Source organism: Odontesthes bonariensis, chromosome 3 (genome assembly GCF_027942865.1).
Source record: "Odontesthes bonariensis isolate fOdoBon6 chromosome 3, fOdoBon6.hap1, whole genome shotgun sequence".
Taxonomy (NCBI): Eukaryota; Metazoa; Chordata; class Actinopteri; order Atheriniformes; family Atherinopsidae; genus Odontesthes; species Odontesthes bonariensis.
In genome coordinates, this window is record NC_134508.1 from 21195237 (window position 1) to 21326158 (window position 130922).

Here is a 130922-nt window from a genome sequence, read left to right on the forward strand (position 1 = left end):
TCAGGGTCATAAACACAGCACGGCCTCTGGTTCCTCCTCCCCCTCTTCCTCCGCATGCCTGCAGTACGTTCACTTTAATGTGCAGATTTAGACAAGATATGAAGCGAGGCCTGCCACATGGCGCCCTCTGTGTCTTCACTCTCTCCTCACCCCTACTCACCCCTCCTCACCCCAGCTCTTCACCACATCAGGATACACTTGTTCTGCTGAATTCCGGTTTCAAACGGAACGCTGCCTTGCCCTGGTTTTCTGCAGGACCTGTATCAAAAGCAGGCACATGCTGTCTCTCAGTGGTCCTGTGGTCAAGGAAGGGGAGCCCCTAACGGCCTGTTATACTCACGTACATTTCAAACCTCACCCGCTCCTGTTTCCTCCCCTCCCCCTGGCCTTCCTCCTCTCCTTGCCCTTGACAGCTACCTTGTACACCCTTATCACCATGAGAGCAGATTAAAGGATGAAAAGTTCCTTCCACTGCACGTCTCTAGGTTCATCACCTCCTTCCATAGGTTTTGTGAGGTCACATCTCCAAACACTTTTCTACCGTGGACATACTCCTACTGAGCTTGAGGCTTACGTTGTTGACATTATGCACTAGAACTTTTCTCATGTTATAAACACAGTTTTAACATTTCTGAAACTTTTGTCCTTTGACCTTTGGCCTTAATAAACAGTCCCCCCGGTGCTGAAAAGAGGCACTGCAGCTTGAATTTCTGAGGCGCTGAGGTTAATACAGCATTTTGTTAAAATGTAAAACTCTCTTGTATTTACTTTGGTTTCTAATATTGATTAAGGCAGAAATAATCATATTCCACTGAAAGAAATCACACTTCAATCAGTCATAAGACATTATCAAACATGACCTCACTTACTTACTTTTTACTCACCAGCCGTCATATAAACAGTCTGTAAGTTTAACACATATTGTATTGACTGTTTTCTTTAAGAGCATGATGGGTCTGTTGAACTTTCATTGCAATGCTCTGAGTTTCTGCCTTTTTCTTCAGGACTGGTTGCACTTTCTCCTGTGGAAGTTATTCCCTGATTTCATTTGAGCAACATTGCCACCTACTGTTAAGGTGAGGTGATATACCCTGTAACATATTGCGTCAAATACATTTGCCTTTAATTATCGAAGAGGATGTGCTGATTTTTGTGCAGAACTTCGGCAAAGCTGTATGAATTACCTGCATTAATTGATTAATTATCTGACTGCTTGTTTGGGTTTATGCAGCTCTTTACCTCACCAAATATGAGAGAAAATGTTTAGATAAATTTGTAAAGTGAAAGTGAAGTTTCACATGTGACAATGTCCCCATCTATCAGGAGATTACCTTGGAGAGGGAGACTAGTTAACAGATGATCAGAAGAGCTGATCGTCATTAAAGTTTCATGGATTAATGGATTGATGTCACGTGGGTAAATAGATGGGTTGGACAAAAGAAACAACATTTCTTCTCGTGGCCATTTAGCGATTAGGTTTTTGCCCATGTTTGAAGCTTGTATCGCCAACATAAAAAGCATCTTGTGAATGTCTGCTCATTGAAGAATAAATGCTTCCACTTGCATTGAACATAACGGTCAGCACACAAGAAAAAAGATGAGCTATGTTTCTGGATTCAGTTTGATGTTTTCTTGTGGCTCTCAGTAATGAAAGACAAAGGTCAAATATGAACTTCCTCCAGAGAAGCGCTGTGCTTCTCAAAGGGATATGCTGGCTAACAGCTGCCCAGCCTGGGCTTCCGGCCCTGGGCCGGCAGAGGCGACATGGTATAGCCCTCACACCGGGCTACACCATCACTATCACCCTACTCCAGACACTGTGCCAGGATACTGTGGTGACACAACCCTCGGCCACTGTTCCTCACTTGTCAACAAGACTGATGGATGCAGAGAGGAGGAGAAAAGAGGAGAAGGAGGCAAGACGACTGATTGATACTTAATGGGTAAAGCTCAGAGCGAGCTGAATCAAAGTAAGGTGAGGGTTCAAAAGTATGGAATATCGTGTTTAATTCAACAAGTGATGTAAAAAAAAAAGAATGTAGATAAAAACAATTAATAGAAAGTGGCAGGAGAATGCTATTGCTGATTCCTCTTCAGTGTTGACATGGAGTCATTAGTTTTTGGGCTGCATTTGAGAAATCCATCATTATCCAGCACATTTGAACAATGTTCCAACAGAGTAACTTTATCTAGTCCAACAGGACATTCTCTTACCGGTCTGGATAGTTGTCTTCAACTGGAGCAAAGCTTTTTTTGGTCTCTTCAGTGTGTTCAGAGGCCACCAGGGGGCACCTTTTATATATTGATTTCTCCAGTGATACAACACTGCACTCAAACAAAGACACACAGACAAACTCAAATGAGAAAGCTGATATGGATAATGGCTTTTATGGGTGACTGATCTTGATTGCTTATGGTGAACTGTCTCCTATGTGAGTGTGTGTTTTTATGTACAAACATATGTGTAAAACAGAGAATGGAAGAAAAGGAGCTTGTGGCAGGGCAACAATACTTAAGTTGCCATGATGTGTACGGTAGGAGCTATATACTTTTATGAATCCAACCACATTGTGTGCCTTCAGCTATGCTGAGAGAACCACTGAGTATTTTGTGTGTGCGTAAAATGCAGTTGTGTGTGTGCACAAGTGCCTGCAGTGCTTCTGTGTGGATACTTCAGAGCCTGCTGAGTGCCCTTACTGTCTCGGCCCCTTCACGTGTTAATATTAGACTCCCCGCTTGTCAGAGAGACTGACAGCTTGCTGTGAATACTGCAAAAATAGGTGCAGAATTTTCCCAACACAGTCAGACACACACTCACACCAATCACACTGCTCACACTGCAGCTCTAAAGGAGAAAAGGCTTCGTGAAGCACAGTAATGGAGCAAGCCGCCGGCCTGATGCCAAGTCTAGAGAGCAGGTTAGGCCCTGTGTGGGTGTTTCTGTATGTGTGTGTTTATCTGACTTGAAATTTGTGGATGGAAAGACAGCTTTGGAGTATGACAATAGAGCAAAGCCCCTAATGGTCAGCATCTGTGTCAGGAGCCGAACATGGGAAAGTTTTAATCGGGCGAGGTGAGAAAAAAGGCTTCTCAAAAACTGGGCAACACTGCATTTAGAGTCAAACTGTGAGCTTTGGGTTTGGCTCTTCACTGATACAGGCTGAGGCAGAACATAGCTGCCTGTGGTTTGGCAGAAAGGTTTTTTTCTTTTTTTTAATTCACATCAGCACTCTGTCACTTGAATGGCAATTTTCTGGAGCTGTGTATCTAGCAGCTGTTTCAGCGCTTTGCTGGGACATGATGACTTCTCGACTCCTATGGCTTTCTCTGACCTGGAATAATCTGAGTTGATGAAGATGGTTTGAATTTAATGGCAGGTAGGGATAAATGTCCAGTACCAGGGGTAATCCTTGTATGTAACATGTTGTATGTGCACAGTGCATGTATTGTTGCCATTTAAGTTTATGTGTAAAAAACAGCCCTTTTCATGCAGTGTGTTCAGCATGGGACTGTTGCATCTTCGTCACCAATGATAGTTTTGTTTGTATTGTAGGGTTCTAGAAATGGGGGGCAATTTTTTTGCTGCTGAGATGCCAGCAGAGCTAGTCATTGGGCAAAATCAATAAATGAATGTAAGGTCTAACGTAAGATAGAAGCACCTCAATAGACAACAGTAGGCTGAATGTCTTTTTGTAAATTTGTTTCTTTAATCTATGGATATGTGCCATAAAAGCTGTTGTAAATAGATTTGAACAGACACTAACTAAAACCTCTGTCTCAACCCAAAACATGTTTTCATCTGGTATATCACAGGAGTCTACTTTGCAGTAAATATGCCAAGGTGAATTATTCTTGTTATCCTTAAATTGTTCCAGGAAAGTTCTTAGGTCTTATCTTCATCTCTATCCTCTTGAAGGAGTAGCGTTCTCCGGTTCGTCCATCTGTCAGGATGTACCACGTCCCCCAGTAGATGCCGTTGGTCACTCCACTGTAGCGGCCACGATAATACCGTCCATTCAGGTTAGCTGCCAGGCAAGCATCAAACCACCAGCCTGCACCATAGTACTGACCACAGTTTCCAGAAGTGTACCTGTCGTTGTCTCGGTCAGCAGTGCTAAAAGATCTGCCATCGTGGTTGTATCGCTTATTGTAGCTTAATGCATTGCCAGCATCACCAGAGTACTCCCGGGCCGTCAGGCGATACCTGGAAGAGGCAAAAATTGCACATTTGTACTGAAAGCTGAGTATATTAGCTTTTAATAGTGACAAAAGAGGAGGCCATAGGTTTATCATATGGTGACAGTGGAGAGCTAATAAAAAGTTTAGTGTTGGTGCACCACCAGTCACCAGAACAGATGTAGATTAGATTACACAAGTCTGACTTCTTTATGGTGGTGGTGCAGTGTTTGAATTATTTTGAATGAAAATATTTCTTATGTTTATTCTCTCCACATGCTTCTCCTTTAATTTGTCTCTATCTGTAGATGCAAATTGAAAAAGAAAGGATACATAAGACAGCCCAGCTGGCAACCACATGAGTGGGGAAAATGTAAAAAGTGAAACATTAGATCTGTGAATTAAACTCTAAGGCTTATTTATTATTGGTAAAAAAGATTTGTAACAATTTTACTGACCTTTTTCTGAAAGGTGCTACAAACTTGAAAGTTGATATAACTAAAAAGGCATACATCACATTTCCTTTTATTAGGCAATATCAGCTCCACTGATCCACTGACAGGTTCAACATCATCTGTTTCAGCAACTCCACAATGCAGCCAAATTATGAATGAAAATCTGATGGATGAATATGCTCCACAAGAACTCTGTTGGTGTTCTGTCACATCAGGCCTCAAGATGTTTACACTTTCCTAACTTAGGGCCTCCGTTGATCTGAGTTTTTTGTTTTACATCCCACAGAAGCTTAAGCTGATTGAGATCTGAGGATTCTGCAGGCAAACTCAACAACCTTAACTCTTTAACTTGTTCTGCAAACCAGACCTGAATATTTTTTGGACTAAGGCAGGGTGCACCATCCAGTCCGCAATCCACTTTTCTGCATTGTGTTGTCCTGCAATTAGGGACTGCCATGTTTGGTGCATGTTTTGTTTCAGTTTTAAGGAGTAAGTATTACATTTTAAAATAAAATCCACATGAATATCAGCACCCAAGGTTTCCCATCTGAGCATTGCCCAGAACATCCCACTACCTCCCTCCTCTCACGGTGAGTCCTGCTGCAAGCTCTTGCACAGGTAACAGGAAAACACATTTGCTGCCTAAGATATCCCACTCTTTTGACAGGTCACTGTAATAAAATAATCAGCAATAGTCACTGCGCCTGCTAAGGGTTTTAATATTGTGGCCTTTTGGTCGTTTGATGTCACAGTTTCCTTCCCGAGGAAGACACAGCTGCAGAACACCTCATCTAAAAGAGAACTTTCAAATGTTGAAAATAAGACAATTTTCTGTATCATTTTAAAAACTACTCACTCAATCTTGAATTTGATGGCAGCAACAGGTCTAAGAAAAGTTGGGTCACGTGTAGCATCCTCTCTTTCTGTAACAACAGTCTGTGAATGTCTGGGAACTGAGCAGACTGCTTTTTGGACCTTCGAGAGAGGAAGGCTTTTCTAAATCTGGTCTAATGAAGCATTCTAGCTTCTCAACAGTCCTGTTTTGTTTTTTTTTGTTTTTTCCATATTGTGTTTAAAGATGCGTCAAATGTTTTTTCGTAGGCTCATGGATCATGTTCACATATAATTTCTTCTTTGCATGATAGAACGTTCACCTGTATTGTGGATGGTACAATGAACGATGTTCCCACACAATGATTCCCGGAAGTGTTGAGCTGGGCTTACACAGTGACATACACTGATTCCATGACAGAATCCTGCCTTTTTTTTCATTGCAGACCCAAAGATGACAGGTATCCAATATGGATTTTTAACACCTTGCACACTGAGAGGTCTCCAGATTCTCTGAATTTCTTGATGATATTATGTACTGTAGATGATGAAATATTTAAAGTCTTTGGGATTTTAATATTGAGAAACATTAATCTGAAATTGTTCCACAATTTGGTGTTTTTTTTTTTTTTTTGCAGATTGCTGAACTTCTGCCCATCTTTATCTTATGGCGCTTTTCCATCAGCTCGGCGCGCTATTGCGTGTTTCCACTAGCACGCCGTTCCTGCAACCGGCACGATTTTTCGTACCACCTCAGTCCTGGTTCCAAGCTTTTTTTTTCTTTCTTTTTTTTTAACAATGTAAAGGACAATTTAGATTAGGTTAGCCTACATTAAACAACTAAAAGAAAAACAAACAATAAACAAAACTAGAGGAATACATTAAAGAACATTCAAAAGTCTTTCATTTTTCTTATTATTTACAAACTTAAGAGACTTGAAAAGAGCGGACATTTCTAACGTAAAAACATTAAAGAAAGGCTGATTTTTCTGCCATTTTTGTTTATGAATAAAAAACTTAGCTTGCAAAATATAAAAGTTAACTAAAATTTCAAACGATGGATCTATTGAGTTTTCATAGTAAAAGAAAATATCTTTAAGAGAGAAAACATAATGGCCATGCTGTGCAAAAAGATAAGAACTGAGGAATGTACAAGAGTTTCACCTTCTTCATCACAAAAAGAACTATTAAAACTTAAGTCTGTGCATTTGGAAATATATACATTTGTAGGGTAAATCTTGTGGAGAATTTTAAAATGAGTTTCTTTTATTTTATTCGTTATACAATATTTATGAGGTAGCAACCAAGCCTTCTTCCAAATGATACCTTGAACTAAAGAATTCCAAAAAAAATTCCCTCTAGGAGTAATTCTGTTTCTTTGCTGAAGAGACATGTTTATTGTCACATTTTTTATCAAATATATTATTGCCATTCAATATTATTTCTGAGTAGGTAAATTATATGATAAGTGACATTTAATTAGAAGAGCTAATCCTTGAGGGATTGCTTTGATTACTGTGTGAAATTGACAGAAGGGTATAGGAAAGTAGTACTGTGACAAAAAACTGCTCATATGTCAACAAAGTGCCAGAATGATCAAACAATGAAAAATATTACATATACCATGTTCAAACCACTTAGGGTAAAATAAAGTTTTGTTTCTTACAGTGATGTCAGAATTGTTCCAGATAAACACTTTATGGGGGGAGAAGTTATGAACAAAGCACATTCTCCAAGCAAGTAGGCATTGCCTATGGAAATTAGAAAGTTTAATAGGCAATTTAGATGGGACAAAGTTGCACTTAAGAATAAAAGAAAGACCACCTAATTTATCGAATATGTGATTAGGGATAAAAAACCACAGTGAGTTAGGTTGTAAAAGCCGGCATCTTCGAATCCATCCAGTCCTGAAGGAATCAATTGTGTGTTGGAGAAGTCTAAAAAGTCTAGACCCCCATTAGCTTTACAATCAGTCAGCACTTCCTTCTTTAATTTATGAGGTTTATTTCTCCATATGAAATCCAGAAGCCCTGGTTCCAAGCGGGCCGAAGCGTTACTAAAACGTGACGTCAGCTGACTGCCTTCCACTGATTGGGCGATGAGTGTCGTTACTGGAAGCGTCATAACGCGGATAATAAAAGCTAGCGTTAGCAACCGTTAGCTTACCTCCAAACTACGTCTTTTTGAAGCTCGTAACAAAACTCTCCGGTACTTTTCAATACTGTTTTGTCTGGCGGCCAGGAGTCTTCTCTGGCTCTCTTCTCTTGCCTTCTGTGCGACAAAAAGCCACAGGGTGAGCAGCAACACGCTCAGCCGTGTTACGACGACCCCGCCCACGTCGAGGAGGCACGAAGTGTAATGGAAACACAACCAAACCGAGCCGTGGTGAGCCGTGTAGAGGTAGTGGAAAAGCGCCATTAGAGAGCCTCTGCCACTCTAAGGTGTTTTTTTTCAACACCCAATCATGATACTGACGTGTTGTCAGTTAACCTAATTAGTTGCAACTTGTTCATTCAGGCTTTTGCTGCCGTAATATAACTTTTTTTTAGGTGCATTGCTGCCATTAAATTTAAGATGAACTAATACTTTTCATGAAATAATGATAATTGATGACAATTGATGTTATTGTAAAATAACAATTGATGACGATTTTTATGTTCTTTCATAAATAAGATGATGTCTGATTTATGATTTATGAGTTTATGAGACTTGTAAATCATTGCATTGGTTGTTTGTCTCATTTGTCTCTGTGTGACCCCGTGATGAACTGGCAACCTGTCCGGAGTGTACCCTGCCTCTAGCCCAGTGACAGGTGGGTTAGGCCTCCTTGCGACCCTGAATTGGATTAAGCGAGTATAGAAAATGGATGGAATGCATCTCAACTTTATTTGAATTTGGGTTATTTGGAGAGCATTTTGAACTCTTGTCACATTGGACCTCCTGACAAAAGTACTTTTCTTCAGCTTTCTAAGGAACTCTGATCATCTAGTATGTGTCTGCCGTGTGCTTCACCTATGTGCCTCTGAGGCCACTTTGAAGTTGTTGTAGGTAGCTTGGCGCTTTTGGTGGTGCCAGTCCTCCAGCTCAATGCGGAGTTGATGTAAGCCGGTGGAGGTGAGGGCATGCAGCACTGCATTACCCAGCCAGTGCTCTCCCTGCAGATTGCCAAAGCCATCACGGTATTCCTGCCACGTCCTGTTGAAGTCAACTGAGCCATCCATTCGAATTTGGATCACTGTCCACCCACCGCCCGCCGTCTCCATGTCACATTTAGCCTGAGCCAAAACAAAGACTGTGATGTGATAACACCTAGACTTTTTTTCTGATCCACAGATAGCATGCAAAGTTCTATAAGAAGAGAACTTGGACGGGGGTCTGTCTGTGGGTTTTATGAGTGTGGTGAATCTGAAATACCTCGAGTGTTGGCCCATTCAGATCAGGCTGGATGGTGTAGATTCCATTCTCTTTGATCCCAAGCCTGTAAATCTCTGCACAATCCTGAGGATGTAACCTCTCCATTGGGGCAACTGGTAACCGTACATAACACAGTTTTATTCAGCTTTTTGAATAGCAACAATTTAGATATTCACCCACGATGCCCTCACCTGTGGGTGGATATTGTGTGATGCTCTTTAGGAAAAGCAGCAGGTCTTTTTCCCCCTCTCTCCCCACCGCAGCGCTCTCTGTCAGCACAGAGAAATATCAGGTTACCAGAATGGGTATATGGACTTTTATAATTTTCACTCAGGAGTTTTACAAGTATGATAGCTCCTTAAATCTTGTTCACAATCTTGTGCACACACAGTTTTTGCTATGTTATCTAGTACAGTTAAATTCCTATGCACTCACCTATGACCGACACTTTGCAGACCTCATCGAGGTTGTGTTTACTATGCAAGTGGGAGAGACAGCAGTAGCATTTGTGTGTGTGTGCGTGTGTGTTTGTTCTGTCCATGTTTGTCTGTGCATTGAAGAGGTGGGGGTTATGAATGTGTACCACTCACCAAGTCGCTTGGCCATCGCTCCGAGGGTTTGGCTGTGACAGTGGAGGTCACACTCTGTCAGCACAGCTGCCATTAAAGCCAGGATGGCCCCTAGAGAGTTACTCTCCTGGCCCCCATGACTCCAGGAGCCTCCTGATTCCTGGAGAGAACGCATGCAGTGCTGCAGCTGAACCAGGCGCTCTTTTACACCTCCAGGCTGCAAGACAGTATCCACCAGTCTATAAGATATTTTGTTCCATATTAAAGAGAAATTTTGGTACTTAAGTACTCTGAATCATTTTTGACTCAATGACTAGAATGATGGGAACCAGTCAGGCATTGAGTGAGGACCCTGTAATTGGCATCCTTAAAATGGCTGCATTGTAATCTAATAGGAAACACGCAGAATTTTTTAAGTGAAAATGATTTTTTTTTTCCTCCACAAAACAGGCTTTGATTTGTTATTTTTGAAGAGTTTTGCAGCATTAGTGATTCCTACGGAGACAGACGTATGTCAAACATCAGGAGAATTGACAGTGATATCTCAAAGGGGGGAAGGTATTTGCAGAAAAATAAATGTGTAAGTGTGAGAAGAGAAGACTGGAGTAATTTGATAGATTTGGAGGACAAAAGGCACAACTTACTCCTTATCTAAAATGGTGGTGGTGGGGAGAGGGGCAGCCATTCAGGTTTGCTCAATCACTCACTTTGCAAAGCTTTCATACACTATCTTTGGTGTACTGGGCAAGGCTGGAGTTGTGGCTAGTTGTGCTACAAACGGATGAAAACTGTGCCTTGCAGAACATCATTGTTTGCAGTGATTACGTAACTTGGATGACCACAACTTGTGAAAAAATGTTTAAAGTGCTTTTACCAGAATGAAAGCCAGTAAAAGATTACAGAGACCTGCTCCTGTGGAGATGGGATAATAGTATTTTTTGATCTGCATCAGTTTGAATAAAAGCATAGCAGAATATATGGAAAAACTGGCACTGCTGGACCAATTCCTGTTAATATTTAAGACCCTTGGAGACAGGGAGATAAGGCCTAGATTTAAGAATACTAGAATATGTCCTTTGTCAGAATTGTATCAAAATGGCTAAATCTTCTGAATTCCTCGAGTATATAAATGTGCTTAAAAAGGGTTCACGTAGGGAAAATAAAGGTATTTGTGTGCATAATCCTTTAGTCCAGGAGCTGACATCTCAAAGGGTAATCCGTGCACAAAATATCATTGCTCAGTTTTGTGTCGCTCTCAGTTTGTCACTTACATCACCCATTGTGATCATGTCCCTCACGCACCTGTTGCTGCATGAGCTCACCACAACCATATGATGACATTTTTAAAGCAGATCTAATTCTATCCCTTCTTTGATTGTTGACAGTCATTGCTCCATGGCTTTTAAGCTGTGCCAAGTTTAGCATCCCGTGAGATAGGGCCTTCTGGCCTGTGTGCTGCTCACCTTCAGTAGCATATGTGAAAGAACAGTCAGAGATTTAAGTCAGTGTTGTGGATCCATCTTGTACTCACTCACACTCCTTATCTGGCTTTTCTCCAATTGACAATTGAAAATTCATAAGATGCAAACAACAAACCTGATTCTGTGCAGCTTGCTATCTCAGGACGTACTGCAGGTGACACATCTTACCTTTTGCTGAACCTGTAGGAAATCCTGTCTGTGCTCCACCCTCCGAGGAGCGTCTGAGATGGCTGTGAGTGAAACCCCAAGACTGCATGCACTTGTCCCAGTTTGACCCTCACAGGACGTGGTGCTCCCACCTGCTCCTGTTACCGGAGGGATGGGTGCAGCCACTAAATTGTCCCTGCAGGGTGGATGTAAGCAGGCTGGAGATGCATCTGAGGACACCAGTGCTCCCACATACAGTGACAGCAGAGACAGCATACCGAGAGAGCTGAAAGGACTCATGAAAAAAATGCTTTGTTTCAAGCCTCTGAATGGAGACCCAACCTTGGTGCCAGATGCTGGAATCGCTTTTTGTTGATGATTCCCGAACTTATGCTTCACTTCTCTTCATATCCAAGAAGGGCCCCTTCAGGTTGAGAAGTATATGCCGATTTGTCTTTTTTGTTTAGATCTTTATGTTGTTGGCCAAGTCCATGTTGTTCTCTCCTTCCCCTCTTCCTTTTTGTCTCAGTTCATCTCACTTCTCGTCCTCTTCTTTGTCCTGCTCGCTCTGTGTTGGTGGGGTTGCTTTGGCTCAGATTCCTAGATAAATGCGGCACTCTTTGCTGTCTGAAACGGGCTAATGCACCCACCCCCAACACACACACCATCTCTCCATCTCCTCAACTCATCTCATTCTCTCTCCTACACTCCCACACAGCCACACACAGATGCATGTTTACACACACACACACACACACACACACACACACACACACAGCAATCGCATTTTATCTTGAACTAATAGGCAGTGTAACATCATTTCCAAACAGACTTTTCCCTTTTCACTTATGATATGTTTTATCATCAGCTGACATTAATCACCTCTCACCTTGACCATCAAGGTGAAAATCTAGCAGAAGTTTCCAATATATGCCTCCTTCCCTCCTGTGAACTATTTACTCCCTCACATGGCTTTTGTGTTGCACTTTTTGTGTTTACAAACCGAGTTCCAAAGAAGCCATAAAAACTGCATGTTCAATAGGAACGAGAAAGGAGGAATTCCTCTATAAACACCAGAGTCATCTCAGCCATCAGGATTCTGCAGGAGCACGCTCTCTGTAACAAGGAAGACAAACACACACATGTACACTTACACATGAGCACTGATCATCACTGTTTCAAGCTGAGATCTCCTTTGGGATTATTGAAGAGAAATATTACCACGAGGTGAGACGGCAGCTCTGTGGTCTTATTTTCTGCTTGTGAATTAAAAGATTGAAGAGTCTGGATGCAGGACACTAAGATTACATGAATCCTTTCACATATTTTTCTCTGGATGTATAATTATACAAGGAATCTATTTATTTCAGTTTCCAACACACAATGGTAAAAATGTATATATATATACATACATTGTCAAAATGTGGCACACAGTTGGCAAAGTCAAAGTCCATTTGAACCAAACTATGAGATCTTTTTAAAAATTGGAAGCAAGATGAAAGCAATGGAACTATATTATCTAATATCAATCTTTTCTCATTTATATCCTGTCACCTGCAAGTTGTATTAAAACCACATTTTCAGATACTAAAAAGCTGTTCTTAAAATTGTTAAAAACACAAGTTATTTTAGAAATGCTTGCAATTCCGTTTTTTTTTTTAGGGGGAAAAATAGATAGATAAACGACAGAGATTTGTAGAAACTCAAGGTGAATATACAGAATCTTATTCATGTCAAGCCTTTTCTTCATTTATCTTAAAGTCTTTATGTATAGGCCATCTTTAGCGGCTCAGAACATTATATTCTGTAGATTTATGTATACCTATTATCAAGGCTTACAGCTGATTGGGACATCCAGAATCAAACTGATTTATGTTCTTCTTTTTTTTTAAATTCACATCATACATTTGACTTAACTTAACTTACCATCCTGTCAAATAGTGATGTTTGAAAGTTTGTGAACCCTATTTATGAGTTAAGAATAAGAATAAAAAGTGTGTGAACCCCAAGAAGAAATTCAAGATTAAAAGTGTTGTCAGGTATACAGCATTCGGTCATCAGGGGGACAATCAAGTTTGAATACATCCTTGTTTTTGTTTTAATTTTTCCCTTTGAAATTAAAACACCGCTTTGCGATGGTGGGGTCATGATTTGGGCCTGCTCTGATTCATCTGGTCTGGGACTACTTGCTATCTTTGAAGGAACAATGAATTATAAGTTATACCAATGAATTCTAAAGGAAAAAGTAAAGACATAAAAACTTCAGAAAACGTTTAGATGCTGTTTTACAGTTGCACCAATAGGAGACGTTTTACCTTTTTTTGAGCTTTGCACTTTCTCAACACATTCAGTCATTTCATTGGAGTGCTACATTGCTCCACAGAGGTCCAGAATATGAATATAAAGGAAAGTCTGCTGCCATTGAATCACTAAGTTCATTCATTCAAAATTAGTTAACACTGACCTCTAGTGGTGGATGGGCTCAGTCTCCCTTTGGAAATTACCAGGATGAACCTCATTGAGCCATCACGTTTCCAACGTGTTATAAAAATCAAAGACAAAAAAGCCTTTGTGAATGAGGGTGTTAAGATACACACAAAGAGGTTGAAATCCTTGTTTTAAGATCAGCAGAGGTAGAGTAATCTTAAGGATATTCAATAATATTTAGCTTAACCATTGCTTTTAAAGTCAGTCTTGTGATTCCCCCAAAATTAAAGATGTAGGCTACATAACAGCTCTATAAACACCCCAGTTCAGTTTAGCCCAACAACACTTTACCTGAATATTTATTTTTTTACTCTACTGTGTCATAACGTTCATGTTATACCTTCATTACAGTCACAGTCCTTTAATACTGAGATTTTAGTCAACTTCTGTTGTTTTTAATCGTTTTGTACAAATAAAGCTGATCTCTACACATTTGTTCTTTAACTTATTTAGTGATGACCACTACAAATAAGAAAACGACACCTTGCTCTAGCCATGAGAAGATTCGTGATAAAACAACAACAACAAACTTGTTTATGAATATTGCACAACATAGGCGGGCTGCGTCTGACGTAACACGCCGATGATGTTTTGGGGAAGGAAGTGAAAGGGGAAGACAGAAGCTGTGGGTAGTAGGTAGTTAGCTGGCTAGAAGGCAAGCTCCAAAGCAAAGTGCCAAATTTATACACCCGTTGTTGATAATTTTTTTGGCAATTTACAACCCAACTTTTTTCCTTTAGTTGTTTTCCTAAAGGACATCACATTTTTGTAAAAATTTACAACGAGGCATCGCCACATTAACGCTAGACAACGAATAGAGCTCGGGAGAGCTAACTAGCTAACGTAACGCCTAGTTAGCCGCTGACGGTAGCTGTCCTGAACAATAACAGCTAGTGAGCTCACAGCCGGCTCTGACACGGTCCAGAAGTCGCTTCTCTGGTGCTTTTCAACTTCAAAGTAAGTTTTTCTTTTCCCATAGCATACAGATAACGATGATTGTATTTTTAATTCCTGCTCGATCAGCAGTGCGGTCGGCGTCTCGTTAACATGACGTTGAAAAAGCTAATGGTCGTGCAGTGTTTTTCGAGAAGCTGGTTGGCTAAAACAAGGCCGGCCTGTGGCTCTTCTGGGTCGACTCCAACAAGTAAGGAGTACCGGAGAATCGAGCTCAGCACCGCACATTGATGCCATCTCCTCTCTGTGTTGACAGAGAATATTCTAGCTCTCTAAATGATGTAATTTTCATTAGACGTTTCATTGAACAATTCAAAGAGGGAGGAATTGTCTCCAAAAATTATTAATATTTGGATAGTTTCTGAGCAATGACATTTCCATGGGTTGACATTAGACTCATCTGTCAACAGGCTGTGGGAGAGGCGTGCTACATATTTCTGTTGTTGTGTTGCCAAGCAGTCGGACGTTAAATACTTTTTGTTTCGTTTGTGACTCACTGCTTATGCAGGAACACGTCGTTTACTTTTATTTATGTGTCGAGCTGTGTCAGTGATGTTTGGGCTGTTATGCATTGTTTTTACAAAGATCTGCATCAACGTGCTGATTGTATTTTTATGTTATGTTTTATGTTGCACTGTAACTTAGTGATGTTGTCCCCTTTGAACGTCTCTTTTCATTTTTAAGACCTTGTTCAAAGCCATCATGTGCTCACGGGGACTGTGACTTTGCTTTGTTCCTCATTTCATTAGGTTAGTATCAATTGCTGCTCATTAATATGTGAGTAGGTCGAAAACTAGTAAATTAGCATATTCAGATAAATAGTAGATACCACCAGCATGAGAGAGGGGTTAAAACCGAGTGGACAACGATGTAAATATGAGTCTGTTGGTTAAATCTAGCTGTTCACAGGGTGAATGGAAACGTATACAGTAATATTAATTATGCTAAATGGTCACCTTCAAATCAAATAATAGCTGTCGGGGGCTATGTAGAATTGTGTGAGGCTCTCCAATGTGGCCACAATGCTTATTAATTGTTAGGATAACATGAAGCCTGAAATATGATGCTATCCAAACATAGAAATACCTCAATACCTTCTTTTTAAAATACAGCCGTATTCCCCCACTGTATGAAGACTGAGCTGTCCTGCTGTCCTGGGATATTTGTTTTTAATGATTAATTGCAGACATTGGCAGCTACTCCCACCGTGCATTTAGCTCATCTCGGGTTACTCGGTACTGGAGGGTAACGCTGCACACTTCTCTGTTAGTTTGGCTCAGCTGTAATTTGGTTTTAACTCGTGGGTTATTTTAATATAGTTTTGTTAGGCACAACTTAAGCAAATAGTTTGTGATTTCCTATTTAATACAGTCTTACAGTTCAAAATCGAGTGTTAAACTATGGCATCTTGCTTTTGATGAAATCCTTACGAGCTCATGGCTCTTAATGGCGTTTAATTTTGTGATTATCTTGAAATTATAAGAACTGCAGCAGCCTCTGTCTTTTGTAAACTAGTTAACCAGTAAACCGGAAAATGACTTAACTTTATGATATCATGTACTCTGTACTCCGCCTTCCAAGTCTTTAGTTTGTTAAAAGTTTGTCTGTTGGTGTGCATTCCTGATCCGTGTCAGAGGTGAGTTGTAGCTGCTCTCGCCCAGGATGTACAGGCAGAGGGGAATTTTGTTGGGACTTTAGCTCAAGACAAAGTATGTCATGGTTTTCGATACACATTTCTCAATATGAATCCATGAACAGTTATGTAACCGCTACTGGTGCAGTTTATTTTGATCAAGTACATCATGTACACTTGGACATAGTGAATGGCAGTGAAGTTGGCTTAATTTTCCGTGACACCACCTTCTAGAAACCATCTGCTCTTGTTTTGGATAATGGAAAAATGGCAAACGCATTCATTCACATGAAAATTACTTCATGTGCAAAACCTAAACATTAAAGTTGTTCCAAGTGTCACGGCATGCCACAAACTTCCATATACTAGGCTTTTACTTTTTTATAAAAAGTGTCTTAGCTTATTGTTAACTAAACTTTCCACACCTGGCATGTAGAAAAGAAATCAATGCTCTGCTGCGTGTCAAAGGTTAAATATCTGATCTCAGATTCTTCTGTAATCATGTGACTGTGGTTGGGGCTCACCTTGCCTCCAGTAAGCGGCTGTTGTTTATGCCTCCGTCAGCTATTCTGTGCCACAGTGCTGTAGTCACTGAAGTGTCGGGCCTGTTCCATTCAGATAGAAAACAAGTGAACTTTTCAGTTCTTGGTGATAATTTAAGTGTTTTGGGTTTCTTTTTAGGGGGGGGGGGGGGGGGGTTTCTTGTGACATGGATTTTGGAGTATTAAACTATCCCAAAGTTAGGAACAGAACAGTTTGTTGGAGAAATCGCATTCGAAATGATACATGGATTTATACCTTTTCTCCACAGACCATGTACAGAAAATAACTCATATGTGTAGTGTTATTTGACTCTTAAAACTTTCTAAATATTTACTATTATTTAGGTATTATTGTCAGACAGCTTCTTCTGCTGCCGTTCCCACAGACACACAGTGTGCATACCTACAGTAGATATTCCTAGTTTCATTGCAATGACTGTTTACATGACACAAATAACACAGGGGTGTGAGGAAAGATGGAGCAGCTTCTTATGAAACCACTTTTTGTTTAGTCTGTTTTGCGTATTTGTTCACGAAAATGGTTCACTGATAATCCTTCAGGACTGGAATGGATTTTTCCTGCCCTGCAGCACAGTTTCATCCATCAGAAACGCACAATATCAGTTCACCACTGATCAGAGTTTGACAGAGCACAAGAAAATGTTTGCTTTTAGTTCTGTTTACTGACATTATGAGCTTATGAAGGATCTATTCTTTTTGTTTGGTTGTTTTTCTGTTTTTTTTTGCCTAATGTCTGAAAAGCACAACTGTGCTATAAAAAAGTGCAATAGTGCATACTATGTTCACCATATGTTATCGTTCACGTTTTGTGCGATCATTTTATTTAATTTTAATGAGAAATTATCGATATTATGTCCTCACTGAGCAGTTGCGTGCATTTGGGTGTTCAGAAATTACACAATTTGACCTACTGTGAACATTTACTGGAAGTTGAGTGACTCTGTATCACCATGATTGGTCTAAGCCATATAGTTATAATGTGCAGAATTTTTATTGGATAAACCACAATTTGGGCAAATATTTGTAATATGCTAGTTTTGTGCATATTACAAAGTATGTTAACTATATGGTTCGTGTTTTCACAGCAAGTCACACCATAAAGACAGCTGAGGTCATCTTTACATACTGTTGTATTCTTTATTATCCTCTTTGATAGTGTGCTGAGAGCAGCATTAACCTGTTGTGGGCTTAGTGACAGTAATGTTACCAAGGAGTTGACCCTATAAAAGAGAAGTTCCTGTAGAGTGTGTGTGTGTGTGTGTGTGTGTGTGTGTGTGTGTGTGTGTGTGTGTGTGTGTGTGTGTGTGTGTGTGTGTGTGTGTGTGTGTGAGAAGGAATGATGTGCTCCTCGTGATTTTCCCAACGGCTTAGGAAGCACATGACTGGAATGAGCAACATTCAGATCTTATTGGTCTTGAAGCATGAAACTCCGCACACAGATCTATAGACTAATGTGTCCCAATAGGCTGGTGTGCCATGTTAATATTTATTGTCTCTGAACTGAAGTAACTTGTGATCAGGTTGTGACGTGCAACGACAAGGATAGGAAAGCGTTTGAGTCTAAACTTTTATGTCTTTTCTATTTCTGCAGCTGTGGAGGTATGACATCCAGGAAGAAAGTGCTCTTGAAAGTCATCATTCTGGGTGATTCTGGGTGAGTCACAACATGGCAAAGTTTTCTTCCACTTGTCAAAACCAGCAGAGAATGCAGGGGTGATCATCACTGCTCTAAAAATAATTTGATGGGAAAAACCTACAAGTCACATTAGCTTTCTGTGTGGTGTGTGTATATTCCTTTGTGTTACTTCCTTATTGGCAGAGGTTGTGCCATAAGCTGTCTCCAGGCAGACTAAAGTCTCTGCCTCTGTCTGTGCTTATTTGCTGAACTTGTAGGATTCAGTCTCTGCCATTATCGTGTTGCTCTGTCCTGCACTGCTTTTTTTTAATTCATTTATTATATGTTAGGGAAAAACTAAAATAACCTAATTACAGAGTCAAACACAATAAGAACCAGGAACATTTAGCTTTTTTCAAAGGTACTTGCACACAACTTTAGTTCAGCCGTCCACAAATCTTGAGTCAGTTATATTGGTTGGGTTTCCATCTATATTCTTATTGAAGATACATATTTAAAAGGTCACTGGTAACAACATTTTCTTAGTCTTTATGTACATTAGAGCAGATTAAACTTCTAATGCTGATCAGTTGTGACATAGCAAGCATGACTGACTCTAGAGAATACACACAAACAAAAAAATGCTTAATAGAAACACGTTTCTGAGCACACCCTTTTTTCTGTTATAAACGGCCATGGTGACTGTTTTTCTTTTTCCTTTACGTCTTTCTGGTTTGTGACCATTAATTTGTTTATTACATCCAACACATTTACTGCCATTAAAGAAGCTGAATAGCTTAGTTTATTCAAACCGAGGGAGTGGAAAAATTCCTGGAGTGCATTTTCATCGAAGGAACATTTCAAAAGTTCACTTTGAATTCAGGTGATAGTTGGTTAGAAACAGCTGTCATTCATCAGGTTGAGTTTTCTGGATCTGTTCTCGTATTTGTTTTTTTTTATGTAGTTGTTTTCACACACACTGGAGTCTTGAAATCTGGAGCGGTGGCATTCGTAAAATCTCAAGTACAAGAGTGGGTGAGACTAACATTACAGCAAATATTCAGGAGCATTTGCTGCGGCCGTGCAAGTGAGCATGTGTGTGTGCGCTGGTGAGTTTGTTCTTTCTGCTTACTTGCATTCAGATTTCCTCTCACTCCCAGCTATTGTAGATCCGTGCATTGTTCACATCAACATAACAAAGAGCCTCGTCTGCTATTCTCAACATGTTGTAAAGGAAATGCAGCGATTTCTACGGCATACTTTCTGCGTCACATGCTGCCTCCTGCAAACACCCGTTCCCTCGCACCTCCTCTCTCACATCTGTACACCAGGAGAGCACATCTCCAGCAGAAAGCCTCCTGCTGTGATGTACGAACAGTAACAGCACATTCTTCTGAATATCTCTGATGTTCGTGTGTGACAGTGGCTTATGTAACTGGAAAAACATGGATAACCTCATTATAATTTCAGTGATGGTTCAGTTACTATTTTTACTTGAGTTAAGATACTCTAAGCGACCTCTTACTGAAGTGGTTCCTTTTGAGAGGTGGTGTGGACGATCAGGTTTTAATTCATCTGTCTTTGTTGCATTTGTACTTGGCTTAGCTACCCGTTACATACATAAAATGAGTAAAAACTTAGAACTACATTCTTTTTAGGTAATTCATTTATTGTGAATCGCACTAGTTTTGCTCTTAGCTGTTTGGTTTTGGAAGGAAATGCACTTATGATTTCTTGTGACCTGAAGTTCTTTTGCCTACCGATGTTGAACGCACTTATTGTAAGTCGCTTTGGTTAAAAGCGTCTGCAAAATGACTGTAATGTAATGTAATGTGATTATTAAATCTTAATCTTATTCTTAAGTCATTTAATCGGTGCATATTTCATAGTGACTATTAGCTTTGTTCATTTATATTATCCTGCTGTTTGTTGTCTTGCCAGAGTTGGAAAGACCTCCCTAATGAACCAGTATGTGAACAAAAAGTTTAGTAACCAGTACAAAGCTACAATAGGAGCAGACTTCCTGACCAAGGAGGTGATGGTGGACGACCGGCTTGTTACGATGCAGGTATGGTTACACCTGGAAGCCTTTTAAAAAGGAACAGAACTTGTAGAATTTCAATCATTGAAATGTTTTGTTATTAAGAATTGTTTTTCATTTTCTTTTACTCTGATGTAATATGGTCATTTCCTCCTTCTTTCTTTGTCAAGATCTGGGACACAGCTGGCCAGGAGAGGTTCCAGTCTTTGGGTGTTGCATTCTACCGTGGAGCAGATTGTTGTGTGCTGGTGTTTGATGTGACCGCGCCAAACACCTTCAAGACACTCGACAGCTGGAGGGATGAGTTCCTAATCCAGGCCAGCCCTCGAGACCCTGAGAACTTCCCCTTTGTGGTGCTAGGCAACAAGATTGACTTGGAGAACAGACAGGTAGTTATCAGGTTCAGATACCTGGGAGACAAAGGCCAAATCCAGTGTCGTAAACTAACACAAATGATTTAGTTAACACATTTACGTGATGGGCTGCATGGTGGTGTGGTGGTTAGGCACCTCACAGCAAGAGGGTTCCAGGTTTGAATCCCAGCTGGGGCCTTTCTATGTGTGTGTTCTCCCCGTATATGTGTGGGTTCTCTCCGTGTAACTCCGGCTTCCTCCCACTGTATTAAAAACGTGCATGTTAAGAAATAGAATGATTATTTCTGTACTGTTTGTTATTTTTTAATTTATTTTCATGATGTGAAACAGCATTCAGGTAAACATTCACTCAGTGGGGTTACATGGCACTGAAAGGATCGGATAATTGGCTAAATTACAATAAGATTGAGTTATTAAGTGCATGTAGACACCTTAATCTGACAAGAAATTGGATCAGATCGCATTACTCGCGATCGGATTAAGACCCCGAGATAACTCGGTTGAAAGTCAAATTAAACGTGTTTGCAGACGGGTGAAGCGCGTGGTGAATTGGACTTTGCGTTCTGCGCATGCTCAAGATTTTTTCCTGTGGTCGGAAGTCGGGAGAGACGATATTACAATTGTCAGCGTCAGAAAGAAACAAACAACGCGATGGAGAATGCGCCGTTGTGCATCGCGTTTGTGCAATAAGCATGCTCATCACAAATGAAATGTAGAGGGACATAGCTTCATCTTGCTCTTCATTTTCGCCATTTTCGCGAATGCCTGAGTTTGATTCGATTCATTCACCGCCATATATCCAAGGATAATTACCCTTGCTCAACTCATTCTTATTGTAATTTAGCCAATTATCCGATCCTTTCAGTGCCATGTAACCCCACTGACTGTCTTGTTAAAATGTCGTGTCCTCTGGAAACCTCTTTGAGTCCACCATAACCATTATTGATATATTTCATACTGCTCATACACACAGGTGACCACCAAAAGGGCTCAGGCTTGGTGTCAGAGTAAGAACAACATCCCCTACTTTGAGACCAGTGCCAAAGAAGCCATAAATGTAGAACAGGCATTCCAGACAATTGCACGTAACGCCCTCAAACAGGTGAGTTTACAATAAGAGAAAACGGTGAGCTCTCATATTTCGATATCGCACTCTTGTAAAACGAGTATAATTGAGCTCTGAAAAGTGTGTTGGTTTCACATGACTTTTTTTTTTTTGTCTCGATGCTTCATAGGAGACAGAGGTGGAGTTGTATAATGAATTCCCAGAGCCCATAAAGCTGGATAGGAATGACAGAGCTAAGCCTTCTGCAGAAAGTTGCAGCTGCTGAGGAACAACTTGGACCATCTTCTCTCTTGGCTTTCTGAAACACCCCGTCATCACCCTGTTACATCACCTCCACCTCACTCCCAGGGAAATGACTCCCCTATTGGTCTTCCTCCTTCACACACCACTGTTCATTCCATTGACACGACCCCCCCACCCCCACCTCACGCAGTACGCTGCATATGGATGTATTCCCTCCCACTTAGTACAAAAAGTAATACACTAGCGTACTCTTGTATAATATGATGACAAATCCAGTGCCCAAAGATCACATGAGAGAAGAATGACACCCCCTCTGACCTCACAGTCTCTGACTTGGTAGCAAGTGAACTCCTGTCTGGCCCCCTATTTGACAGGTGTTGTTCCTGCTCCTGACTCACACTGAGAGGGCAAGATGGAGCCATGTTCAAAGAGTGCAGTTGATAACTCTGGATTGACTGGCTGATCCTCTGCAATGTAAGACGATGTTGGCTAATGTCAGCATCCCAAGTATCTTATTTTCTCGGTTTGCTTTCCTTTGCCTGTCTGTTGAGAAATAATCTAGTAGAAGTATATGTATATTTTTTTAATTGGCTGGTGTTATTTTCAAGCCAATCTGAAACACATACTTGTTTTTGCACTTTCATGTTTTTGCCTTTAAATGTTGTAGAGGGATGACTGATTTTGGGCAACGTCTTCTACCACATGCCTTTTTTGGAAAGCTTCAAATTTATACCTCTGGCTGTATTTCCCCCTCAAATATCTCCCAAGAATCTTTCGGACACTCTGGTGATTGTATTGCCTTTTCCCCATCAGGATTAGATTTTATAACTGCCTCACGCTGCAGAACATATGTTACTGTGTTACTAAAAGCTGATAAGGCAGTCGCAACATAAAATGTTAATTCCTCGATATATTAATTTTTCCGTTTATGTAACATTACCTGTACTGCTACTATTTCTGCTGTATGTGTTCTGTCCTTCATCAAATGTCTCTCAGTGCTTGACAATTACGGTATGCTCCACCAACACTGCTTACACCTGTCTTCTGTCATGTCTTTGTTATAGCTGTTCTATCTATCTGCTTGTAGCTCAGGTTGGCTAAGTACTTAATATTTTTAACGGATTGTGTACTACGGTGTATAGATGGTAAAGGATAGAACTGAAATCAATGTTTTCTCTTTACATGTAAAGAAAATATCCAACTATTTGCCCTTGTATTACTCCTTCTCCTTACAGAAAACATAACTGCAACGCCAATGTTGTTAAAGAAAATTCAAACATCGAATAATAAAATTCTTGAATATATCAAAAGTTTGGCTTTTTTTGTGTGTGTCAATTTCCTCTATCATTTTTTTTTTCTTCTCAAACGATATTGTATCCAGAGACTCCTTTTCATATGGGAATTTTTGCATTATTAGCGCTGTTCTTATACAAGTGTTTTTCGCTTACTTGGACTGATTGCTTCTCCTTGGGACTGTAAAGGTGTTCTCACAAGGTTCTCAAATAACAACTTAGCTAGCTATCGTCAAATAACTTGTTCTTTAGTGATTTGTAAAGCTTCAGGCATAGCAAAGGTCCACCTAAATTTGAAATAAGTCATTTGCTTTCCGTATCCTTGAAGAACAGCAGTGTGTTCAGTTCCAGGCAGGTTTTATTATTTTTTTTTTTTTACATTAAACATTTTACCTATTGTAAAAGGATTCAGGTGTAACATGATTGTTAAGGTGGCGTGACAGTGAGCAGCATGTACAGCACTGAGACCCCTACAGCAAACAATCTCTATAAATCTATGTTTACTCAAGTGTTTTCTCCGTCTGTTAAGAGCCTTCACTGGTTTAATCAGCCCAAAAGGAATACAAAACGTGTATTGTTAATTAAAGGAGGTGAGCCAACTGCACAGACATCCAGTGTGTCTCAGTATGCTGTGACACTGGGAGAGTTTTACCTGCACAAATGTTTCATGAATCATTTTACTGTTGTGACGAATCAGACGTGTTTGCTACAGAAAAAGTGTCAAATTAGCACAGTCCAGTGTACAGATATTCAGATTTTGTCATTGGAACTGCACCTGCTATAATAGATGTATTAAAAGAAACAAAAAAACAATCTGCCTTTTAAAAGCAATACATCAGCAATAAAACTGAGAGTAAAGACTACATGAATTTCCACTGTGAACTGCACAAAACTTTGCTTTTGCTCACTCTCGCGGAATTCAATTATGTCAGTATAAATTCGTTTTTATAGGACAGACACGACTAAAAGAGAAAGAGAAGGGAAAATAGCTTGCCAATTCTGTAAAATGTAAAACCTGAACCTGAAGTGCGTTCATAGGTAACCGCCATTCATTTCCGGTGTGTTTGCGGAAAACGCGAAGAGTAGCTACTTCCGCCTTTAGCCGCCTCTCCTGATACTGAGAAATGGTAAGATAAAATAGACATATATCCAAAATAAAACGTCACAGTTGAATTAGTTACATGTGTTAGAAGATGTCGGTAGTTATTTTTCGCTGGTTATGTACCAAAACTGCATTAATGTGGGCGTACTTAATTTTTCTACGGGTCATCTTTGAGGAAGCTATGGAAGCTATTAGCTAACAGGCTAACGTTAGCTGATCGGTTTTCCATCTAAAATGGAGGTTATAAGAGCTATGGTCATCTTTCATACTGACGTTGTTACTTAAACAAATGTTTTTACTATACGTTGGGTGAGTGGTCGTCACTCTGTGAGTGTAACTCGCTGCTAAATGTAGGACTTCAAATGCAGAAGGAAGGTTGCATCTGATTAATACTGCTGATAACAGCTGACCTGATGAAGATGATGATACCCCAAATGTTAAGGTGTTACACCCTCTGAGGCGGCTTTGTTGCTCCCAACAATAATAATGATAATAAAAATTAAGATAAAACTGCTAAGTCCATGCTTGAATTTATAGATAAAGACTTTACATGTCAAGCTGTCATGTTGGCTGTCAGTGTCCACAGGAGGCAGATGTTGCAACAGTGAGATATTCAGTGTTTGTGTTTAAACTGATTCACAGTCGTGAGTTCAGGTTTTCTAGTGTTGGAGATTTTATTTAGTGTGTTACAGCGAGGTCATCTCCACAGAACCACCTCTGATTCAGCTCAACCATACAATCAATTTTAGGCCAGTATCAGTTTGAGAATTTAAATTATCAGTTCACGTTAAATCATTTGATGCTTTTTCTAGAATAATTCCTAAAAATAAAACACTTTTGAAATGAGTGTGTTGGATTTATCAAACAACTGCAACTTAAGTACTGTACTGTACTGAATGTGCACTTCAGTATGAAACATGTCACTGCTCTCTGTTGGACAAAGAGTGTAAAGGCACTTCTCTAAATAACACCAAGCATATATTTGATATTTTACAATTCTCATTGTTTTACTGGTAACCTTAAAAACAGCATATGGTCACTAAACTCAGTTCTACTGGGGTATGATTTCAGACGTTCGTCATTAGCAATGATACCCATCTCCTTCTAATTCTCAGACAGCAACCTTGCGTCCATATCTCAATGCTGTGCGTGCCACGCTGCAGGCCGCCCTCTGCTTGGAGAATTTCTCCTCGCAAGTGGTGGAAAGACACAACAAGCCAGAGGTGGAAGTCAGGTGAGCCAAATACCAGAACTGTGACGGTAATTTTGAAGGACTTTAACCTTTTAATACCGGCCAAGTGATGGCGTGACATAATACTAATAGTGTGTGTTCCTTCTCATATCCAGAAGCAGTAAAGAGTTGCTCCTCCAACCTGTAATCATCAGCCGTAATGACAAGGAAAAGGTTCTGATTGAGGGCTCCGTCAACTCTGTCAGAGTCAGCATCGCTGTCAAACAGGTCAGTCAAGGTTCTGTGGGTTGACCCCTGCCTGTTTCACACAGACGGTTTCGAGGCGGAAGTGATGCACATTCAAAGCGTATGAGTGTCCTGTGTGAAAGTAGAGTTAGATGGTTACGGTTGATCCATTGCTGACATGCCTTGCTTCGTTTAGACAACAATCTCACGCAACGCTAAGCAGCCTCTGTTTGATTTGTGCGCTTCATCAAAGTGGAACTACGGCAGCTTAATGAGGAAGTCGTTTGTGCCGTTCAGGTGTGACTACTGTGTAAAAAGTTTGCCGACTCAACAGCTGCCAGAAGTTGCCGCTAATATGAAATCCCAAATCTCTGTCATCCCTGATCTTCTCATTTTATTCATTTGCTGCTTTAGGCAGATGAGATTGAGAAGATTCTGTGCCATAAGTTTATGCGTTTCATGATGATGAGAGCAGAAAACTTCTTCATTCTGAGGAGAAAGCCAGTGGAGGTAAGTTTACATTGAAAAGGAGCTGGTCACACTTAAAGGGCTCCGACTCTAATTGATTTAGTAACGGATGATGCTCAAAATAGCCTAAACTACACAAAGATGTAATGTGAAATGAAAATGTAATTTTGTGGCATGAGCAAGACATTGCACGTGAAAGTTTGGTGGACACTGTGGTCAGGGTCAAACCGAAGGGATGCAAATTATATTTTTTGTGTGTGTACACAAAGCCCTGAATGACAAGAATTGGTCAGAGCTCTTGCATTCCTGTGAACTCATTGAAACACCCACAGAGCACCACTTCTTCTAGAAAAGCTGCATTTGAAAACAGCCTCCTGAAACTCGAGGGTTTTTAACTCTTTAATGTTCTCTCAACCCGATTTGATTTGATTGGAATATAGTGAAATGTATTCTTATTGGCTTGAATTGGACTTCATCTTTGAAGTGCCTCTAGATGTTTGTTATGATTTAGTGCTATATGAATAAAATAGAATTTAATAATGGGATTCCTGATTACAAATATTCAAAGTGACTACAGTATACTGTAATTTCACAATACTTAGCTCAAGCGAACATGTGCATGAGAGATTCTTTTAACACTTCTGTTTTCACCTTCCTTCCTTCCTTTCTTCCTTCCACAGGGCTATGACATCAGTTTTCTCATCACCAACTTCCACACAGAGCAGATGTACAAGCATAAACTAGTGGATTTTGTCATTCATTTCATGGAAGAAATAGACAAGGAGATCAGTGAAATGAAGCTCTCTGTGAATGCCAGGGCTCGTATTGTTGCTGAGGAGTTTCTCAAAAATGTGAGTTAAGTGTTCATCCTTTTTTTGATGTCCAAAAGTTGAGATGGTTAAGTTTTAATATTGGGATGTATGCTGCAGGGTTTTCTATTCTGTGTCGGTGGATATCACGGACATTCATTCTTATTACTAAGTTACCATTGTCAAATAATTAACGTCAAATCGGTTGCGCATTTCTTTTTTGTGTGTTTCCGATTTTGTGCAGTTGTGACGTTGTCGTCTTATTTTCGCAGTTCTGAAACAGGAGACCTGGGAACACATTCCTTTTGCAATCTTGGCCGTCACTGTGGCGATTTCCCGTCGCAGGGCAGATCACCGTAAACCTGCTCGGTCAAGAGAAGTAAAGAAACATAGGATGCACAGTAAGACCGTACAGGCCAACAGGGTTCCACCTTTTTAACCTGAAAATGTTGCTGTGCTCAAAATATTGATGTTTGTACATAATGAATATTCACACCAGACATGAATATCTGCCTTTGGAACAGTAGAGGTCGGGGCAGGTCCTTAGATATTTGCCATCCTTATTATATGAGCACAGGATAAAATTGACTTTTTTTTTCCTTTTTGGACTGTTTTTGTTTTTTTTCCAGATAATTTAAATGTTTTTAAATATATATAAATATATTAGGATTATAAATTCAATTTTGCTATGTTTTATTACCACGAACCTTAAACTCTGAAGGCAATCGACTTTATGTTTCTTGTTTTATTTCACAAGTAAACAAAGATAAATAAATTTAAAGTATGTATACTTGCTGGCAATGAAGATAATAAAAACATTGTTTACTTTGTATTCAAGTGATTTAATCCATGACGTTAAAAACCACAGATGACACGTTTCTCTTTCCCCGCATGTGTCGGACATTTATTTAGACTTCCACAACTGGAGACGGACGAGGCGTTCAGAATTTTAGTTGCATACAATGTAGAGTTCGTTTTCCCCCTAAACAGGATAGCACAGACCGTATCACACACAAGTCAGAGATACGTATTTACAGTTTGCAGAGTACCTCTCCTCATACCCCCGCACTAACAACAAGTGTTCGCTTTTTGTGGTAGATGAAGTAATCGACCAAACAAATGCCTCAAGAGGAAAAAACAAAGGTAGATTGGTCATAGCTTTTCTTGCATTGGTAAAGAAATGCGGAATCCCAAGCGTTTTCCTTTGGTTACGCCGCATTCATCACATTTTGGATTACACCACTTACATAAATGTGTCGCTTATCTCAGTCCTTTGTAGTGTATTTGTTTGAATTAGTTTAAGTTTAATCTTCACAGCTGGAATGTTTAAAACTTCTCTGTCACTGTTGGTTCTTGGTTCACTGCCTTTTTTTTTTTTTTTTTTAAAAAACAACCAAAAACCCATAAAACCAACCATGAATAGAAAACATGGTTTAAACAACACGAACATTCATTCGTAATGAAAGTGTCTTCATTTTTTTTTTTTTCCCCTTCCTTGATTCACGTTGACTCGTACATTTAAAAACATCTTCCGAGAAACAATGGAAGCATATGGCAGCATACAGTAATCAGCACGAAGTACACTAAGGAGAATCATGGAAGTAGATGCTGAACATTAGGATCATCATTGCACCCGTAACAGTGGATCTACACATCATTAATACTGGCATTTGTCTTTAGTTTTCTCCACTGAGAGTCGAGCTACGTTAAAATAAAAAAAAAAAAAAACAAAGCTTTACAATAAAAGTTCAGGAGGATGTCTCTGCCGTAGAAGGCGGCAGAACAGCACCGTTCACGTGATGTTCAGAGGTCTGAACTGTGAGTCAGATGAGGTCTCGGCTGGAACAGGAAGTACACCAGTTAGAGGTGAGCCGGGACCGTCTGCAGAGCATCTTCTGTGCTGCGCTTCACGTTCACATTCTGCAACAGCCGCGGGACAAAGACAAAAGTTAAAGGTCTGTACTGCACATGTTACATTTTCTGATCATCAAATAATACCACGATATATATATATATATTTATTTGAAAAATGTCTTCATGCATTCGATGAATGTAGCAGACGTCATGTGTGGAACGTTATAGCTTTAAGTCAGTGCAGCTGCAGTGGGTTTTGTTTGTTTTAGTTAAAGCACACTTCTAGAGACTAAAACAACGGATTTCTCGGTGTGAAAAGGCTATTGAGAAGTAAACGTTTTAATACTAAATAGCTTCCACTGTTGCTGAGACACTTCAGCCCACAGACTGGCATGTTAAAAAAAAAAAAAACACATGAAGAGGAAAAAAACTGGACCCGTGGAAGTCATTGTGTGCGATTTGACATCAAAATATATGTTTTGACCACAAACAATAATTTGAAAAAAGAGCTGAATTTATTTCCGTTTACAAAGCGTCAAACTCAACATGAAACAAGTTACATGCGACTGAAAAAGATTAAACCCGTGTTTTATCCAGCAGGAAGTGAATTATTGCACGGGGAGGTAACTATCAAACCAAGTTTAAGAAGTAAAAAAATAAATAGAAATATGTCGGCATAGACACAAAGCTTTGCTTAGAAAATGTTAATTACTGGACATAAAAGTGAAATTGTGCATCTTCACAGGTGCAGTGACACCAAGTAAATCTTTAAGAGCGTGTCAGTATTACACGGGTATAAAAAAGAAAAAGAAATAGCCTCATAATGGCTACAAATATGGCTTCTTCTAAAATACATTCACAATGAGAAACAAGCGTTCACATCCCACTTTAAATGATTGTTTTCCTATTTATTCACTATAGTGTTAAACTATAAGTTCACACACTCCTACTTTTGGCAGTTAGACTCAAACAGTGAATTCTATGGTTCATCTTACAGTTCAAAGCTATTTGTCCCAAACAAAACCCTTTGAGATGTGACATTATCAGTTATGCACACACACGAGTGATTCATCCTGAAACTGATAGCGTTGATGATTCAAAGTTGTTTGAGTTGCTATAATGTACAGCAGAGAATTTGTTTCTATTCTCACTGATAAGAAAAAGAACAATCGGCACCATCGGCTAAGCCGCTTCATGATGGAGACACGGACCGGACGTTAGAGGACATGATGAGCCTCTAAAGAGGACATGAGTCAAAGTCGGTGTCTCTTTCAACACAGGGTTTTCTGTTCGGGATTCCCCTGATTGAGATGTGGGTCACAGATGATGTGAGCTCGAAAACACAGTGAGGTTAGAGGCTTCTCTGTGATACCTACCTCTGGTCTGTCTCTATGCGTGTTCACGGCATCCACTCGTAAATACACAGACTCCACTTTACATCCTGAGGAAGAGCGAACAAAAGTAATTATTATTATTATTAATGATTATTATCATTAATAATCAGACCACAAGGAGACGACTTCAGACATTACGTTGGCACATTTGTCTAACGCTTGCAGTTTTGCTGCTGACTGTACAGTTCTATGAACAAGTTGTTCTTTTTTTTTTTCCATACAGAAAAATGACGATGGCACATTTATAAGCTCGTAAAGCAAAAACGAAACTCACCATAAGCCACAGGGGTCAACTTCAACACGGTGTGCAAAGGGCACTTGAGATAAGGCAACTCATCTGTGAGGACAGAGACAAAGTGTGAAGTTTTAGAGGAGTTTTCCACGCGGGGACTCTTCAGCACCCTGCAGTTTAGCTGAAGAAAGCCACAAAACTACTATCTCGTAAATTATGAAATAAAATAAAAAAAGAAAGGCCCAAGTTAAATTTCTTTCTTACGTGCAGTCTTGTCCAGGAAATACGCAAGAAGACATCGCATGACGGCCTGATGGCAAATGACCAGAACGTTCTCTTGTCTCTCCAGCTCCATGATCACTGGCTCCAGTCGCTGCACCAGGTCTTCGTATGACTGAAAGAGAAACCCATAGCCGTCAAACACTTAAAAGCCTCGCCTGGAAACAATCGGGACCCTTTGAAACATTTCATCACCTCTCCTTTCGGATAGCGGTAGCGGTATTTGTCTTGGTCTCTCATTGCAAACTCCTGTGGGAAATGCTCTTGGATCTCCTCGTACATCATTTCTTCACACACGCCCTTGATAAATATTGGGAGATGATGCGTTTAGCTTTCGCACGTGTACTTTTACGATGACTTTGTATAAAACGGGTGAAAGCAGAAGTTGACATACAGCGTCGATTTCATTGAGAGCTTTCCACTGCTCGTACGGCACTCCGAGGCACTCCGCTGTCTGGATGGTTCTCTTCATCTGGCTGGTCCAAACTTTCAGTTCTTTGATCTTCTGTTCTTCGATGAAATTCCTCAGACTTTGGGCAAACTGTGTGGCAGGGGGTAAGGCACCATTTCAGAAACATGCTTGAAATAAGACTTGTGACATCGTTTAAGACATCTTTTAAGACTTCACTCATGATGCAGATACGCACCTCTTTTCCTCTGGCAGACAAGCCAGAGTCTCCTCCGATGCGTCCCTTTATGTTGAGGTCGCTCTCACCGTGGCGACACAGGTAGATGGAGCGCGGGGTGATGTGGATGTTCATCAGGTAGTAGACGATTCGACTTTGGATGTGATCAACCACGCGGTTCACCATGTAGCGACGGCCCACATCCATGATCTTTATGTAGGACACATCCCTGCAGGCGGATTTTCAGTTTAACACCTTTTTACATTTCACGAGCTGCTTCCCTGACCAGATCTTTTTCTGTATGTGTCCCCACCTGTCGAGAGCCTCATCCAGCGGCTGGTAGGACGACTCGTAGCACTTTATTCTGTTCATAAAGTCTTCGATAGCTTCGTCTGAGTCGCAGTGTACGTAGTCTGGGTTTTCCAGTTTGACTTGCTTCAAAGTGAGGAAACACGGAGAGGATGTGAGCACAGGAAAAGGGGGGAAGCGGGTGTTGGCTGTACGGTTAAATCTAAACAAGAGCATCTTGATATGGAGCGATTGCCTCAGCTTGTTCTTTATTAGTATTATTGTTACAATAAAAAAAAAGGAAATAAAAACACTAGAATGGATAAAAAAAAAGAAAAATAGACCAATCCTACCACAATGTTTTGTGCGATGACATCTGGGTCCTCGCACACGGACTCCACAAAAAACACCTGAGTGGACAAGAAAACACTGTAAACAAACCTGGTGTTCATCAAGCCAAGCCTAAAAAAATAAAAGTGTGTACAATTCTGCCTTCATCATACTCTGAATCCATTTTGCTCGGCAAACTTCATGATGGTTCCTCTTCTTTCCCTGGTCGTGTTTGTGGCATCGAACACCTGAAAACACGCACAAAAGGCCCTCATTAGTCAACCCGAGCACACACATGCCCATATGATCACTTTGCACGCAGACTTCTGGGACAGTACCCACCGCAACATGTCCTCCTTCAACGCACAGGTACTGCCGAACATCATTGAGTGCTGACGTGGCGCACTGACTGTGAAAGGACACAAGTATATGAAGATTTGACAACGGTGAGGGGAAGTTCACGTTTATGATGAGAGATTATCCAAGGCAGGTGATTATACACATGATCTCCTCCTTTCTTTAAGGAGTGCTTATCAGAGGTGGACTGCTCTGGCTGGCTGGTTTTGTCATTGTTGCCTGCACGGTACAGGCCGACGTCCAGAAAATTTTGGTGTGGACTCACTGTCTGATTTTTACGCCTTCTTCGTTGTCTGGACGGAAAAACTCAAAGGACTTGTAGATCTTCAGACACTCCCTCCGGTAGTCGCCAACATTGAACTCTGTCACAAAGGGAAGAAAAGTGGCGCTTAAAACCTCAGTAACGGCTGTGACATGTGTCACTATCAGAGGGTAGATGCCGGGGTGTCACTCATACCTTTGGTTGGCACGCCTATCCAATTCAAGTAGCGCGTAAGCTTCTTTGATATGTACGTTTTCCCTCTGGCAGGAAGTCCAACAGTCACGATGAGAGTTGGACAGTTTGTTGTACATACTGGGTGGGGGTGGGAGAGAAAAAGAAACAGAGAAACACTAAATTTTAATTTAAAAAGCTTCTCACATGTTTAAGTAGGTCAGCACGGCTTGTCAACATCACTCCTGACTGGAGTTTCATTCGTCTGAAGAGGTGAAAACACTTTTGCTGTACGATGAAGAGTGGAGACACAACTACAACCACAACAAACAGCGACCTTTAAAGCAGAAGGTGGGGTCCACGTTTGCTCCTCTTAAAACAGCAAACCCTGAGGCACACGCTTATTAATTAAGGGCAGGAATGAGGGCAGGGCTCCCAGTAAAGTTGGGAGGCTCTGCTTTTTTTTTTGTGGCAATCTTTGTGTTGTGGTAACTCAAGCTGCATCTCTGAGAGAGGGTGACTTTTAAATATGTGGCAATCTTAATGGTAACAACCAATCATAAAAACCTATTTCTGGATTTTCTGTTACATAAGAACAGTCCAGATGGGTTGTAACATCAATCTGACCTTTATCCTTGTATATGACTACATTTTTGTTGGGTAAGTTTTAAGAGTGCCAAAAGGAGATGCATTGTTTGCGCCAGAGAGGTCACCGCACGGCACAAAGGATTTGAACCGATGCTGTAGCGTTGTGTTTCTGACAAAAAGATAAGAGGGGTTGAAACGTTTTGTGCCCGACACAAGACAGGACTAGCTGCACCCTGTTAACAAAAACAGAAATAAAAAGGTCAGAAGAAAGCCGCTTGAACTTAGCAGAATCAAGCAGACCCGCAAAGAGCCAGCCAGCCAGGCTGAGATAAAGGAGCAGCTGATTCGCACACAGACATGTTAGAGGTGGTTCCAGGGTAAATTCGTTTTAAGGGGCCACGTGAGCGCAAACATTTCCTCCGGCGAGACTGCAAAGTTCCCTGCGTTTAAGTGCTGTTAACGTAAAAGCTGGACCAGACGAGCTGAGGATGATGCAACACTGCGAAGAGCAAAGAGGCAACAATAAAAAAAATATATATCGCCAAACCGCGAGTCGACGACGAAATAGCGTCATGTCTGATAAGTGATCGATCCAGCGCAGTAACACGGGACTGCGCTCAAGTGCGATGAGAGAAAAATATATATGTAGGCTACATGAGAAGGTGATCGACATCGCGTCCCGTTTTCATCCTTTCGTGCACTTGCCGGTCTGCTGCATCTCTTACCCCGTCTGTGAGCTATGTGGCTGCTTTTGTGAGGCATCCAGATCTTCCGGAGCGGGTTCTGGGTGAGCTCCCGCGGCTGAGTCTCCAACACCAGCTCCTCGTTGTCTATCATCTTGTATCCTGGGTCATTTATGCTCACCTCCAAACAATAAACTGAGACGGTGGGCTTAAGTCCTTGCAGTGTGATTCAAGAGGCTGAATAGGGGGAGGATGCCTCGTATCAGCTGAGGCAACAGCAGTTTCTCGTTACCGTAAGAACTGGAAACGGAGCGCAAGAGAAAGTGCGAGGGAGCAATTATGTCCAGTTCAAGCTGGATCTTTACTTCAGTTATTACTTCGTATTTCACCTACAAACCAGCTATAATTCTAAGATATTTACTGCTCTCGTGTTGTGGTGTTATTCCAGTTGTTTACTTACGTCCAACTTTCTTGTGCCATGCAGAATAATATGCTAATTAGCTCCTGAGTTTCAACTACAACCGCACTGTAAGTGTGGAAAGGTGTTGTTTAGAAGACTGTAAAAATTGGCTTAGTTCATAGACATTATAAATGAAATAGTCTCAGTACTTTTTCCAGGGAGGACACGAGACATGACCTTAACTGAGACTGGCCCAGACAGAACAGGGAACCCTGAGATCCAGGTGCGAAAAGCACACACACACATTATTTGGGTTACTCAGAGACATTATTTGGCTTATGACGAAGAACCTACTCATATCCAATCACATGTGATCAATAAGGGATCCAACGTGTTGAAACAATGAGACATATAAATACAAAATGTTCTGTCATACCGACACCAGCGCAATCAATAAAGACTTCATTTTCACTTGAATTACTCCGGTCCGTTCTTGAGCTTCCAATTAAAGAACCGAATCTAACAAGACTAACAGAAGTTTTTTACGTGTTGGGTAGTATAAAAGCAAATACTTTGTCGCACATTTTCATTTTGGAGCGTTTTCCATAGTTTTTGTTCGCTAAGCATGTGGTGGAAATGTTACATTTGCAGGTCTCGAGATCCTCTTGTCAGTAATTTTCAGACGTCTTTGTTTTCCCAAAGAAAACCCTATTTCAAATGGCGCCGTAATGATGATGTGAAATGAGCGTGCAGAAAGCGAGGGGGAGCAGATGTTGGAAGAAAACGCGTGCAGTCGTTCACATGCGACACACATGGACAGCGAATGCGGTAGAGAAATTAACCAATCACAGGAGAGGTTAGAGGCCTCGCAGCCAATCAGAGAGGAGGAAGGAGGAATGGAGGGCCTCCTCCCTGCAGCAAGCTCACCTAAGCGCATAGTCATGTAAAGTAGTGTTTTTGGGTTTTACACGACCCTATCACGGGCCCCCGGAGTTGAAATCACACGATGTACTGATGGCAACAGTTCAGCACCTTTTGATATAGTTGACAGTCTTACACAACAGAACACTTTGACCGTTGTTGTGTAAACATTTTTTTTTTTAATCGAGGATTTTATTCAGTTAATGATTTACACATTAGTCGGCTTTTGCCCGTTAACCGTTGTACATGAGATAAGACAACTTATGAGAGAGAAAAAAAAACACTCTAAAGATAGTGGAAATGTCCTAAGGAAATCCTAATGATACATTTGTACAATTTTTGCAAAATTCTACATGTAATCAAGAAAACTATAATTGGGAATAAAAAGATTTAGCTGCAACCCTAAATATGCTGCAAAATAGTAGCTAAATACATACGCTGTACACCAACAGCCAAATATAAATGTAATTTCAATTTACACTCTGAGAATAACCTAACAAACTAATGAGAAGAAAAAGAAAACATGAACCAGCAGATAGGACATTTAGCTCAGCTGGTTACTTTATTAAAAAGTCTGATGCCTTTTCCGCTGATTTGAAATTTCAGCAACCGAAGTGAATTTTGTAGGCTCAGATAACTTTGCCAGGACATTAGCATGTGTAATACAATCACATGTGACTGTGGACGGACAAGTCACGTCGGAACTGTGTGAATTTAATGAAAACATCCTGATTCATGGAAGCATGCTGCAGCACACATGGGCAGCGAATGCAGCTGAAATATGAGTCTCCTGAGGAGCCCTGATGTAGTGAAACACTGGCGACACCAGATGCCACTGCTCCCTTACATCTTATTACTGCACGTTGAGACTATTGATCTCATTGGTATGAAGACCTGAAACTGCTGCAATCCCAAATGAATACAGAAACATATAAATGGAGCAATAAATAGGTTACTATAATAAAAACAATTCTACTGGAACACAGTAGAAACATATTTGCAATAATAAGACAATTTTTTGTTTAAATTTTCCACTGCATTCATCTAACCTTGTGTTTATTTACTATTTATTTACTTTGCCATTCAATTCTCCTTTTTTTTAAGAAAAAAAAAGTAATTTCTTTCTTTATCCCGGTTTTATTTCTGTATTATTTTCAATCATATTGTCTTGCTCCATTTTTTCTTTCTAAATGATTGTTTCTTTGTCATAATTTCACAATACGTTTTCCCAATTACGTTTGTCTTTTACGATATTAATTATAGATGTATTTACCTCTCTATCATCTCCACTTTGCACCCCCCCCCGTATTTATTTTCCCAAGCACATTTATTTCCATGTTTTCTTTAAAATTCTCTTAGTTTTTACAATCCTGCGTGCATTTCTGCTTCGTTGTTCTTCTTGGTAGCAATTATCGTCCTAGTTGCTGATTTGTTGAGCCATTTATACATTTTTGCATTCATTTTGGATCATCAGCAGTTTCAGTCCTCCATACAGAGGATGATACAAGTCAAATAATCATGGAACTACTCCATTAGAAATAACGACCAACACTCTGATGGCAGCGATGTGATGAATCCAGCACTATAACAGAGGCCAGAGATCACGACTGTCATGGTTAATCAGCATGTCAGCAGATAATCACAATAATCCTCTAAACACACATGCACATGTTTTCTTGACCTTAACAAGAAAACATACACTTGAGCTCACCTAGAGTTAAAGGGGCCTTTTGAGATGGTAAAATGTGTTTGTGGACCGTTGTTTTGCAGCTTTAAATAAAGTGTATGCAACTTGGACGCGTGTCCAACTAACTATAAAGAATCCAAAACAACATTAAAAAAATGTATTCATGTAAATATGATAATGACTTCAAACATAAAAAGGGTGATAAAACATACAAAGAAACTGAAATAAACACTACACAAAAAAAGGATCTTTAAAGTATCTTTACTTTGGATGTGATGATGATATTGTAGCTACAGGTTGTATCTTCTCTGCTTTCTAAACATCTTTCATTTCTGGACAGCTTCACATTAAAATGCTATAAATCCTGTCAGTGACAAGTACTTGTACTTAAAACAATGAGTTTGTGTGACGAGGCCGGGAAAGACGGGCTGCAGTAATCACACTTTTAACCACCCATTGTTCCCATGCTTTAACCAGCAGGGCAAGTTTTAAGAAAATGGCACGGACGATAGACAAGTCTGGGCTTAAATTCACCTATAACAATAAACAATTACATGACACTGCAAAACCCTGCAGCAGAGGTGTGTCATATTAAGCTGAGTGCCAAGCGGTGGCATTAATTCCTGCTGGTTACCTCCAATTCATGACATCTTCCCCGTCTTCTTCGTCAGAGCAGTTTTGCTGATATGACACCATAATGCATTATCTTCTTGACTGTTACTCTAAGTACATCTCATCATCCACCTATGTTTATAAACAATGCCCAAATTCAAGTTAAAGTTAAAAAAAATGTGTAATGCATGAACTGCATTAGGCATTTACACCATAGAATCTGACCTTTACGTTTAGAGTGGTGCTTCAAAGGTTTATAACCAATGATGTAAATTCGGTGCTTGAAGCTCCGTCTCGTCTGGATCTACTACGACCAAAGTGTTGCCGTTTCTACTGTGTCATGTTGTCTTTGTTACACTGAAATTGAAGGACAATGAAACTGACTCTATAATCTAACGTAGATTTTAGGCCAGAGCACATCTAGTAAACAATGGAGAACAACTGATAACTGCTGACCTTCTAAATAGTGATAGATTAAATGATGCTTTGAGTTAATCTGCATCAGCTGCCCAGAATTTCAAAAGGCCATCGAACAAAAGATGAATGGAGACATACTCACAGTCCAGGAAATGTTTTCATTGTGGCTGCTGTGGAAAGACCGCCTTTTGTTTCTGTGCGGCAACCGGTTTTAATTCTCTTTCTTAAAACACAGTCTTTCTTAGAAGTGCTGCTCTCTACTGCTAGTCAATGCGGTTGTTGGATGAACTAAAACTTGGTCTTCCATTCAACACCCCCCCCACCAACTTTTGTTCTCGACCCCTGGTAGACATTTATTGGTCCTATACATTTCTTTTATTTGAAACTAAGTGCACGCAGAATGTGCCCAATAGATCTATTTAAGCCAAGACGGGCGATGATGACAATGGTGTTAAATGTTCGCTTAGGTACAGCAGCTGTGTCTCTCATTTCTTATCCTTATGTGTTGTTTTATATAACAGGAATGAACTATAAAGCTAGATGAACATTACCAGGCTTTCTTTGATGTAGCTGGTTCAATAAAACCTAAAACTCCAATGAAGGATAATCTGTGCCATGACAGTAAGCACCTTTACATGACATCAGAAAACACAATCGTATGAAATCAAAGCTGAGCTGATAAACAATGTGATTGGGGATGGAATCACTCAACTTAACTGAAATGAGCTGAGGCACTTCACACAAGCTCCAAAGTTCCATCATTTTGCTTTTTCTATAAAAACAATCAAATGTAAGCGTACGTTAATACAGCCAAATTCCCAATAAAGCTGCTCTCATTCAAATGTTTTTCGGTTCGTTTCTTCTGATGGCTACACGTCAGAAACTGTGATTGAAAATCTGCCCATTAAGACTATGCATAGTCTTAATCTGCTCATTATGATGATCAATCATCATAAAAAGAGAGAGAGAGCGGTGCACTTCTCCAGCCAGGTTAATAGAGAGCTGCTCAGCTGCTGACAGTGAAAACTCTTGCTTTAGGCACAACAAGCCTCACTAAACCATTAAGCCTGCTTTATAGTACCCGACATTCCTTAAACACAAAAATACAACGCAGAATACAACAACACCATCAGCCACCGCTCTCTCGACAAAAGAAGCAGCTGCTAATAAAGTCCACATTGGTGAAGCTCCTCAAAACAACACAATAGTGATCCAGCGACTGAACATTACATTCATCTGTAATGTTTTAAGATAAAGATACCGGTGGCCTCCTGGACAAAGAGACATAGGTTAACCGATATTCACAATGTCCACAATTTAGTTCCTGGGCTTCTTCCTATGAACTATCGATGTTTATATGGAGGCAAATGCAAAGAACAAAATGTTAGAAATGAAGACGAAAATGCATCTAAAAACCTTCCTGCATGGTAAAGCCTCGCTCACCATGGGGAGGTGTTGAGATCAGGGCTATTGGAGGTCATTCAGCATTACCACACTGTTGAAGAATATATGAGTGTATGGAGCTATGACCAAACCAGTAAAGAGCCAGTGAGTGTACTCAGTGAGCGTAACCTGTACCAAGGTCAATGCACTACTTTACAGTTTTAAAGGCACCAATCCAGATCCTCACTTAGCTTTAATGGGTTCCTCACTTGCCCATGCTCTACATATCCACCAGGTTCCATGCAGACAGACAGAAAAACAACAATGAAGCCATATCTCCGCCTCAGCTTCCAACTTGAAACAACAGAGAATACAAATGCCTGGACATGGGGGTCAGCATACTTTTTGCCGTAAAGTGCATTGTGAGTCTGTTTTCAGGCCTTTTTCTTAATCAGTTGGCTTTATTATAACGATATTGAGCGGAATAAATTGGATTTTTCAACATTTAAAAAAAAATAATAATAATAATAAATCCCAATCAATTTCTATATGTCAAATGTCCCAACTCTATAATCATTAAATCTACAATATTCTAAAGAGAATCAGCAGATAAACGCAACAAAGGTTCACTTTCACAGTTTTTGTTTAAAAAAATAAAATAAAAATCACATGAACGTCTAGTTGAATATCAAATAAAAGCACATCTTCTTTGTCAGTGGTAAAGATGAATATTTGACCAAACTTTTTGGAATCTATTTATGGGCTTGTAGTGCAGTGTTACCCAGAATCAGTTCATACTGGTTTACATGCCTCAGAGGATTACAGAGAGGAAGTCTCTGAGCCTAATGAGCAACAGTCGTGTCTCCATGGCACAAAAATCTCACTTCATTTGCAAGGCTGAACGCGTCAAAAATAACCATACAAAAAAAACCTGTGTTCCGACACTTCCGCATGCAAAACATCAGTCCTTTCAATGCATTGTGCAGTTGAACAGTGCCTGCAAAGGCACAACGTAGCCTTGCCCGAAGCCGTTAATGTGATTCTGGATCAGCGTGTGAACTTTCCCCCAGATAAAGCAGACACACTGAGGGAAGGAGGAGCCGTGAGAGAGATGGCAATTCTTTGTACAAGGACTAGGGGGGGGTGATTTGCGGTGATGATTTAAGAGTAGAAATCTGAAGGAGACATAAAGGTAAAAAATAAACATTATGGAGTGCAAAACAAAGGGGATTGAAAGCGGGCGGTCTCACAGCAGCAGGCACATTCTGAGGCAGCCTCCCAGGCATGGGAATGAATAGCCTGCACAATATATATGGCTATGGTGGAGCCAATCTCATAATGTCATTTGTAATGGGTCTGCTGCACTCGCTGAGGCATATTCCTTGCAGCTACAACACATATGGGCGATATGGACACCAGTCTTCAAATAGCATCACGTTTGTATTGCAGTAAGCAGCAGAAGTAGCTCAATATGTCGACTGTCATCACAGCATATAAAACAAAGCAGCGGTTTACATGTTCAGCAGCGGCTGACTGAAAATAAACAGCCTCCACCAACATAAAAATGCACTCTGTTATGTTTTTAAGGTTAGCCCCTCCTCTTGGGCTGTGCAGGCAGACAGGCAGCCAACGGAGCACTTCTCCTACTCACCAGGACAGCCTGAGCTCTGTTCATCCCCCGTACATCTTCTACAGCAGCTCAGGCTACAGACATTTAAACCACACTCCAGTTTCTCTCACTCTCTCTGTCTGTCTGTCTGTGCAGCTCACAAACATGACAGCACAGCAATATAATGTTAAATAGGCCTCCAGCATACATGACTCACAAAATTACGTAACAGACTATTCTCATAATAAGTAAGGCACTGGATTATATGGGCCATAGTGTTAGCTCTGGTTCCGATGCCCTCTGCAGGTAATGCCATCTCCTGTGTATTCATTGAAGGAATGAAACAGTGGGCTGGATCTTGAAGAATTCTGAAGTGAGCAGAGTGAGAAGTTGAGACTTAAATGCTTAAGAGTCCCATCCATGTGCCTCTGACATGATGGAGCACCTGCTGGACCTGGATTTTGGGCCCCAAATTGACAGTGAAATCTGCTGTCCATCTGTCCCACTGTGAACTCATTTCGTGGGGAAATATGGTGTCACTTCCCGCTGTTTAACATCCATCCTAAACCATTCAATCCTAACATAAAACTTAAGCAGCCCAATGAAAACCGATGATAAAAGACATTCGAATACAACTTCCAGAAACAAAACCGCTGTGTTGTTGCAGGTGATAATCTACATGTGGGCCATGTCTACACTTGTGAAGCCCTGCAGGACCACCCGAGGGGGTATTCTCCTTGAAAGGTCATGCCATTTAACCTTTAAGTGATGGCATGCCACACAATCCGGTCTGATATTGAAATTTTTTTCAGTTTGAGTAGCCTGATCAAGAAAAACAAAAACAAACATCTGGAGTCACCACTCAATCAGCTGAATCTTTGGTCTGATGTTTTTGGGAGGGTTTTCCTCAACATTATGACAACATGATCCGTAGCTGCCTTTTCAGAACACTTTACAGCCTGTGGCTTTCTCTCTCAGAACACTCATCTTCTTGCAGGCTACTCTAGCTGCAATCAGGCTAAGCAGATAGGACGCTGCGAACTAACAAAGCCTTTCCAGTGTAACAAACTAGATCTTCACAATATACTTCATGATATAACACAATCTAACTCATTTTTCGGCCTCAGGTCGCAGTGTGTCCCGCCTCTTCTCCTGTCAGTTCTGAAGCAAGCCTACGTGACTGACTTGTTTACTTCCTCCGCCTGCTAGCCCAGCTGCTCTGTAGCTCTGCACACAATGTCGACCCATAAGAGCGTCCAAATCTTAAAAAAAACCGAGATCAGTCTGACGGAGGAAAATAAAAGTGTGAGGAGAGCTCCGCTTCGCACCCTACCTGCCTTGTCCCGCATGTTTCTCGGGCGGCAGGAGCCCCTCATGGTCCAGGTTTAAAGCCCAACGTGGAGGAGCGTGAAGCACGGACTGTACAGGAGCGCAGGCTGCAATGAATGAAGTGGGTGAGCGCTGAGTGGCGCGCGCTCAGCGTCGCTCTCACGGGCGCGTGCACCTCAGTGTTTATATTCTGTTTTATTTCCCCACATTTCACCCAAATTTCTCCTTTGAACATATTTTCCGAAGCTTAACAGAGTCTCTCTTCGCCTGACCAATTACCAACAATCCCATCTGCATCTCTCTTTGGATCCTTAGATAAACGGCCCTCCGGTTTCACCTCAGAGCACACAGTGCCAGCCTGAAACAGACACGAAACAAACCCAAACCACTCACACGTGAGATTATTTCGTGTCAAACAGCTGAGTCAGTATTTTTTTTTTGCATGATGTCCCTTGACTTTGTGATCATTTTTCAGCGTCTCTCATAAGTCTGTCTGTGAGATGCTGTGAATCAGCTCACATTTAAACAAAAAAAAATGAAAACAAAAGACTAAAAAGATCGTGGGGATTTTCAGGTTAAGTGAGAATAAGACAAACACCGAAAGAGGTGGAGGATGGAGGATTATGGGAGTTTACCCTGACAACTGACTGGACTGGAAATGCAACAATGGCAGTGTTTACACGAAGGTGCATAACAGACTTTGTTTTGGGTTTTTAGGAACTTTTACAGCGAGATGTTACATCTATTTTATGTTATTTTTTAAAAAGCAATCTTTGTTAATAAAAAAAGAGCGAATTTTCTTTGGAGCCATCTGTTAAGGCGGCAGCTTCAGAGCGAGTTAATGAAAACTGATCAAATGAAATGAGGAAAAGGCTGTCTCTGTCTTCTACGTCTTAGAGACTGACCTGGAAGAAAAGAGAGAATGTGACAAAGGCTGCTCACCATAAAGGGCAACACTGTACACCAGTCTTCAGCTTCGCTGGAATAGGACTGGTGCAGGAGCAATGTCCTGCCCAGTGGCCTGTCCTATTTAGGTCATGTTGTGTTTCTTTGTGGTCATTTTGTATCTTTTCATGTTGTTTTGTGTCACACTGGTTGTTTTACAATTCTTTGTAGCCATCCTATGTTTCTCTCATGCCATTTTTGTGTTAGATTAGCTTAACTTTGTGTTTTATTGTGGTTTTCACATCATCCGAACAATCGTCTTTGGGACATTTTGTGCCTCCTTATGGTCATCTTCTCTTTGTAGTCCGTGAGCGCCTCTTTACGGTTATTTTGTATCTCTTAATAGTTGGTACCTCATTTAGGTTGTTTTTCAAGTCTACAGGGCCATTTCGTGTGACACTGTGTGACCTTTTAGTCTCTATTTTTATATTTTCAATCTCTTCACTTCATTTATCTTTCTTTAAAAGCCCCACTTGTTTGTGAATATTCAAACTATGTGCTTCTTTTGATGCTAGAGGCCTTTTGTTATGCACATTCTCGGGCCTGAAACTGCCCTGGAGCTGGGGGGGGGGGCTGAGATGGCACAGTTTACAACTTCGGCTTCCAGCCTCACACGACACTGTTTTGCTTTACGGTGAGCTTTTGATGTCGTCTCTTTGGCTCCTTCAACGTGACAAAAAGTTAATCAAATTCCCTACAGGGATCAATAAAGCCCATCTTATCTTATCTCGTGTGTGGCTGTGCATTTGCATGCCTCACATGGAGATCTGTTTCTGTGATGTTACATCCCACAACCGTATGAGGAGCTAAAGATGCAAAAAAAAAAAAAGGTTGTTTTGTGTGTCTTTCTGAGCTATGTATGGTACTTTGTTCATTTGGTATACAACCGAGGGGCCCCTGACTCTTATGACCCCTGGGCCTGTGCATGTGGACTGAAACAGCATTCCACATGTGCACAGTTGGCCTTTTAAGAAATCTGTCAACACCTGGTCCAAAGAGCCCTCAAAGGCACCATTGTACCATTTATTTTAATTGTGGTCAAGCATTGAAGGTATAAACACTATGAACAGTATTGATAAAACATTTCCGACACATTCTCCAAAATTGCTAAGGGAATTTCACATATTTTTGCTTTCCTTTTCTTTTTAAATGTAACATTTTTGCATAACTAAACTACTAACAGAGTGTATACAACTATATTTGAGCTTTGTGATTAATCGTGTCTCGTTTCATTTTGACATCAGGGGCAAGCATACGTGTACATTTTGCTGCATAATTGTCCTTGTGAAGGAAAAAAAGGTCATGTTGCAATGGTCTGTTTGTAATTTTTTACTGTTTTTTGCAAAAAAAGACAGAATGTCTGGATCCAGTTAGTGTTGTGACAGTGTGGGAGAGTAAAGCCTCCATGTTTTGTTTATTTCAGTGCTGCACTTAATGAAGACTTATAGGTCATAGGGTACAAATGAAGTACACTCAGCTGTGATAGGTCAATAGGTGTACAGCTAAGAACTTTTCCCACAGGGTCTTTGTGACCAGTTAGCCATGGCCTTGTGTAATAATAAACTTTATTTCACAGACTCAAGGTCCAGATAAGAATATGCAGTACATTAAAAAGACATTAAAAGACACACACACACACACACACACACAGAGACAATCATTTCATAAAAATCGGATTGGGGATAGGCCCACATACAATTGGCTTTTTCAGTATTTCCAGATGTCAGAATTGTATTGGGTGTCACTTTCCTTTATATTAGACAAACACCTTATGATTCCATTTCTTGATAGATTTAATCTACACATAAGTTTATACTTAAGGCTCCTCGTTAGAGCCTGAAATGTGGGCACATTTGCAGTGACAAAGAGAGCACTTGCACTTTCCCACCTTGGAGCCTTAAGCAAAATTCTAAGTGCATCATTATAAGCCACCTTGATCTTATTCATCTTTGTTCTGCTGTAACTACACCAAATATGAGCTGTATATAGTGGAGTACAGTCATTTTAAAAAGAGATATTTTGACCTCCTTCGCACACATATAAAAGTGTAAGAATCAGAGACAAAAAAACCAGAGCATCAGCAGACATCTGTCTTCCATAGCTTTGGAGGTTTTCCGGCATCGGAGCTTTTGAAGCTCTACTTATTCTCGGTATCTGAGTACAGTTGATTTGCTTCTTTGCTTGGGTTTTGCTGGAGCATCTGCTTTTGTTTGAATACCTCCCTCAGTGCAGTCAAGATGAGGTCACCCTTTGCTTCTGGGTTGCCCACCTATCACCACAAAGAAAGTTCAGTTTCAGTCCACGAACTTTACAAAATATGGATTTATAGTTCACAGAGATCTAGTTTCTTACATATTTGAAACTTAAACTCTTTCTTTTTCTTTCTGTTGCAGAAGCAGGTGGAAGAGAAGAGTGCCAAGGGTCAAGGTGTCTTCTGTTTGGTGTGTCTGATCCCTGCAATGCCCCCTGAGAGGTCGTCCTGCTTTTGATGGAGGGGACTGGTGGTAAAGGTCCCTTCTGCAAAGCATGGGAGAAGGATGCCCCTGCAGATCTCGGCAGTGTCTTAGCGCCTGGGTCTATCAAATATGTAGAAAGGTCTCTCAAAAGATATAGAAAAGTATAAGGAATTAAAAAGTGCACAACATTTTGAGAAAAGAATACCTCTCTTTCTCAACTCTCTCTGCACAGCCGTCAGTCCTCCAAACTGGTTGATGATGCAGTCAACAGCCTCTGCAACGTCTTTGTCCTTTAGGTCTTCCTCGCTGAGTCTTGCCTGCATCAAAAGCCTCCTCATAGCAGAGTCCATATCTTTAAACTTTGAGCCGATGCAACAGGGAATAGACTGATGTGTTATTTTGAAGGAATCATTACACTTCAAGTGCATTATAGAGATGATTTCACTCTGTTAAGCTTTATATCTCCCTGTATAATCCGACTTACAGAACATGTAGCCATAGGAGTTGTGGTGGACGGTGCATCCACTGGGAAGTGGCTCTCCTCATTTGAAATGTCCAAAGACTCTTTTCTGTGGGGAGCATAAACTTGTGTAAAATTTCTCTTTAATGCTTTGCTCATTCAAAGCTACAAAGTGGGACTGTTTTTCTACCCTAAATCAGGCGGGCCACTGGATGAGCTGCTTGCTGTCTCCGGTTTTGTCACGTCAATCGTGATGTTCATCTTCTCTGCAAATGGAAGACGTGCAAATAGAAACTAATGACAAAAGACAGCGGGTTTACCCTTTGTTTTATTGTCATGTCAAGAAAGGAAACACATATGATATCTGTGTTAATATGATTTGTTATTGGTCTAACTTTGGACAGCCTCCACTGCAAGAAGAAATTCCTCCGCCTCAGTCTCGTTTTCAAAGTTTAGGCCGACCTGGACCTGAGGAAACGCAGCAAATCCACCTCAAACCAACCCGCATCTAATGAGCATAACTCACACACAGATACTCCAACTCTGGGACTTACATCTGCAAGTAAAGTATGGAAGTACGGGCGAGCTGCAGTGTACTTGAATGGAATGTGTATTTCCTGCTCCCACAGCAACTTGGCACGCTGTGTTTAAAGGAAAGATAAAAAGCAAAGGGGAAAGTGGTTATAAACAGTCACTTATATGTGGGGACACACGGGAACAACAATAAGACTTCTTTTTGTTAGAAAAGGAAACTGTAAATAGGGGGAAACACCACCAGCTCTCCCCTACATGCATCTGTGCTTGTACGCACAAAATGAAGACGACAGAAAGGCCCCTCACTTCAGGGAGGGAAGTAGCATGCTCATGTCAGTGGGTGGAGCAAGCAGCTCCATTGTTCCTCTTACCTTGACGCAGTAGAGACGCAGGAAGTAGGACCTTGTGGTGGAATCGTCCTCGGTGAGGCAAATCACACCGCAGTCTAAATAACGCCAGCTTGGTCTCCCACGCTGGGTATCTTTGGCCTGTAGTAGCTGTGCTACTGTAGTTTTGATTATCTAGAATACATCAGCAATCATACAAATTATACAGCTGAATGGAGATTAAAATCATTCTTCTCATGGTATGTTTTATATAGACTACTCAGGAGCTTTTCTAGTGATGCTCGTTTTCTTTTTCTAGAAAGGAAAATGCTGAATTCAAGACAGCATCATGTTGTCTAGTGTAGCAGAAAAGTTTAAGAACATTTTTTTGTGCTTCATTTTGAGCATATAATCAGTTTTTTTCTGCTCTGGTTAAACCTGGACATAAATTCCCTTATACACACAGACTGCTTCTGTATTGTCCTAGATATTATCAGCTTGCTATATATATATATTTTTTTTAATCTGTATTTTATCTGTAAAATCATGTCTTGTGCCTGAGAATAACCTCTGAGGCATTTATGGTTCGGTTTCAGAGCACCACGTGGCGGACAGGCTGCTCCTCAGAGAGCCAGTGGCCTCAATTTAGAGGTTGATGATGTTGCACTTTAATTGATGATCCACTTTTTTTTTTCACACCCTTTGTGTGAGCTTCAGAAGATCAAACCTTTCATCATTCAGAACTGTAACGTGCAGGTCAACCTTGGTATACAAAGATCTCTTTTATCAATGATTCATTTTGTTATCTGATAGTCAATTATTTTCTGTAAATCGAAATGCAATTTCTAGCCAACCCTAGTTGTGGTTAAATATACTATAACTGAGTGCTTTTTGTCCTCAACACACTGCCCTCCAGTACTGTAACAACATGTGGATATTTTCAATCTTTATGCTTCAAGCTTGACTCCATTTTAGAGGAAAATATTGCACGTTTTGCTTCCTTGCTTCTGACAGCTTCTGTTATAAGTGACTTTTGAAATAAGGACATCAACATACAAAATGTACAGAAATCTGACTAAATGTCTTTTGTTGCTTTGTCTTAGATCAAATGTTCTACAGAAGTACAACTGACCCATTTGAATGGTGTTTAAAATTGAACAAACGCAATCTTAAATATTGTCTAGTTAATTTTTCCTGCAAAAATACCAAAATTATGCATAATTAAGGCCAGATTAAGTAAAGGATTAATCAAGACAAGACATTAATCATTAATTACAGCCTAATAAAGCCTGAGCTCCATCTCAGATTATTTCCACTAATGAAATACTGATTTCAAATCCTACATTTGTAATGATATAATATATATACATATATACATATATTTTATATATATATATATATATATAGTATGTATTAGTGCAAATTCATTGTGGACCATATATCCGCAATGAGTCCTTTTATTTAGTTGCCCTTCAAGTACTGGTAACTTTACTTCAAGTTAGACTTTTAGTGCTGCACTTTTACTTGTAATGGAGTATTTTTGCAGTGTCACATTGGTGATTTTACTTAGGTGAAGCCTTTGAACAACTCTTCCACCTTACTACCTTAAAAGGAGCACATGCAGGATAAGTAATTCTGTTCTGAGAATTTAGGAATCATAATATTCAGGTTTTGGTTCGTTCTCCTTCATTAAACTGACTTCATGAATATTTGTGACGCTATGTAGATTTGGTTGGATACCAATTATTATCTGTTGAAAATAGTTGCACAACACATGTTGTTCTATTTCCCTATTTTACTTGACTTTAACTTGTAATTTGCAAATGATAATTTATGGATACTTTTAAGTGAATAATTCCCAATGCTTCTTTTCCATCAACTGGGTTCATGTGTGTGTTCGCCGCCAGTTTTGTGTTTACTGCATTAATACAACTTTCTCTATTTCTTGATTTTCATTTAATTTATAAATGTCTCAATTTGAACCTTTCAGAAGTTGTCACATTAATTGCATGTTTTTACAGCACCTGTGCTGGTATCCTGGTTGTGTCAGGCCAAACAAACATCTGCCAGCCAGCTAACTACAAATCTATCACAGCCCTCACAGAAAGCCTGTTCATCCTCAAGGCCTCCTCTGATAGCTGCGGCTGATAACATGAAAACCAAAAAGATTATTCATTTTGTAACTCAAATTTTTTTTTTTTAATGTCAGCAACAGGCAGCCACTTTAAATGACCTGTTGTTCTGTTCTAGATATTTTTTACATACTGTACATATGGAAAATCAAAGATTAATCAGCCAAGTTGTGCTTTACAGACAGTGATGAACAGAACTGACCTTACAGTGAGGTTCCAGTATACTCACAAGGACACCTTTCTCACGAATTGTCAGGAGATCACTCATGACCTGGGCACCAATGATAAAATTATACGCCATGCCTTGGCTTCAGCTCACTCCAATTGTCCCAACTCCTTTCCAAACGTGTTACACAAACCCTCTCAGATCCTTATTACTGGCTTCAGTAGAAATGTTTCCAGTGTAATGCCCAGCCATGCAAATTCATGGTCACTACGCACACAGTGTAGCCACCAGTAACCAAATGAGCTGTGGTGTCCAGTACACAAAAGCATTGGGTAGCAAAAAGACATCCTGTCCATTTTAACATTGTACCACTCCTGTTGTTTAGAATAATGTTCAAGATGATCTTATTTCATTACAAAATCATATTTGCTTATCGAAAACCCCTTTTCAGCAGAAGCAATTTCCATGTTTTCTATCACAAAACAAAGAACAAGTCAGAGAAAAACATTCTGTTTAAGGTCCCCTCCACTGGCAGCCATGTTATGTATGATCATGGAGCAGTGGAGCTGTCTGATGTAGCTCTTAGCTCTTGTTACTTTTCATGTTACTCTTCATGAATGTTCAAACATCTGTTTGGCAAATCAGATTTGATCTGCAACAGTCTTAGCAGCATCTCAGCGTTGATGCTGAATTGTGGGACGATTCACTCAGCCGACTATGTTTTGGTCAGCCGTAGCACTGTGAACTGGTTTATAGACTACCTGACAAAACGAACACAGGTTGTGAGAGTGAAGGGTTGTGTTAGAGAAAGGGACCAGCAGCACAGACCCCGATTACTGTTCCTCTTCATTCTGTATATCTCAGAACTTCAGAGTATATCTGAGTCCTGTCTACAACATTTGGAGGGAAACTATTGACTCATTTTACTCCATTTTATTAATTCAATTTTGAAATAAAGCTTGCTGATGAAATCCCATGATGAGCCTTTCAATTAGTCACGCTGCGTTACGGTTTCGGACAGATCATAACAGTATATGTTGATTCTTTTGAGATCTGATCACTTACTCACCGAGGCTCTTGTGTTTTTTCTTTAAAAACTAAGAAGCAGCATTAACGGTTTGGCAGCGCTTCAGGGAGGAAGACTTTTACAGTGAGAGGAAATGTGTAATAGGAATGATAAATGAGGAAGCAAGTTAACATCTTGACCTCTCAAGTCTTACATGTCCCTTGATTTTGCCTGTTCCGAACACACATAATCATAACAGACTCCCAAGAGTTATTTAATGACTTCTGTGCACTATTGTTTCATTTACAACAAATTCACTTTGACTTTTGCCGTCCCAAAATAAGTTTAACGAGTCCCTTGGTGTTAAATGATTTGTCTGAAATGAGCTTCTGTGTAGAAAGCGACACAACAAGGTTGTAAAACGACCAAAATTTATTTCAATTGGTTAGAGTAGTTAAAAAATAAATGTCATTCTATTCAGTCATACTATTGAGTGCAGTGACACAAACAACTAATACAACAAGTACAATATTTGATATGTGAGCGGGGAACTATTGCTTACTCTGACTTTTATATCACTTTCGCCCAGTAATCATTTTCCCATGTTCTTTAGAAAATGCAACTTCCCTTTGACTGTTACTCCCCACCCGTCCCTCTCCACCCTCTCTGCCAGCTTCCTCTCTTTGGTCAGCTGCCCCAGCCACCGGCCTCTTGCGCCTCTTCAGCAGAGGGTTGTTGGATGTGTCCAGGTCTTTGATCTTCACCTGGTCATAATCCACGCGCATTGTGGCCAGGGCGCTGGTCATTTCCTCCTGTTGGAAACAGTTTGCCCTGTAAATCTAAGCCGCTGATTTGCTGACACCTTGTGGTCACGTTCTGGAAACGCATTCAGAATTAAAACCAGTCTGACCTTTACGTCGTCCCATAGCTCCTTGTCCTCCATCAAAACACGAGAGGTGTGCAGAGGTGTTGGCGGCACCACCATTGACTTCTGTTGTTGTACAAAATGAACGTCCATGATAACACTGAGCAACGATATGTGAGTTTACAAGCACAAGCCTCGGAAAGTATTTACTTACACTGATCCAAGGATGGTTCATGAACTGTCCAATGGTCATTCTCTCACTCGGGTCTGTCTTCAGTAGCTGAATGATGAGCTGTTTGGCTGCAGGGACATGGAATGAAACCAAATGAAATAACCCAGCAGCTCTTTGGTGTTAATGTGCATCCACAGTAATACAGGTTTATGTTACAGTTTATCTCCACTGATTTCAAGTAAAACTGTTTTAATTTTGCAAAGCTCCAAAAGTTGTTGTATTCTGGAAACTTTTTAGCATGTTTCAAAAACTACACACCAGAGTAAACAGTCAACACAAAACTACCCATTCCATTCAACAATAAGACAAGCAACAGTGTATCATAAGTTCAATAATGCAGTCGTTTGGTGGTGGTGTTCAGTGAGCTTTTCATTTAATGGGGATTTTGTGCAGTTCTGGCTCCCACTTCTAATTTCAGGCTTATGATTATGTTGGATGTTAATGTGGCTCAGCAATTAACACTGAATGAGTCAATACCATATTATAATACCATATTCATTCAGGACATTTTTTCTTTTGGTGTAATGTCATAGGTGTGTAAATTTAAAATGTTTTTGTTGTTAGATGTATAGTTCATGTTCAAAGCCTGACCTTCCTCGGACACGTCAGCCCACTCAGGGTTGGGAAATTCATATTGGCCCAACCTGATCCTCTGTTTCATGCCTGGAGAGATGGCCTGACCTGTGTTTGAGTAGAACGGAGGGAATCCACACAGTCTAAAGAGAGCCGAACCAGAAGAGGAGACGAGAAGACAAAGTGTCCTGTCACAATTGATTAGGGAGTAATAAATATATCATTAAGTTGAAAAAGTTACAGAAATACAGTTACATAAATGATACTCACAAAATGTACATGATTACTCCCAGAGACCACATGTCACATGACTTGTCATATTTCTCTGGCCCAAGCACTTCTGGTGCTGGATGACAAACAGATGCAGAAAAAAAACAAAAAAAAGTGTGCAGGATGAAAGACAAGAAGGCAAAGACTGTACAAAGAATGTACTGAAAACATTACAGACAACACTCACCAACATAGTATGGAGTGTAACAGGGGGTTTGGAGGGAGTTGTGCAGTGTTGTCTCCTTCGCAAAGCCGAAATCAGTCAGTTTTAGAGTCGCGTTACTCTCCTTGGTAGTATAGAGCAGGTTTTCAGGCTGTAGTATGAATGACCAAGAGGAAAATATAACAAACAGAAGCAGATAACTGGAAACTGTGAGGACTTATTTTGACAGAAATAGTACCTTAACGTCTCTGTGAGCAATGTCCATGTGGTGGAGGTACTCTATGGCTGTGCCGATGTCGTGCATGATCTCTGACACCTCTGACGGACAAAAAACAGATAGATATGAAGACAAGTATCACAACACAAACATGAGACTATGACACATCAACTCTGACCCACCTCTCTCTGTGAAGGCCTGGTCCCCTCTGGCCTGAATGCGACTGAACAGCTCTCCTCCCTCCATGCTGAGACAAGATCGACAAAGAGATCAGAAGTGGGACAGTGAGGGTATCCTTGCCAAGCGGCCACAGTTCTCCACTGCAATCATGCTCTTTTTTTTCTTTACAAAGTCCTTGTGCCTCTCAATTTACTGTTCAGATGAGTCAAGTCTTCTGAGCAAAAGCAGACTCAGATGACTGTGCAGATATTTAACAAAACAAATCCACCCAAATACGGAGTTTAGATGGTTACATTTAGCTGGTTTTGGACCATGAATTATAAGGCGTAAGATGTACATGCACTGACGGTGGTGGCAGGTCAAAGTTTGTGTTTTTTAAACTTAAAATATAACGCGAGCTTTATCTGAATATGCAGCCTATAATGAAGCTGCTATTTCGGTGTGTATCCTATCATTACAGCGTCCTTCTCAGAAAAGTGATGTGTTTAAAACAGCTGTTAGGTTACTCATGATATGTTCTACTGAACTTAACTAACGAAAATTTGACTTTTGAACTTTTGTTTGGAGAAAAAGAAAAACATTCCTATCCCCTGCTTTAAGAGGGTTTGGTGAGCATTTATTATTATTTTTTTTTTTTACAATTTTCAAACGTGTAAAGATCAAAGTTTAATCAATTAATAGACAAAAAGAAATGGAACAATAATTATCAGAGTGGCTTTGGTGTTTATTAATTGAGAAAAGGTGAAAAAAAAAAAAGGTTAGGGTTAGTGAAACGGGTGAAAGTTTTGCCAGGATATTTTTTGCTGGTCATTTTTTGTCTGTGCAAAACGACTGAAACTGAGTTTTGGTAGGTTTTTGATTTTTTTCAGGACATTGCAATTGCTAAACTTTTTTCCACATGTTTCTCCTGTTCTAGCCTCTCTACGTTGACTCTGTAAAATAACTGAAAGCCAAGCTCCATTTGTTATTACCACACAATAATTATTTGAGTTCAGGTCTGCTTGTGGTTCCCAGAGATTCCAGGACCAGAACGGGAGACGGAACTTTCAGTCTTAAGGTGTCTCTCCTGTGAAGCCAACTGCCAGTTTGATTATTATGATACCTGCTCAGCTTTAAAGACAAAGCTTAAAACTTGTCTTTGTTAAAGAGCTTGTAAGAAACGCACAGATCTTTTTGTGCACTTGTTTTAATATGAGTGTTTGTTGCTTTATGTAACTTTTAACTGTTTTGTTTGTTAGTCTGTGATGAATTGTTGATCCATTTAAGGTGTTGCCTGCCTGTGATGGCAGCTGGAGTAAACACCCCCCCCCCCCCCCCACGATTCAAAACAGGATAAAGCAAGTATGGGAAATAAATTGATCAATTATTGTTCTTATCTTGACTTTATTTGCAAATAGCTTAAATAAGTATCGTGATTCTTGTAATCTCTTATTTCTAGTTTTATTTCCGTGTTAGTGTCTTTTTAAGATTAGCTTTTGCTTAGTAAAGCACTTTGGGTTTAACTTCTGCTTAGAATTGCTGTATAAATAAAGCTGAGTATAACTTAAATTTTTTCACCATTTCCTTATTCATGAACATAAAAAATTTAATGTTTTTCCTGACCTGCATCTCAGTGCTTCCAATTCGCTTCATTTAGTCTGGAGGCCCCTGTGCTGCCATGTCTGGCAGTGCTTATTATGAAAACTCAACCTGTGACAATTTTCAGAGGTTCCCAAAAAGTCACATTCGCTGAAAAGGCTGCTCAGTAATAACATGACTGGCACGCCGTAGATCATTTTCGGTTGCCGTTACAGTATCACAGACTTGGCATGGCATTATGAGACTCTTGTCTACACTCCGGTTTACATTTCTTATTTTTCAAAACTTATTCTGTTCCGTTGCTGAAGATAACTCATACTGCATCTCAGAATTTCTCTGAGTGTCTCTGCCCTTACAACTGTTGGCCTATTTCTCACTGAATTTCCGGATGTGTTTCAGATAAATTTTTCAAAAAGGATACAAGGTTTGAAAATGCAGACAATAAATAATGAAGAGCCGGTGATGCTCACCATTCCATCACAATGAGCAGACATTTCTTCCCCTGGTGCATGTTTTCATACAGGCTTAGGATTCGAACAATATGGGGGCCTCCAGACACTCGCCAGTGCAGCTCAACCTCCCGTCGGGCTTTAGGAGTGTCGTATAGAATCTGTTACAACATACCAAAAAAACATTTTTAGTGGAAAATTCTATACATATTACATTCATCAAGATGCAATGCTTTACATCTACAAGTGTCGATTTATCTACCAGAAAACCTACAGATAAAAGATGAAACTAAATACTTTAAGAGTGAATCCAGTAACATTATACTTCTATAAGACAAAGTGCTGCAGGTAAGTGTATCCTGCCTTCCTCAGGAGCCATTTCCTTATGCACATCACAATCCATTCTGGGGGCTGGAGGAGGAGGAAGGTGTCTGAAATGTAAGTGTTAGATATGTGTGACTTTGCACTAAAGGCCTCAAAGCACAGATGACACCATCCCCACTCAAACATGGCTGCTTTCCAAGAAAGGGTTGGCTCTTAACATTTCATCATAACCTGTTTGATTGCGGCTCACCTCCAAAGACCTTCCAAAGAAAACATGTGGAGGCAGTCATGGGCCAGCTCTTCCTGTTTGTTTTCCTAGGACTTTGCGGCTGTCCTACAACCAGCTGTTTATTGACTTAGTTTCTTACAGCACATACCATGAGCTGAATTCTGAATACTTACTGTTGAGTAGATCGGAGAAAAATGTCGATTTTAATTTTGCTGAATGGCAGAGGCATTATTTCTTATGTAATATAATCACAAAGCAGACCACTGTCCACACAAAAACAGAAAGGAAACTGTGTCACAGCATCCCAGACAGAACGTCTGGGTAGCTCAGAGCCTGATTTGCTGTCGGTCGGATTACTGCTTCATGTATTCAGGGCTGAATTGATATCTAATGATACAATCACTCATACATATGCAAAACATCATCAAACTTCACATCATATTGGAAACAGATTTATAGTATAAGGACCACTGAACATGCGGACCACAAAGACAGAGGAGACATGAATGATTCATGTCTTCTTTCCAGTGACATGAAGCCCTGCAAATGTCCATCAAATGGATAATTAAAGTAACACAGGAACATACGAACCTTGAGGGCACACTTTTCCCCCGTTTTCTTGCAGTAACACTCCAGCACTTTGCCATTGATTCCCAGACCAAGAACCTGAGATGTTATTTTATAGTCATCTGTCACTGCGTGTCTCCTGAACTCCAGAGTAAAGTAAGCGGGTGGCTGGAGGTCAGTGAGGCCGCCGTCCACACTGCTCCCCAGGCTGATGGAGTCATTGTTGAGCACTGTCCCGTGCTGCGCAGAGGCTGGATTTCCCGACCGCTCCTCCTGGTTGTGATGCATTTTTTTCACTAAAAGCGGCAAATGCTGCACACAAAATCTCACGAGTCTTTCCCACAGCAATTATCCAGTGTCATCCTGATCCATTCTGGAGACTTTCTTACCTTGCGACTAATCTCTACCCACTCTTTACTACACAATAAAAAAATAGGTAGCTATATATTATCTTTAAATCCTCCCTTGCGCACTGAAAAGGGCGGAGATTTGAGCGGTACCGTTATATTGGCGCAGACAACTATTGAAGATTCCAACTTAAAACACTGAATGTAACCGAATACATTAAAAAGCGCCGAAAAAACTCCTGTACCCTTTTCTGGTCCTCACCATGGTTATCTGCCTCCCTTCAGGGAACGCCAACCCCATTTACGTCAGCGCTGAAAGGCTCAAGTTCATTCACCATTCACAGTCTTCTTAAAGGAACAAGCACGCGTAAAGGCGCGCGGCAGGTTACCAGTGGAAGCACGGCAAAATACCAGATTACAAGAAATTCAATCCCCTGATAAAAACAAATGAATAAATAAATAATGCTGCCAAAAGAGGTATTCGGAATGTTTGAGCAGGCGGAAGACTTCTCTTTTTATAGTTACTATTCTCTCAAGTTGCACTGATTGCATCAGTGATTTGTCTCTGGTTTCCTGCCCATGTGCTCTCTGGAAACTAATAAGCATCAAGTGGAAAAATTGCGCCGCTTAGTACAGAATCAACAACATTAAAGCTGCTATAAGATGCGATCAAATAGGCTTTGGCTTCTTGTTGGGCACTTAAGTATTTATCTGTTGTGAGTGTAGAGCTACAGCTTGTTTAGACACAATTCTCCGTCATAGATTTGTCACTGACATTTTGCACCCTATTTGACAAACTATTTTTGAAGATTGTTAACACACAAATAACTCATGGAAGCTTGATAATTTATACAGGCTTGAAGTTTTATTTTTTTTTCACAAAAAATAAGTAGACTGTTGCATATGAAATGATTAAAGGCACTGTACAGGCATATTTCAAAAGTTAAGTCACTGCTAACCACATCTTGGCCCCCTCTTGTGTTTTCCTTCCTGTGGGCTGATCAGGATGCTGTTATGGTCGTTTCTTTAACAAAACTTTTGTCTCTCGCATGGAGTTCACCGTCAGCCGGCGAGCTTGTTCAAGAGGTGAAGAACTGGTCCACATGCCGCTATGCTGAGTGGACTATGGCTACAGAACAAAAAAGCTGCAGTCCAAGCCAGTGGAGTTGTCCACGTGCAGGATTCTGAGGTTAGGTTGTCAGCAGTAATGGATTTTTTCAATCAAAAGAGTTGCATAAAGCCCCTTTAACAGTTCAGTAAAATATCAATGTTTACTTTGCATTTTGATGGCAGACAGTTTATGCAACATTTCACCACAGATTTGATTAATAAAGAGCAGGTATAAAACTTTATTTATTACTGGCTTTCAGTGTATTAAGCTGTCTTTGTGGGTGATTTCTCATTGTTTCCCATGTACAATTTGGACTGTTGGATAAGGCCTCATTTAGATAAATATACTGATGTGATTACAGCTGCAGATTTTCTTAGCTGTGTGGCTGTAAGTTGCTGTAAGTTGCTGTAAGTTGAACAGTGCTGAAGTGTTAGCTAGCCCTGCAGGGCACGGTCCAGCACATGCTCGTCCTGCACGGGAAAGGGCATGGTAACACGCAGTTGCCTATTCTCCTCCATGGTGCGCTGGATGGTCTCATAGGCATTTGAGTTTCCAGACCAGCAACGACGAGCCACCTGCAACAAATAACCACACAGATGGCTGTCAACCAGCAGTCATCTGCAGCCTAAACAAACGGTGAGTAATCAGTGAGGCTGGCATCTATCAAGCTGCCTCCGTTTCAGCACTCTCACCCCATTGGAGACGTCCCAGTTGAGCATCAGACTGGCACGTTGAGCTGCCTCTTCTGAGCCGTCCAGAAGCAAACCAAACCCACCATTCATTACCTCTCCCCTGTAGACGGGATAAAATCATAGATAAAGTGAAGTGAGCCACAGTAGCCAGTCACACAGATTCAAAATGACTGAATATGACCGGTCAGTCTCACCAGCCAACACCACCACCGTTGTGTAGAGCGACCCACGTGGCACCTCTGAACGCATCACCAACAAAGTTCTGGACTGCCATGTCTGCAACGAGGACCCATTGTTTGCTGTAAGTTGCCTTGTCTTATTACTTCTGATGCATTTCAATGACATGCATGAAGACAACAAATTAAAAAGTGTTTCAGTTTTTAGGGCAAATACACAATCATGGGTACTTTCATCTTTTTTCGCTGAAAACCTTGAAGATAGTTTACAAAATGTGTTTTATGTGTTCCCCATAGACATTTTAGTTTGTCATATTCACTTAATCATTGTCAGAAAGTAGGATCTGTGAGGTCTTTGTTTATGTTATCTATATTTGCATAAGAAATCCTTAGTTTAAAAATCTTATATACAAGCAAACCACCTACCTGCACAGAAAGCAGAACCATCATAAACATTAGAGGTCTCCCTGAAGGGGCTGTCTGTGCCGCTCACATCATGGTGGTCTCTGCTTATAACCACCGGTGCCTAAACACGAATAACAATAAAATAGACTGCCGAGACTCCTCTGAAAAGGTGACATGCTGATTGCAGTAACCGTGAAACAATCTTATCAAGCAATTAATCCTCGTACTGAAACTCTTCCATCAGCGATGGCCTGGTTTATAGCCAAAGCAATGCGGACTCTTCCTCTCTGGTCAGAGTAAAGAATCCGGGCTTGAGATCCCACAACCTAAACAAGATGAAATCAGGAATTGTAGCTTAAAATATAATTTTTCATTTGTGAATTTTGCCCTGAAAGAGCGCAGAAAGCTGACCATTTTGTGCTTTCCAGCCTCTCTGATCCAGCGGATGTTGTCAGTGTACTGCTGTTTGATTTGAGCTGAGGCATTGGCGCTGATTTCCTCCAGAACAGTTGCAGCAATGTCGTCGGTTACGACCAGATCTTGGGGATCACCCGATGTGCACACCCAGCGAAATGGCCCAAAGCCCAGTGAGAAGATATCCCTACAGATAAAGAGCAGAAAGGGGATTCCCGACAGAAGTTCATCGGCCCATCACTTATGAGCTTTTTCTCGATTTAGCACAGTTTTTTGCCTGCTGACAAACATGAAATACGGTTAACGAGATGTATCAATGCTGCTGGATCAATGCTTCACATAATGAAATGCAAATGTCTCACCCCATGATGTGCTGAACATAAGAAGGGTAACGAAACTCTGTTGCTCCTCCATCTACTTTTTTAACCTCTGCACCTATATTCAAAAATACACATATTTCGATTTATTGTTATTCTTATGCAGACCGAATGATACCGATTGTTATTATTTTTTTGTGTGTATTTGTGTTAAATGACTCACCAGCTCTTTGGGCCTCCAGGAGGAATGCATTGCCGTAATCCCAGAAGAACATACCTGCATCGGACAACTTGTTGATAACCTTTATATGTCTTCTGAGGCTGTGATGATATGAAAACATGTTATTCGCTCGCTCTTAACCCTCTGGGGTCTGAGCCGTGATGACGTCATGTGTCACGCCGGCGTGATCATAGACCTCAGAGGGTTAATAAACCAATATATTATAGCTCAAAGAGGGAAACAAACTGTTCAGCTCTGAGAGGGAACTTACCTCTCTTGGACAATGTTTCGGAATCGGACAGGATCAGTCGACATCAGCTGGTTGGCCTGACGGAAGCTGAGCGGGACTGGGTAGTAGCCTCCGTTGTATGGGTTGTGCAGTGAGGTCTGATCTGATCCCAGATCCACCAGGAGCTCCCCTGTTCTCTCAAACTCCAGCAGGAGCTTCTCCCTGATCAGGCAGGTAAAAATTTCACAAATATTTCAGTAACAATCCAATCACACACACAAAGTCTGTGGCCGCAGACTTGAGTTGTGTCTTGGGTTCTTTGGGTACCACCTTCACCATTTACTCACCACAAATCGATGACATTGCCATGGTAACCCAGACTGAGAGGCGTCTTGGAGCTCTTGGCCTCTCTATGAGATGAGATAATAATTACTGGATTTCAGAGGATCACCGTTTTCACGATTTTCTTCAGAATTTAGAAGAGTTGAAGATGGGACAATGTTTGGATGCTGAACATGCATGGGAACATTTTCAGGCCCTTCTAGCTTTTCCACATTGTGTTACGTTCAAGATAAATCTTGAGTTACAGACAGCTCTCCATAAAAATAAAGCCCAAACCGGCTTACGCAGTCAAGACTAAGTAAGGGAATCCAATTTATATTAGTATTTGGCCACTTCACCTGCGTCTTTTTAAGAATATTTCTACAAACTGGAAACACCTGTAGTGTCTGATACTTACCAGCCGTGTAGGGAGTTGGGGAGGGTGACCCAATGAGCGATAACAACAGTCTAAAATAAAACATTCTGGGAATAATCAATTCCCCAGTTAGTGTGTCTAGGGGAGGCTCAATAGATAAGTTCACACCATATCCGGGCTTTGTGCCTGTTGACAGTAACGCACAGTATCTTCAAGGTCACCAAAAATGGGAAGGTTTTACCCTACTTAATGAGAGAAGCACCCACAGTGAGACAGAGATTGCAGGGACATCTGGGGTTCGAAGATCTCTCCAGACTTTATGCATCAGTCTATAATTCTGATACGGACCTGGTTGGCGATAAAAGTTTCTGTGTTCGACCAAGCCTGTGTCAGCAGAGTTCTTCCTTTACCATCTACACATCTGCTGTTTTAAAGGTGACCATCCCCGATGCACCACAAACCGTTTAGCAGGAGGTTTCCTGCCAATTCCTGCCAACGTTTGTTGGCAGCAATGTTCAGTTTCAGTCATGTTGGAGCCTCAGTGCAGGGTCATTTTCTCTCCAATTATCCTCCACTCAGGTCCAGACTCTGGCTTTAACACTGCAAGACTTTTGCAGTTTTTCTAAGGGGTATGCTTCAGGTTGTTGTCTTGTTAAAAAGCAAACCTTCCTCCCAGCCTCAGATCCTGACTATTCTGGAAAAGTTTGGAAAAGAGTGCTCTGTGTTTTCCTTTCTCTTAATGCTGTTTATCTTCCAGTCATCGCTGCGGAAAAACATCCCTGCGGTCATGTGTGACTGTCGGGAAGGTATTAATGAAGTGATGCTCAGTGTCTGTTTTCCTCCACACGCATTGTTTGGAATTGCGGTCACATATTTGGCAAACTCCCAATAGACTGAAGTAAGCCTTTTATTGAAGAATGGTTTCTGTCAGGACACATAACAAAGAGTCCAGCTCCATCTCACACTTGATGATGTCATTTCAACAAAATCAACGTCATTGACAGTGTAATTAATGTGCTTTGAACTATTTCATAAAGATTTGGATGTTCCTTCAAAGTCGATTTTTACAATGATTTCTTCTCATGTTACCTGATGCGTTTAATGCAGTGCTCCAAACTGCTGGTGACTTCCATCAGCCAGCCCTGCTCATGTCTCTTTCTCAGAGGAGCTTCATCCACCTACACACAAATCAAACTCTCCAAATCACATAAACACACAGCGCTTCCTCCATTTTTGCTCATTCAGCTGTGACTAATCAGGGGAAATGACTGGAAACCGGCTGACCTCAGCAATCACGCCAACGCAGCCGGCGATGACGGCAGCTTTGGCCTGAGCCCCACTCATGCCACCCAGGCCAGAGGTCACAAAGACACGCCCCCTCAAGTCATCAGTGCCCAGGTACCGCCGGCCTGCATTCAGCACTGTCAGCTACAAAACGAGCCACACAGAAACATACACTTCGGAACAAGAAACACGTGCTACACCCCACATTGGTGTGGTATTTTATTATCAATGGATATCGTGTGTTTTAAGGTCTGTCATTTTTACAAACCAGAGTGCCATGAACAATCCCTTGAGGCCCAATGTAGCAGTAACTGCCTGCTGTCATTTGCCCGTACCTGTATACACACAACAAAAGCAGAAAGATCACACCAAACACCTGCATAAATACAGCTTCATTTTCTTGTTTTTGATAGCAAGAGATCTCACAGCTTGAAAAAACTTACATTGTTACACCAAGCGCGAACATCTTCTCATACTGATCTCTGGAGGAGTAATTTGGAATAACCTGATTAAAGGGAAAAAAACAAACAACAGTGAGTCTCTCATGTGTGTCTGTGTGACTCTATGAAGGCAGATGTGTTTTTTTGTGCAGTTACCATGCCGTTTGTGATGATGGCGCGAGGTGAGGAAGGCAGGCTGGGGAACAAGCCCATGGGATGTCCACTGTACATCACCAGAGTTTGTTCCCCTGTCATCTCACTCAGGTAGTGCATGACAAGGCGGAACTGCACTCGCACAAGCACATACAGACACCAAACTTTGAAATGCAAATGTTTAGGTTTCATAAGATATCAGAGATACAAGAAACTAAGGGCTTACCTGGGCCCAGTTGCTGAACACCTGTCCATTCCCACCGTAGGTGACAAGCTCCTGGGGAAACTACAGGATGAGGAAAGATTTAGCGGCCATAGAGACGGTGAATTAAAGAGAAAGACTGATGAACTTAGCTGTTATCCCATAATTAGAAGCTGTGTAAGAAAGCTCACCTGAGCCACTGCTGGGTCCAGGTTGTTCATGATCATTAGCATTATGGACGCTGCTTGAGGTGTGCGGCAAGGATACTGATCCATGGGGTAAGCTCTTTGGAAGAGAAGAAAAGTCACTTCACCGGTGGGCTGAAACAAATAAACTGCCACCATAACAGTGTAATGTTGATGCATTTTCTACAGCATTAGGCACCACGTTTGTCTTTCTTTTGTCCTTCCTTTTCTTTAAAACTAAGAGAGTGCATGAAATCCTGAGCAATTAGAGGGAAAGATTGAAATAAATGGTTTTTGTATAAAGAAGGAAATTTAGGGTCTTTACCGCCTGATCGACTGTATATGTCAGCAGATTAATATGTCTGACCTGACGTGTATATTCATTATATTAGCTGTGCTAGTGATCTTTGAAAGTTTGCTGCGCAGCTATAAATATCTACCTGTACAATATTATTGAAGTGCTTTAACAAAAAGATGATATCATTCAATGTACGAATATTTGATTTTGCATAACTCAGATTGCACTTTTGGCCTCAGAAATCCCAACCAGGCTCCTCCCATCGGGGCTCCTCACCTAATCCTTAGCGTTGGACAGAAGCGGTACATGTATATGTGCCCGTACTGCCGCAGCTCTTGAGCAAATTCAGGTGCAAGTGTTGCATGGTGGGAGGAGGGGAAATAGCGCAGGGCATTTCTCAGCGCCAACTAGAGGGAAGAGGAATTTGCAGTGGTTTAGCAAAAACGAATCGGTGTATAAATGACGTCAGAAAGACACAAGTAGATGGTTTACTCCTTTTCTCACCCCTCTTATGCAACAGGCAGAGCTCTCCCTGTGACGCCCTTAATAATTAACTGAAAGCCCTCGCTCTGAGCTTGGTCAATCACTTTTGACCTTTGAAAATAATCAGTTTTTTGGTGAGCGAACAGACGTGATGCAATAAGACAGAGTACAGAGTGGACTAAGGCACAATGTAAAAAAATCTGCATCCACGTTTGACAACTTTTGTGACAAAGTAACTGTCTATAATTGAGCTGTAACGCCGATTACTTAACAACATCCACAGTTTGTATATTTTTAAAAACTTTTTAAAGGCTGTTTTTTACTACAGCACAGGAGCTCTGAAATCAAAGCAGTGAAGGGTGAAAAAAAGTGGAATTTGGTCATTAATGACAACCGCGTCTCTGTTTCACAAGTCTGAAAGTCCCTGATGACACATCAAATCAAATGCTACTCTGGAAGAACTAAATTAGAGTGCATCTTGATTACAAACTATTGAGTTGCAAAGACGCTTTAAAAACGACTGTATTTCTTATGTATTTACTCACTCGCTCCTCTTCAGCTGTGAGGTTGGGAGTCCGAATAGGTGCATGTGGCACATTGGGATCTCTTCCTCGGTTGGGTGGTAAAGGATCCAGGGGTAGACCGCTGCATATTTCCTTTAAATTAGACATACTGTCTGATACTTTTGGCACACACTTGCTGAGACCTGTAGACAAAGATCAAGCCCGGCGCTGAAGGCAGCTCTGATCCTCGCTGCAAAACACGCCTCTGTGGAGACAAATGCTGAGTACTTGTGAGCATTTGAAGCCGATTACTCTTCGCCTTTCTGTCCCATTGGTGTTTTTGGTCATCTTTACCCCTAAAAATCCACCAATGGTACACCACAGCTAGGCGAGGGTGTTTGATAATTATTGATCCCTGAGATGGTTTGAAATGATGCATGCCTCAGTGGACAAACACTGACACTGACCTCTGACCCCTGATGCTTTGTCATGTAACTGAGTTAAAGAAAAAAAGAAAGAAAGTGCACCAGAATCTTACCCTAACCCTGTTGAGAGGTCAGAAAATGGTGTATTAAAGAATGTGTAATCTTCCTCTTTCTTTTGCGGTCCTGCTGCACATACAGTACAGCTTTATCACCACCACCTGCAGATCTCTTTACGTCTTAAATCTCACTCTTCACTCAGTAAGTAATTTGTGGAAAAGCATGAAGACACAACTGAATACCATTCTTTGTAATAGTGTCTGTGTTGAAGGCATGTTTAGTCAGAGAAAAGAAAATCATATACTCAATGGGAGCTTTCAGGGTTAACATATTTATAAATACTGTAAATAGCTATTGGTTGCACGTTCATTTTCACGCAGAGGATATAATAACTGCTCTAAACTCTCTGAAGGCTGATTTCTATCACACATTTGTTCAATCTAGTTTAAAAGTAAGCCTTCAGAAGTCCACGTTGTACCTCAAAAGTCCAATTCTGCTGCAGTGTACACAGAAACCCAAGAGGCGGTTTGTTGAAAAATAATTGCGCTAGCATTAAATAACCCTGTTTTTTTTCTTTTGTTCCTTTAAAGTAGAACTGCTGAACTGATTTTTTTTTGTCATTTTCAGGAGCGGTCAATATCTCATACATGCCTATCAGAGCATATTGACTTTGGAGACGGAGCTGAAGCACAGCAGAGAGGGAGGGAAGTGCTGTATTCATTCAAATTTTCAAGCTTAATCTGGTCTTTTTTTTTCTAATTTGACTGTCTTCTTTAAACAAGATTTACAAATCAAATCTGTTTTCAAAGCCAACTTTATCAGCTTAGACTTAAAACAAAGGTCAAATCCTTCCTCCATGAGAAAGTCATTTGTGTTTTTCCTGTTTCCAATTTGAACTACGACAGCTCATTATGCGTCTGAAGGAGCTCGGCACTCCGATGCAGTTACGCTGCAGCTGAAGTGCAAAATCGATTCAAGAAAATTCTTGTTTACTGAGAAATTCAACGTGTATGAATGGGAAACGTCTTGTTACGTTGCAAGGGGAGCTTGTTGAATTCTACATAACAAACCGATAAAGTTGACCTTTGATCAGCAGCACTTCTTGCCCCGTAAAAAGTAATTCACGGTTATCTATAATCCATTCTTAATGTCCCTCTGCGAGCCTTACGACTTTCTTCAACTGTATTTCATTAAGTATTGAGAACAGTTTCAAAGAACACAGTCTTGAGCCTACGTCATACTCCTATATATCCTTCCACAATTGTTTCTATACTGTTTCAAGTGAGTGCTGAGAATACAGCAACTATATGATTCTCCACATGAGAAAACCTACCCAAACTCAGCCAGCAGCGTCCGACAAGACACACTGAACTCTGTGGGTCACACATGAGTCGCCTTATATTCATTAACAAGCCTGTACGGCATGAATCATCTATTGTTTTTTACTGTAAAACTACAAGTTATAGAGACAGTCTGAAAAAAATGATTCACTCTGAACTAGAAATTCTCAACTGCAATTTTACCAAATTTTTATGTAAGAGAAACTATGTGAAGATAGCCCTCTAATTGGTTGCAATTTTTTCTACAAATAGTTTTGTCCCCATGAAGAGACCTCCGGGGTAGAGGAGCTGGAGGTCAGCTCCCAGTTGCTCACAAGTCCTCGTGATAAAAGCCTGTTTGCTCTTGGTGACGGTTTGAAACGCACAAGGTCATTTTTAGATGGGACAACTGTGGCGACAGAAAAAAAAATAAAATTCAAAGATTTCACTTGACAAAAAGCGTTGCGATACATTTTATTAGAAAACTTTCACCAATGTTCACTTTCGTTGCACCTTTGCCGCACTTAAATGTCTTGTTTGGGTTCAGATGAGGTAAATGTTTTCAGTCTGGTTATAAATTAGCAGAGGTGCGGCCCCACAGAACAGAGGCCAACAGTGGAAGCAACACATAACAGCACGCACGCACACACACACACACACGGAAATATTCTTCAGCATATTCATTATTCACACTTCTGCAATTCAGCAAACTTAACAGTGACATTATCTAAATAAACTATGGGTCAAGTTCAATATGAGGAGGCTTTGTGTAACGTACAAATAAAAGAAAAATAAAAGGAGATAGACGCAGGTGTGAAAGAACAGATGAGAAAAATGTATAAAACACATTTTATTGTAACTTTGCAGCCTCTGACGTTGTCATGATTAATCAGAGTGGGCACGCAGACCTGTTTGTCTTGAGACAATGCAAATTAAACTATACAAGCCGTGCAGTCCGTGGGTGTAACGAGCTTGGTCCTCTAAGTGCCTTGACTGAAGTTTATAGAAAACTGTTTGAGTTAAGCACAAAGACAGTGTGAATTTAAACCATCAAGATCATTTTTTTCCTCTTTCTACCTCAATTCAGAGCATTTAACACACACAGACCTGAGGCGTGATAACGCATCAAGTCGTGTTGCAGCTGAATTCAATTGCAGGTTTTTCGCAGCCACATAAGACATACTGAATGTACTCTGTGTATCAAATCAGCTGCATTCACATTTGAAGAAAAAAAATCTTCAACCTACAGTAATAAATGTAATCTTATATTAATTTTACTCTTATCACAGCAACTACTAGTTCTCCGTCTACATGGGCAGGGAGCTTGTTTTTTTTAAACAGCCAATCAAATGGTTTTAGCTGGTCTCTCAATCACCTGTCAGTCGTTCAGTCTTTCAGCTTTCATACCAACACACCCCTCTGACAACAACAATTTTTGATCATGTCTCAAAGACCTTTTGTTTGTTAATTCTTTCAATTGTGAAAAACTAAGGAGAAGTAATAATTATAATAAAAATAAAAAATATAAAGGCATTATTTTTGTTCCATTAGGGGATGAAAGATGTAAAATGTGGATAATTAGCCTTATGGCTCACAAACTAAAGCTCATTATTAGCTCTCATCTGAGCTCTTTGTGGTGGGCAGTGAGGTATCAGAGTCCTCCTCAGAGGCAGGTGTTGAGTTAACACCTAAGGGCTCCGCAGCCGAGGGCTCCGCAGCCGAGGGCTCCGCAGCCGAGGGCTCCGCAGCCGAGGGCTCCGCACCAGATGCTTCTGCAGCTGTAGATTCTGAGGTTTGACCGGATGGTGTCTCATCTTCTTGTGGGTAGAGCTCCGGGTAGCGCTGCAAACACTCCTGCATACCTCTGAACTGCTCCAGGCACTCAGAGCCCTTCACCTCCTCCTTGCTGTAGTGGAAACAGGAGAAGGCGTCCTTAAATTCAGTCCCACAGGGACCGCTGGCCATACCACCCAGGCAGGGGCAGTTCCAATTTATATCTCCATTGGGAAGTATTAGACCTAGAAAGAGACAGGAAGAATTAATTCATACACGGTACAGCAAAAGTCTCTTGAAAATGCTTTAGCAGCACTCCAATTCAGTCTGACGACTCCTGATAGTGTTGCCGCTCCTCACCTCGCTCCTCGTATGGGTCGTTGGGGTCTTCCTCTACGAGCTCAGCACTGCTCGGTGTTTCATGATCCTCTTTGGTGACAAAGATGATTTTGTCTTTGCCTGTTTCGAGAAAAAGAGGTTACTGCAAAACAGGGTCTCCTTGAATAGTGTGTGTGCGCATGGTCGCACCTACAATTCTTTACATTCTGGTGTTTGACACTCATGGTTGTTCAATGAATGGGATAAGAATGTAAATCCGTCCGGAAAGGCTCATCTATCAGTCAATCAAAGACAAAACATCATTCATCTGCATTTAAAAAAATAACATTGATCCAGAGAAAGACATCTGAGGGCATCGCTTTTAATTTTGGGGAATTTCTTTTATAACATTCTACATACAGAGAACGTAACCAAAAAAAAATTGCAAAAAAAAAAAAAAAAATCAAATAATATGAAATGATAAAATGAATGGAGGTCAATGGATGGGCGATTTCTCCCTGTGGTACACGGGCTCGCTTTGACTGTGACTGAAGACTGGCAAGTCTGCAATTAAACTGGTTCAGGTGTGGAGGAAGTACTGCAATATCTTGCTTGACTGAGTAACAACACAACAATGAACAAACATTTAATTTCAGGCCAAAGGTCCAGCACTGAAACTGTGAAGCAACAGAAGTCTAAATTATTCCAAAAAGTACTTATTCTGCAGAAAAGCACTAAGTGTTTGTGCGTGTACTGCCTTAGCTAGTTGGGGTGAAGCTGCTTCTATCTACTTTGGAGTGAGCCAAATGGTTCCTCATCTGGAGGCTGGTTCTCCTGAAATGTGGCAACCAATGAAAACAGGTGCAGCACTTTTGTGAGGAGCCGCCTGCCTAATCCCACGAGAAGCATTGGTTTTATACAACAATATGTACTCCGTTTAAAAAGGTTACACACCTACGAGCAACGTGATCGGATTCCTCTTAAATAAGTGGAGTAAAACCATAAATAAATGTGTAATATAGTTGACTATGGTGCAAGGACCTGGAAGTCAGTTACAAGTCACTAGAGAAAATGCAACATGGTGCTTTGAACCACTAAATCAGAGACCAAAATAAAGATAGCGATATTGTTTGACCGCAGACAGTACGGTATGTGACGTGACTCGGGACTATTTTAAATATATATCTTAAAATGATCCCCTAAAGTGAATAAGTGGTGCTGAAACCTCCGTAGCGCCATGCAGATTGTTGTTGGTCAAGGTTAAACTCTGTGATGGTCCAGGTGGTAGCCGTCCATTCGCTATATACAGCTGCTTATTTCGACTAATTCCCACCCAAAAAGCCGTCTGTTAAGCCACTTTAATAAAAGGCAAATACTCGTATTTCATTCACACTCAACTAAACTTCAGTGTTAGCATTACAGAAAAGTTAGCGGGCTTAGCATGGCATGCTCACCTTCGTCTCTGACCGAGCTCATTTCTTCACACAGGAGAGGATTAAATTCCTTCTTTGGGTCTGCTAAAGCAGCTGGCAGTTGACCGACGATAAACACTCTTCCTCACAATCAACACTACAGAATTAAATAATCACACCTTTCTCTCCATCACCAGGGCGCTGTTTCACAACTATCCTTGTTACAACATGATGAGCGCCTCTTCTTCTTCTTCGCTGCTATTTCCAGTAGCACACGCTGCGGGACGCTCTGCTGCCACCTGCAGTACAAAAACGTTATGGTTTTACAGAAAAACGAGAAAATCGTCGTAGGACACCACGACGATTTTCTGTATAGATGTAATACTGTAGTAAAAACTTTGTGTAGGATTTAACTTCCACATTTGATCGAAGGTTCTTGAAAATATGCATTACATTGTAAATTATCTCTCTGATGCAATTAAGACAGCTTCCTAAAAAAACCCAGAGAAATACGTCCATAGTATAAGAAGTGGAAGAATCAGTCTCTAAAGCCAAAAATGATGGAATTACCACACTTGGTGGCTTTGTAAAACTTTTTCTTTTTTAATTTCTAATACAATTTGGATTTTTTGCAATCTTTTTAGATCAAGTTGAGGAAAAAAGTACAGAATCACCTTGTAATTTTCGACATAGGCAAATATGCCACTGCATCTCACTGATTGGCAGGAATCATGGACACAACAAGAGAGTTGTCAGTGGAAACAATGCAAAGGATTCTAAAACTCCTTTAAGAAGAAAATTCAACTCAGAGTGTGGCAAAAGATGTTGGTTATTCCCAGTCAGTGTCATATGAGGGGAACATATAGGTAAAGCCAAAACAATGTCAAAGCATCAAGACAACAAACTCAAAGATAAGTCTTGTAATAGAAAATGCACAACAAAACACGTGGAAAACAAATGGGTGGAAACATTTTTTGTGAGTGAAGAAAATTACATCCATGTAAAACTAATTCAAACCATCACTGATTCCTTAACACAACATAACAAGGTTGCAGTAGACGAAAGAGCCGCAGTCATGGACTGTGGATGATTGGATGAAAGTGATATTTAATGAGGACTGGCGGCCTGTCCAGGGTGTACCCCGCCTCTCGCCCATTGACCGCTGGGATAGGCTCCAGCCCCCCCGCGACCCGACCAACGGATTCAGTGGGTATTGAAAATGGATGGATGGATATTTAATGATGAATCATTCATCTATATTTGACGAGGAGACAATGCTGGAACTTTAGTTTGGTGCAAGTCCAGTGAGACGTATGAAGTTGACTGCCTGAAGAAAAAAAGCAAAAAAAAAAAAAAAAAAAGCAGATTTCCACTATCATTGACGATATAGGGTTGATGTAAAGAACCAGAGAAGATGGAGTCGCCTCTTCAGTCAAGGACACCTTTGCGGTGCTGAAGTCATTTTTCAGGATGTTTATCTATTTAGTCAGAGAGCAAAGAATGTTCAAACTTTTCTTCATGAAAGACATAACACATGGCCAGAGAACAGAGGAGCAACAAAGCACCGTTTGCTTTTTTTCTTCTTTTATGCTTCATCAGTCTTGTAATCTCATGTAGAGTAAAAAATATATATCAAAACAATAACAAGCGTTAATGACTTTAATGATCAGTTGCTTTCATCTTTAGTTCCACACCGATTGAAAACATATTCCCATACACTACAGGAGACACATAGCAGTAGCCATCTCATTCAATTAAATTGATCCCAAACATGGTCGTGGGTGTTCAAAAGACCTCTGTACAGATGAATTCTCTTTTAACAAATCAAACAAAAACAGACACACACATTGAAAACCCTAATTAATTCCAAAATGACCAAAGCTGCAAAAGTGTTCAGAATTAAGCAGCATCCAAACACTGCTGAAACCTCAGAATATGTTAACTATGCAAACAAACGCCACCAACGGCACTAGAAAAATACCTGAGTAAAGACGACGATGCAACTCAGACAACTTATCAAAAGGGAATATCTTTTCACAAAAGTCTTTTTCTTTTTTTATTGAGAATTTTTGTAATTTTTTTTATACAAGTTTGTTCTGAAATGCATTTATTTTTACATATTCAAAGACTTGATCTTACACTTAAGACAAATCCAAAGTTATTCAATGCATGGCCTATGTACAGATAAACATTGGTCTGGAAAAAGTGATTATAGGCAGAGAAAATGACAAAAAAAAAAAAAAAAAAAAAAAAAATCTTAGGATGTGGGTAACAAGAACGAATTTGACACATGGTTTAATACTGCAGATCCCTGGGAATGCCACACATTAAAACAACAGGAGCTGCTTTTCTTCCTACTTCAAAACCATTCCTTTTGAGGCTGGAACCCAATGTGAGCTCCGTACCCTCTTTATCTGGGACCCTGACCACATTCAGGCTCTTACACAAGGTCATAAATCAAGGAACATTTACAGTACTTGACTCAGCATATGACAGTTCAGTTTCTGGTCCACATCTTCACCTGATTGGCAGGTTAACAGAGAGATAAAATAAAGCTGATAGATAAAGTACAGACTAAGAAAACACTAAGCACACAGCAGGCAGTTGACCGCCATCACCCCAAGTCAAGTATGCCTGCATACTGAAGTGCTCTTTCGTCAGTCTGGAGAAGGAAAAACAAACAAAACTCCCACAGGAAGCCTTCGAGTGAATCATGGGGGGCTTCATTCTGGAGTCAGGTAAAAAAAAAATAAAAAAAAAGATGAAGTTAAGCTGAAATGGTGGTCTGTGCATAATTTTGGAAGATATACGGAGGGAGCAAATGATGTGAATGACGACATGTAGCTCCAACACTTTACACTCTCCCATTTCAGCCAAGATTCCTGAAGGATCCTCAAACGTCTCGAAACAGCTGAGGTGAGGATGCAGGGGATGTAAGATAAATGCAAGGTCGGCGATCCAAATAAAAGTTGGTGGGTGGGACGATCGTGGCTCTCCTAGAAAAGCAGGCCCCCAAAGCTGCCCACTTCAGTCTGTTCTTTGACAAAAATTTCAAAGTACTGATAGATGATGGTGACGGCCAACAGGATTCCAGTGCCAGAGCCGATGGCTCCGAGGAAGTCCGCCATCACCGATAAAGCCCCGATACACAGTCCACCGAAGGCTGCTGCGGTAGGAATGTACCTAATAAAAACAAATTAAAAAAACAGAGACATCGAGTACATTATAATTCAGACTGTAAAATGCTCTATGAGGAATGAAAAGGAAAATGTGGTTATGTCAGTCAGGGGAAACGGGGACAATGTGGCTGTTAGCTGAATTCATACTCAACAATTCATTCATAATAAAATAATTTCAACCGTGGAAACGGTCCATGTTTTAGAGGACGTTTGAGTTTACCTGTTCAGTTCATGAACCATTGAGGTTTCTCTGTGCCCCCTCATCACCATCTGCTGCTCCTTCAGCTGCTTCGCCACCTGCGAGACGGTGAAGAACAAAGCTTTAACACAACATCCCTCCAGTAGAAAAAAATGATTAAAAAAATAACAACATGTGCTGGAGATTAGTTGTGACTTACATCTTTTGCAGAGGAGCCTGACACTTCGATCCAGGTCTTTGAGAAAAAGGCACACGAGCCAAGCATGAAGGCGATGTAGATGAGGGCGTGGACAGGGTCGTCGAGAACGGAGTAAAAAGACTCGGGCGGAGAGAGGTAGTAACAGAGTCCCCCGACAGGATAAGCACGGGCTGGGCCTCCAGATGTTGCGTCCTGTAGACATGAGCAGAAAAAGAATGCTGTATTCAAGAGGAAGAAAACTGTTCATCCAAATATTTAAATCCATCCTACATCATACTTATACACCTCGGCTTGACTCCAACACAGCCATATAAGGTAAATTAAGTCATATATTCAAAGTAATCTGTTTGTAACTTTTTCACATCTTTTAAAGGATAAGACCGGTTTTTTGACATTGGGCCCTTGATTTCACATTATAACATGATGTTCTACTCACCCCTGCTTGTTGTTGAACATTTGGAGCTGTTCCGAAGATATTCGCGAGGCGTCTGGCTGCTCTCTTGAGATATTCGGCCATGAAACGGTTTCCTATGGGCAAGCTTATACAGGCACAAACAATGCTGTTTATAATTTATTAATTACTGTACACTAGCACTGATAACGTGGAGGTGCGTCGCTTACTTAAAAAAATCCGGGTTACTAATTTTGAATTTTAGCCGAATGAATAAATAGGCAGCAGGTCTGTGGGCTGTCTGTGGCAGTAGCACGACGAGGACGTCAGTAACACCCACTTTACGACAAAAAAAATCAAAATTACAATAACCCGGATTTTTTTAAGTAAGCGACGCACCTCCACGTTATCAGTGCTAGTGTAGAGTAATTAATAAATTATAAACAGCATAGTTTGTGCCTGTATGAGCTTGCCCATAGGAAACCGTTTCATGGCCGAATATCTCAAGAGAGCAGCCAGACGCCTCGCGAATATCTTCGGAACAGCTCCAAATGTTCAACAACAAGCAGGGGTGAGTAGAACATCATGTTATAATGTGAAATCAAGGGCCCAATGTCAAAAAACCGGTCTTATCCTTTAAGACACAATAACAAAACACAAAAAGTACGTTTTCGTCTAGCATAAAAGCTTGGATTGTGTTTTTCAACTGTCCTCTCTTACAAGTCGGCTGCTGTAATTTGGTCATAATTAGCATTTGTAATCCTTTGTGTGGGGTCACACTAACGTTGTCCTCTGACCACCAACATTTAAATGACTTCATTCTGAAGTACAAAACATATGGTTTTTGCCAGACTTGCAGAAATCCCTTCAGTGTTCCTAAAGTAATGTGCACACAGGAAACTGAACATTTTTGTTTTTTTAAACCATTAATGACGTTTTGAGATCAAAATAATACTAAAGACAAAGAAATACCCTGGGAGTCAAGAGCCTAACTGAGAAACATAGAGAAACTGTTGAAGTATTTACATGAAAAAGTAAATAGGTGTATACTTACAGACCACGTTCCAAGCAGATTAACCAGGAAATTCCCACTGAACCTTGTAGAAAGCATCTGGGAGATAACATACAGGTTGGAGACTAAGGCAGACTGCAGGATGATGGGAATGTTGGAGGTGTAAAACAGCTTGATAGGGTAGGTGTTGTACTGGCCACGATAGCGAGCCGACTTGATTGGCAGATCCACCCTGAATCCCTGTGAGAAAATATACATTACATTTAATAGACAAAAATTCCTATTAGATCCCTTAAGCATTTTGAGGTGAAGCAACACAGCAACTCACCTGAAAGTATATCACTACAGCAAAGACGAACACAGTGGCCATAAGGTTCATGAGGTTGGGCAGGTTCTGTCTGTAGAAGGCTTCTCTTAGAGCTCGCACTTTGTCAGTCCTTGTAGCGAGCAGATGGAAAAGTGCGATGATTGCGCCCTCAAACTCTGTGCCTAAAAACATAAAATAAAAATAATTTAAAAATAAAAACGCTTTTGGGGCGACACCGATGACTTCTGAGTGCTTCCATGATATGCTCACTTCTCAGACCAAAAAGTGTTTCTTCTGTGGCTCCTTACCTCTTCCAGTGTTCACTGTGGTGGGACTAAAGGCCTTCCATACGATGGTCTCACAGATGTTTGTGGCAATGAACAGCGAGATTCCTGAACCAAGACCATAGCCCTTCTGGAGCAACTCATCCAGCAGCAGCACAATCAGCCCGGCTACAAACAGCTGTAGAAGAACACAACAGCTACAGTCAGTTGGAGAAATCCTGATGCAGTCATGTGAAAATGTCCCCGACTATGAACTCGCATTTCTTTGGAGAATCTTGACTATTTTTAGTTTATGGAATACATTAGGACCTTTGTCCTCAAAACGGGAGCTAAGGATGTCTGTAAGAGCTTCTAAAGCCAAAAAATTTAACAGGAACTGCATTTCAATTTGAGAGTATTAAGCTACATTGATCCGAACTGAAGGCCAGGTTAACCTCTGCAGTCAAAATCTACATCTAGTCGTTTGTTGACATTCAATTTATACTCTAACATTTCCGTTACAAGTGCACAATCAAAGATTCTTTACACATACTCGATTCTTTTAAAATCCACAATCGGTTACGATACAATTATCGATATTCCTTGTGTTCTTACCTGAATGATGATGAGCAGACAGATCCCAGCACCCATCTCTGATGGATCTCCATACATGCCAGTCATCACATACACAATAGCCTGGCCAATGGTGATGATCATCCCAAATACTGAAAACATAATCAAAGTTTAGAGACAAAAACTGTAAATTCTGACCACCTTAAAAGCACCACTTTATCAGTTTACTTACATTTCTGGGCTCCATTAAAGAGGGCTCTGTCCTTCGGGGTGTCTCCAACTTCAATGATCTTAGCTCCAGCAAGCAGCTGCATTATCAGCCCTGAGGTGACAATAGGTGAGATACCCAGCTCCATCAGAGTACCTGGGGGGAGATACTATTGTTAGGTCGACACAGCAGACTTGCATTTAATCTTTTATTCAATCTTTGCTTGACAGATACCTCTGTTTGACGCCAGAATGACTCTCATCCAGTAGAACGGATCTGCAGAGTCTGAGGACATTATGCCAAAGAGCGGAATCTGGAGGAGCAGAGTTCACACATAGACTATTTTAATTGCTTTTGTGGACGAGATATCACTATTAATTTATATCTAAACTGTCAATGACAATTTGTTTTGGATTTTTTTTTTTTTTCAAAGAAACTGGACCTTGAGCACTTTTCTGCCATAAATAGCAGTTGTCAAATCTGGGGCCATTTTATGTAAAAAACATTCAAATGAAAATACCAGACAGAAAAATGAAAAAAATTATACATTAAATCAATACAAATTAACCATAATAATGACTATGAAAGATCTAATGGTGAAAATATGTAAATAAAACATAGCTTACAGTGCAACAGTTACTTCTATCGTTTTAAGTGATAACTGTTAAAATACTGGAATCAATATACCTGCACAACCTCAGATGATTACATCAAGCCATAATAACGCTAACTTTTTCCATTTAATAAATATATAGAATGAAAATAAAAACTGCAACAACTGAAAATGTGGAAAAATGTACGGTGACACTTACCTGGCAACACACCAGAAAGATGAAGAGAGTAATGGCAGTCCATAACACCTTTTCTCTGAACTGGATCTGTTGGTTAGACATATTGAGAAGGATTTAACAAGAGGTTTATTTAGATATGGTGTAATAAGACTTTAATGAGGGTGAAATAAAAAAAAAAATGCACCTTTCTCTCGGGTTTTTGGATCTCTGGCAGCACTGCACAGAATGGTTTTATCACCTCCAAGAATTTGACTGGAAACAAGGAAGCATAAGAGTTTTAACAGGAGATAATAGCTGGACAACAATGGGACGTGGCAGTGTATGTTGGGGGGGCCGGACTCCAGGAAAATCTTAATTTACAATATCCAAAAAATATACTGCATTTAGTGTCGCGGTGTTTACGATGGCGTTATTTCACATTCTGTCTGTCACTTGTCTCTGGTACCATTTAACACATTTTATCAACTGCAGGCTCAAGATGATACCGGCTGCGTTATGCGTCGTCATCACTAGACTGTCAATGTCTTTGAATGAGTGGCTAACAAGGGAGCTAACAAATGGTTTCCGTTCAACGCGGTCCACAAGTCGGCCCTAAAACTGAACTAAAAGCAATACATCCAGTTTGTAAAAACGTCCAAATCACTGATTAATTCCTTTAATCATTACTCATCGTAAATAGTCTATAAACACACAAGTAACAATCGACCAACTAGCTAGCAAAGTAAGCTAGCAGTCCGCTATCAAAGCCAGTTCCGATACCGTGAGCTAACCAAGTTAATAAAAACTGCAAATCAAATAAATAAAAAGGAGTTTTCGTCCACAGTCTAAAATCATCGGTCTTGAAGAACTCGTGTGAAATTGAAATACTCACTGCCCATGGTGTCCCCACTGTTCAGTTAAATGCTTCTTTACTGTGGAAAAATCACTCACTAACTGAGCCACCAGGAGGAGGAAGAGAGGGAGGACTGTAGAGACACGTCACCGTTACAGACACGACGAGCTGGGATTTAAAGAGACAGTACCACATATTGTCGTTCGTGGTTTGATTCCGCGGAGTTAGAAATTGTCTTTATTTGTTATCGTTGCTGTTGTCTTTCTACGTGACTTGAACGTCATCAGAGTTTTTTTACAGGAAAAAAAACACGAGTATATATTTAATTTGATCATGATTTATAAGCTCTTTAGGTTAACGACCCTGACGTCCTGACAGCCACAGCTATTTAACTTAATTAAAAGGGCCCTAAGGTCCCTTCATTTGTCCCTTTGAGAAGCACTGTGTCAAAACGGTTTTCTCGTATATGATTTTATGGTGTTGAACCGTCAATAAACTGTTTTTAAGTAACTGAATAATCACAATGCGTCAAGTAAATAACTGGCTGGATGGTGTATCAGCACAGAAAAAGGCTACTGGCAGGTCTAACTTTTTTAGGCTCTCAAAAATTATTCTACATTTGCATTAAATGAAATTATTTCTCATGCCCCAACCAGTGCACTAATTATAATAATCGATAACATAGTATGTGACACTCTGGATAGATCATACTACATAATGTGTATCTTTTGTTTTTGTGATAATAGCGAAGCATTTTTACCTCTACAGGGTATTTACAGTAAACAGAGCACATGTTGATCAAACAGCTGCACAGTACCAGAAATAATTAAAGCTAAAAGATTATTTGAGAACCACTTTGGTGCAAAGACAGTCAAAATAAGTTTAACTATTGGGGGTAAAATAATTGCCAAGATAATCTCATTGGCATTTAATAAACTACCGCACACAAAAGAAAACTTGGTCTAAAAGTAAAAATGTCAATAAGAAAGGATTTATCGTCGAAAAATTGCTTCTGCCACAGTTAGCATTTGAACCTTCCTTTCAGAAATGATTGAATGGTGTCTACCTATTAATTCAGCCATATATGTAAGGGTATTAACCTCTTTTTCATTTAGGTATTTACATAGTGATATTAAGCTTCTTCAGCAAGCAACATTTTTTGGCTTTACAAAAAAAATAAAAAAAAACAGAAAATATCTTACAGACATTAGTTTCCCTACTTTTTCACTTGTCCTTCATGTATGCACACACCAGCAGGCCTCCACCAGGGAGCAGCAGTGAACAGAGCATAATACACAGAGAAGTCAGGTCTTCTGAAAGCGTGAACAATCTGACTGTCAAAAGAGGCATGCACACAAATGGGTAGACACAATGACAGGTGAATAAGTGGCAGGCAATTGGCCTGCAATGATAATAAATTCTTCAGATATAAAGAAAAGATCATCACCGCCAATGTTTGTAATTAGGAAGTGTAGACTGATAAATCTGTAAATAATAAATCTATTTAGATACACTGCAATGAGTGGTGTCTGTTTATATATTATACCATTGATGATGCATCCTTTATCATCAAATAAGCAGAGCAGCCTTTGGTGGGCATGTCAGGGTTTTTCTTTCTTTGAAACTATGGTGAATTGTGACCACTTCTCAACACAATGTGGCTAAAGCATTTCTCACACAGCTGAAAGAGGAGGAAGGCACACGGTGAAGCAGATACTTTCAGAGAACTTTCAGCTTTCTGTCTTCTGAGAACTCCCAGTGCCCATCAAGCTGAGACATGAGGGAAAAGATAAGAGAGGCAACTCTGACAGAATAGGGCCCCTCTGTACCTACAGTTTTGTCCACTGACAAGGGGCTCTTCGTTTGGTTGTTACATTTTTGGCCATATATGTGCTGATGTCAGTCTTTATTGACCCAGTGATGTGTTAACTGAGTATATACAGCACTTTTTAACCACAAACTTCTTATTTCAAGAGCATTTAAACTAAAAAAGGAGCTGAAGATGCTTCATTGTCAGAAGAAGTGTTGAGCAAACCGGAGAACATGATCTAACCAAATGCCATGCATTCATAACCCATCGTAACTTTACTAGCTGTCCTTGTTGTTTGCGTTTTGTCTTGAGTTTGCATGATATTTCTCAGCATGTTGTCTAGGATTTGAAGGTAAGAGAGTCTTAGTGTTAGAGTTTGAGTGTCATTGTTCAATATGTTGAGCATATGTCAGCAAAACTGACTTTACGATGAATGTATTCTCGGTCAAAATTCAGAGGTTCCTTTGTAGAATTCTGATCGAGTACCTGTGTACCTGTGTACAGGTGTTACAAAAAACAGTGTTACGAACCCTTTTGTGATCAGAGAACTGCTAAAAACTCTGTGACGTGGTGTCATGTCAGTGAGTAATTGGTACTGAAGACTTTAGGTTTAAAAATTTTACAAACTTTGAGCTCTGAATAATGTCAGCACTCTAAAGATACGCCACTTTGCCAGTGTGAACAATTGACACAGAAAGTGTTACTGGGCAGCTGGTATTATGTAATAGTCTTTGACTGTGAAGCAATGTTGAATTTCACTGACAGACACTGTTGGTCTTTTGTCGCCTTTCATTTTTTCTCTCACATTCATCTCATTCCTTCTTTTGTTCCCTACAATTCAGCTCCTCTGATGCAAGAGAGCAGCGTTTCTCTCTCGTTTGGTAGGTCAATTCATCTACCCACCATTGAAAACAGGCCGCTCACCACATACAACGCCTCACTATCTCCATTGGTGAGAGCAAAAGCCCCACATTTGCGTCTAATTACCACAGTTTGTGTTTCTGTTCTTCGGTCACTGGGTGTGTGGGGCGAGTAGAGGATCAGGTAGAATACATATATACAGAAGTCGGGAGGTGGGACGTCCTGAAGCAGGAGGAATCAATTAACAGGGACTTTCTAAAGGCCAAATACTGATGTTTACAGTGACAAGATAATAATATTTTCTCTGTAATGCTCCATTCGCCTGTAATTGTACATGTGGTTCTTGGAAAGGAGAGGGGAACCGTGAAAATTCATAAGCATATGTACACAAGAAACTGGTAGGTAGTAAAGAGTCACAAGATCACCATGAGACAGAGCATTGTGATTCACTCCCTTGTCCTTTTTTTACTCTGGAAAAACCACTACAGTACGCAAGTCATTCAAGACAAGCTTGTTTTGGCCTGTCTAATCCGTTGCCATAATACTTTTTCATTGTCCTTCAAATCCTCCAATAACTCATCTTAAATCGTGTTCACTGGTGAATGAAAGTGGGATGATGAAGGCTTTGTTGCTCTTATGTTTGCACAGCTGTCACTGCTCTGATTCAGAAGGTCATCAATTTGATCTCTTGGCGACCCCTCAGACAGCTAACAGTATGTCACTATGTTTGTCATATAGTGTAACTGCTAAAGATCAGTGTTTGAAGACAGAGGGTTTTAAGTGGAGGATCTAATTGTCCTAGTAATCCACTACCGTGATCCAGCAGGCAGAACATTGCGTCCTAGACCTCAAGCTCATGGTCTAGGACTCAGTGTCCTACATCCGTAGACGTTATATAAACGTCTACAGATCAAAGATTCCTGGCCTCTCTTCGCACACAGCATTATAGGGTTAATTAAGATTAAGCTAAACTTCAAATAGCAGTGTTTTCAAGATAAGAAAACAGAACTATGCTGTTGGGATATATGCAGATTTTGACTTGGCATTGTTGTGCTGATTCAAGCAAAGCCTTCCCCTAAAAAATAAACAGTTTGGATGGCAGCACATGTTGCTCCAAAACCTGTATATAGTGTTCAGCATTAAAGTGATACTCCGGAGTAGATTCAACCGGGGGTCATTTGAACCGTGATATCCAGCCAAGTAGCCCACCCGAAGTTTTTTCGATATTGGCTGAACATCAGCTGAGTTACTGAGTTATCCTGAATAGCTTAGTACAAGGGTTAATGGATCCTGGTCCGTATCTCCAAAATTATCACACTAAAATCACATGCCATGACACCAAACTTCCACAGTAGTACAAATATGGTCTGTACTCACCAAACGATGCATTTGGAAGTTTGAAAATAGTCCAGGAGTTTATTATTATCAACACACTGATAGCTTCTCTGCAGCTAAAGCTGCGTCGACGTCACTTCAGGGAGCTGGGAGCTTCAAAGTAAGATGAGGGTTGATCTACTACTGTAGACAACAAAGTATATGCTATATTCTACATGTTTTTTTATGAATTTTTATGTTGTAGAGTTGTGAAATTATTTTATCAATGGAGAAATTGAGCAGCCTTGCTTTGTTGTCTACAGTAGGAGATCAACCCTCATCTTATTTTGAAGCTCCCAGCTTCCTGAAGTGACGTCGACGCAGCTTTAGCTGCAGAAAAGCTATCAGGCTTGTGTTGATAATAATAAACTCCTGGACTATTTTCAAACTTCCAAATGCATCGTTTGGTGAGTACAGACCATATTTGTACTACTGTAGAAGTTTGGTGTAATGGCATGTGATTTTAGTGTGGTAATTTTGGAGATACGGACCAGGATCCATTAACCCTTGTACGAAGCTATTCGGGATAACTCAGTAACTCAGCTGATGTTCAGCCAATATCGAAAAAACTGCGGGTGGGCTACTTGGCTGGATATCACGGTTCAAATGACCCCAGGTTGAATCTACTCCGGAGTATCACTTTAAAGGTCCTTTCATAGATGTGCATGTTTCCCATGCCATGGAAACTAATGCTCCTCCATACTATCACAAATGCTGGCTTTTGAACTACGTGCTGAAACCAAGCTGGATGGTTTCTCTTTTCTTTAACCTGGAGGATCAAGTGCCCATGATTTCCAAAAAGGATTTTGATTCGTCAGACCACAGAGCAGTTTTCGGTTCACCTTAAGTGACGTTGGGCAAAGGGCAACAGAATAATGTAATGACACAGTAGTTGATCGAGTGGTGAACCTGTTCTCATCTCTTATTCTAACAGACTCAGCCTCCCTGAGACACTGTTTTTACTGACATGTTGCCAATGTTATAACATTTCTTATGCTGTGTTTGTACCATTTCCAGTTGAATATAAATTTATACTGGCGGGTATTTGCATTCTGTTCTTATTTCTATTTTACACAACGTTTGCTGTTCTTTCTAAATGTGGCTGTAGTTTTCTACACAATGAATGTGATAAGAGGTGATCTTCATGCCATGTTCAGCAGTATACAAATTACAGTAACCACAAATGTCTGTAGAATTTATTCTATAGTAAATAGTTGTTGAGATATTTGAGTCAGGTGCTGCACGACAAGCAACATATAGATAATTACAGAAGAAAGTGAGATGGAATTCCTGATGGTCATAAAGTCGAGCAAATAATAGCACCTTTAAATCCCAGAGCAATAAAGGTTGGCGGGACTTGTAGTTTTTGCTTTTGTTGTCCTGTTAATCTCACTACAGCAGCTGTGCCCCGTTCGGCCTCAGTGGAGCTGTTTTATGTAAGCTGTCGAAAGATTTCCAGACATCTTTGGTCTAAACATTAACCCAGTGGACACATGGTCTCTTGCTTTGACAAAATGAACTGAAAACTGCGCAGGAACAGCCCAGCTGTTTGTAGATGATAATGTTAAAGTGCACATGAGTAAAGAATGTGAGGCAACAGCAGTTAAATGCAGACACAAAATGATTTAACAGCACTCATATGAGATTTCATCCTAACAGAGCAGATTAAATATTCCTACAAAGTCATTCAAAGTTATTCTCAAGATCACCTCTATATCCTTAATTACCATAATTAGGCAACCATAAAATTACCGTTACAACCAATTACAAACATAAATGACCATAAAAGGGTAACATCGCTGTGAATATGAATGAGTTACAAAGCAAGTAGGATGTTTAATTGAATCTACCTACACCTCAAATACAGATACTCATTATTATCCATTTATGAGTGTTACAATTATGTCAGGGAAAGAGTCTGGTGTCCCAACAGGAATAGATGCGCATTAGGTGGAAAATTTGTGTGAAGAGGATTAATTTGGCCCTTTAAGACATAAGCAACATAGAACCAAAGCCATCCCTGTGACTAGGGAGTATGGGAAGCCACAACATAAGCCCCCAACAGTTGACCGACCGTAACTGGACTGCAGATGTCAACCTTAATCCAGATTATTTCAGAGTACTAGTGCACACTCATTGCGTTCTCTGCCTCTCATGTTCTTTCTGGGTTATTTTAGGATCACGTAGTCATAATCTTCAGTGAGGCTGCTGCAGGGAGAATGAGTATGCTCTGTCTTGCTGCCGATTGTTTTTTAGTGGCCGAGAAACCGTTCCTGTTTTGCAGCACACACAGGATTGACTCCGTCCTGCGCATCACGTCCATGGATTCTTCAGCTTCTCACTGTCATATATAAAGCGCTCCACACATCAAGATGGCTGTCCGTATGAATTTGACAACTGTTGTTTCACCTGATAAATCAGGCCCGGAGGTAGTCAGAACTGTCAGCACCACACACATCACTCTCTCTCTCCTCAAATACCTTCAACTGCCTCTCAGTTCATGTGTTGGACAAACGTACATTTTATTGATAGCATTTTTATTCTTGGTTACATGTCAATTTGCAGCTAAAAAAATTGAAAAGAAAAAAGTGTTTTTTTCCAAATTAATTCTGTTTATTTCATATGCTGCCAAAATGCGGAAGATGGCATAACCAGGTTCAGACAGGCCAATGGTCCTCTGGACAGAAGCTTTATGACATTACTGTTGGCTGAAATGCTGAGAGGGGGTCCGCTGACCTTTTTATAAACAGCCTGATATATTCCTGGTAGCATTCACTGCTCCCCTTGTCCCTTTAACAGAAAAGGTCACTACAAATCAGATCTTATCTATTATTATTGCTTTTGTTGTTGTACTCTTCATTGAATACATGAATATATATATATATGTATATATATATATATATAACCCCCCACACACGCACACACACACACATATATATATATAACCCCCACACACACACACACATAAATATATATATATATATATTTATATATATATATGTGACCACCGAGCAATTGTTGTAGGCATTTAATGTTACTTTATCATGTTATCATGTATATAGAAATGAAGCTTTTCCCACTGACTTTGCTGTACTTGTATGACAATGACCTTAAACGTCCTGCTCCAAGGGCCCAGGGTGCCTTAACGTATCCCTGTTTCTCCTGTGGATTTATAGTTGAAACAGCTGCTGATGCTCTGACACAACGCCTGCAGGAGGTGAAAAGAAAACAGGCTGTGACACCACAGAGGAGTTACACAACCCCAATCCTGTGTGAAAAACAAATAGACTCTTGTGAGAGACTGTTAAGTGTCCAAATCTATCTATCTATCTATATAAATATTTATCTATCTATATAATCTTCCTACTGTACCTTTTATCCAATGTCACCTGGGCAAAGTATCACATTTTAGCTGATTTTCATTAACCGTTCAGGGACAAAGTCTAAAGAGGTGATAAGGCCTAACATTGAGCAGGTGCCAGAACTTCAGAGGTAAGACCGTCTACAAACCTGCCCTATCAAAATGGACTAACAGCTGTAAGAACAGGGTGTTCAGGTTAATGATCGTAAGTGTCCAATCAAATGCAATTTTCTTCGTTCCAGAGGGTGAGTTATCTGATTGATCTTTCGAGCATGGTTCAAGGAAGGTTGCATAATGGGCTGTGAACTTACAGCTTGGTCATGATGTTTGTGGTTCAACACCTGCTCGTGTTGAGACAGTCTATTTTTTTTTTAACATTGTTTTGGTAAAACATTTCATACCATAAAAACCTCTCACACTGGCTTTGCTCAGCTAAAATCTTTCCAAACTCATGACATAAAGTCAGTACACATTTTGAATAAGTCTTCCTGTAAAATCTAGTTCATACATTTCCCAACGTGTCACTTGAACCTTTGTTCATAATAAAAATAGTTTTGCGGCTATATAAACTCTCTTGGCTTTTCAGCTCCTGTTTGGGTTATAAAGCTCAGTCACACTTCTGTCTTGTTGCTGCAGGGACACGGAGAGTGCATGTGCTGCATTGTAGCTTTACATCCAGTTTCAGAAGTTTGTTTCACAGAGAAGCAACTTCTCTTTTACAACAAGAGACAATGTGCGTAACGACATGCCCTTTAAAGTCATTGCAGTGCAGGTAGCTGAAATGACAAGCAATCAGATAAGATATTAATATAAGCCTTGAACTGTGGAGTGTGTAAAACAGGCAGTTACGTCAGACGTGTATAGATGTGTATAGTTTTCCATACAGCAAACAAACAGAAACACACAGTGTTGATCTTCACGTATGAATAACTGGCTGCTTTCATGCATTTTCAGAACGGGACTGATCATGCAAGCGCTTACAACAAGATTTCTGTTTTCCAGTCCAATCAGGTCAGCCAGGTTTTATGAGTTCTTCATGGAACTGCAAAACTTTCTAATACTATTTAACCCGCGCTGCAAATTCATTTTGAGAATTTAACGCATTAAGTACCGCATTAATAAAAGGGAATGCTCGGTTTTAGCTCAATTCCTCAGCACGATGTTTGCTCAAATTAAACTCAAAGCCAGGTGCTGTTTTTTCAAGTCATATCAGTATTTTGTTTTGAGCAAAGACCCCTGTAGTATAAAGAGGTTAAAAATACTGGGGCTGTTGCTAAAGTAATGTTTTGATGCTATAAAAGCTTCTTTAGTCTCGACCTGTCACGACAAAAACACACAAAAAACAAGCCCACAGATTAAAAAGGAACAAATCAAGGAAGAGACAGAAATGCATTTTTATAAATGAAATGGATTTAAAGCTTCATCTTTAAAACCATATGAACATGTGCTACTCTTGAGTAAAACATCACCTAAATCTCTTTTGTATTGCCCAGCAGATGAGCAGAGATTGTGCTGCTATTTTTAAATCTGACGAGTGGAAATTGTGATCCCTGTCTTCTTGTGCCTCATGCTGTCACCTATCCCACGATAGTACGACGGTTTCTCCACTCTCACCGCACCAAACTGCCTTATCAAGTTTTTGGCTGGATGACAGAAAGTGAGAAGGTCGAGTGTTTGGTTGAGAAAACCATAACCAGTTAAACTCATTAAGGACTAAAGAAAAGAGGCGTTTCTATGGATTCTCTTGATTTTTATGGGACGTCCTTGAATAACCTGTGAACATTGGACAAGGAAACTGGTTGTGAGAGCTTATGTGGTTCGCGTTGGGGGCAAAAAAATTACTTTAAAAACTATTAATCAGCCACTGTTTCACAATAGAAGTCTTGATTCTGATCTAAGCCACATCCGTATGTTTGTTTACTCAGTTCACGCGTTGCATTTCACAGGGTTGAAATTTGGTATCTACCTCTGGGTCTTCCCCAACTCGTGGCCTTTAGAAGTTTATTCTTCTGTTACAAATCACTCCACCCATCATGTGCGAAGCAGGTGGGCCTAGTTGCTGAAAAGAGTTGGAAAATTCTAGACATACTTTCCATGCGGCCAGAGCTTCAACGGGCTTAGCTCAGAGTGTTTGCAAGAGCTGCAAAGGTGATTAGGCGGACCATGGGTTTGACAGGCAACAACTTTTATTGCATGTAGTATAGGGTGCCCACAGTTCAGCACGTTAAACAAGAGCTGGTCATTTGAGCTGCTGGCTAAAACCCTCTAATGGGTCCTGTTTATCACTATGGAACTACCCAGGAAGTTTTTGTCACGTTTGAAGTACATAATCTAAGCTGTTTGTCGGCCTAATGCAGATCAGTCACCGATGTCACAGCTGAATGGGAACTGGATCAAAGACCTTAACTGAACTGCTTAATCATAAACTCTGTAAAAACAATGATGCATTCAAAGTGAGGTTTGCATTCCTTGTTTTCACACTCTCTTAAGCAAACTTGCGAAAGCAAAGGAAAAGCCCCAAAGCTCATTACTATTTTGCTGTAAAAGAATTTTGCCTACACTTTGTCCAAGTTGTTTTTGGCTCATATTCTCATTTCATCAGAATCAGATTCAAGTGCGTTTTTTGAGAAAATGTTGCACAAACGCAAATTTTCCAAATTTTCCAAAGTTATAAATAGCTACACAAAGTAAGACAGTCATAACTGCAAATTATCCTTTCTGATAACAACATCTCAGGAAAAAAATCAAAAATCAATGTTTTTGCTGGAGTCATGGCTGTGTAAAATAGGACAAGGCATGTCAATCATGGGCTGCAAAATATCGATACAAGGGTGAAACTCCTGCAAGCCTTGCCAGACATGTCTTTTATTCAGAGCCAGTTAAGACAAACCAGTTGAGACGGTGAAAAAAAAAAGCCAGTACATTGTGCGAGAAGATGTTTTTTTATTTTAAATCAGGGGCAAAAATACTGCGGGTTCTATTTGCCCTTCCTTCCATTTAAAATATTTTGCTGCCAGTCAGATCAGGATAGGAGTTATTGGACTGTCACCAAGCACAAGTTAAACCCATGACAACATACAATAAAAATGGATGTTTGTTGCAACCTGCTACCCAGTGTTGTGGGAAAGTGTTTGGCTAAAAGCAGACTTAAAATACATGTAAACACACTGGTCTGACAGAAATTGCGCTAAATCAAATACACACTGAGATAAAGCAGATGTGAGCGGAATTACACAACCAGCCTTGATGCTCTGCACATGTTCCACAGTTCCCATCCCAGCCTTTGACCTGAGAGCAGCAGAAGTAGCTAGTAACGAAAGAAACAAACTACAAGGAATCTGGTGCATCTCCCTGGTAAAAAAAAAAAAACAGTAAACCAACCGACATGGCAACAATGTGTGGCCTGCTGAACTGTTTGGTCTGTGATGTAAAATGTCAACGGGGAAAAACCTCTGTCCCGAAAGGGGGCATATCGCCATCTCTCGTAATGAAGTCTGACATTCTTTGGTCTACAAAAAGATTTCCCCTTCTGGGACAAGGACAGTAGTCCAATTAAAAGGCTCTAACTATAGCCCAACTTAACTGTCCATAAAAGCACACTGATGCTGTAGTGTAAAATGTTTCCCTTCATTACAAGGTTACTGCTTCAGTGATTCCAAAATACCAGATTAACTTCGGGTTAATGGTTCCTCCTGAAACTCTCGAAAACAAAGCATACGGAGGGGTTTTGTTTTTTTTAAATACTGCTCTACAGTAAACACATCCACCTTCCAAGTCCACAGCGTTCATTGGTTTAACCTCTCTATGGTCCGAGCGCAAGCCTCTCTTCTTTAATAAACCTTTAGTTAACTCTCCACCAAAAAGAGAAACACGTGAACTGGATTATGAAGCCGACGCAGGTGAATAAATTCTTAAATTTGAATCAAAACTTTGCTTTTCATCAGCAGCTAGGTTGGACCGACACCAGAAGATTTAATGACTAGTTTCTTTTGTCTCGTGGATGTTGGAATAATGTCTTTATAGAAGTTAAACCATAATGATTCCATTCTCTTTGTCGGATTTGTCGGATACAAATAAGAACTGGAACTCGTTCTTACTCAGAGAAAGTAAATTCTTTCACCCACAACTTTCTACTAGCTGAACAGGTCCTGCTTCTCTGAGCGGTACCGCGGTAAAGGGCAAGGTGTGGAAGCATTATCTGTTCCCTTATCGCACAATGTGAAGCATGACTGGGTCACGACTGACTGTAAAAACGTTTTCTATAGTATTCGAAGACAAAGGATGACTTATGTACCACAGCCCTGTTTCCTCTTGCTGCAGCTGCATACACGCATCTCCCTTTCACTTCCCCTTTTCAGTACTTCCTGAGTAATGGCATGTCATATCAACAATGAAGACAACACGGAAAATCAATTTTACCACAATGAATGCCTTTATTTTCCAAGACACTGTTAACACACAGGTATAAGAAGAGAGCTCTTGGAATATAAAACAAATCAAAGTCTGTATCAGGAGGAAAGAACATTTTGAGTGGTAATATGGAATGTGCTCTTTTCCATTATCTTAAACATTTCCTTTCAAATAAATAAGTCTTTATAGCGATAGTGTTCTTATCAATATATTCTCTTTAAGTCAAATTTTAAGGAATGAAGAAGTTCAGATGAAAACAAAGACAATGATCAAAAACAGAAATGATTAAAAAAAAAAAAAAAAAAAAAAGATCCCCTGTCCAAAAAGTCTTCTTTACAGGCAAGAAGTGCAGGAGAAAACAAATGGTGAAAAAAGGCAAATCCCTTCATCTACACCTACCATCTCCTTACAGTAAAAAGTAGAAATCCAAGTGCTCTGCGGACAAAGAAACCATTTCTATCACAGGGGTCTTATGCGACATCGAGACAAACACAAAACGTCCTTATCCAACAATCTTTTTCTTTTTTTTTGTCAATTGCTACAATGCTGCAGACCTAGCCAGCCAAGGTCAGCCTCTTAAGTCAACTAGTTAACTTCTCCACTAATTGTGCTATGCTGTTGGGGAAAGGCAGTTCAAAGTTCATACAAAAAAGAAAAGTATGTCATATCACAGGTAAAGCACCACTACAGCTTCAACCTTCTCTGCCTCGCTCTTTCTCTCTCAGAGAGAACTTAACAACCAAGACACTCGTCTGTACCAGAGAAGGTGAGGAGAGTCCTACAAGGTTACAGGAGTCCCTGTATTTGTTGCGAGACCTCTGCCTCGTGCAACGTTTCTCCTACAACGTACAACAAAGAAAAGTCTCAGACTCAGGCCAGAGAAAGGTGCGATGGAGGGCACAAGCAGCCCAGTCCTCCAGCAGGATCGACCACACAGACTGTCCCCTAGCAAAGAGGTGTCCTGAGGTTTCCACCTATCAGACCCCTATGTAGGCATAATACACCTTGGGGGTATATAGCAGGGTTTGAGCTCAGTGAGCATTTCCCATGCTTGAAATTCAGACCGGTTTGGGTTCAGTGCAGCCTCAGTCTGTGCTGTGATCCTCCAGCTGGGAGATAATCGTGATCAGGTTCTGAAGGCCGAAGATGAAGCCGCTGTCTTGGCCTTCGTGCACGACGCTGTCTTCCCCGTAGTGTTTACAGGTGGTGTGAGCAAAGTCAATCATGCGCACGTCCACCTCAGGGCTGCTGGCCTCCCCTGTGCTGTGGGACGAGCGACCGCTGCTGCCACTGCTGCTCCCTCCAGCCACACCGGCGGTGCTGCTCGCCGAGGAGGAATGGGGGAAACCAAAGGCTCCTCCTTCCTCCTCCTCCTCGTCATCAGACGGGTCGTCTTCATCGCCTTCTTCGCCACCTCGGTGTCTGGGTCTAACGGGAGTCCTCGGGGGGTCTCCATCATAGATGATCAACAGGGAGCTGGAGTAGAAGCGGTACGACTCGCAGGCTTCTAGGGCGGCTTGCATTTCCCGGAGCCTGCGCAGTACCGGAGACAGCAGCTCATGACGCAGGCGACGCCCGTTGTGGAAGAACTGGTAGAGAGCCTCCTTGAAGCCAGCGAGAGTTAGCTTGCGTCCGTGGTACTTATTCATGAACATCAGCTGACCACAGTCTGACTGGTACACCTGCAGGGGACATGGAGCAACATAAGAACTACAGCTTCACATATGAATACAAAAGAATCTCAAAGATGATATGAACCCAGTCTATACTTTACCTGCATGCCGCACAGTCGCACACCAATAGATGCAGACGTGCTTTGTTGACACTTGCGAATCTGATTGGCCTTCTTCTCCTCTGATGCATCATCCCCGTGTTGGCGAGTTCCCATCTTCAAGTCTAACACACACGGTACTCTATAGCGCCATGTCAGATTTTCCAAAAGGATAAATTCTATAAAAAGGGGGAGTCAAGGATCACAAAAAAAGGACCTATAAAATATATGCACAGCAGCCAAAACCAATCTTTTTGATCGTAGGACACGTCACTGCTCAAACTAATCTTTAGTGAAAGGATACTGTATTGGTTACGGTGCTTTGCGTTCTCCTTCATCCTCTGTAAGTGCTGCTGGTGACATTTCAGACTCCAGGGATTGTGTTTGATCTGTGGCACCACGTTGCCTTTCTCCAAGCTGAAGTATAGAACCTCGGGTTGCTGTTGCTGCACCTCATCGCGGTTGTAACTGCAAGGGTGACGACACAATCATACATCAGGTGTGCTGTTACAGAACACAGCAATAAGTCTTTTGTCATCCACGAATGCACAAAAGCTGATAAAACGAGCACCCTCACCTCATGATCTTTTCTTCTTTACGGCTGTGTCGCGCTCGGTCTTTGCCGTAGTTGTCGTTGTCCAGAAGCAAAGGGGACTGCTTCTTGTTGCTCCACTTCAGCATCTTGCTCTTGGGCTCGCAGTCCGCCGAGGGGTCTTTGTTTTCCAGGTCCCCCGACTCGCTGTGCAGGGGGTAGGCAATGAGGCACAAATTCCCTTGCTCGTCTTCTTCAAAACTGACGGACACCACACCTAAGAAACGAGGACAGAAAGGATGCTTATTGTACAAACTCTCCCGGATTAAACAGCTCCGCAACCAAGTCGTTCTTGCACGGATTACACAGGTTATGACAGATTCACACAGGCAGTGACACGTTTGTATACACACACATTTTCATAATCACACACATACCCAAGTGCAACAAACTTTCCCCTTCTGCTTAATGCCATAAAATGAGCATTAATGTCCATCACATCAAGGTCAGTAAACAAGACACAAAAATTCACACAAGGCAGACGTAACGATAACCGAGTAAGACATTTATTAACCATATTTCAGACATTCTCATCATACATTCATGATTATTGAAAATACAGTCTTAAAAACATAGGTTTGCATGGAGCAAATACATACGTACAACATATTGCTACAGTAATAAGCCATGAACCAGTGTCTTCACCATAATCAGGCCTTCAAATGACAGCTTGCAAATGCATCAAGTTCATTTCACAACATAATTTTATAAACTCATTAGCAAACCACAGAGCAAAAAAAAGAGCTGCTAGCGGTTTCTAAAACCCTCCTAATGATAAAATGAACATAAAATGATTGCGATGCTTATTTGTGAGATGCCAACAAATAGGGTACCCAAGTTGCCCCCCCCCCCCCCCCCTAATAAAACTCCCTAAAAGGACCTGTATACTGCAGAGAGGTGTCGCACTGAGAATAAACACCACAGCTGCAGCGGCTGACACAGACAAACCAGATACAGGAAGGAGAGATGTGGATCTAACAGACTGACACAAACACAAAATCCGAGGTGTGCGATAGAACCGCACAAGTAGCATCGATCACACTACCAAGGAAGGAGAGACTGACCAGCAATAAAAAAAAGAAATGGGTTGGTTCTTTTTGTGTTAAATGCTGGGCTTGAGGAACCAGCATTTACAATTCTTCTGCTACTAGAGGCCTGGCTGACGTCATTTGCACTGACATCATCGTCCTCTAGCAGGAAGACACGCCTCTGAAATCTTTCCTGTCCACCCAGAGCTGCAGTGTCATCACATCAACGCTGACTGTGGGAACATATGAGTCACTGTGGCTCAGTTCAGCCACAGCTAGAGAAATAGTGATCAAGTTTAATCAATAGATTTTTTTATGGGCTAATAGCTTCCATTGTATATACCGGGAAGGGTTCTGACAGGGTTGTATTGTCATTTCAGTTTCCATTATCTTATTTGATTTAACGGTTCTGACTGTCCAGTTCTGCTTTCAGGCTGTACCTTGATAGTCGTGCTCGCACGTGGAGGCTTAAAAGTCTTTCCTCCTTAACCTCTTACTCTACATTTTGAAAACCCTCGTGTTGATAATATTTAGTGAATTCTAGATACATTTAAACCTTACTCAAATCACAAGGAAAGCAAGGCCCATGTTCTTCCAATGTTCCATGTTTCTCAATGAAAAAAAATGACCAAGGGACTGTGGTGAGGACTCGAAGGCCCCAGGGGCCCACTTTTCAAATCCCACTCCTCATCCAAGGTCTTTTAATAGTCCCACACTGCATAACTGAGGAGTCGGTTACCACTCATGTGCCTGATCTCGTCAAACGGCCACCTTAAGACGTCTGCATCCTCATGCACTTGTATGTCGGTGAGCATGTGAGACTGAACGCAACCAGGAAACATAACACCCAGTGAAAAAAAAAAAGAAATAGAAATAAATCAGCCTGCATGTACGCAAGTGAAAGTGTGTATTTGTGTGCAGATTTCAGTGGAGGACCTGAAACCAGACCTGGAGATATCATCAGAGGACTTGTGAGCTATTCTACTCCAGATATATATTTTTTAAACATGTGGAACTATATCTCATCGTGAAACATAAGCTGCCTTAAAAGCAAGACACAACACCCTGGCTTTAACACCCTCCTGGCTTGCAATCAGTCCTTGAGACCCTGGTACATGAAACCGCCCCACTTTGAACTTGAGTTGCATCTGCCAACATCCCCAGAATTATTTATACCGTGTACATTGTGTAGTCTCTGTAATGCAACCATGTCTAAATGTGCCTTAAGGCGCTGCTTTAAAACATTATATGATCGCAACATTAAATGCAACCTAGAGCACATTAAACAGCGCTGGCAGAGAGATGAATACAGAGATAAAAAAAAGGAGGATGCTGGACACTCATGCTCTGCCTCAATCGTTAGCATCATACCTGCTCCACATTTCTGGATGCGGCGTCTTACCTTTGTATTGAGGGGTGAATTTCCTCATCTCCGTTGGCAGGTTCTTGTAGAACTGATGCTCTCGGGGGATGAGGGGCTTGCAAATTGTCTGTTCCCCAAATCGCAGCACGCAGGAGTGGCCTCCCACCTGGTGCACGAAGGGCTCAAGCATCACCCCTTTTCCTGGGTAAGGACTCCCGTCCGCCTGCATAAGGGCTTCCAGAGCGGGACTCATCCTCACTCCGCATCGGACGGCTGAGCTGTGGGGACCCACGTCGCACAGTAGGCTAGCGGTTCGGCCGCTTGTTTGGCTCCCTATCCTTGTGCAGTTTCCTGTTGTCTCACAGGGGGCGCTGCTGCTCTCCTGTTTGACCGAAGCAGTGAAAAAACAAAGGGCTTAACAGGAAGGTCGGAATCAGCGACGGGTGAAGTCCCTTAATCCGTGTCCTTTCTTTACTGGAGGACAAGTAACAAAGCCCCCCGTTGAACTATAGGTTCATCTTGTTCACACGTTTCAATAAATATAACCTATCGAACAATTAAAGCTGCTAAAACGTTTCAGAGCAACGTACACTGGTGTTACCCTCGCCGTCTTTCTGTTACCGAAACTGACGACAGTGCTGATCCTCCAGCTAGAAAAACAGCAGGGGCAGCAGAAAGTCCCGCCTCCTCATCGGAATCATCCAATCACAGAGCCGTAGCTGTCGCTGGGAGGAGACAAGGCACCTCGGAGAGGATCAAGCAGATCAAGCAGACAAAGAGGAAGGAGAGAAAACAGGGGGGAGGGGAGGACAGAAAAAATACTTGACATAAAAACATGGCTATAAAAAGGCATATATTTAATGCACTTGCAAGTTTGAATCATTCTTGTTACTTTAGAATTAAGATACAATTTGTATTTTAGGTCTCATCTTATTTCTATGGCATCAAATGCCACAGGCAAGCAAACAGACTGTGTTGAAATTGTTCAGGGGTTTTGTTTTATTTTTTTTGTCAAAAATATCTGTGAAAGATGGGTTTTTCTGGAGCTCAGAAACTAATGTGTCTAAAACTAAACAAGATGACGCGTTGAGATGCGAAAGGGTCCCATGTTTACAACTTGCAAGCGTGCATGTCATCAAATTACTGAGTTAGTTGGTCATGTGAGAGTTTTACTGTGCATTGCCAAAATAACCCTATCCACTTGTGGTAGAGTTTTGACCCTGATAGTGGCAGTTATATATTGGATGGACAGACAACACCAGAGCAGTTCCAAACAAAAATAGAGCTGCATTAAAAGAAAAGCCCTGGCAGTCTAGAACATCTAAATCTGGCATGATAGATCCATGAGCTGGAGGCCTCTTCCTCTGATAGGACATTAATATTAAATAAATGATAAATGTTTATCAAAGGGATTTTCCAAAAACTAGCAAAGGTTTTTAGGCACATGTGCACAAAAGCCTCTTCCCCTCCCCACATGTGGATTTTACATAGACATTACATCACGTCCAAACATTTTTTTTTTTTTTACCAGAGATACACAGACATATCAACTGATATTCAGCATGTTGATTGCAATCAGACTATTGGCAAATAGGATAATATACAAAAAATAAATAAATCAATATCAGCAGTGGCTGATATCAGTCCTGTTTGTGGTGCACTAACTATGTCCTTTAATTGAAAGGATTAATTTAAAACTTAAAGCAATACTATGTAACATTTCTACCTTAAAATAACAGCTTGAAAAAAATTGTGTGGCTAGAATGAGTTTTAATATTACGATTGGCCTGTCTCCTATGCCCTTCGGGGGTCTGAGTTGGAAAAACTGTGTAACTTTGCTGGAGCGGCCCGGTGGCGGCCCGGGAGCTGAGCGGAAGTACTTCGACTTGCTTTCTGGCACACCTACCGCAAAAACAAATAGACCCCTCTCACGCTCCCAGGTACATTTGATTACTCTTACCTTCTTGGTCGACATAGCTTGCACCTTCTAACTCCTCGCCGGTTCGTCAACAAACGTGAAAAGTGAAAGTGAAAGTGTGTTGTATTTACGACAGTGTAACCGTACATTACCTCCAAGCCTGTAGGGGGAGCTCCAGAGTGGGCTTTTTGAGAAGTTACATTGTATCGCTTTAATCTTGTTGGGTACAAGGAAAATTAAACTGGGCAGTTAGAACTGGAAACTGTGAGTGGCAGTAAACCTAATGAGTCTGACTGGTTTGCCACGGCTGCGATGGACTGGCGGCCTGTCCAGGGTGTACCCCGCCTCTCGCCCATTGACTGCTGGGATAGGCTCCAGCCCGCCCGCGACCCGATCGACGGATTCAGCGGTATAGATAATGGATGGATGGATGGTTTGCCACGGCAGACCCAGCTGACTTACTGTGGTCGAGCTCAGGCCATTGGATGCTTGCAGCCTAATTATGCACTAATCTCAGATGTTCTAGTTCTGCAGCAGGTTTCCACATGGGTGGAAAATATCCCAGTTCCAGGCATTGAGGGTATTAAAAAGAGCAGCACGTGAAGTGACCCATTTGGTCTGAGACGTATAAGGGTTCCCTGGTGGTCTTGTGCAAAATGTGACTAAGAACTAAAGAACCGATAGAATGCATGCAATGTGGATATACACTTAGCTAGCAGGGTGTTACGATCCCATGACATAACAGAGTAATTCAGACTTAATCATTCTAGTATTGTTTTACTATGTGAATTATTTAGTTGTGTACTTGCAAAGAGGAAGAGTGGGCCTTCACACTGTGGTAAGGGAAGAATGTGTGTGTGTTTTGGCAGACACAAAACATTCCCGATAGGTCATTTTCAAAATATGTCTTTCAGTCAGTGAAGATAGTCTAATGGATGCAAAAAAGTGTATGTTCGTATATATGATGCAATCCTCTTTTTAGCTGATTCACCCAAGCTTTGCTGCGCCCTTACTGTTATGTCATCTTAGGACCGCTTCCCCTCCCATATCATGGGTCAGTGACCTAGAACAGTAGGTCCAGGCTGTGCCAGAAGCCCAATTGTGCAGCTAGGAATCAGTGCAGTGATGCAATTCCCCAAAATCGTCCACGGACATATTGGCGTTCGACACAGCAGTCAGTGCAGACTCCACCTTCAAGATATGCCACAGAAATGAACTTTGTGCAGATGAGAATTGAAACTGAAATTATATGTAATGGAGCCAAAATGCTGCTTAAAAATGAGATGCACCAGACAAGGTAGACAGCAGAGAAATGCACTGTTTCATTCTAATCAGTATCAGCTGATATGCTGACCTTAATAAGGGGATTTAGTACTAGTAATGACAAAACCTATTATCACTAAATACAAAAACTTCAGTGTCATTCAGTTATAGTGAGATTTTGACCTTGTATTCAAGTCCACAGAGATCACTGCCCTCATGTTACCATAATAATAACATTCATGAGTCTGGCACGAAGGACTCAGTTTTTTTTTCTTCTCATGCAGAATAAGGAAAAACAGACTGCTTGCATCAGGTCAGTGAAGATTTCAGCTGATAAATCAAATTAAGATGTTAGGATTGGTGAAGAATTTATTCATTTTCAGTTGCTTACTTTTTCTTTTTGTGGCTAGTTCTGCTGCTGTTTATTGATCTAACGTGTCTCTGGTAGTTTCAGCCCAACTCTGACTAGTAAACAGTTGAGAAACGTTTAAAGGAAAGTGCATGGATTGTTGGTGTGATGTGAAATATCAGTACTTAACTTTAGCAAATCAAGACAAGACCCTACTCTTTATGGATTCTGTACAAATTTACAACAGAAAATAAATGGTGTAATATAAAAATATGTTGTTTACCCTGCAGAGTATAAGCCATCCTGTAAATTGTAATGGGATGAGTTTGGTTACCAAATGAGTATCAAATGAAGATATGGGAAATGGTAAACATAAAATGTCAACTTTTTAACTGTATTCAGGCAAAACAAGCACTAAATGTGGCGAGGAAATTAATATATGTTGGACACATCATCAGGAGTGATCTTTGTTATGATGACAATGTGCAGTGTCAGTGCTGCAAGTTGCGTGCTAAAGCAAATATACTTTGAAAAGCTCATTACATATGTGCTGAAAATATATCAAAGTAGGCCTTTTTAGAGTCTACTGCAGCATACATATTGTGCAGTTATGATCATTCAAAACTGTACAGAGAAATGTATGAGAAAGTCAGAAGTTCGAGACTATTGATATTCCCCCCCTTTCATGTTACATTTATGTACAGATTTATGTGTTGATTGATTCAAATGCTGTAATGCAAAAGGCTATAACAGAGCTAGCAATAAGGGACAGAGGGTATTCTTCTTGTTTTTTTTGGTAAAAAGGAAAGTAATCACTGTGAACTTGTATAATGATTTTCTGTGTGTTTTCAATTCCAGTAGTTAGTTGATTGGACTTTAATGGAGCAATGACGCTTGAAAAGGTGAAGGATTTGTAACCTTAAACCTCCTCAGGCTGTATTGTAACTGATGTTGTACAGTTACAGTATAGCCTGATAGTAAAAGTGAACATCTACGCTGTGAGGCAAGTTAAAACTCCTGGTTTAAGGAATTCAAAACAGTGTTATTCCGTCAACCTGACAAGCCACTTTTGTTCGGTTCATAAGTCCACCCCCCACCTTCCTCGACACGTGAGGAGCTATAACATGGGGTGAGAGCTGGCCAGCCAGAGAACATGAAGCTGACATGTTGATTTGTTAAGATTTGTGGCTGCTCTGGTAAACGTTAGTGTGTTGATAGTGATGAGTGCTGCAGATACATGGTCCATCAGTAAGTCAAGGGCAGCTTTGTTTATTCTTACATTCCTCCATATTCCTCCTCTGCCTTCTCCGTCTTCAGTGGAAAAAAAGAGGCAGATCACAGACATCGACCGCTTGATGATAGAAATGCACTGTTTGGTATAGGGTGTGTATCTCCCAATGTCATAAAACACAAAGAAAACTCGACAAAAAACCTTTGTTGAGACAAAGGTTTTGTCTTCTGAGTTGTCTTACAGCCAGAAACGTCTATCCATATGAGATAGTATGAGACATTCTCAATGTAGTTGCACTTAGTCCCTGAACTGTCTTTAAATAACATATCATTAAAAGGTATTTTATTAAACTTAATTTTGAAATTAATGTGTATTTTACCACTTAATATGTTTGCCAGTCTATGAAAATCTGGGTTACTGGAAAGTAATGAAAATGTTTGTTTGAGCTATCATAAAGCGTGAGTCAGGGGAATGTGACAGTAAGTGACTAATCTGTTGCAATGATATGACTTTCTCTACCGATGCTGGGAATTTTTCTGTACATTTATAAATATAGAGGCTTGGTAATAAACTGTCTTTCAGCCAACAAGGACAGCTGGTCAGAAACAACAATTGTAAATTGTAAGTATCATATATGATAATTAACTTTCTTTTCATGTAATTTCACATGAGAAAGCTAAAAATAGAAAACGTCCATAGCATAGAAATGTCAAAATTATTCGTACATCTTGCAACACACAGTCTGAGATGGTAAATAACAACCCTGGAATTTTCGAACAACAGCTACAGAGAGCATCTGGGAAATCTGAAAAAGTTCAACCTCAGATTCTTCGAGTACACGGATACATTCCTCAAGTGCATTCCCGAAGCTGCACAGAGTCTATTAGACTGCAGCACAGGCATGTATAGCAGTGGTATGCCTAGAAGGAAAAACTTTTGACAAGGCTGATCCCTATAAAGGAACTTCCTTTCTAATAACAGTCTGCAGCAGATTTGGGACTGCGCCTTTTAAAAGCACATTCTGAAACCAAAACATTGTTTTGAAACAAGTTCCCCAGGTCCTGTGAATTTTCTGAAAAGCTTCACACAATCATCTTTGTTCGAGTAGAGGTTATGAAACACATGTTATAGCGTTAAACACAGGCTGTACTTGGTATATTCAGCCGAGGCAGGAAAGCCCTTCATAAGTTGAGGAGATAAATACATGCAGTCACCAGATGCCTTGACATCAAATGATTATAGTGTTTTAATGCAGATGCAGCCTAGTCAGGTTGCTGTTGGAGAGAAAATTGTGCTATCAGCCAGACACTTTAAGCCTGTCAGTGTCTTTGACCCTTTTTGAAGAAGGTAGTAGACTGCTTCTTTTAAGCCTGTTGAATTGTTGACCTGATTCAAGGTCAGGGCGTATGGAATATCTTGTGTACATGCCATACGGTAACGTGAGGCTCAAAGAGTATGTGAACAGGAATAACTAAGTATGTGTGTGGGCGAACATATCACTAGGTGGGCCGCAGGTTTAGATTCTGTCCATTGTTTGGGGCTGTCAATCTCATGTATGTGTTGAAACTAATGAGACAGGTTTGCTTGCTTGTTGTTTCTACAAGCAGTAGATCAATTCTTGGTCTGCGCTTGTACATCACCATGGGAACAGGTTTGAGAAGACAGCCTGTGTGTGAGCAGTGTGGGAATAGATATTCAAGGTTTTACTGGGCTGCAACAAGTTAAGGGAAGATGTTTTTTGGAATGCAGTGCTAACATTTCGGGAGAGCAGTGAAATGCAAGCATGGAATATTCATCTAAATGTGCTCATGTTGGATATGCCTGGCATGAGCATGGTGACCTAGCTCTAAGATCCTCTCCAGACTTTTTTTTATAATCCCATCTATAAACATGAACAGGGCACATGCAACACGTACAGCCCCTGTATGTCCTCTGTCCCATGATCTTATATAGCTCTGCTGACACATTGTTACACGTGGAAACTCTGCCAACTCAGCCCATCCCCTCTCCAACCCTCCCCCAGACCACTGACCTCGAACAGTTAACTCACAGTGGGATGCTGTGCATTGATCCTGTCTCCTCTTTGCCCTTTGCTTTTTCCTTTATAAATAGCTGGACATGACACATACATCCCACCTACAGCCTACAGCTAACACCCTCACAGAGTATACAACAGAAATGCAAACATCCCCCCTTGCAATATCACTTAAATGTCAAATGATTCAGCATTTTAGCACTTCTCAGTATTTGCATGATTTCTAACCTTACAAGTAGAATAAAAACAAATGGGAATGACTAGACTGAAGATACAGGCCCAAAGGAAAAACTCAATAAAGAAAAAAAAACTATCATCTGGTCAAGTTTGTTGCCTGAAGAACAACTCTGAGGCTGCGGCTACACGAAAACGTTTTTCACTGTAAACAATACTTTTTCTTATCGTTTCGCTGTCGCGGCCACACGGAGCCGGCGTTCCCACTACCCCAAAACGATAGTTTTTGAGAACGGGTTCCAGAGTGGGAAAGTTTGAATACGAGGTCGTTTCGTTTCCATTATTACAGCGAAAACGTTTTTGCGTCAGTCAAACGTTGACGCTGTGAGACTTCTCTATTGTCTCACAGCGTGGCGTGACACAGTGGCGTGTGTACTGCATCGTTTCATCGTTTTCATCCGTTTTCGTCTGGACATGAGTCTTTACAGCAGCGTTGCCGTGTGGTTGCAAGAATTTTCGTACCCGTTTTAAAAAAAAACCTTGTTTCGTTTCCGTGTAGCCGTAGCCTGAGTAAAGAGCTACTGAAAAACAGTGCAGGGTTGTTGTCCTTGTTGTTGAGGAGGTTGGAGTAATTGATCAAAACTAACAGTGGGCACATGATGTGTCAAAAAATAAAAGGTTGTAATTTCAGTAATGAAATATATATATATTTGCAATTTTTGCCGTGGGAACTTGCATTTGAAATGCATCAAATGTTTGTTGTTAGTTTTACAAAATAGCAAATGTCTTATTTGCTATCTTAAACATGGAAACAAAGACATTACTATAGGTTGATCTTGTTTTGAATAACTTTGCATTTATGTAATTCATGGTTGTCATCACTGCTGTTGTGTACTCCCCGTATTGTTTTTGTCCACTTATCTATATACTTATCTTACGTGTGCCCTGCCAAATTGGCCACTTTCCTCTCTAACCTTACTTTTGACTCCCTCTGGTCTCTAATAAATAACTAAAAGTGAGATGCTGTGACTTGATACTTGCACCTCAAGCTTTGATTTCTCCCAGACTTGGAGGGAAAATTAGGTCAGATTCCACATCTCTGGTCCAGGATCTTGTTTAGCCAGGTTCTGTCTGCATGTGGCCTTTGGGTTCGTTCCAATCCGCCGTACAAAGTCTGTCTCGGACTGACCTTCAGCTCAGCTCTCTGCTGCCCCAAATCCTGTTTGCCTGACAGTCATATCCCACTGAGTCGAACAATTGTAGGCGTCACTGACAGACATGTAGGCCAGAAGAAATCGAAGCTGGCAGGGAATTATTGAGCATCCATAGGTGCAGCTTGCCTCATAATTCATACATCCTATCCATGAATGTGTAAACACAGGAGCATCCTGCAACCCTGCTCAGCAGCTCACTGACCATCCGTTCAAGTTTTAAAATCTTTGAGAAAGAGTTTTTTTTAAATTTTTTATTCAGCAGTTAAATTGCTTCTTGTTTTACATATAGACTAGGTTTATGAATTTGCTGAAAATCGTTGTCAGATTTTTAAACCTAGAATGGGAAGATTATGTTTGAATTTTCTGGTGGGAAAAGTGCAATGTTATTCATCTGTTTGCACAATCAATCAATTGCACTCAGTTAGACGGTTGATGGATGTTTATATTTAGATGATAAAAGTTGATGTGTCTATAATATGAAAGATTATTTCTCCATTAGTTGAACACAGTCTTGTTTCCCTTTACTTCTGTCTGTATTTAGCTACAGTCCAACTGGATGTCAGCAGCTCCGCTATTTCCTGCAGCAGCAGGCTGCAGTCGTCATGTGCTTTCCCGAGGCCACCAAATACACATGCACACTTGTAGATATACAAAGATAAATCGAAACAAGGTGTACACTCACTCTCATCATTTATGCACATTGATGGAACACAAACAGGTCTAAATTTAAGGACCGAAATCACAAAGTACATTGCAAAGTACACGAATAATCAACATGTTTCCTCCTAAACATACAAATGGACACTCGGTGCTGGCACTGAGGTTAAAAGTTTAAAGCTGGGCACTCAATATGCTTCTCAAAGTGTTGCAAACAGGATCGTAAATCAACAAAAGACAGCATAAACTCACTTTGATCTTGTGGCAGGGAAATGAGTTCTCAGAGTCGTGAGTATAAAGCTGTTTTCCTGAGTGCAATTCTGGATCAAGTCTACTGTGAAAGGAGAGCAGCCTGAGATGCCGGGAAAGCTCAGTGGTGAAAGTGTTCAGAAAAGGAAAACAAATTTTCAAACCACATGGCCTTCATCAGCTTTTTCTTTTTTTTCAGAAAATGAAACAAGCATTTTTATCTCTAGTTTGTTCACCGGGGGTTTCTCAAAACCTGGAGTTAACAGACAGCCCCAGGGAACCATAAATATCAACTGCTGCTGCCTTTGAACTAAAACTCACAAATCTGGTCTCATGAAGTCTGCGGGTTTTACTGCGACACTAAGAAGCACTTGCAAACAGTATGAATAGATCAAAATGGCATAGTCAAACTACACTTTTTTGTTGTGCATTTTCCTTGCAGCACGCTGTATATTAACCAGTTCCATATGACCCAAGTATGCAGAGAAAGAGCAAAAGAAAAAAAAGCCGTTTATATAAACAAATCCCCTCCTCTTTCTCTGCACGTGTTGAACAGGATGTCACGTGTTGCCTAAGACTGTGAAGAGCTGGATCATAATATTTTGGTTTTCATGCGCGCGCGCGCGCACACACACACACACACACACGCACACACACACACAAACTGTATATTCTGTCTGATTTCAGACTTGTGCATGCTGAAGTTTCCACCTAAAACAAACCGAGGAGGGAGACTTTAAATAAGGGCTTCGGTGAAAATGGAGTTCATTTGGTCACATTGGAATATTCATAGTTAGAGCTTAAAATCAAGAAGCAAAACTGACCTGTACATTTTTTATTTTTTTGCTGGAATATTACCAAGTTTCTGCAGAGGGGCTCAAATCCTGAACTTTCAGGATCTTTTAAAGTTTGAAATTCTTAAAAAAGAGATGAGATTTAAATTTAGTTGGATATGCATAAAAACATTTGGGATGTTGACTTGCATATGTGACATGGAATACATTAATGTGTTATTTGCACTTGTATTTAACTTGTAAGAGATCAATCTTTTGTGAAAAATTAAATTCAATTCAACATCGGTGCAAAGCTCATAAACATGAGTCCTAGCTGCTGCGTACAGTGGTCTTCTCACTTCTGTGTGCACTTTGGCATACACCAGTTTTTTTTTTTTTTCTACTTTTTCCAGGAAAAATGGGGTAAACATCATCTGTTGAAAATCAGATTCAAGACTCCTCCTCCACTTGGCCGCACATAGCGGGTGTGTTTTGTTTTCAGTCTGCAGATGTAAGGGATTCAAGACTTTCCTCACATATGTGTGGGCGTGCTAGTTTTTGTATGTGTGGCCTTGGCATGAGTGTGCATGCCTGTGTGTGCATGCTTGTGCAGAATGATATGTGTGAGAGGGAAGAGGGAGTGAATATAGGTTCTGTGTCCTCCTGCTGTATTATGTAACAGTACATAGAAGCCAATCTAACTCTATCTAAACCCCATGACATTATATTAACATGGAGCACAGTCTGTTCAGGGGTGGTAGCCTAACAAAACACACAAACACGCTTTCACAACCACTGACCAAAAACCTGAGTAACCTCTGGTTTGTGAAGGTACACTATGCTGATTATATTGCTGATATGGGAGTTGGCTGATGGAAAAGAATGGCATTTTCGTATTAGGCATGATAGAAGACAAACTTGGATTTCATTGTCATTACCAAACTAGATAAAGTGCAAGCCTCTATTTTGCAGTTATTCCGTTATTAAACCACCGAAGAAGACACGCAGCAGGGGTTGCTATTTTTAATGTATAATTCATGCTATAAAAACTTGACTAAGGGCTTTAAGCCCTCACGGTGGGTAACTAAGTGGTCTCATGCTATGCAAAATAGCATACAGGGTAAATGGAAAGACATGATTGTTGCAACTTTTCCTGGGCTGTGCGAAACTGCTAAACATGATAACAATCTGTGTACAATTTTTGACTTCTTCAATCTGCCTTGTGAATAAAGAGAGACACGAATAAAGAGAGAGAAATAAAAGAAAAAGCTAAAGTTCTGGGGATGACTTCTGTGTTCAGTCACAAGCTCAATCACAGGCTCAGTCTCAGGCTCAGCTAAATACCAACCAAAACACAAAAGTCTGGTTTCCAACTCTTAGCCAAGAAAATCTAAAGAAAACTTTAGAAAAATTCTCAGTCAGACACATTACCATTGACTGGTTAAAGTGAATAAACTAGACTTTGTCCTAGTATTTGTCCTAACATGAAACAAACATCAACAGCGGTGAACATTCACAAGAGGAAAATGGAAAAAGCGCATCTTCAGGAATTACTGTCATCTGTGGGTATATCTGGAATACTTTATCATAAATGGGAAGATGGTCAGTCAATGTGGGTTTATTGAAACCTTATTTTCTTTTCATTTCTCCTAATACAAATAAAGTCTACTTCAAAAAAGGCAACAACCACCCTATTGTAGACTCTATTTCTTTTTAAGCATTTCCATAGCGACAGTTGGATTGTGAACTGCTTGCCAGCAACTGACTCACTAATTTGTGAGCTACCAGTCTTAGCTTGCATGGTATATGCTTGAATCTCAGAGTTTTGGAAAAGTAAAGTATGGTAAAAGTTACACATTTTAGCCGACATAAAGACAAGGATAACATTTTTAAGAAAAGGGTTGTGAAACTCTTCTTTCATATGGTATTTTCTGCCCACTTGAACTAGATTTCCAATCTATTGCGTAAATTTGTGTAGATATATCTGTCAGTAGGGTGACAACTGAGATAAAATGGATTTAACTGCCACACCAGCTGTTTTTAATTAGTGCCTTAGCCAGTCATTAGTTCAACACCAACGATTAGTCCTGTAATTGAGAGAAACCAATAAGTTTCATTCACACAGGGCTGCTATCGACTCTGCTGCCGCATGTGTTTTCTGTTCTGAAAAACAACTGGGAGACAGGCCAGTGTGACGGCTGATTCTGTTCTGTTATCACCTTGAAGCAAATAAGGCCACTGTTGCCTCCATACAAAAATCACGCCCTTTACTCAACTGAGGCCAATTTCAACAAGTTGGCTCTCAAAAATATGGAAATAGTTTGCTGTGCACTGGATCATGAAACGCATGCAGCCAAATGAAGATCTCGTGCAGTTTGTCAGCCAGCGGAACTGCTGAAGATCTTTGTGTATAGGGCCTGGTGTGTTGTTGGTTCAGTGAGCACGCTAATTGTACCTGATTTTTGTAAAGGCCTGTGGCCCCATAGAGCTACAGTGGCAGTGCAGTGTTTCTTCGACCTTGATTCCATGGATCAGCAGGTTCATTACTAACTGTTGTCAGACTGTGCCCTCTCAGGGAGAAGCCTGTAGTCACACTTCTGTGCACTGATTATTTCTGCCCGCACAGATGGTACAAAGCACATACAAGTCTGGTCCTGACTTGTACACCCCAACTAACTTATTCTCTCTAATAGACTCTGAACTTTCTTGGAAAATACGTAGAGATGGAAAAAATAGGCTCAACCCTCTGAAAGTTGAGGGAGTGAATATAGGTTCTGTGCCAAAGTTGGCAAGGAAGTCTGTGACAGAATCTATGCCCTTTAGTACACCATCCACGGTGACTTGCAATGTGAGAGTCAGATGGACTACCATATGACCTTAGCCTACAGGAAGCTTTTTGGCTTGCATCACCAGAAGATCCATGTCTGGTTTTCATCCAGACAGCTGACATGGTGAGAATGCAGTCCCCGTTTAGTCCAGTTACTTTACTGCAGACCAGGCTGAGATACTGAAAATTATGCAAAAACAGTGAACATACCTAGTGAAAGGCTCACAGGGTACCCCGAAGCTCTGATTGTGCTCTGTAGCAAAAGGATGCCTTAGCTTTAGTGACTGTCTGTCCGGCTAAAGAAAGAGTTAATGGTCACTAGAAAAGGAATTCAGACACACCATCCTAAAATGATGACCTCAGAGGGAACACCAATCCTCGAGCGTAGGCTCGTAAATGATGGCAGGGTTTGGATTTGCAATATGAGATATTTTATTTTATTTTTTTAGGGAATTGCCAGTTAAAAAGTTTCGGCGAGTAAAATTGTGTCTATTTTGCACGTGATGGTTACTGTTTCTGAACCAGTAACCACGTTGAAGGGTCAGTAAACAAACATAACCAACCTGCTGGCTCATGAAATCCATAATGAACACTCAATACACAGCCCGGATGGTATTGTTGAATTTGAGGGGTTCTGCCAATACCATCAACATCTATTTAAATTCTGTGAGTTGGGAAGAGGGGAGAGGCTTGGTTCATACAAGCCCAGGGCCGCTGACAGGAAGGAGTTATAGTGAAGTGCTTTGAGGGTAATCAAGTATTCCCCAAACGTCCATTTCTGATCCAAAAGCTGAAGTGGAGTTCTTGGTATTACACTTCCTTGAAGTGATATTGAGGCATTATGTGGATGTGATAAACAGCTGCATGCATCTGAGTTTCACATCATATCCTCAGAGTTTGGGGGATCAGATTTGATCAGTTAAAACACATATATGCCGACCATATCCCATAGTAAACCACTCTCCTTAGATATCTCTATAGAAGAGTACATCTAAAAGACTGGGAGTGCTGCCTCGTCTAAACTCAATAAACACAATGCCAGCAATGTATTTGCATTTCTCGTTTTAACTGCATGAATGCCTCTTAAAAGGTGGACAGACCAATACAGAAACCAAGACTATTCGATGACTGTTAATTGTGATGAGAGATGGGCTTTTTATGTGTCAGAGCTCAGCTAAAGTTTGAAGAATTGAAAGCTTACAAGAGTGAGCATCAATTCCATGATGCAATTAAGTGCAAACAGGCTTCAAACAGTAAGTTTAATTTTTGGCTTTCAGTAAAAAAAATGTTTTGAAATCTGAAAAAGTGTTACAATGTGGTTTTGTATACTGTTTTCTTTTGCCATTACAGAGCAACATATAAAATGTAGGTATGTCTATAGATGATCTTAAAAGTGTAGAGGCATAATCTGAGTTTGAGCTCTATCAGTGTTTGTCTTTAAAATTCAGATTTGAAATAAAATGACCTACAACAGAGGAACAGAAGCAATCATAAACCAGCAGATATCCTGCTTGCTCTAAATCAGAAACGCAGCGGACATGTTATTGCATTTTCTTTTTTTTTTTTTTTTTCCCCCTTGTCCTGTCCAGCATTATGGCAGCAGAATTGTAATCTGAATACCGTTTATGCTAAACACATTTGCTATGCCAAGGGAAGCTTTATGAATGTAAAGCTCCCCTTGACGCCCATCAACTCCTCATTTTTATTTATTTATTTTTGTTACAATATTTAACATGATATGATAATAGTGCCGAACCGGACCTGGGGACAGAGAGAGAGGGAAAGCGAAGAAGAGAAAAAAAGAACAGAAACATGAAGAGACAAACATAAAAAACAATGAAAAATCCGACAACCAGCTGCTACACCTGTAAAAACAAAACTGAAGACGATTCACGGCTTTTGTGGGGAATCCAACCTTAGAAGCACCAGAAGCACCTGGAAGCAGACAAGCAGAGAACAAACACACAAACAAAAAAACTAAAACACAAGCAGCAGCAATCTCATATAATACACAGGTGACCTTAAACCACAGGACAGCACAACAACTGCTTAGTGAGCATGCTACTGGGCTAATGAATGTGTGTGAGTGTGAGTGTGAGTGTGAGTGTGTGTGCATGAACATGGTCCCACATAATAACCATGCTTAAATATCAGTGTATAGTGTCACAATCCCCCCCTCCAGCAATCAGAAGCAGGCCGAGAGGGCCCCCAGACCCAGGCCACCAACAGCCCCCAAGGAGCACAGAACCCGGGAAGCCCACCATAGGGACGACCACGCATCCCCCCAGAAGACAGCAGAGATAGCTCCCGGACAGAGCCCCGACAAGCATCGGGCAGAGCCCCCCCGGCGACCAGAGGTGACAGCCTACCAGCCCCGCCAGGCCCCCGCCACCCAGACACGGGCCGCGCGCCGGAACCGGCCCCCGCGAGCCCGAGCGCCATAAAAAACCCCCGGCAGGTGCCCCGCCCAACACCCGAAAGGGCCAGGCGCCCCAGACAGCCAACCGCAGTGGGCCAGCGCCTCCCCCAGTGCCCCTGGGCAAGCGCCCCGGGAGTCAAGACGTGCCCACAGATGCCCCCCCCATCAGGAACAGCACAAGCAGGCCAGAGGACAGCAGGACCCAGACCCAGTCACCCCATAAATCATATAAGAGAAAAAAATAAAATAAAATAATAAATAATAATAATAATAATAAAATAAATAAATACATACATACATACATACATAAAGAAAAAGAAACAAACAAACAAAAAAACACATCCACAAACACTCGCACAGCACATGCATCCATCCCCCACTTCCGCTGGAGTGTGGCGTAGCGGGCACATCCGGGGGCCAGCAGCCCCCCAGCCACCACAGACCCCGAACCAGCAGGACAACTCCTCCTCCTGGCCCCCCCACCCCAGGCAGCAACCAGGCAACAGGGGTGCGGGGTGCGGGAAGACCCCTCCCCTCTCCCCTCTGCATTTTCTACTTGATAAAGGATTTAAGTTGGAAGTAGTTTGGGGTCTTTTTTCACATTATAATTTTTGTAATAAAACAAATGCAATCCAGAACATACCAGGACAGATGCTGGCTACTTAAATTTGGATCGATAACAAGCCTGATGGTCCCTCTTCCTTTTAGCCAGGGCAATGTGGCATCAATGATTTTGAAAAAAATAAAAAAATAAGAAAAAAATCTGATTCATCAGATCACTGGACAGTTTTCTACTGTATGTCAGTTTATCTTAAATAGGCTTATGTATTTTTTTTCTTTGCAAGTTGGGCATTTTAGCCTTTACAGGAGATTTTTTATAACCAAGGAACTAAAAACTGTATTTCTTTTAGAGGTTCTTAGACATCAAAACAGACCTCCAAAGTCCTCAATACTGCATAATAATATTTAGAACAGGGGTCTTCAACGTTTTACAGGCCAGGGACCCCCAAACTGATGGAGAGTTGGAGCAGGGACCCCCTACTATTTATATGGCATACAATTGTGTTTTATATTTAACGGGGCCTAGTGCCGTGTATAAACATAGGTCCTCTGTTATTGTACATTCAATACTAAGCTATTCAAATAATACACAGGTTAATATATTCATGTTTTTATTTTAAACATGTGCAAGGTACAGGGTGGCCGTACCACTGCCTTTTATAAACAAACATCTTGCATACAACACTGAGCTATTCAAATAATCCACAGATTTTAACTTTAACCCCCTGGAGTCTAAGGCCTTTTCAGAGACTTTGAGGCAGTTGTCACCACCTTGACATTTTCAAGTATTTCAACTAACTGTAAACATCTATGCAAAAGTGACACATATGGTTGTATTCGGAAAAGCCTAAACAATATGAGAGTGAAGTGAATGTAATACAAACAAGTTTTATATAAATTGAGGGGAAACACAACTGTACAAAAAAACAAGTTTTAGAGGTCTTCAAACAGTGCAAGAAAACACACTATAAATGTATCTAGCCAAGACTTTTGAAGGTTGAACCTTGTAAACAAAAGTGTTGGCTGCATAAAAGTAAAAAGTGCAGTCAGAAATGTTTTTTTGTTTTCACACAAACTGTAAAAAAGTAATTCTGACTCCAGGCATTGTCTCTGAGAGTTGAATACAAATTAGATGGGTGTGTAACACCCCTGATTCCCCCCACCCCACCCCCCTGTCACTCTCCATGTGATAATTGTCTGTCACTGGCAGGACATTGCTGCCTCCCCCCACATGCTGGCTGAATGGGGCGTGTTCTCACCTGTGAATAGCCACTCAATCACCTGGTACTTTACATGTCAATAGCGATAGGTGTGGCCTAGGAGGCTGCTGCAGTCTGAGACTACAGAAAATCCAAAGATTTCTGTTCACTCTCTTTAAAAAGGGCCACCTATATAATTTATTTTAATATATATATATTTGAAAACTACAAGTTTCAAGGTTTTTAATGATGTCACTTATATGTTTCAATGACAAAAACTCACAGAGTTACAGATGTGTTTTTGGAGATGTGTAAAAAAATCCCGCCGGCAGGATTTAGACTCCAGAGTGTTTGCATGTAGATGGGACAATGAATCCTCAAACCATCTGTGGATGGCACATGTTTGCACACAATTTGTGAGAAAAAACTGTTTGGTAAAAAAATAAAAATAAAAAATAAAACATTTTTAAATGTTTATTTTAAAAAAAAAAAATCGTCTAATCAACCAAAGATTTCGCGACCCCCCTGCAGTACCTCCGCGGACCCCCTGTTGAAGACCTCTGATTTAGAACATTCATCCGATCGGCACAAACAAGACCCAAAATGAATGATAATGTTGCACACAAGCTAAAGCAACAGCATCAAACACTCTTATGATAAATACTACTACTAGTACTGCTATTAATGTTAATAATAATAATAATGATGGTCATCATAGCCATCATCGCATGGGTGATACATTACATCATAGTAAATATATAACATTATACTGATTTACATTTTACAGATATGAGAAGGTAGATTACACACTGTGTGAGTAGGTAATGCTCGCTTACATTGGGTTGGTTTGGATTTAAGCTTCAGCTCTTGGAGTTCAGTGTTAGTGAGTGCCAGCTCTAAGCAGCAGTGTTGGGGTGCTGCAGTACTTTTCTGCTTATTCTCAGCACACGTGATGATGGCTGCACGTGTTTGTAGAAGTTACGATAGCCAGCCTTCCATCACTCACTCCATTCTCCTCTCTTCCTTTCTCTTTGCTTAATCACAGCTCTCCCCTCTTCCTTTTCATTGTCTATACTTCCTCTCGAAATCTATCTTTGACATGTACATGTTCACATGGTTGTTCATGGTCACCTTCCCACTACCTCTTTGTCTTTCCCTGCTCACTTAAAGTATTTGCATCATTCAAAGTGGTAACGGCACGGCATTTGCCACGGCAAATTGATAAACTCCATTCATTGATTACTTCCTTCGAGCACATTCTATTTTCATCCCCTCCCTCTTCTCCGCACCTGCGCTGCGCTCTCCATCGCCTCCCCTCTCTGTGCTGCAGTGTGGAATTTTCCAAGCCGAGCAAATGCTGCAGTGCTGGGGCTGAAAGTGAGGGCGCAAAGGAAGATCAAAAGAGGGGAGGCAGAGTGAGCGCTAGTTAACACAAAAAACACTGAGCCATTGTGGGGAAGGCTCCATCACCTCATCTCCTGCAAAGAATTTGGTGGAAAAATACCGGACATACAAACAGAGGCAGAGGAAGCCGAGATGGAGAGCACCAGAAAACACAGAAGAGGAGGACATGTTTCTGTTCTCTGAAAAGTGAAGCTGATTGAGCAAAATAGCGACAGAAAAAGTTACTATTAGCATTACCTTTACCAGTTTATAAATTGTTTTATATATAGATATAACATACATTAAGAAGCATGACAGTCCTGCAATTACCATAAGATTAAAAAAAATATATATATATGTATATATATACACACAAACTTGACACATTTAAGGGCAATTTATTAAAATACAGGAAAATTCAAATTCATTCACTCTATATGGTTAGCTGCTTTGTCTGTTTTATAGTTTAATCACTTACTTGAATATTCCTCTCTTAGCTCTGGAAATCTTTTTGATCATCTTCACTATTTTGACCAAAAACACAGGATGAGTTTAGACATTTCCTCATGTATGTTTGTTGAGTCACTCACTCCCACATTTTTTAAAATCCCAACAGACTGGGCCTACATTTTCCCAAATTAAATGAGTGACACACTATTTATAGCAGAAGTACTGCACTGTTTTTTGGTCTATTCTAACATATTAACAAGTGACAAGAGTCTATATGAATTGAAACACAAGCCTTTGTGTTCTAACGTCCTTTGGTCTGTCTTCAGTAAGCACATCAGTGTTAACATTACTGTAACATTGTCAAATGTGACATCACTGTACATACAATTGGAGGTTGTTCTATAATTCTCAGAAGCAGAGAGATAAGTTGTTAAGCAGCATTAGCTAGTTTTCAGCTCAAGATTTGATAAATATCTCCATAAGATAGTGTTTAAGTCACAGTTAGATTCTGCAGTGTCTTTTGTGTGAAAGTGGAGGAGGTGTGGGAAATGTGTTAATGACATTCTGAGTCTGACGCCGGTGCGGCTATGAGCCTTTGTGGTGATGGAATGCAATTGTAGCCATTTTGTTGATAAATGACTGGGGCAGGTTTTTGCTGCAGTGTGTTGGGTCAGCATTAGAATGATGATGGGAATTTTGGCAAAAGCAGGAAGGTGAAGATGTGTGTGTATGCGATGTAGATATTCTTTTACGTCATGAATTAACTGTAGAATGCGACACAATTTACCCTTCTTCTGGAAAATTTCCACTAACCTCAGTTGGGACTATCGATGTTTTCTTGTCATGTACACAGATAATCATACAGTATACACACTCACACACACAGATATTACTTCTTCAAATCTAACCATCAGGTATATAATTCTTCTGAGATAAACAGATCATAACTTTCAGGGATGTTGCAAAATGCCCGGTACCTTGAAGTGATGCACAAGTTCATAATACTGCTGTGGCAACTTTGCAGTGTAAAAGACTAATGCAAGCAAAGAACAACAGATCCTCAGCACCCGAATATGCTTAGAATATAAGAAAAGATCAAAAAGAAAGAGAAAAGGTCACAAGCGGACCACAAGACCTACACCACAAGTTATAGCTCACAAAATGTCCCCAACAGAGTCACTATAGATCCCTTCACGGACTGGGTCAATGGGTCAGGTTTTTCCTTTAATTTGCCACCATTCTGTAAATTGGAGTAAGTGGCTCAGTGGAAATGAAATACTACAAAAGTAACCCAAAAATTGGATTAGAAAAATTAGTGGAATTGCTTGGCATTCCGTGAAGCTCCTGAATATATCAGGAAAAAGGGGTTAAGTGCAAGTGCGTTGGTCAACACTACAGATGACGGATGTTTGCCATCAGTGTGACTCAACATTAATCACTGATGTTTGACATATATGAGTGTTCTGTCCATGGTTACATGAACATAACCCCCATGAGCTTGTGAGAAACCACAGCCACTCCTGCCAAAGGAAACTGGCCCCGCTGAGCCTTCATGACAGGAGGGGTTTTTATGGGAATTCTGAGGGGCCTGGGACCTGGGCCAGAGTAGGTCACAGCATCTGTCATTGTATGTACAAACACTGGAACACTATCAAAGCAGCCAAAACAGAAGACATAAAAAAGGTTTACAAAAGTTATAAAGGGTCTAAAAAAGAACATTTTGACATCTCATTGCATTCAGTTTGCCCTGTACTTCTAACATGATAAAAATGTGTATTATTTAGGTCAATTCCACAGAAATGAGCCTAAACCTCTGGTCTATGTGCTGTAGTTTCAGCCTGTCTGACTCAATTTGTCTGGTGGCATAATCTCAGCATTGCATAACCCTGACCCCCAAACCCACCCTCATGTCTACCAGCGGGAAATCCCAGAGATCAAGAAAGGGATCAGACAAATAGAGGACAGAAAGAACAATGGAGAGATGGGATGAAATAGAAGAAGCAGTGGATGTAAAGTTTGACTGGCAGACAGCAAACGGCATTTGGCCCTCGCCTCTGAGAACACAGACTGGGCGAGGACACTGAGATTGCAGACGAAGGGCACTGCCAGAAAAGACAGTGGCTTATACTGTGGCAACGAAAGACAACGCCAACTCTCAGTGAACAGCATGTTCATTTTCTGTGTCCTGTCAGGAACACGAAGGTGGCAGGGCTTGTAGAAATAAGTTAAATAAAGTCGTAGTTATGCTGAAAGCACCAAAACTGCTGTAAATCCGATTAGAAGACAGCTTTTCCCATTGCACATCTCTGATTTCCACCTTTTCTCCAGTCTTTAGAAGAAATTCTGAAAAAAAAGGCACTCAGAACTGGGACAGGCCTCTTTTACGTGTAAAGTGAAAGTTAAAAATAAAAGCAAAAAGAGGACCATGGACAGAGACATTGCTAAGTTCACTTTCTGGGATGCTCCTAAAAACAGCCCAGTAGGAGAGAAAGACAGGTAAATTAGAGCCTCTGCCAGAGGACGTTCTCTGTTCTCAAGAACAGCTTAAATATAGCCAAGGAGGAGGAGGGAGTGGGGACAGAACCCTCAAGAGTTTACAGTCACTTTCTCCATATGACTCTCTGAGCATTTTCCACTGTCGTCCACAAGTATCCTGTGTCAGTGAGCACACATATACGTCTACTGTATATGCTGGTGGAAACCATTGATGCAGGACTCTGAGATCACGCAGTCAAAGATGCAAATGTAAAATATAAATGGGAAATAATGTCCAATGAACGTTGTATAATGTCTATGACGAAACCAATATCTAAAGCAGGTTACAGATTTGTATCAAATCAAATTTATTTGTATAGCACATTTCATGTACAAAATTCAAAGTGCTTTACATGAAATAAAAGTATTGCAGCAGGGAGGGGAAGAAGCATTAAAAATACATAAAGGAATATAAAGAGAAACAAATAAAATCATTTAAATGAATTTAAAAACAAGCAACAGTCCAGATAAATTAAAAGATATCGTGCAGATTTCATGCATAGACACATGAGAAAAGAAATGTTTTTAACCTGGATTTAAAAATGTCTACATTTGGTGAAAGTGAAATTTTTTTGGCAAATTCGTTGCATTTCTCTGTGGAGAGGAGGTCTGGGTTTGACTGTTTAGGAGGATTTGTGAGTTTTTCAACCATAGCAAACAGAGTTCGAGAATTGTTGACATTCTTATTAATAATTTCAGATAAATGCAGCTGTCTGGCCTTGCACAGCTCATTGTTATAACTACGCAGGCTTCGTTTGTACAGCTCATAGTGAATCTGAAGCTTTGTTTTCCTCCACTTACGTTCAGCTTTCCTGCATTCTCTTTTTGTAATACAAAAAAAAAACATTCCACAATAGAAACCTCGTCCGTGAAGCATAGTGGTGGTAGTATCATGTTTTGGAGTTGTTTTTTTAGTGTTTACTATACAGTGTGGCAAAAATGTGACACCAAGGGACTCAAGATGACAACAGCACCTAGCCAAAACCAATATTTAGGTGTCCTGGGTAATTTAATTAAAAAAAGTTTGCTTTTTGTTTGGAACCTAAAAATCTATTCCCTGCTAAGCACCAAATGGCTGTTGGGTCTGAAAGGAGGTCCCTGAGCATTCACAATGTTCATAACAACGAACAGGTAATTTCAAAGAAGTATGACACGATCGGCTTGCAGGTGCCCTGTGTGTTGCAACAAGGTGCCTTATGTTGAGGTTTTGTGAGAGTACAGCTTTGTCAAAGCCAGATTTGTCCTTGCAGTATGGTGAAATAATGAGACAACCACAAACAACAATCTAGTCTCCTAGATAAAAACTGCCCCTCGGTTTGGAAAGAAGCATTTTTCATTCGGACATGCTGTTTTTGTGCATTGCACTTGTAACACAAGCTAAAACCATTTGTAAGAGGAACAGCCAATGGGAATACCCTAATTCACGGCTGACTGACCTCATTACTCAGTCAGAGACTTCTATGTCAGTCAGTCACATCATTGGATTAAAGGCTGAGCCACTTGGCTCAGTCAATAAGCATACTTAGACCCACACAGACCCACAGAGAACTGCCCTGACTCCATATTATGTAAGACAGGGGTGAAAAGTCAGACGTCACATATCCTGTCACCAGCCCCAGTCAATGCCCAGCTTTGTTCTACTTTAGTCACGTCAAACAACTTAAGACGTTTGTTGCGTGTTTTGTGTATTTTCTTGATCAAAATAAACAGAAAAATGTACGACTATATAAGTATGCATACTTCTGTAATTGCATGCTAGTGTGTACATGACAGGTTCTTCAGTCATTTTTCCTCCGTACAGTGTTTCATGAGAGCCAAGCTGACCTGGAAGCAACATCACAGGGAGCAAACATAAGTACAAGTTAGGGGTCAGGGACACTGCTAGGTTGAGTTCCACGGGGAACTCTCGCTTACATAAGTTTCAGGAAACATTCAAGGTGCACCACTTCCAAGAAATTCACTGACGAAGACAGTTTTTTTTTTTTTCTTTTTTACGAGTTTAGCTGGAGAAATTCGAATTTGGATAATTAAGATTAGGATTACTTTATTGTCATGTACACACGAATTTTAGCATGAAATTACTCCTCCGCATACCTATCCAGGTTGGCACCTGTTGAACACACATGCACATGCAAATGGTCACACACTCATTGAGACAGATGCCATACACTGGAGCGGTGGGCAGCCAAGAACAGCGCCCGGGGAGCATGGGAGTAAGGGTGCCTTGCTCAGCCGTGGCAAGGAGGTGGACTGCCACCCCTCCAGCTGTCAGTCCATCAATCTTTCTGAGCGGCGAGAGTGGCGATGAGAGTGAGAGTGACCCTCCGGTTATTGGACGACCCACTCTAACCACTGAGCCACAGCCCTTACATTCCATGTAAGATGTGTGAGACAACTTAATGTTGAAATATCTGAGAATAATAATCGTGAAGTCGGCGAGAAAAAAAAACTATAATAGTAGTTTTACTTAACTGGCCTGCACAGGCAAGAGCTGCTGGTTATAAACTGCTGGTGTTTTACATTTGAATCCAATGAGAACCAGGCGTGCGCTGGGACATACCTTCACTCGAGGCTTGATTTTTCCTTTTTTTTTTCTTATCAAAAATTAACTCTGACATGCACGTAGATTATTTAAGTGACTTCAATAGTATTTTCACTCCTGAGTGAGAAATTACAACTTAAAACTTACTTCACTGACATGGTGGAAGAAAACGTTTTATCGAGGATGCACAGACTTTTCCTTTTTACCCATTTAAACCTCAGGCCTCTATCAGTCTATCAATACCCACATGGTACAACAGCTGTTTACCGGTTCAACTCTGTTAATTGCAGGTGAAGCATTGTTTCTATAACAAATAGGTTAATATTTTCAAGTAAAACATGCTAATGCAGTAATATGGACTCTTGTATGTTTTGCTTTCACATAACTTGAATATATATTATAACATGCTCCCTCAAATCTCCTCAAACGTCTCCGCATAGCCACAGCCTCCTCTAAGCCTCACACAGAACTCTAAAAATTAAAGTAACTGATGTGCATATAGCGTTGCTCAATACTTGGTGTGATAATAATGGAAGTTAACAGACACAGTAGATTTCAAGTTTATATCCTGAAGACAAAAGAAACTATCTGACAAAGCTGCTTGTATGATATCTGAAAAGGCAGATCAGAGCACCTGTTTTATTGTGGGGAAAAGGTTTTAGAAAACTCCTGTGTGATAGAGCACTACTTTAATGTGGAGATGCACCTGAAAAAACATGACATTTATCATATAATCGTCAGAGAAAAATCTTCCCAGTATCCTCGACACAAAAGTCAGCATTACAAGTTTGTAAATATAACCAAAGGCAATTCTGATAATCCTGTGGATTGATAAGGAAAATATTTTCTAAGGAAAAATAAAGGGTGTTGAAATCATGAAAAAACATGTCCAACACTTAAGCATTGGGTGGATTGATTGTGCTTTGAGCTTGTGTTGCAGCCAGTGACACAAAAAAATATTTAACTTTTAAAGGAAAGTATGGATTCCAACACCCCATGTAAAAAACTGGATGGCTTCTACAAGCAACATACTGTATTAATCCTGAATATTCTTCTCCTGATCTAAACATCATGAAAATGGGAGGGCTCAAGAATCTCCCAAAACTAGACGATCTTTTGCAGGAAGAATGGGTGAACTCCCCCAGAAAAAAACTGAATAACTAAATATCCCAAATAAATGTTTAACAAACTATAAACATTTTCATACGAGGTGACGCTAAGTATCGGCCACGCACGATGCAAAACTATTGCACTGTGACTTTTTTTTAAAGTTATTTTGAAACCTTTGGAACAAAAATAAGAAACGTGATCTTACATAAAGTGTCATCTTTAAACGTATGGCTTCTAAAAAAAACCAAAACAGGTCGCCTTCTACTTGTGTAGCTATTTGCAGTAACAGACATTTTGACCTTTTGCATGCCACTGCAGAAGTTGTTGAGCAACTTATTGTGTCCATGCATGTAATGTGCTCTGCTTCTGTGCACGTGCTCACATAAAGAATACTACATTCTGGCTCTGCAAACGTATGAGAATGAAGGACCGTCCCAGTATGTAGTCTCCCCATCAGGCAAAGTCAATAATCAAATTGAACAGACATGTTGGAGCAAAACTTGCTAGAGCTATACTTTTAAACATGTGACATGAAGCCCCAAATATATTCACAACCTAAAAATCACATCTGCATCACAAAGGTTTTTTGGACTTGCACAGTAGCTAAAGAGCTGGGGATGTTACATGATAGTATGTGTGACTGTGTCAGGGCCAGTCGGAGCGAAAGTGCTTAATTTATTCATCTTAACCCCTTCACCTTGTGTTTGGTGATGCAGGGGTGTGGTAACAGAACACCAGGCAGCCTCTGTGTGTGGCCTCAGCTGCCTGCCAAACACTGCAGGCAGTCAATATGATGTATGCTGTTATGTGTGCATCTGCCAGAGAGCAAAAGATAGAATGAGTTCAGGGACATAATTATGCCAACCCAACAAATTCTTTTTCGAGGCCCCCCAAGAGAAATATTGAGAGTTAAGTGATCTCATCACAGATCTGGCCTCTGGTGGGTTAAAACACGTGTGAAAATTGAGAGGACCTTGAGGGTGTGACAATTATCCTGCTAAGTGGGACACAGCCACTGCTAATTAATGATTTCTGCTGTGATCTCATTCAAAAAAGTATAAAAATACAGGATCAAAACTTTCACAGTAAACCAGAATCACACGGCGCAGAACTTTCACCAGCTGCTTTTCTCAAAACAGCAGCGTGAATTCGACAATATCTTCTGCCTACTGAAATATTGATCGAATATTTGGACATGACCGAATAGTGGAAATTAGTTTAGTTATCGCATATTTTTGTGCTTCATGAGACAATGCTGTCTGCTGGAGCAGTCTGGTTGGAGACTTCTTGGCAAAATGAGCCAAACATAACTGAGCTCTAAGCCCACACTCAAGACAATCTGTATAAACAGCGGGCAGGGCCGGGGAATGCGTGACATTAGGTTTTCATAAACACACACACAGACAGCAGCATGATTGGTAGGCTTGCAAAAATGTGCTTGCTTTACCTAGTGTTTATAAAAGCTCACATCTGCTGAGGTAACAGTCCTGCTATACCTAATATCGCCTGGCAAAGACGACGTTAAACGCTCCCTGATGGCCACAGGTGTTAAAAAAATGACACCCCTTCCTCGAAGAATCCCTGAAACATCAGAGTTTGAGCATCATCAGGCTGAGGCTGGACAAGGTTCCCTGTCATTAAAAGACTTAAAGGAATCACCAACCATGTATCTGTGTGCTGGCAGATGATATGCAGCACAGTCAGGGCTTTGAAGGTAATTTGCTTTTTTGCTGGAGTCAGGGCTGAGTAAGACTCTTTCAGAGTGCAAAGATGTGCTATAATGTGCCATGCCAACACCCTTGTTGTGTGTCCCACTGATCAGAGTTAACAGGTACACAAAGAATACGTTGATCCAAGGGTCAAAGCAACTGTAACCCCTGCACCCTTGCAGCAGCACATCATGGTGTCACTATCATTCTGGTATGTGTCTCACTGGATTGCATTACACTGCTGTCCATCGACAGCTAAAAGAGTGGGGATGCAACCAGTGAAATGCTAACTATACGTTTCAGTTATGTGACAGACATGATAAATCATTCTTTGGTATTGCGTGTAAGACAAGTTTCGCACCAAATGTCCTTACATTTTCCAAGTGTTCCAAATATGGTATTTAATTAGCCTGGCGACGCCATCCTTCGTACTTCCGCCCAAAGATTTTGGCTCCGCACATAGTCTGGCCAAATCCCCCTACCTCGGTTCGCTCAGTGTTTTGCCAATCAGCAAACAGTTGCGAGTGGTGACGCAGAACTCACGCGCGGAGTCCATTATAGTCCATATAATTGTAGTTCAACCGCAGCGGAAATAAACATGGCGACGGAAGAACGCTAGAAGCTATCAACTCTGGGGAGCATTACACAATTAAAACAAGAGCAAGAGGAATGCCTCGTCAATTTTGTTAGTGGCAAGGATGTCGTAGCTCTCCTTCCAACTGGCTTTGGGAAAAGTTTGATTTATCAAATGGTACCGGTATAATGAAAGCGGATGTGGGAAGCGTGATTCGCGAGCTAGAGCCTCGCGAGAGTAAGCATGAACCTCGGCGCATAACCTACGTCCTTTCTAAACATTACTGATTGGTTAAGGGAACTCCAATGAATTTAAGTTGCTGAGTAAGGTCCCACCCTCCATGGAAACGGATTCCTCTTGGGTTTTTCCAGACTGTTTGACGGAGTCAACAGTCGGCTTTCGCCCAGGCTAGTATTTAATAGCCTTCAAAGAATAATTACAATGTTTAAGGTAAATCTTAAAGCAGAGCAGAGAAGTTTATGAACAGAATAAAAGACTAATACAGCTCTGATCTGACTGTGATTCGCCCTGTTTTATGTTACCATTACAACAGAACAATGGGAACATGCGGCTAAACTTCAAAGGCAACATAACCACAGCTTTCACTTTATTGTTTGTTGCTGACAGGAAACTTTTGAGCGAATCTGTAATTTCAGCCCTGAATACACTGAACTTCCTGCTATTTTCATCAATGACATGCTAGAAAAGGTTTCTAAAGACACAAAAATGATGCTGTACTAAGAAAAGAAACTGCATTCAACTGAAATCATCACTTTAAGTAGTTGTATCTTTGCAGGAGTGGGCAAAATCCAATTTTTTTCCCCCATCTATAAGTAAACTTATGACACGTTAGATAGATAGATCAAGGGAATAATGCGAAAAGGAGCTTCATCTTTCAGTGCATGTTCATCATTTGTATCCATAAATAGATTGTTTAGCAGCATTCAGTTTGGCATCCAATTACAAAACAACATAAATATCATAACATCCATCCATCCATTTTCTGTACCCACTTAATCCAACTCAGGGTCACCGGAGATCACAGTCAGCATGTTAAGTAACACTGACATTGAACAGGAATGGTCAGGTCAAGTCAAGATGTTCATGACACTTTAAATTCCTGTCAGTGCAAGTATCACAGACTGAGGGTCAGACCGAACCCAAATTACACATTTTATATCATAAAGGCTACATTGACTCAGATTTTACAGTAGTGTGTGACTCTTAAGGTAGGACACTACAACACATTTTGGATAACTTCTCACTGACAGAATTTGGAAATTGGAAAACAAAATGAAACTGCTTCAGTTCTTCAGAACAAATAGGAAAGCAATGTAAAACCTTCTAATCCAACCCAGCCTAATCTCACAGAAAACTGTGATATACTGTAGTCTCATGTCAGAATACTATGTATTTGTGTATTTCTTTTGTGTCGTCCGGCATGACTTTAGACATAATGTATTTGAATAAGAGTTGTGGTTTCTGTGTACAGCATGTTCTGTGTGTTTAGCTGACGGGGTGCGATGCGGCAGCCAGTGATCCAGGAAAAAGATCTTTTGATGTGACACATTGTTACAGGGTCAGTGTTAATGCAAGCCATTAAGTTTTCTTCATCTTAACATCTCTTTTCTGATAACTAACCTGAACCAAGAAAATTACAAAACTTCACCATAATAATCATCTAATTTTAATAGCTAATCTTAACTGAGTTGTTTGTTCTGTGTAAAACGGCGATGGAAAAAGTAAGAAAATACACAAGGAAATTGCTACTGAATGCAAAAAAGTAACATTTACCAGCAAAGTTATTTAAAAGCAACAGTAACTAATACAAACCAGAATTGTCTAAGCAAAGTTACTTTAAGATACAAATGGTCAAGTCAGGATCTCCTGGCTCCCGCTTGGTTGTGTAGTGCTGTCTTTCATAGCTTCAAACCTCCAATTGCAGACTTTGTGGTTTTCTAAAATGTGACATGACAGTCAAAACATGACTATTTAACAAAATGATATGGCATTGTATTACTATGGAGGGAGTGCTGTCTTCAGAAGCATTAACAGCAGAAATCACGCCTGTGGATTTTAATAGATTAAAAGCAGTGATGACTTTCACAAGTTTACTCATGAGTCAGTTATAACAAAAAACAAGACTTCAACTTTTTGTCACGACACTGACGATTTTCGATACGTGGCATCATGACACAAAGAGGATGATTGTGAGCAATAGAATAGAATAGAACCAGTATTAAAGAAAACTCCTAACTCGAGTCAATGAGCACCAAACCAATATCAAGAATCAGCAGCAATGAGAGGGCCCCCTGCCAACAAATAGCACTTGAACACACATCCAATTTCCAGCTAGGACATCATATCTAGCTGTGCAGAACAGTGCAGAAGCCAACAGTAGTTTATCAGGGGAAACTGAAGTAGTTCAGTTTCTCTCAGAGAAATCATTCTGACCTACTCAAAAGGAAAGTCCATAACTAGACATTGATTTTTTAAATTTAATTTCTGTTCCTACCAAATAATTCCACTTTCTTCATCTTATTGAGCTAAACATAATTTTAACCATCTGTTTTTTTTTTAGTTTTTTTTTTATAATGTAAATATATTTGAAACAGGGAAAAGATGATTGAAAGTCAGCTCCACAAAGCTAACTCAAGTTATTCAGCAGGAATGTGGGTTTTAGTCATTAGGGTATGCGATAAATCTATAAATGAATAAGCTCATCCTGTTAACATTTAATTGCTCTTCTTAACTTAATATAGGAAGATTGACATTAAAACAATTCATGTTTTCTATTTGGTTTTGTTTTATTTTTCTAAATCATGTCTTTAGTATTACCATAGTTACATGAAAGGACCTGAAAGTTCAGAAATCCTGCTCCAGGTCTGTAACTAGCTGAATAGTTACAGTTAGCGTTCAGTTGCCTGTTTTTCACTTCCATTAACTGCAGCCTGTGTGTTACTCTGGGGCACCAGTCCACTTGTTTCTTAAGTTCCTTCAACTGCTACGTGTCTTCTTTAGGCCGAACACGCGGAGGGCTTTAATAGAACAAAGAGAGATCTGAAAAGAGGAAGCACTTTTGGGAGTGGGCTGGGTAAATACAGGAAGAGGCCCTATTCTCAGTATCTGCACAACACAAAGCATGCATCCTGTCCCCTGCAAAGTGCTGACATAATTCAAATTCAGCTTAACTGCTGATTAGGGTATTCTCAAGTTTTTAAATCGCACTACAGGGAAGAAAAGAACAACAAAAAAAACCCCCACCAACTTTTTTTTTATTCTTAAATTTTTCTAAATGCATGAATAACTGCTGACGCTGGGGACTTAGAGGTTTGTATGTCCAATTTCCCAACATTTCTAATGTAAACATTCAACATGGCTCAGTGAGAAACTCAAAATGTCAGCACAGTCTGGACGCACTATCAAATACATCAGGGAAATGGGGAATTTAGTAAGGGCTGTCGCACATGATGGGTCAGTGTGGTCAGAACATCATACGCATAAGCCGACTAATTACCAGAAATGTTGCATGTTTCAGACTGCCCACATCTTTTTAAAATAGCCCCGTGTGAATTCTGTAGACACCACTAAACTGATTGACGTCACAGCATCTTCCTCTCTGTGAAGTTTGTGAGCATTAAACTGGCCTAACTGTAACAATCAGAGCTCTGATGTTTCTTCACACTTTTTCGAGCGGAACATCTTAAATTTTCGAACTGCAGGGACCGCAGCATCGTATTTAACCACCAGCACAGCTTGTTGGTTTTTGTGCATGCCGTGTCCCTGACACTGCGACTATACACTGAGACAGAATAATCATCAATATGATGAGTTCTACCCGTCATAACTTGCCAACATATTAGAGGTGAAAAAAAAAACACTTGTGTTTTCTGCTCTGTATATAATGGGTACTATGTTTTCTATACAGAACATATCATGATTGATTGGACACACACACACACACACACACACACACACACTCTTTTTGACCACAAAGTGTGGGAAAGGTGACTTGCACAATATCTGAATCATTGGTCAAAGCGTACAATCACAAAGGATTTGTAACATAATTCAAAGACTAAATCCAGGTGATGCAGTTACCACACACTACATTATGTAAACTTATCCTTCACTGTCAGTACATCAATTTGATCATTTTGGGTAACAATACAAAACAAAAAATACAGTTTTTTGTTTCCTGAGTTGTTGAAGATCATCGTGGTTTGTGATTGTTACGATTTGGAGAGAGTGGGGAGAAGAGGACCCAAATGCAGACAGCAAACTGGAGGTTCGTGGAGACTAAAGTGAAGGTTTAACTAAAACCTGAAACCAAAAATTCAGCAGAGCCACAAAACCATCAACTAAACAGTGAAAACAAAAACTAAATACATAACAAGCCAGTTAGCGACAACCAGAACCACAGAGACCAACCAAGAAGACAGCAACACTTGTTCTGACAATGACTGAGAAAAACCAAGGAACATAAATACTGTGGGGAAACTGATGAGTGAGTGACTGCAGCCGAGACAGATTAACATCAGGTGAGTGTGGAGCTGAGGACCAAACACGGGAACTGAGGTGAGAATGTGGAACAGAGTAAACTAGAAAGTAAACTGACACAAGTACAGAACTGAGAGAAAACAAAACTGAGAGTACAGACAAAGGCGAGAATAACAACAAAGAAAAACCACGAGAGTAACTATAAACAAAAAGGCAAATCAAGACTAATGCAAACAGACAATAGATCCTAATTTAAAGCAATAACTCAAAATACTAAGAACACAAACAAGGAAACTGAATAAAACAAAACACAGAAAAAACTAGACAAGAAAAACAAATCCAAAGTCAGAAAAAATTCACAAACCCTAAAACTTTGATAAACTTTTTTTCCCATGAAAATCATACAAGTTATTGACCAAATTGACATGAATTTCTATCTATCGAATATTTTCTGTTATAAAGGGCCTGGACTAACTTGTTTGCTAATGTGTTAGGTCTGACATCAGCAGTAAACTATGGAGTGGATTTAATTGCAAATTGGGTCTAGTTATGAAACATGTAGATAACCCATTCTGATTCACCAACTAAGTGCATGGTTCCCATGGTAACGCAACGCACCGCTAGGTAGTTTAACTATATCTGCATTTCTTCGATGAGTTGCAAATTGTATTCCTTCAGCTAAGAATCTATCTTACAAGTTGCACTACACTGAGTTGTGGTTAAGATTTGATCACTAGCTAAATGTGGTGCGCTGTGGTACACTGACCGACTTTTAAAATGGGCTAAAAGGTTTGATCATTGATTTTCTGTAAGTTAGAAGATTCAACTATCTGATCATTATGCAACATCAATTATTAGCCTACAACTTTCAGTGTCCTGCCTGACGGCACATAAATGTTGTTTCAGTCTGAGTTTCCTGTGTGGGAAATCATCAGGAGAAGAATCAGAGAAAGCCTCCCCCTTTTTTCAGATGATTTAATCAGAAAAAAAAATTAAAAATCACACTCTGAACATAAACTGCTAGTTACTGCTACTCCCATCTCCCGTCCTGAGCGTGCCTGAGGCGACTGTGGAAAGAAACGACTCCCTTTGAACAGGAAGAAACCTCTAGCAGAAGCAGACTCAGGAAGGGTGGCCATCCGCCTCCACCAGCTGGGGTTTGAGAAGACAGAAAAGAGGGGGAAAAACCACTGTAACACCATTCAAAGGATATCTGTTGGAACAGGGAAACCCAAGTTAATGACCACAATAACATGTACATAATATCATTGGAGAAATTAAATGGGGGAAAAAGAGAGTAAAGTGAGGAAAGGTGTGACAGATGAGGCCCTCCAGCAGTCTGGGCCTATAGCAGCTTAACTACGGGATGTTTCAGGATCACCTGAGCCATCCCTAACTATAAGCTTTATCAAAAAGGAAAGTTTTAAGCCTGGTCTTAAAAGTGGAAAGGGTGTCTGCTTCCCGGACATTTACTGGCAGCTTATTCCACAAGAGAGGGGCCTGATAACTTAAGGCTCTGCCTCCCATTCTACTTTTAGAAACTCTGGGAACCTCAAGTAAACCTGCAGTTTGGGAGCGAAGTGCTCTGTTAGGAAAATATTTTATAATGAGATCTTTAAGATATGATGGAGCTCGGTCATTAAGAGCTTTGTCTGAGGAGAAGAATTTGAAATTCTATTTTGAATTTAACAGGGAGCCAATGAAGAGAAGCTAAAACTGGAGAAATATGATCTCTGCTGATAAATCTCATCAGAACTCTGGCTGCAGCATTTTGGATCAGCTGAAGGCTTTTCAGAGAACACGTGGGACAGCCCAATAATAAATAATTACAGTTTTCCAATCTTGATGTAACAAATGCATGGACTAGTTTTTCTGCATCACTCTGAGACAAGATGTTCCTGATTTAACAATATTACCAAGGTGAAAGAAGGCAGCCCTGGAAACCTGTTTTATATGTGAGTCAGAGGACAGATCCTGGTCAGAAATAACTCCAAGGTTATTTCTCCACTGTAGTATGAGAAGCCAAGGAAGGCGCTCAGGTCCAAAGATAACAACTTCAGTTTTGTCTGAATTCAGAAGCAGACAGTTCTGAGTCATCCAGGTCTTTATGTCTTTAAGACATGCTTGTAGTCTGACCAACCTATTGGGTTCATCTGGTTTCATAGATGAGTACAGCTGAGTATCATCAGCATCGCAATGGAAATATATGCCATGCTGTCTAATAATGTTACCGAATGGAAGCGATCATGCCGCTGTTCCAACTTTTTTACGTTCCTTGCATCAAATTCAAAACGAACACATATTTTTCAAACATTTTATAGTTTCAACTTCCACGGTGTTGTCTTTTTTCGGTTTAATGTAGGGTTGAAAATGATTTGCAAATCGATGCATGTACGGCTCATCAACATTTTACAAATGACACCAGCTTTTTTAAAACAGGACTGTTTTAGGCATTTTCCATGTAACAAAAAACATCGTCACAAAGAAAGTAGGACTATCCTATATTATGAACTTGGGGTCAGGGTTTTACATTTTATCTAAAGTAAATCTTGCACATGGAGTTAAATATAGAAGTGAGTAAGATTTTCTGCGAGTCACAGACAAGTTCAAACACACTCTCTGTATCTGCCTGCTTTCCAAACACACTGACACACACACACAAAATAAACTTGTCACGTGTAATCGTGAGAGTTCGCTGGGTTCAGTCTTTCCTGGGAAAGGTGGACAGATATAAACTATCAAGTGGTGTCAATGTAACAACTGTAACAAGCAAACAAACTGGTCCAGAAAACATGGAGATACTACAAGAGAAGTCAATGATTAGACACTGATAGATTTCATTGGGATCTGTGTACAAAGGTCAAAAGACATGTTGTCTTGTGGTTGGTGAACTGCAAGCAGGAAGAGGGGGCAGGTGTCTTTTAGTTTTGATTCATTAAAACTTGTAAAACCTAACACAGGAGGAGAGAGGAGTGCTGGGCGTAACTGAGTGTCAGGTTGCTGCTGGTGACGAATGCTTTGGACGAAATACTGTAAATGTTATGTAATGCAGTTAGTTTTTTCTCTATTTTAGTCTTCACTTGTGTTCCAGTTGGACATACTTTTACCAATGACTGTTTTCTTCCCTTTTGAAAAAAACGCAATCAGAAAATATTGGAACAGTCAACAAAAGTTTTGCGTGCTTGTAATGCATGTTTAGGAAATGTGAGATATATGTGTGACCCAAGATATATATATATATTTTGTCTTTACTCTAATTTTTGCCTCTCAGGCCGAGAATGCATTCCAAAAAAGCTGGGGCAGAGGTGTAGAGCTAGCAATAAGATAAAAAAAATGTAAACCTCTTCAAACCCGGAGCCCCCAGTGGGGGAGGAACCACCGGTTTGATCCGGCTCTGATGAAGTCCCACAAGTGTGAGCTTTATTTTGATACCAAGATGGTTTGCACAGAGTCTGTAATTTCTGTGAAATACTCAATTCATTTTGGGAGTGTAATGTTTTTGAGCTGGAACCCCAGAAAGACTCCTGGGGCTGAACAGGTGAAAAAAGGTAATTGCATTCGTGATTTAGTTAAAAAGCAGTATCCAGCGGAGTGTTACTTAAAGAATGATTGGAAGAAAATAAGCATATTCCTCCCTCTAATGTGGAAACAGTAATATCATTAGATAATTTAAGGATTTGAGAAATCTTAGCATATAAAGAGCAAGTGCACAAACCTGAACTGAAGTCTCTGATCGCCCAGGCAACACTGGGCAAGAGGTTACTGTGGGGAAGCACTACAATACAGAGCTACATACACAAATACCAACTGAAACTTTATAAAAGTATTTTTCGGTCAGACCGAACAATATTCTAGATTTGTTTTGGAAAATGATGCTGTGTGCCAAAGACAAAAAAAGCATAAAAGCTGCCTGAACTCTCTGATGGCAGCATTAATACGGAAGAGTACATTAGCATATGTAGCCTTTAAGTGAATCTTTTCCAGGAATGTCCATTGATTTATTTATTTTTTTTAACAAAGCAATACAAAACCACACATTAGATGACTGCGAAAGAAGAGGATACAGGTACTGTATTGGACTGCCTGCAGACCTGACCTGTCCCTGACAGAGGATGTGCGGAAAATTTTGAAACAAAAAAAAAAACGATCATCAGCAACAAGCTTGTACTTTTGCAACTTTACAAAGCGATAAAAGCTTAACTGGCTCAACTTTTCCTGGAAAGCATTGTGAACCTGAAAATTGGATGTATACTAACAATTGAAATGAAGTTGACAAGACAATACATGAAATATCTTTGGTTCATACAGTGAGTCTGCAGTGAGGTAAAAGTCACAGCAAATGTAAGAATTATTGCTTTGTTTGCATTTGCATTTCACCAGCCTTTACTTATTTGGGGGTCTATTTCCATTCAGCTGCGGATACTGTTAGAGCATGGCTTCATACTGTTACCCCGTAGTCAGATGCATTCTACAGAAACAGCGCTTCTCAGAGTCACAAATGATATACTAATGTCCTCTGATGTAGGTGAATGCTCTGTTCTGGTTTTGTTGGACCTTAGTGCAGCGTTCGACACTGTCGATCATAAAATTCTGATTGATAGGCTTGGACGGTGGGTTGGGGTCTCTGGGGCTGCCCTAAAGTGGTTTTCCTCCTATCTCTCTGATAGGAATTTCTCTGTATCTGTTGGGCCTTTCACGTCAGAAAATACTCCTCTTTCCTGTGGCGTACCCCAAGGGTCTGTCTTGGGTCCATTGTTATTTGCTCTATACATGCTTCCATTCGGGCACATTATAAATAAATTCAGTGGTGTATCTTATCATTGCTATGCTGATGACATTCAGTTATATATCTTCTGCAATCCAGAAAACCAATCCAACTTTGCTGTTTTACAAGACTGTTTGGGTGCCATTAGTGAGTGGTTGGCAAATAACTTCCTCCAGCTGAACACTGAAAAAACAGAGGTTCTAATTATCGCACCTGAGAACTCAGCCCCCAAAATTGCCCAGAGTATTGGATTTGTTTCATCAGCTGCTC

At 40.6% G+C, this 130922-nt stretch overlaps 10 protein-coding genes across 12 annotated transcripts; 2 read left to right on the top strand and 8 right to left on the bottom strand.

Annotated features, from left to right (window-relative positions):
• Positions 1-3741: 3741 nt before the first annotated feature.
• On the bottom strand, positions 3742-11662 carry LOC142377803 (fibroleukin). Its single transcript, XM_075462121.1, has 6 exons — positions 11095-11662; positions 9467-9662; positions 9068-9145; positions 8877-8989; positions 8475-8737; positions 3742-4204 (listed from the first exon to the last, which is right to left on the bottom strand). Exons 1-6 carry the CDS (start codon positions 11371-11373, stop codon positions 3862-3864), a joined length of 1272 nt encoding a protein of 423 aa, XP_075318236.1. The 5' UTR covers positions 11374-11662; the 3' UTR covers positions 3742-3861.
• Positions 11663-14154: 2492 nt separating this feature from the next.
• On the top strand, positions 14155-23359 carry LOC142377129 (ras-related protein rab7-like). Its single transcript, XM_075460939.1, has 6 exons — positions 14155-14517; positions 18302-18364; positions 20267-20393; positions 20537-20755; positions 21714-21842; positions 21976-23359. Exons 2-6 carry the CDS (start codon positions 18312-18314, stop codon positions 22069-22071), a joined length of 624 nt encoding a protein of 207 aa, XP_075317054.1. The 5' UTR covers positions 14155-14517; positions 18302-18311; the 3' UTR covers positions 22072-23359.
• Positions 23360-24397: 1038 nt separating this feature from the next.
• arpc4 (actin related protein 2/3 complex, subunit 4) lies at positions 24398-27967 on the top strand. Its single transcript, XM_075460944.1, has 6 exons — positions 24398-24468; positions 25559-25677; positions 25791-25902; positions 26275-26370; positions 27009-27179; positions 27410-27967. The coding sequence occupies exons 1-6, from the start codon at positions 24466-24468 to the stop codon at positions 27413-27415; spliced, it is 507 nt and encodes a 168-aa protein (XP_075317059.1). The 5' UTR covers positions 24398-24465; the 3' UTR covers positions 27416-27967.
• Positions 27968-28013: 46 nt separating this feature from the next.
• Positions 28014-42654, bottom strand: pfkfb4b (6-phosphofructo-2-kinase/fructose-2,6-biphosphatase 4b). Of its 2 annotated transcripts, none has more exons than XM_075460941.1 (14): positions 42564-42654; positions 32955-33071; positions 32763-32859; positions 32483-32549; positions 32314-32388; positions 32164-32220; positions 31836-31957; positions 31544-31751; positions 31291-31437; positions 31092-31196; positions 30882-31011; positions 30660-30722; positions 30368-30432; positions 28014-29057 (listed from the first exon to the last, which is right to left on the bottom strand). In XM_075460941.1, the coding sequence occupies exons 1-14, from the start codon at positions 42604-42606 to the stop codon at positions 28998-29000; spliced, it is 1356 nt and encodes a 451-aa protein (XP_075317056.1). In that variant the 5' UTR covers positions 42607-42654; the 3' UTR covers positions 28014-28997. The 2 variants fall into 2 exon arrangements, with proteins under 2 accessions (XP_075317056.1, XP_075317055.1); XM_075460940.1 differs by lacking the exon at positions 42564-42654 and adding an exon at positions 34244-34449.
• Positions 42655-44815: 2161 nt separating this feature from the next.
• LOC142377133 (actin nucleation-promoting factor WAS) lies at positions 44816-49791 on the bottom strand. The gene is made up of 9 exons (XM_075460943.1): positions 49615-49791; positions 47326-47475; positions 46975-47061; positions 46816-46888; positions 46611-46686; positions 46445-46529; positions 46166-46319; positions 45857-46080; positions 44816-45773 (listed from the first exon to the last, which is right to left on the bottom strand). Exons 1-9 carry the CDS (start codon positions 49711-49713, stop codon positions 45642-45644), a joined length of 1080 nt encoding a protein of 359 aa, XP_075317058.1. The 5' UTR covers positions 49714-49791; the 3' UTR covers positions 44816-45641.
• A 1207-nt stretch (positions 49792-50998) lies between these two features.
• On the bottom strand, positions 50999-56880 carry LOC142377136 (MAP kinase-activated protein kinase 2-like). 2 transcript variants are annotated; one of them, XM_075460947.1, is made up of 10 exons: positions 56256-56880; positions 55133-55272; positions 53087-53151; positions 52926-53005; positions 52712-52838; positions 52525-52600; positions 52273-52442; positions 51664-51749; positions 51495-51575; positions 50999-51396 (listed from the first exon to the last, which is right to left on the bottom strand). In XM_075460947.1, exons 1-10 carry the CDS (start codon positions 56517-56519, stop codon positions 51160-51162), a joined length of 1326 nt encoding a protein of 441 aa, XP_075317062.1. In that variant the 5' UTR covers positions 56520-56880; the 3' UTR covers positions 50999-51159. The 2 variants fall into 2 exon arrangements, with proteins under 2 accessions (XP_075317062.1, XP_075317063.1); XM_075460948.1 differs by having other exon boundaries at positions 52273-52397; positions 56256-56879.
• Positions 56881-57512: 632 nt separating this feature from the next.
• uroc1 (urocanate hydratase 1) lies at positions 57513-64936 on the bottom strand. Its single transcript, XM_075462122.1, has 19 exons — positions 64430-64936; positions 63678-63808; positions 63110-63203; positions 62943-63002; positions 62720-62848; positions 62567-62628; positions 62392-62458; positions 62124-62267; positions 61929-62017; positions 60490-60552; positions 60185-60364; positions 59917-60014; positions 59739-59811; positions 59374-59563; positions 59190-59288; positions 58984-59083; positions 58576-58657; positions 58382-58481; positions 57513-58264 (listed from the first exon to the last, which is right to left on the bottom strand). The coding sequence occupies exons 1-19, from the start codon at positions 64553-64555 to the stop codon at positions 58124-58126; spliced, it is 2028 nt and encodes a 675-aa protein (XP_075318237.1). The 5' UTR covers positions 64556-64936; the 3' UTR covers positions 57513-58123.
• Positions 64937-66645: 1709 nt separating this feature from the next.
• chchd4b (coiled-coil-helix-coiled-coil-helix domain containing 4b) lies at positions 66646-69955 on the bottom strand. The gene is made up of 3 exons (XM_075462123.1): positions 69734-69955; positions 68322-68420; positions 66646-68206 (listed from the first exon to the last, which is right to left on the bottom strand). Exons 1-3 carry the CDS (start codon positions 69753-69755, stop codon positions 67800-67802), a joined length of 528 nt encoding a protein of 175 aa, XP_075318238.1. The 5' UTR covers positions 69756-69955; the 3' UTR covers positions 66646-67799.
• A 1381-nt stretch (positions 69956-71336) lies between these two features.
• On the bottom strand, positions 71337-77781 carry LOC142377137 (protein transport protein Sec61 subunit alpha-like 1). The gene is made up of 12 exons (XM_075460949.1): positions 77685-77781; positions 76998-77065; positions 76835-76900; positions 76257-76335; positions 76047-76178; positions 75857-75966; positions 75287-75440; positions 75000-75160; positions 74714-74911; positions 73269-73460; positions 73091-73167; positions 71337-72874 (listed from the first exon to the last, which is right to left on the bottom strand). Exons 1-12 carry the CDS (start codon positions 77689-77691, stop codon positions 72688-72690), a joined length of 1431 nt encoding a protein of 476 aa, XP_075317064.1. The 5' UTR covers positions 77692-77781; the 3' UTR covers positions 71337-72687.
• An 11679-nt stretch (positions 77782-89460) lies between these two features.
• On the bottom strand, positions 89461-94856 carry LOC142377138 (inositol hexakisphosphate kinase 2-like). The gene is made up of 5 exons (XM_075460950.1): positions 94255-94856; positions 91810-92041; positions 91537-91700; positions 91236-91411; positions 89461-91143 (listed from the first exon to the last, which is right to left on the bottom strand). The coding sequence occupies exons 1-5, from the start codon at positions 94466-94468 to the stop codon at positions 90547-90549; spliced, it is 1383 nt and encodes a 460-aa protein (XP_075317065.1). The 5' UTR covers positions 94469-94856; the 3' UTR covers positions 89461-90546.
• Between the last annotated feature and the right edge of the window lie 36066 nt (positions 94857-130922).

Excerpts from the sequence above, each read along its gene's own strand:
- LOC142377133 (XM_075460943.1), bottom strand. The coding sequence starts at position 49,713 with ATGGCGTATAATTTTATCATTGGTGCCCAGGTCATGAGTGATCTCCTG. Across the intron at positions 47,476-49,614 it reads TACTGGAACCTCACTGTAAG|ATAATCAAAACTACAGTAGC; the intron begins GTCAGTTCTGTT and ends GATGTATTCTAG. Across the intron at positions 46,081-46,165 it reads GAGAGAGTTGAGAAAGAGAG|ACCCAGGCGCTAAGACACTG; the intron begins GTATTCTTTTCT and ends CATATTTGATAG.
- uroc1 (XM_075462122.1), bottom strand. The coding sequence starts at position 64,555 with ATGTCTAATTTAAAGGAAATATGCAGCGGTCTACCCCTGGATCCTTTA. Across the intron at positions 62,629-62,719 it reads CCATCATCACAAACGGCATG|GTTATTCCAAATTACTCCTC; the intron begins GTAACTGCACAA and ends CCCTTTAATCAG. Across the intron at positions 58,658-58,983 it reads TGGTTCTGCTTTCTGTGCAG|ACATGGCAGTCCAGAACTTT; the intron begins GTAGGTGGTTTG and ends TCCTCGTTGCAG.
- LOC142377803 (XM_075462121.1), bottom strand. The coding sequence starts at position 11,373 with ATGAGTCCTTTCAGCTCTCTCGGTATGCTGTCTCTGCTGTCACTGTAT. Across the intron at positions 9,146-9,466 it reads AGCGATGGCCAAGCGACTTG|AGAGCGCTGCGGTGGGGAGA; the intron begins GTGAGTGGTACA and ends CTGTGCTGACAG. Across the intron at positions 8,738-8,876 it reads TGAATGGGCCAACACTCGAG|GCTAAATGTGACATGGAGAC; the intron begins GTATTTCAGATT and ends GTTTTGGCTCAG.
- pfkfb4b (XM_075460940.1), bottom strand. The coding sequence starts at position 34,355 with ATGATAGACAACGAGGAGCTGGTGTTGGAGACTCAGCCGCGGGAGCTC. Across the intron at positions 33,072-34,243 it reads CCACATAGCTCACAGACGGG|TATGTACAACAAACTGTCCA; the intron begins GTAAGAGATGCA and ends ACCCCCACCCAG. Across the intron at positions 32,389-32,482 it reads TTGAAGGAGGACATGTTGCG|GTGTTCGATGCCACAAACAC; the intron begins GTGGGTACTGTC and ends GCGTGTTTTCAG.
- chchd4b (XM_075462123.1), bottom strand. The coding sequence starts at position 69,755 with ATGAGCTCGGTCAGAGACGAAG. Across the intron at positions 68,421-69,733 it reads GAGCTCGGTCAGAGACGAAG|GCAAAGACAAAATCATCTTT; the intron begins GTGAGCATGCCA and ends TTCTCGAAACAG. Across the intron at positions 68,207-68,321 it reads CGACCCATACGAGGAGCGAG|GTCTAATACTTCCCAATGGA; the intron begins GTGAGGAGCGGC and ends GTCTCTTTCTAG.
- LOC142377129 (XM_075460939.1), top strand. The coding sequence starts at position 18,312 with ATGACATCCAGGAAGAAAGTGCTCTTGAAAGTCATCATTCTGGGTGAT. Across the intron at positions 18,365-20,266 it reads ATCATTCTGGGTGATTCTGG|AGTTGGAAAGACCTCCCTAA; the intron begins GTGAGTCACAAC and ends TTGTCTTGCCAG. Across the intron at positions 20,394-20,536 it reads ACCGGCTTGTTACGATGCAG|ATCTGGGACACAGCTGGCCA; the intron begins GTATGGTTACAC and ends TTCTTTGTCAAG.
- LOC142377137 (XM_075460949.1), bottom strand. Across the intron at positions 76,179-76,256 it reads CATTCTGGCGTCAAACAGAG|GTACTCTGATGGAGCTGGGT; the intron begins GTATCTGTCAAG and ends ATCTCCCCCCAG. Across the intron at positions 75,967-76,046 it reads CTTTAATGGAGCCCAGAAAT|TATTTGGGATGATCATCACC; the intron begins GTAAGTAAACTG and ends TTATGTTTTCAG.
- LOC142377136 (XM_075460947.1), bottom strand. The coding sequence starts at position 56,519 with ATGCATCACAACCAGGAGGAGCGGTCGGGAAATCCAGCCTCTGCGCAG. Across the intron at positions 53,006-53,086 it reads CCAGGCCTTCACAGAGAGAG|AGGTGTCAGAGATCATGCAC; the intron begins GTGGGTCAGAGT and ends TTTGTCCGTCAG. Across the intron at positions 52,443-52,524 it reads GGAGTAATCATGTACATTTT|GACACTTTGTCTTCTCGTCT; the intron begins GTGAGTATCATT and ends CAATTGTGACAG.
- LOC142377138 (XM_075460950.1), bottom strand. The coding sequence starts at position 94,468 with ATGAGTCCCGCTCTGGAAGCCCTTATGCAGGCGGACGGGAGTCCTTAC. Across the intron at positions 91,701-91,809 it reads AAAGAAGAAAAGATCATGAG|TTACAACCGCGATGAGGTGC; the intron begins GTGAGGGTGCTC and ends TCACCCTTGCAG. Across the intron at positions 91,412-91,536 it reads AAAGCACCGTAACCAATACA|AATTTATCCTTTTGGAAAAT; the intron begins GTATCCTTTCAC and ends CCCTTTTTATAG.
- arpc4 (XM_075460944.1), top strand. Across the intron at positions 25,903-26,274 it reads TCAGCATCGCTGTCAAACAG|GCAGATGAGATTGAGAAGAT; the intron begins GTCAGTCAAGGT and ends TTGCTGCTTTAG. Across the intron at positions 26,371-27,008 it reads TGAGGAGAAAGCCAGTGGAG|GGCTATGACATCAGTTTTCT; the intron begins GTAAGTTTACAT and ends TTCCTTCCACAG.